Source organism: Somniosus microcephalus, chromosome 13, assembly GCF_052327205.1.
Source record: "Somniosus microcephalus isolate GS21.2 chromosome 13, FLI_Smic_1.0, whole genome shotgun sequence".
NCBI lineage: Eukaryota > Metazoa > Chordata > Chondrichthyes > Squaliformes > Somniosidae > Somniosus > Somniosus microcephalus.
In genome coordinates, this window is record NC_140999.1 from 151,458,193 (window position 1) to 151,602,371 (window position 144,179).

The window sequence follows — 144,179 nt, forward strand, 5'->3', positions numbered from 1 at the left end:
TTGTTGTGGAAAGCGAAGGAGAGACAGTCTATGATGAACTCATGAAAGAGTACAATGACCTATTTAAGGGTCTAGGCTGCATTCCAGGAGAACACACGATCAGAGTAGATAAAAGTATGACACCGGTCATACATCCATGCAGAAAAGTTCCGTTTGCTCTTCAAAAGCAACTGAAGGCAGAGTTGGACAGGATGGAAAGCCTGAACGTGATTCAGAAGATAGATGAGCCAACTGAGTGGGTGAGTTCCCTCGTCATAGTGGACAAAAAGAATGGAAAGCTCAGAATTTGCCTGGATCCAAGAGATCTAAATAGAGCAGTAAAGAGAGAGCACTTCAAGCTTCCTACACGTGAGGAAATCATGGCACAGTTTGCAAATGCAAAATATTTCAGCAAGTTAGATGCATCATCAGGATTTTGGCAGATGAAGCTGGACAAAGCAAGTTCAAGACTGTGCACGTTCAACAGTCCATTTGGCAGATACAGATTCCTAAGGTTACCATTTGGCATTGCCTCAGCTCCTGAAGTGTATCACAAGACTATCCATATGATCTATGAGCACCTGGAGGGAGTTGATACATCAATGGGATGACATCATAGTATGGGGAACCACGAGAACTGAGCATGACGAGAGACTGAAAAAAGTGCTGGAAGCAACAAGGAAAACAAACCTGAAGCTGAATAGAGAGAAATGCCAGCTCGGGGTGACAGAACTGACATTCGTGGGAGATATCCTTAGCAGTGAGGGCATCAGACCAGATCCCAGAAAGGTGTCCGCCATTGAGAATATGCCAAAGCCACAATGCAAAAAGGACATGCAGAGGTTTAATGGAATGATCAACTACATGGGTAAATTCATATCCAACCTCTCAGAAAAGATGGCGCCACTGAGAAGACTAACTGAAAAGAACATAGAATGGGAATGGAATCATGAGCATGAGAAGTCATGGAGCGATCTAAAGAAACTTCTCGCAGAGGAACCAGTTCTGAGGTTTTATGACCCAGCGAGACCCATCAAGATATCATCAGATGCATCACAGAGTGGGCTCGGTGCCGTTCTTCTGCAACAATATGACTACCGGCAACCTATTGCATATGCATCGCGCTCAATGACAGATGCGGAGACGCGATATGCTCAAATAGAAAAGGAGCTGCTCAGCATCACATACGCCTGTGAAAGATTTCACCAGTTTGTGGCAGGACAAGCAATCAGTGTAGAGACTGACCATAAGCCCTTGATTGCATTGTTCCAAAAGCCACTAAATAGCTGCCCGCTTAGAATACAAAGAATGATGATCAGGCTGCAAGGCTATACACTGAATGTTGCGTACACACCGGGTAAGCTGATGTATACAGCAGACACGTTGTCCAGAGCTGTAGACCCAAGTGAGCCCGCAAACACCACAATGGATGACAAAGTGAACGCCTACGTGGACATGATCACAAGTGCACTGCCCATAGCAGATGCAAAAATGGAGCTCATAAAGACTGAGACAAACAAAGATGAAACAATGAGACGACTGAGAAAAAGCATCTTGGATGGATGGCCCAACATGAAGCAAGACTGCTCAACTGATATAGCAGAGTACTGGAAGTGCAGGGCGGAACTATCAGTGTTCGAAGACATCATCTACAAAGGAAGTAAACTAGTTATCCCAAAGAGTCTGAGAAGAGAGATGCTAAAAAAAGATCCATGGAGGACATCTGGGAATCGAAAAGTGTAAGAAAAGAGCACGAGAGGTGATGTACTGGCCACGAATCAACCAAGATGTGACAAATGAGGTGTCAAACTGCACAATATGCCTGAAATATCGAGCAAGCAATCCGGTAGAACCACTAAAGCCACACCCAGCACCAGACAGACCTTACCAGAAGGTAGGCGCTGACCTATTCGTATGTCAAGGGAAGGACTATCTTGTAGTCACAGACTATTACTCCCTGTATCCAGAGGTTTGTAGACTGCACACCACCACTGCAGGTGCTGTGATAACATGTATGAAAGCCATATTCTCCAGACATGGCGTGGCAAGCGAGGTCTTCACAGACAACGGACCTCAGTTTTACAATGCAAGTTTCCAACACTTTGCCAAAGAGTGGGACTTTGTCCACACAACGTCAAGTCCTCACTTTCCACAGTCCAATGGACTAGTGGAAAAATCGGTCCAGACAGTGAAAAGACTGATGTACAAGGCAAAAGATAGTGGAACTGACTTCTACCAAAGCATGCTTGTATACCGCACAATGCCGCTCGAGTGTGGTATGTCACCAGCCCAACTCCTGATGGGACGTCGGCTAAGGTCAAACCTACCCATCCCAGAGAACCTCCTGAAAACAAAAGAGGGGGAGAAAGTGAGGAAGTTCAAAGAACAACAGAAAGAAAAGCAAAAGTACTACTATGACAGAGGAACACAAAACCTACCTGAACTCCACACTGGTGACCAAGTAAGGTTCAAAGACAAAACAAACACATGGACTCAGAAGGGAACTGTCCTGAGTGAAGTTCAACCAAGATCATACACCATTCAGACAGATGAGGGTGCTGTTCTGAGAAGAAATCGTCGAGATCTTCTCATGGGACCAGCCACAGCAGGTCAAGAGACTGATACTGTTGAACAACCTGATCACACAGCTGAGAACCAATCAGAAAATCCTCAAGACACGTGAAGCTTCCTGAGAGACTCATTGAGCAAATTTAAGGACTATTGTTATAGAAGGAAGTAATGTTATCTTATTCTTTCTTCAAGTTCTAGTGTATTGACATATTTCATGTGAACACACAAAGCAAGGTTAAAAAACCTTGATCATGATAATGATAATGTAAGTTCATTAAGTGTTACAGTTAAAATGCAGATTAATACAAAGAAAACATGTTGTTAGTTAAAAGTAAAATACTTTTGTTTTAAGAAAAGGAGATGTAATGATATCAGCAAATAGTGATGTTATTTGCCTGTTTGATTATCATGTCTTACCAGCATGATTGCATGTATTGATTGCTTGTGCCTGACCAGCAGAGGTCATGTGACCGAGAGAAGCAAGGCAGTTAGTTTTAGTTTCAGTTTTGTTCTAGATGCATCACTAGCATAATGGTGTCTCCTGAATGCTGTATAAAGAGTTGAACAGACTTTAGATTAAAACTCATTCTCTTTCATAAATGTCTCATCATTGAACCCACAAAGAAATCGATACAATAATAAGCAGCTGAAAAAAAAGAATTTAGAAAAAAAACCCAAAAATTATTAAGCGGCTCTAACAAGCCCCGTCCCCATCCCCCCATCCCCTCTTCAACTGGCTGGCCCGCTGAACATCCTTGTCTCTGGGTCCCACCTTCCCCATGCTCCATACTTCACAATCCCCATTCACCAAGCTTGCTTCTCATGTTTGGAGACCCAATGGAATGGCCCCTATGTAAACAAATTCCACGTGCACAGGCGTCATTCCCATGTAAGAAACTTAAGTGCAGCAGATATACATTTCCAGCCACCAATTTACCGCACTGCTAAAACATTGATATTGTAATGTTTTATTGAATTTAATTTGTAGGTATAAATGCTCAATTACTATCAAGCAAAAAAAATGTTGTTGCCAAAATGTTCTGGGAAGGTATGCCTCTGAACTCCCTGGAGGTGCAGCTGGAGGATCCGCAATTGTAAGGAGTATCTACAATTTTAAATTTGCTACCTAAACCTATGTAAATAGCAGATCTCCCCAACACACGTTGGTCATCCTACCTTGGAAACTTCATGGTAATAAAGGAGGCAATTTTTAGCCAGGGTCACTGCCCTGTCCTCATAACTGCAGCCAGTGTTTCTACTGGCAGAAAGTACCCACCCTCCTGTATGCCTCAGAGACATGGACCATGTACAGCAGGCACTTCAAAGCACTGGAGAGGTACCACCAACGCTGCCTTCGCAAGATCCTGCAAATCCATTGGCAGGATAGGCGCTCCAACGTCAGTGTTCTCACTCAGGCCAACATCCCCAGCATCGAAGCTTTGACCACGCTCGACCAGCTCCGATGGATGGGCCACATCGTCTGCATGCCCGATACGAGACTCCCAAAACAAGCGCTCTACTCAGAGCTCCGACACGGCAAGAGAGCCCCAGGTGGGCAGAGGAAAAGCTTCAAGGACACCCTCAAAGCCTCCTTGAAAAAGTGCAACATCCCCACTGACACCTGGGAATCCCTGGCCCAAGACCGCACAAAGTGGAGGAGAAGCATCCGGGAAGGCGCCGAACACCTTGAGTCTCTTCGCCAGGAGCAAGCGGAAGCCAAGCACAACTAGCGCAAGGAGCGCACGTCAACCCAAGCACCCCACCCACCCGCCCCTTCAACCACCGTCTGCCCCACCTGTGACAGAGACTGTAGGTCCCGTATTGGACTCATCAGTCACCTGAGAACTCATTTTTAATGTGGAAGCAAGTCATCCTTGGTTCCGAGGGACTGCCTAAGAGAGAAGGGTAAATGTACCAGTGAGTGGCACATGACCTTTATCAGCACTGCTTTACTGGACCCTGCCAGTTCTGATTTGTTGAATAATATATTTTATAATAAGTAGTCAGGCAATCCCTTAGCAATAATGGCTGCTTAATTTTATATCATTAGAATTTCTTTGAGCAAATCATAGGCTGGTAATTTACATACAGTGTCACCAACACTTAGAAGTGCTGGCAGCTACATAAGCTGCCTTCTTTTTTTTTCATAGCATTTCAGAGTGGTGAATGAGTAGAACCCTAACACTTGGATTTGATCATCATTAGGATAGAGTGAGACCAGGTGAATTATAGACCAGGAATTTGCACATGGTGCTGCCACCACTATGAATTGCCAGTAGGTATGTCATCCATTGCCTTTTTCATAGTAATATCCCCAACAATCCATTACTGAATTGTTTGTCTTACCTACCCACCAAAACATACCAAGAACCTACAAACGAGGAGCAGTGTCGGCCAGATAGTATAATACGCCACTCTGAAATGCTATGAAAAAAGGCAGCTGATTTACCTGCTAGCACTTCTAAATGTTGGTGACATCATATGTAAATTGTTAGCCTACGATTCACTCAAAGAAATTCTAACGATATAAAATTAAGCAGCCCTGACTATTTATTTTAAAATATATCATTCAACACATCACAACTGGCAGGGTCCAGTTACGCAATGCTGATAAAGATCATGAGCCACTCCATGGTATATTTTCATAGTGAATAAATAGAAATAATTAAATAAACAACAACTGAAAGAGAATACCTCTTGGGTTAAATATATAAATAGGTGCGGTAGCATCAGAGTCTGGAGTGATGGCAGACAGGGCAGGAAGCACCAGAGCTGGGTTTGTGGCAAAAAGGGTGAGACAGACGTGGGTAACCATGAGTGACTGCAAAGCATTGAGAAGCAAGACCCATGGGGGAAACAGGACACGTCGTAAGAGTAGTGATTGTGGGGGATTCGGCACAAAAAATACCATTCGCTCGTGGAGCTGGTTTGCTGAGAGCTTGCAATACAATCAAGGCAGCTCTGCTCAATCTCTAGCCTGAGATTCTGGGACAAGATTATGAAACAAAGCAAAATAATTCTGGAACTATTTTCAGTGTGTCAATAAGTGCACAGTACTAAATCTACTGCTTTTAAAAGGAGAGTTGTAGAATATTTTGATTTGATTTGAGGTAATAATCTGGCACAGGCACAATGGGCCAAATGGCCTCCTTCCATGTTATAAGATGCTATGATTCAATTTATTATGGAGATTACTGTTCAATTTATAAACTTTGCCTTGAAAGGTCAGTACATGCTGGCACATAAAATATCTGCCTCAGCAATGTGACATCTCCCTTCACTTTATCAGAGATTTTATGGTTATTTGTGTGTGGGTGGAGTTTACAACAGTAATTGCCCTCAACCCACCCTTTTTTATTTGATACAGTAAACTAAAATGATTATACGCCTTCACAATCAAATATGGCTTTTTCAGTTATCTTTTGATATCCAGAAAAAGCTTTCATTAATTGCACCATTTTAGTTATAGTCGGCTCCTTTTCACTTTGGTAATAACATATTTTAGCCCCAAATGCTGAGATAAATGGAGAATTTGCTCCACCCACTGCATCTAAGGTTTTAAAAACAATTGTTCTTGAGATGTGGGCAATGTAACTCCTCCCTCGCTGCCCTGAGAACATTAGCAGTCAACTACGTAATGTGGGACTGGAGTCTCCTGTAGGCCAAACCAGGTAGGTGTCCCTGAAGAACATTACCCCACAAGTTGGATTTTTACAATAAAATGACAACTTTAATAGTCATTTCCCCTCGGATACTAGCCCACACAGTGTTAGATTTATTAAATTCAATTTCCTGACTTGCTATAGTAGAATGTGGACTCATAACCACTGCAGTACCCTATCTTTGCTCTCTGACTGATCCTATCAGACATGAGAGGCATTAGTGCTATGCAAAGAATACAAGCCTGCATATTTGGCACTAACCTCTACACCACTTCATTATTCCATCAAAAAGTCACAATTTGCAGGTGATATTTTTTACCATGCGATATTTATAATTTTACAAAAATGAATAAGTAAGTGAACTCCTGTTTCCAGAGCAACAGCAGTTCATGGCCACCCTACTGTAGCATCTTTCCGTGCCTCTGATTCCTCATCATACTTATTCGGGCAGAATTTCCATGGGGTTTTCCAAATCTCCCACTATAACTTCAGCAGAAATCCTGGAAAAACAACATGAGTGGCCATTTTATACCGTTTCTCTGAGAGTTTTGCTAATCATCTGTTGAAGTTACACTGCCTACCTCATCCTACTCTTTGAGTGAGAATTAAAAAGAGTGGTAGTAGGAAGTGCACTTCCAATCTCTTCAATGCAACTCAAATCACTTTATAACAGCAAAAACAATAAGCAATTTTTTATCCTGGTAAATGGGAAGGTATGTTGAAAGTACTTTAAATTAAGAGAAAATACGTCAACTTCACACATCACAGCAAAAATACAGAAAATGGATGTGAGTAGTTTTTTTGGACAAGTTCCAAAAAATGTGTGAAAGGGGCAATAGAGAATTGGCTTCAATGGAAAAGAAAATTTTACGCAGTGTAAATTGGGCTGCCGATTCTCTATCGCCTGTTTTGCACTTTCACTGAAGACCAATTTCACCCTCACCCCCACCCCCACTTCAGTGCTGCTGTCAGGCTTTTGTTTTTTCATCATGTTCTCTAGGTGTACCGTTCATTGCACTATTTATTATGCTGCTTGTATGATTTTCTTTGATTGACTTTGCAGTTTTGGTACACTAACCAAGATTGGGTCACATATTTTGGCACCAGGGAATGCAGGTAAAGTAAATGAGAAATCTGTATCACGCCATATAAAAACACATAAATCTGCACTGTGTGCCATATAGTGAGTCAATGCAGATGGAACAGAATTTATTCCACTGAGTTTCTAGGGTGTTTCATATTATAAAATGATCTACTTACTGATTGCTTACTAACCACCATAAATCTATAAATACTAGAAGACTACCTCCAGGATGATTCTTCATAAACATGGAATACAAATCGACTTCCAATAGCATGCTTACATGACCAGTCATTCAAATGCATATTGTTGTGTAATTACAACACTCAAAACAGGCAAAGCACCACAGAAACTTTAACAAACTAATAATTACTTTCCATAAGAATATTTTAAAGCCAGTACTCTGTGCTGTTAGCACAATTATAGGCTTCCATTTACAGATTTTCCGGTGTTACTAATTGTAGCAAAAGAATAAGAATGACTGTTACGTCAGCACCTTGTAGTGTCATCAAAGATGTTCACAGTACATAAGCAGTCCTGAGTTTTTTCTCCCATTGGTTTATTCAACCGTATATAATTTAAAATCTTGCACCTAGCACAGGTACATAGTGTTGCACCTCTCAAAGGCTCAATGTATCCGTAGGGCAAAAGAAAAATTGTGATTTGTTCAAATAACTGGTATTTATTAAGTTAAAAATGTTGATTGGTTTGCACTTAGTCAACCAGATATTTGAGCCAATCAAAAACCTGTTCCAGTCATTAGCAAGGTAGGAAAAGCTACCAATGAACAACCACCAACCAATCAAATTGCTCAAAATGTTTGGTGTATTGCTGTTCAGGTCACTGAGTATAAACACCTAAAAATTAAAGTTATAACATATAACACTTAAAAAAAACAATTCTTACAGATATCATCAAATGTAGTCATAGCGCACCTATTTTACCTTCGAAATCTCCGTAACAACTTTGCACAAATCCGTCCTTTTTGTTGAAGCTATGAGCTGGGATTTTGCTAGGTTCTCAGTTCCTGCAGTGTTTATCTGGGCTTTCCTACTAATATCTCCCCGGTTTTGAGGATGTTCCACCTCAGTTAAGTGGCCTGCATTTTCAGCCTGTGGCAATCAGGAAGCCTATCTTTTATGCTTGGCAAAATCTCATTCTTTGCTTTTCCAGTAACTAAATAAAGTTGAGAATTTATGCAACCCAACTTTATTTATCCATGGAAGTATCAGAAATATGTAAAGTCACGTTTTTAAACTCTTTCTTCAGCAGTAGAGATTTCAGAAATAAAGTAAGAAGGTCGGGATGCACAAATAACTAATTATCTTTCTTTCTCTCTTTTTCTTCTCTTATTCTCTTTCTTTCTTCATCACTTGGCCACATACCTAGCCTCACAGCCTCCTAGCCTTGGCCCAGTCTTATTGGCCTGGAATTTGCGGTTGTAATGATGGCGAAACTGTCAGCGTTCTCCGTCATTACCCTGTGAAACTGACAGCAACTTCTGGCGTCTGCACATGCACAGTTAAACAGCAGCTGGGGAATTTAAATTCAGTTAATTAAATAAATCTGGAATAAAAAGCTAGTATCAGTAATGGTGACCATGAAACTATTGGATTGTCGTAAAAGCCCATCTGGTTCACTAGTGTCCTTTAGGGAAGGAAATCTGCCGTCCTTACCTAGTCTGGCCTATATGTGACTCCAGACCCACAGCAATGTGGTTGACTCTTAACTGCCCTCTGAAATGGCCTAGCAAGCCACTCAGTTTTAACAAACCGCTACAGAAAACAATAAGAATAAAACCGGATGAACCACTGGGCATCGACTTCGGCACCGACTTCGGACACAACAATGGCACACCCAGCCCAGTCGACCCTGCAAAGTCCTCCTCACTAACATCTGGGGACTTATGTCAAAATTGGGAGAGCTGTCACATCGACTAGTCAAGCAACAGGCTAACATAGTCATACTCACCGAATAATACCTTTCAGCCAATGTCCCAACTCCTTCATCACCATCCCTGGGTATGTCCTGTCACACCGTCAGGACAGACCCACCAGGGGTGGCAGCACAGTGGTATACAGCTGGGAAGGAGTGGCCCTGGGAGTCCTCAACATTGACTCCGGACCCCATGAAGTTTCATGGCATCAGGTCAGGCATAGGCAAGGAAACCTCCTCCTGATGACCACCTACCACCTGCCCTCAGCTGATGAATCAGTACTTCTCCATGTTGAACACCACTTGGAAGAAGCACTGAGAGTAACAAGGGCACAGAATGTACTCTGGGTGGGGGACTTCAATGTCCATCACCAAGAGTGGCTCAGTAGCACCACTACTGACCGAGCTGGCAGAGTCCTGAAGGACATAGCTGCCAGATTGAGCCTGCGACAGGCGGTGAGAGAACCAACATGAGAGAAAAACCTATTTGACCTCATCCTCACCAATCTACCTGTCGCAGATGCATCTGTCCATGACAGCATTGGTAGAAGTGACCACCGTACAGTCCTTGTGGAGAAGAAGACCCAGCTTCACACTGACGACACCCTCCATTGTGTTGTGTGGCACTACCACCGTGCTAAATGGGATAGATTCAGAACAGATCTAGCATGCTATAAACAGAGCTAAGCGATCCCACAATCAACGAATCAGATCAAAGCTCTGCAGTCCAGCCACATCCAGTCGTGAATGGTGGTGGACAATTAAACAACTAACAGGAGGAGGAGGCTCCATGAATATCACCATTCTCAATGATGGCGGAGCCCAGCATGTGAGTGCAAAAGACAAGGCTGAAGCACTTGCAACCATCTTCAGCCAGAAGTGCTGAGTGGATGATCCATATTGGCCTCCTCCTGAGGTCCCCACCATCACAGAAGCCAGTCTTCAGCCAATTCGATTCACTCCACGTGATATCAAGAAACAGCTGAACGCACTGGATACAGCAAAGGCTATGGGCCCCGACAACATCCCGGCTGTCTTGCTGAAGACTTGCGCTCCAGAACTAGCCATGCCTCCAGCCAAGCTGATCCAGTACAGCTACAACACTGGCAATGTGGAAAACTGCCCAGGTATGTCCTGTCCACAAAAAGCAGGACGAATCCAATCCGGCCAATTACCACCCCATCAATCTACTCTCAATCATCAGCAAAGTGATGGAAGGTGTCATCGACAGTGCTATCAAGCAGCACTTCCTCACCAATACCTGCTCACCGATGCTCAGTTTGGGTTCCGCCAGGACCACTCAGCTCCAGACCTCATTACAGCCTTGGTCCAAACATGGACAAAAGAGCTGAATTCAGGAGGGGAGGTGAAAGTGACTACCCTTGACATCAAGGCAGCATTTGACTGAGTGTGGCATCAAGGAGCCCTAGTAAAATTGAAGTCAATGGCAATCAAGTGAAAAACTCTCCACTGGCTGGAGTCATACCTAGCACAAAGGAAGATGGTTGTAGTTATTGGAGGTCAATCATCTCAGCCCCAGGACATCGCTGCAGGAGTTCCTCAGGGCAGTGTCCTAGGCCCTTCTTCAGTTGCTTCATCAATGACCTTCCCTCTATCATAAGGTCAGAAGTGGGGATATTCGCTGATGATTGCACAGTGTTCAGTTCCATATGCAACTCCCCAGATAATGAAGCAGTCCATGCCTGCATGCAGCAAGACCTGGACAACATTCAGGCTTGGGTTGATAAGTGGCAAGTAACATTCATGCCACAGAAGTGCCAGGCAATGACTATCTCCAATAAGCGAGAGTCCAACCACCGCCCCTAGACATTCAATGGCATTACCATCGCCGAATCCCCCACCATCAACATCCTGGGGGTCACCATTGACCAGAAACTAAACTGGACCAGCCACATAAGTACTGTGGCAACATGAACAGATCGGAGGCTGGCTATTCTGCAGCAAGTGTCTCACCTCCTGACTCCCCAAAGCCTTCCACCATCTACAAGGCACAAGTCAGGAGTGTGATGGAATACTCTCCAACTTGTCTGGATGAGTGCAGCTCCAACAACACTCAAGAAGCTCGACAAAGCAGCCTGCTTGATCAGCATCCCATCCACCACCTTAAACATTTATTCACTCCATCACAGGCGTACCGTGACTGCAGTGTGTACCATCTACAAGATGTACTGCAGCAACTCGCCAAGGCTTCTTCGGCAGCACCTCCCAAACCCGTGACCTGTTCCACCTAGAAGGACAAGGGCAGCAGGCACATGGGAACACCATCACCTGCAAGTTCCCCTCCAAGTTACAAACCATCCTGACTTGGAAATATATCGCCGATCCTTCATCGTCGCTGGGTCAAAATCCTGGAACTCGCTCCCTAACAACACTCTGGGAGTACCTTAACCACACAGACTGCAGCGGTTCAAGAAGGCGGCTCACCACCACCTTCTCAAGAGCAACTAGGGATGGGCAAGAAATGCTGGCCATGCGATGCCCACATCCCAGCAATGAATTAAAAAAAAAAAAATCCAGAAGTTGCTGTTAGTCATTCCCTGCTCCTCCACAGGGTGCTCTGTTGAACTCCCTGCAGCGGGCAATCAATTGAAATCACTAAACTGACGAGAACTTCAGCATTTACGCACTAATATCACTGTTAAAACCCCACAAAAAAGTTAAGCCCTGTTCAATGAGGTATAACTAGGTTAGGTTGTTAATGGCATACTGAGTCATAACTACTGCTGAACAACCGTTCTGGCCCTGAAATACTAATTTTATCTTTGTAAAATGTCAAATTTTTCCATTATGATAAAAAATTCATGGTTTTTAATATAATATATGTGATATCCGAGTGGTAAGGTCAGAAACTGAGAGAAGCGAGTTCTTAGGAACCAAACCCAACTGTTTAATTATACGGTGTAGCAGAGAAACATCTCTTACAGGCTGCAAGCAAAACACAGGATTTCCAACTGCACGAGCTAAGATGGAGGATTCACCTCTGAGTCATACCCATAATGCAATGCCACATTACCATACTAACTGGTGTACCAGGACATTACCTTAAACACTGGTGAATGTGATACCTTAATCTTTGGCTCCATCTGGTGGATAACTTAAAAATTACATCCCAGATTACTATAATATCTATTTTTTAAAGATTGTTTATGATATTTCAGCTTCTACCTTAATCCCATATGTACACCCCAATCTTTATTTCGCTCTCTGTAAAATGTATTAAAAGTGAATGATAATCAGGTGCATTTTACTTCCTGGTTTGTTGTCTGTGAGAATTCTTCAATGTGATTGTCTACTTAGCCAGCTTGATGACATCACTGTTGCTGGATGCTGGAGACTCTCTATCTTGGCGTCAGAATCAAATTAACGTTAGGAAAGCTGAAATCGATGCTACAGAGATTGCTAAAACTTTGTGGGCAGCTTTCTTCGAGGTCAGCGGTGAGCACCATCACTTAGCTGCTGACTGTAAAATCAGGGCCATTACTTCCTGCTTTCAACTTTGAGCTGTTTCTCAACCGTACCCTCAACGTCAGTGCCTCATGATTTCTAACCTCATTCTCCACTGGTTTTTTTGCTTCTAGCATTGTATTCCCTATAGAGCTCAACCCCCTGATTATACAAACCCACCTTGTGTCCCAAACACCAACAATAATTAATGCAATTATGTAATAATAATGCAAATAGTCCCCAACAACAACAATAAATGGTAACACTAATCCTATCAATCATATTATTAGAGGTAATATTTTTAAGCAGACAGAACACAACAACAATTATTATTAATATTGCAATTAGAGTTGTGTCCCCAGGTCCCAGCCCCAATTCCCTCCAGAACCCAGCCCCAGGCTTCAGCCACCTGCTCCTTCCATTCCAGACACACACCAGCTCCCAAGTTTCGGAGGGATTAAATCATTTCTGCAGCTATCAGAAGTTTGAAGTCTGCCTCCCGATCTCTGTGTCAGATGAGAGAAAGGCATAGAAAAGAGGAAGCGAGGCATACAAAGGGCAAGAGAAAGTGCAAAAGAGGCAGAGTATCAGATATTTACTGGGAGGGTGCAGGGAGGCCAAATATGTCCGAAGAACTCGGCAAGGCCAGGGGGTGCGGAGTTTCTGCTGAACTTAACAACAGGACCTCATATTACATTTTTAGCCCCGTTTTCCACCCGGTAACCAGTCAAATGGACAGCCTGGCTGGTGGTTGGGAGGGAACACCAGCGGCAGGAGGTCGCAGCCAGGGACCCTTGGGGATGGTCCCCGGGTATCGGTATGGGAAAGAGAGGCCACAATTGGGAGGGGGTAAAAGAGGCCACAAATGGAAGTGGGGAGAGAGGCCGCGATCGGGAGAGGGGAAAAAGGCCGTGATCGGGGGGGTTGGGGCGTGTTGGGAGGGCTGCGATTGGGAGTGGGGGAGGGGAAGAGAGGCCGCGATCAGGAGGGGGTAAAAGAGGCCACAAATGGAAGTGGGGAGAGAGGCCGCGATCGGGAGAGGGGAGAAAGGCCGTGATCGGGGGGGTTGGGGCGTGTTGGGGGAGGAGAGGCCATGAGGGTGGGCAGCCAACCTGTTGCCAGGAGGCGAAAGGTCAATTTAAATATTATAATGAGTCTGGAAGCCTCTTCTTTAACCTCCATTTTGTTTTTAACTGTAGCTGGTCGGTTTTTACACACCTCGGCCTCCAATCACCCCCCAGGCTAACACCCCCCCCCCAACAAGACCTCTGATCACCTCCCCGCCCCCCCAGGCCTCCGAACCCTCCGCGAAACCTTACTCTCCCACTTGTCCGCCCTTCCCTGTGCTCCTCCCGGCTCCCCGATTGTATGCAGACCCACCCCCTTGTTCCTCCAGCCGCCACCTGGCCTCCAATGTTCCTAGCACCCCCCAATGTTCTTGCCACCAGTCCTGATGTTGCTGCCATCGGTCCCGATGTTCCTTGCAACCCCCCAATCCTTTTTTAGGTGTTGGTTCAGGGATACATATTGGCCAGGGAGAATACCCCCTGCTCTTCTCTGAATAGTGTCAAGGGATCTTTTACGACCACCTGAGAGCAGACGGGGCTTTGGTTTAATGTCTCATCTGAAAGACGGCACCTCCGACAGTGCAGCACTCCCCCAGTACTGCACTGAAGTGCCAGCCTAGATTATATGCTCAAATCTCAGGATAACAAAAAATTGTCTGGTCAGACAATTGAGATGTGTCTTTAAAGCAAAATTAGCCTTTTGCAGGGCATATGAGCCCCACTCAAGCCTCCCAGTACTGTATTATACTGAAGAAAAAGAGGCAGCATTAAGTGGAATTCTGGGAGTTGTAGTCTATTAAAGTGACATTCACAGAGTGATACTGGTACATTCTGGGAATCTGCTACTTGGTTGATAGCTTCTTCACACAATGACCTGGGAAATGCAGCATAACTCATGGAAAGGCCTATGTAGAGAAAATTACCCAGAAGGATTTTTAACATATATTGAGTGATTTTATGGGTAGGTGTAGTGTTTTCTTTCCTGATTACAATGTTTTGTGAGTTTTTTTTTTGTTTTACAGAAATGCTATTTATATGGCTTTATAGTCAGCTGGGTCACAAATAAAAATGGTGTCAGGAACCACTTTTAGTTGAAATTACAGCCCTTCTCTGCGATCTTTGTTGATCTATATTTTAGCAAACTGCCATGCTTAAGTTGCTTATTTGAGCATGACATTTGTTTTATTTCTACTTCAATGTGCTACTCACAGATGTAATTTGTAATGTATTAAATGCAAGACTTTTAATTATATAGATATAACTGAAATAATGGAATTTTGAAGCATATTTTTATTGGTGCAGGAGCTGGTCGAGAAATTAATTTGATTTGAGATAGAATAACATCCGAGTATGGTGAGCAGAGTCCGTCTCTAGCAACACTTGAATTCTAGTGAAATTATTTTCAGTACAACAACATAAGCTTCAGGAGTAATATCTCATCTTTCTCCTAGGGACCATGCAACCCTCTAGCCTGAAAATTGATCCCAGTAGCATCAGACTTTAGCTGGTCGTGAAAGGCGCTATATAATTGCAAGTTTTTCTTTTTAAAGGTCTTAATGTTCCTGTCTATGATTGACTGAGATGATCTGTAATATCATTCCCCTGATGTTTCCCCTCTATGTCAGTTTATTCTTATATACTTCCTTTTCCCTAATAGCATTAATATGTCTGTGTGCCTCTTATTTTTCTCTTCTAAGAGTTCACACCCGAAACGTACACTTGACTTCTCTGCACTGAACTGATCTTATGCAGCTGCAGTATTTTACTTTTTACACCGATTTAGATATCGGGCAGGTAAAAGCATATTGTGGTTCATTGGTGGACCCTACGTTTGCTTAAGGAAGTTGCCAGTGACTTAACCCAAGCAAGTAGCTAGCCTAAAAATATAACTAAGACAAACAGAAAAAGAGAGATATATACTGAAAGTGAAAGTGTGTGACAGTAACAGGCATTAAAAAAAAAGAAAGCCTTGCATTTATAGAGTGCCTTTCACAACCTCAGGACATCCCAAAGCACTTTATATCCAATTAAGTACTTTTTGAAGTGAAGTCACTGTTGTAAAGTAAGAAACATGGCAGTTAATTTACACACAGAAAGCTACCACAGACAGCAATGTGATAATGACCAGATAATTTGTTTTAGTGATGTTGGTTGAGGGAACACCCCATATCTTTTTCAAAATAGTGCCATGGGATCTACCTGTGAGAGCAGATGTGGCTTTGGTTTAACGTCTCAACCGAAAGACGCCACCTCTGGCAGTGCAGCACTCCCTCAGCACCTCATTGAAGTATCAGCCGAGATTTTGTGCTCAAGTCTCTGGAATGGGATTGAACCCACAAACCTCTGACTTTGAGGCGAGAGTGCTACCACTGAGCCACAGCTCAAAGAAAGAATGTAAGCCATACAAAGAGAAAGGCCCCGATTTTCGGCTTGTGTGGGAAATGGTCGGGTTTCCCCGAATGTGGGGTTTCTGACACACATAAAAAAGTGTCAGCCAGCTCCACGCAATTTTCCCTCAAGTGGCCAATTAATTCCCAGCATGTGGGAAGCCTTGCTAATTGTCCAATTCGAGTCAGAAATCCCCACAGTATGATGTCATAATTCGTGGTGCTTTCAAGGTCCATTACAAGCACTGCATCCTCTGAAGGCTTCCAAACGAACCATACAGGATGGAAGAGGAGCCTGCAGCAGCTGTGGCCAGTGCCAGACCCCGAGCTGCCTCCAAATTCGACGAGGCATCACTGCAGGCATTATTGGATGGGGTTAGGGCCCACAGGGAGGTCCTCTTCCCTAGGTCAGGGAGGAAGAGGCCTCCCACTGAGACCAATGCTGCATGGATGCAGGTGTCAGCAGATGCCAACTCGCTGGGAGTCACCAGAAGAACCTTGGCATTACATCGCTAACTCCTTCCTTTACTTCCCCACAGTGCCATCCAGAGCCCCCGTCCTCACTGTGGAGGAGGAAGAGGCTGTGCAGCCAGACTCCTCAGAGGAAGCTCCAACTTCTGAGGGCGCAGCATCAACAGAAGTAAGCACACCCAGCACCAGCGCTGACACTCACACCTCGGGGGGACCTTCAGGACATAGAGTAGTGTGGTCACCTGGTGTTTCACAGCTCACAAGTGAGCCTCAGCAGATTCTGGAGACAGGGACAGCAGTGGAGAGTCCTCGTCGGAGGGCGCAGGACTCTGCCAGCTCAGCTCAGCTGCACTGCATGTCGACCCTCTGCCTCTGGGTCCATCTGCAAGAGAAGAGGTGATGGATCTCCATGCACAGATGCAGGAGTCTCTGGCAGGTTTTGTCTCCAGGGTCGCTGCGAGTGTGGAGCGAATGGAGGAGTCCATAGCGACCATGAGCAGAGCCTTTGTGGAGTCATTGGCGCATGAACGCATCACCATGGAAAGGTTGGCAACCTCCATGGAGGAGATAACTCGCCAGGGTACGGAAAACATGGTGAGTGCTCATAAGAGAATGACATCTCTTGAGGAGCAGAGAAACCAGATCTTCATGAAAGTCCTTCTGAGTAGGACTGCCAGTGCAGAAACAGGTCCCCATGGCCCCCTAAAGCGCAGCAAGGTGCTCAAGCCACTTCCAAGCGCTGGCCCCTTCTGGCCTGTGCAGCTTCAGGTGAGTGAGCAGCAGCTTGGTGCTCCTGTTGCTGATCCTGCTGTTCCTGGTTCTGTGGCTGCTGCCTCTGCTGCTGGAGATCCTCTAATGGCAAGAAGGGAAGGAAAAAAAGGCATCCCATGCTTCTCGTAGATGCCTCCGCTGAGGAAGCGCTGAGTGAGGGTGGCGAGAGGGGCTTCCCAGGAGAAGTGTGTGAGGCTCCAACCTTCCACAGCTGTGCCTAAGCCTTGAAGAAGTAGCCCCAAACCTGCAACAACAAGGTCCTTCAACATACAAGTGCCGTCCCTTTAAATCGCAGCTTCTCTGATTGACCTGCAGCTGCAAGCAAGCAAGCCAACTGTTTTCATGCCGGGTCTCATCAGTGGGGTTCCCCACAGGCGTGTTTCAGGTGGGGAAAGCCCCAAATTCACAACGGCCCCGGAAAATCTACTTCAACAAGGTAATAATTGGTCATTAGTGTTCTGACGGCCTGTCCCGCCAGCGGCAGCCGGGACTGAAGCGGGTCGCGGAGAAACGGCGGTCCGAAAGTCGGACGGGGCAGGGAATCAGGCAGGGGGGGTCGCGACACGCTTTTTCGGCCCCTGGCCACCTGGAAAGCCGCCCAACGGCTGGCAGGAAATCGACCCCAAAGTGTTTAAAAGGCATAAAGAGTGAGAAACATATAAAAGTGACAAGGAAAAGATTCAGTTAGAGTGAGAGTGAGAAAAAGAGTGTGACACAGAGATAGAGAGAGAAGTGTGTATGAGAAATAGAGATAAGGAAAAAGGGAGACAGAATGATTGAAAAACTGAGAATGCAAGACAAAGAATTAGAGTGGGAGAAAAATAAAGACTTAAATTTGTTTTACTTTTGTCTGCTATGGAGGATCAACTAGTTATGTTTTTATCCAATCAATTGTTCTTTCTCCTCTCTACAGGACCAATTCTATCAGTTTAGTTCACATTCTATCAAATTCATAAAATAAGACAAAAATAAAACAGCCTTTGTTTTTTTTGAGGGAGAATAAAAAAAGTTTCCTACTTATGGAAAAAGTAGTGGATCTTCTGCAAGTTAATTATTAATTTTATGTGGCGACTGATGAGTGTATTAGCGCTGCAATGCATTTTACTGGTTGGAACACATAGTCGGAGTAGGTTAAACAGTGCTGGGCTTTCACTGCATAGACCCGAAGTTGAAACTGAGTCTTAAAAACAGCTGCTAACTCTATTTTAAATACGATTATCCTTTTTATTCAAATGAATGGGGCATAAACCATTTGCAAGATGGTGAACTGATGATATCAGCAACTCACAGCAGGCACTTTTCAGGGTATTCCAGATAGCCACAGTTACTGACAGCATTGTGAAAACAAACTTAATTGGCTAATCATGTCATAAACGAGCTCCATCAACTCTGCCTATGTGGCATTTATTATAACAGTTATGCAGTGTAAGCATGTCAGCTGGGTCATTGCCTTTTCCTGCAAGTACAATAGATAAGGCAACTGGGCTAGTTATCAGTGTAGGATATTTCAAAGCATAGTCTGGATATATGCCAAAAATGAGAATGATTCTGTATGGGGCAAAATAAAATATTATGTTGAAACAATGGGTCTTACTGTCCTGGCTTCAAATTACAGATCAGAGTTAAAATCCCCATATTAGGTAGCTGATTTTTACAGCCGTTTCTTAAAGGCTTTTCTTTCCATCTTTTGTCACTTCCTCTATTGAAGGTAGTAAATCAGGCAGTGGTTCAGTCCTGCAGACATTGAGATCCCTTTGGTACCCCACTGTGTAAAAAAGTTTTTCCTCAAACCCCCCCGTCTCTCTTGCCCAAAACCTTAAATCTGTGTCCCCTAGTCCTTGTATCATCAACTAGTGGGAACAGCCTTTCCCCGTCTAGCCTATCCAAATCTGTCATAATCTTAGGTTATAGTCCAACAGCTTTATTTGAAATCACAAGCTTTCGGAGCGCTGTTCCTTCGTCAGGTGATCCACCCCAGTCCAACTCTGGCATCTCCACACCATGTCATAATCTTGTACACCTATATCACCCTCAAGCTCCTTTGCTCTAATGAAAACAAATACAGGTTCTCCAACCTGTCCTTGTAGCTAAGATCCCCCATCTCTGGAACCATTCTGGTAATTCTCCTCTGCACCCTCTCAAGGGCCTTCACATCCTTCCTAAAGTGTGGTGACCAGAACTGGACGCAATACTCCAGTTGTGGCCCAACCAGCGCTTTATAACGGTTCAGCATAACTTCTCTACTTTTGTACGCAATACCTCTATTTAGGAAGCCCAAGATCCCATATGCTTTGCTAACCACTCTCTCAATATGTCCTGCCACCTTCAGGGACCTATGCACATTAACTCCCAGGTCCCTCTGTCCCTGCACACTCTTCAAAACTGTGCCATTAAGTGTATATTGCCTCGCCCTGTTCCTTCTGCCAAAATGTATCACCTCACACTTCTCTGTATTAAATTCCATCTGCCACTTGTTTGCCCATTCTGCTAGCCTTTCTATGTCCTGTTGCAGTCAATTGGTATCATCCTCACTGTTTGCCACACCCCCAAGTTTGATGTCATCGACAAATTTAGAAATTCTACACTGTATTCCAATATCCAGGTCATTTATATATATCAAAAAAAGCAGTCATCCCAGCACTGACCCTTGGAGAACACCACTGTCTACCATCCTCCAGTCTGAAAAACAGCCATTTACCACAACTCGCTGTTTTCTGTCCTTAAGCCAATTCTTTATCCAAGCTGCCACTGACCCACCTATTCCATGAGCCTCAATTTTGTTAACCAGCCTTCTATGTGGTACTTTGTCAAACGCCTTCCTAAAATTCATGCAGACAACATCCATTGCATTCCCTTCATCAATCCTCTCTGTTACTTCATCAAAAACTTCAATTAGATTAGTCAAACACGATCTGCCTTTTACAACTCCATGTTGGCTCTCCTTAATTAGCTTAAACCTCTCCAAGTGCCTGTTAATTTTTTCCTTGATTATTGTTTCTAAAACTTTACCCACCACTGATGTTAAACTGACCGGCCTGTAGTTACTAGGATTGTCGTTACACCCTTTCTTGAACAATGGTGTCACATTTGCCACTTTCCAATCCTCAAGCACCTCCCCCGCATCTAGGGAAGATTGGAAAATTATGGCAAGCCCTTCCGCTATCTCCTCCCCAATTCCCTTAGCAACCTGGGATGCAAGCCCTCTGGACCAGGCAACTTGTCCACTCTAAGCATACCCAGCCTTTCTAGTACATCCTGTCTATCAATTTTCACCCCTTCCATTGCTTCTACCTTTTCCACTTCTACCGATATTTTGTCAGCATCCACCTCCTTAGTCAACAACAATACAACGTACTCATTGAGTATTCTAGCCTTGCCCTGCGCCTCTAAGCATATATCACCTTCTTTGTCTCTAATAGGCCCCACCCCGCTTACTGTTTACATGCCAGTAGAAGATTTTTGGGTTCCCTTTTATGTTAACTGCCATTCTACACTCATTCTCTCTTTGCCAATCTTATTTTCATATTCACATCCCCTCTCAACTTATTGGGCTGGATTTTGCTACGGGGGCGGGTTGGAGGTGGGAAACCCACATTCGGGCTTGTTGTCCCGCCTCCATGGAGATGTGGCCAACATTTTCCTCTGATTGATCTTGTTGAGCCCGCCCTGTGGGCTCAGCAGGCCAATTAAGGGCCACCCGGCAACAGGTGACGTCAGAGATTGACATTTCATCTGTCAAAAGCTTTTGGCACATGAAATATCAGTGTTTAACAGCTGTTTGAAGCTGTCAAGCACTGAAAAACTGCTAATTCAGCCTCAGTCCTTTCTCAGGATAACTTTAAAATCATTTTGCTGTAGAAACAAAGAAGCTGATTTTTTTTAAAAATCGGAGCTTCTGTGGTTCTTGCAGCCGACTCCCGACACCGGAATGCAGGACTCCTGTAAAGGTAAGTAAAAGTAAGTTAAACTTATTTAAACACTTACCTTTGCACTCCTGCACCCCTCACTCACCTGAACACTGGGCATCTCGACCCCTCCAAGACCTCAGACACACGTCCCGCCTCGAAAACTTTTTGTGGTTTGGAGCTGTCGGGAAGCCCACAAACCTGCAATAAAAATCGCAAATAGGCAAAAAACTACCTGTTAACAGGCAGTTTAATTGCCTTTAATCCCTTCCTGCCTCTGGGAGTCGGGTTCCAGCACTTGTCGGGAACCCGACTCCTATGAAATTGACATGGAGGCGGGTTGGAGGCGGGATGGGGTCGGGACCCCCGGATCTCCGATTTTTATCGCCCGCACGCCTCCAACCCGACTCCAGGGGCTTAGGAAAATCCAGCCCATTGTATTTGGTCTGGTTCTCCCTTGAAGAATTCACCTGACATGCATCATGCACCCTCTTTTTTTGTTTCATCATCTTCCCTATCTCCCTCGTCATCCAAGGAGCCCTTGCTTTGGTTCTCTTACCCTTCCCTCTTGTTGGAATGTACCTAACCTGTACTTGGAACATCTCCTCCTTAAAGATCACCCATTTTTCCGTTACAGTTTTTCCTGTCAGTCTTTGTTTCCATTCTACCCTGGCTAGATCCTTTTGCATCCCATTGAAATTAGCCCTGTTCCAGTTTAAAAATTCCACTCTAGATTGTTCCTTGCTCCTCTCCATTGCTAATCTAAATCTTATGATATGATGATCACTCGTACCCAAGTGTTCTCCCACAGACACTTCGTCGACCTGGCCCACCTCATTTCCCTGCACCAGATCCTGCAATGCCTCCTTCCTAGTTGGGCCAAGAACATATTAGTCAAGAAAATTCTCCTGAACACATTCCCAGAAATTCCTCCCCTCCTTTCCCTTTATCCTAGCATTATCCCAATCGATATTTGGGTAATTAAAGTCCCCCAATATCACCACTCTATAGCTCTTGCATATCTCTGCGATTTCCCTGCAGATTTGCTCCTCTACCTCCCTCTCACTATTTGGAGACCTATAGAATACCCCAATAGCGTGATCATACCCTTTTTGCTCCTCACCTCTAACCAAATGGTTTCTGTCCTTGTCTCCTCAAGAACATCCACCATTTCCAACACTACAATGTCTTCCTTAATCAGGACACTTACTGCCACCCACCTCCCTTTTTTCCTTCCCTATTTTTTCTGAACACCTTGTACCCTTGAATATTAAGTGCCCAGTCCTCACCGTTTTTAAGCCACGTTTCCGTTATTGCCACAACATCATATTGCCACATGACTAATTGCGCTTGTTGCTCACCAACCTTATTCACCACACTTTGTGCGATAACGTACATGCATTCTAAACCCATTTTTGAATTTTTTGTAGTCTTTCTTAGTCTGCTCCTATCTAATATGGTACTACTTCCGTCTCTAGTACTACTTTCTTCTATAGTACTATCCCACACACTCACTCTTTTATGCACCTTATTCCTTTTTTCTACTTCTATATGCTGGTGCCCATCCCCCTGCCAAGCTAGTTTAAACTCTCCCCAACAGCAATGCCTCAGGAATCTAAAGCCCTCCCTCCTGCATCATCTCTCCAGCCACGCATTCATCTGTTCTATCCTCCTATTCCTGTACTCACTAGCACGTGGCACCGGGAGTAATCCGGAGATTACTACCTTTGAGGTCCTGCTTTTTAATCTCCCTCCTAGCTCCCTAAACTCTGCCTGCAGGACCTCATCCCTCTTTCTGCCTATGTCGGTACCAATATGGACAACGACCTCTGGCTGTTCACCCTCCCCCCTCAGAGTGTCCTGCAGCTGCTCAGTGATATCCTTGACCCTGGCACCAGGGAGGCAACATACCATCTTGGAGTCACGTCTATGACTGTGGAAACGCCTGTCTGCTCCCCTAACTATCGAATCCCCTACCACTATTGCTGTTCCACTCTTTTTCCTCCCCCCCCCTGTGCAGCTGAGCCACCCGTGGTGCCGTGGACTTGTCCTGCCTTGTATTTCCATCATTTTCTATATTTAATTTAGTGCAATTGCTAAACTGTGTTTTAAGGCAAATGGTACAAATAGTCAGAAACAGCGAAAAACATAGAAAAGACCTTATTTATTATTTCTGTTTTTACATGGGTTAAAGAAATGGCAACAATACATTAATAATTACAGTATTCAACAATGAGGCAGTATTCATCAGAGACTTACAGGCACTGCTTTCATTTGCAATGAAATATCAATAAAGAAATACCTTACACACAGTGAAAACTGCAAGGACTAAAATGTAAAATGTACGATTGTGCTAAAGAACTATCTTATTGTCATAATTGTCATTAATCAGCGACATGATTTATAAAAATAATGACATAGTTTCATGAAAAATTACATCCATATTACAATAAATTAATTAGAACTATTGTCTTTATTCATTATATGTACAAATAAATGCTACCTGGCTGCAGGCAGCTGAAGAACTATTTTCTTTTTAACTTTCTCATTTTAGAGCTTCTGGCAGTTGTGGGCACTAGAACCACACCCAGATGCTGTAAGCACTAAAATAGTTCAATATATGAAGTGCAAAATCTGTAGTTACAAATCTATTAATGGTTTAGCATAGGCACTTTTGCTACAAGCAGATAAAGACCAAACTGTATGTCAATGTGTGATTTGTCACTATATTTGGTGGGACATTAACCCCTTGACAACTGAGCTGTGGTTTGTAAAACATGCATATCATTGTCATCAGAGAAAATGGCTTAAAAGCAACATTTTACCAAATTTAAAATACAGAAACACATCAGAAGACAAAGAATGCTGTATTTTGTAAATAAACATACATATTCAAACCTTATATTTTTGCTGTGGTTCAGAGGAACTGCTGCCAACCAGAAAGATTATTTGGAGATTTGAGAAATCCACCTGCACCTGAGATAACTTAAACTGGCAGTAATTGTGTAGAAAATTATGCTTTCTGATTGGATAGTTTCGATTTAAATGTTAACCTTAGCATGAATTCTTCATCCTGATTGGCTGAACCGTCGTGTGTTAACTAACCGGCATTATCACGCAACAGTCTTCAGTGAGAGACTATTTCTCCTCAATGCACCAAAGCACAGTGAGTTAAAAGATTTCTCAAGATATTGTTGAGTGGCACATGATTATGCAAAGCCAGCTATTCTGTGAATATCAGCACAAATTATTTTTGGAGCAGAATACTGCTAGTGATTGTCACGGAGGAGTCAGTGTATAAAGCACCTGCCAGCTTTTGGGTCTGAGCCTCTATCAACCTTTTTCTTTGCTATGGTTTTAGAATAAAATGTCAGAGGCATGACAATGTAAATATTGATTGTAAATTTTCAGACTCTGATTACACAATTGACCTCAAGTGTGCAATATTGCCATTAGCTTCAGGACACTCCTGTAATCAATCAATATTTACAGAGTTAGCACTATGACTGTGCCTGTGCCGCACCAAGTATAAAATCAAGCCATTATCTTTTAGGTTGTTCAGCTGTTATGGGGTGGAATAATGATATTTCACAGACTATGTGCTCAATCCACACTGGAGCATCAATGGGCAGCTTGCATTGCAGTGAGATTTCTTGAAAAACATTCAGTACAGTACTTGATGGATAAAATGAATTGGATTACTTCATAAACATTCAGCCTATACATTGTTTGAGATATAGGTCTTAAAGTAATGCAAGAATCAATATATTGTAACATGCTCAATCAAACACTCTATTCATTATTATATTATAAGTTGTGCCTTTTAAATATGCTCTTTACAATGCAATAAGGATTTTGCTACAGTGCTACAAGTCCCCAGTTTATTAACTAGGCCAAACATTACCCCAGAAGTAGTTTACATTAAGGGAGGTATTTCATGTGCATTGGAGATATTTTTTATACAAAGAAAGAAAAAAAGAATCACCTTGGTTTAAATAAAATGGCATGTAATAAATATGCTAGAACACAAATATTCTGTTTGCAGACTGTAAGGAATTAACAGCGCAATATAACTGTAATGGCATGTCAAAAATAATTTCTGCTGTCTAAGTTTCAGCAAGTAGAATGACAATATTTGGGCATATTTATAATTCTGGTAACTGATAAAGCAAAGAATTAAACAAAAGTTAAATTTTGGCCACATTTTCATTAGCTCATGATTAATATTTTGAAAGAAAAGTTTCTCACTTTAAAAAAAATGTAGATTACTGAAAGGAGCAAATCTGCTTACATTAAAAAAAACCTGAATTATCATTTCATCAGAGGGTCTCTCTTTTAAATAAAATATTCCTGAGATAGTGCTCCCTGAATTGAATGGGTTTTGTAGTCCTCTGAAGTCATGTTGGAGCAGATAGACAAGCACGGCAGTGCCACTCTATCACATAGAGTAATGCAGGGTAGCAGGAAAGATGAAAGGGACAAATATTCAGCTACTGTTTCCTCAAGCTGGTGTGGATCCAAAATGGCAAGCCTGGTGGAGGAGAGGCTATAACAAGATAGCTCTTTTCATGTTTTTCAAAAGGTGTATTATTGTCCTTGTTCAAAGACTTGCATTTATCATCGTTTGTAAATGGATGTGTGCATTAATGCAATTAGTGACATAATGATAGATATGTGATACCCACATATTACTAGTTTGCACTGCAGTACATAGTGTAGCTACAGCAACACAAACTTCCCCTGTGCTCTGAAACAGATTTTGGAACAGCCTGCCTCAGGAGGTAAGCCTGCCCAAAATACTGTTTACACTGTTTTTCCAGGGTTACTACGATTCTCTGCCAAAGCTATGGTGGATGAGTGGGAGAACCCCCACAGAAATTCACTCCAAAAGTACATAAAAAAGAAAAAAGACTTGCAGTTACATAGCGCCTTTCATGACTTCAGGACGTCCCAAACTGCTTTACAGTCAAAAACTATTTTGAAGAGTAGCCACTGTTGTAATGTAGGAGACATAGGTTGACGGTCCAGTAGTCCTGGCTCTATATGGAACATGTGTGATGTCTGTACCTCTCTACTACAAATGAGGTGATACATTGTGGTTGCTATGTGGGAGAGGCTGGTATTTGAAAACAGGACATGCTATCTTGGTGTAGGATCCACTTACGTGGCAGTTCAAGTAAGTACAGTTGGTATAAAAGAGATGCAAGGCTCCCATTTGACACACAAGGTATTGTACACATCCCTGTATCTGTTTGTACAGATGTGTACTGTACACTGAAGAACAACTGTAGTTTACTTTTAGACCTTTTTGATGGAATTACTAGATCAGCAAATGTTACCACTACTGTATTTGCAGCAATGAAAGATTCCTCTTCAAATCTTTTAAGTCCATCAAAAATTTTATATAGTAATGTGTATAAAATCTCTTATCTCTGATATATACAGCTACTCAAATTTTAACTATTGAAATGGTATAAAAGAGAATCTAAAAATATGGAACAGGAACATACACTAATAATAAATGAAGGGAAAGGAGAAAGGAACTGAATTTATAGAAAAATCCCAAATACTACAAAATCATAAATATTAGACTTGCTAAAAGTTCAGTAAAATAGGTGAGCTGGTTCTCCTTTGAAGATAAGAAGCAGTACTCAGAGTCAAAACATTGCAAATTCACCCTGAGTTCATGTCAAAATCTAGTTCACATCTAGTTGCGCCATCTGACTACAAGCCAGATACTCAAAGTTTTAGATATGACAAGAACAGACACTTTATTTGTATAAGTTCACGAAAAACTAAAGGGTCAATTTTAACCCAGGACGCGTTCGGGGTGGATGCAATGTGGGGTGGAGGGAGGCCCCCATGGTGAGTTCAGCATGATACTCGGGCCATTTTAACAACCCGGACCTCATTCGAACACATTTCAGCACTGTCTCCTGCCCGAGACCGGCGGGAGTGAGGTCAGAGCCAGCGGCCGGGAGCAGAAATGGGGACGGGAGCTCGAGGACACCAGGGACCCAAGGGAATGAACCCTGGCCTGAAGTTAGTGTTGGGGGGAGGTTTCACAGGAGATACTGATGCTGGGAAGGAGAAGTAAGGCCGGTAGGGGAAGGCACAAGGACTACTTTTATGGCTTGGGGGCCAAAAAGGAATCCTCAGAAAAGTTCAATTTAAAAACTTACCCTGGCCACACCTCTGACTCCTGCCTGGCCCTACAGTTGGGTTTGGCTCCATGTGGCCCTCTTGAATTTTTAAGTTAAATTGGTGTTGTGATGCCGATGACATTATCGGGTCGTGACCTTTGAATGTAAAGTAGGCCCCTGCCTGCCTTTGGCGGGCTGCTTTTCAGTGCCTGTTCTCAGGCGAGTTAAGATGTGGGCAGGGAGTATCCAGAATTTGCTGTGACCCCTCCGCCATCTTAAACTCCACCATCATAACCCCCTGCCCATCCCCTACCTGTCGAGCAGGCAGAGTTAAAACCAACCCTTAAGATGCAGAAAATGATTGCTGTTATATTTACTAAATCCCACTCATTATTAAACGAATTGAACCAACTTTTCCACACTGAACAGCAGTCTCTTGGATACTTATGGATACAGTATTACTATGACAGTCAGTTAAACACATATCTTAACATTAACCTTTTGCTTAGCTTTGGATTCATCTGTGTCATCTATTAAAATGGAACATTATTCTTCTTTTTGAAACAGTGTTCTCATAATGTAGTCCTCTGGGTGTGGAAAATCTATTAGTTATTTATTTATTACGTTTGCTCTTAGATGCTTCCCGTATGTGTGGGTACGATGTTAAATAGCCTCTTGTTTTGGAATGGTTTGTTGAGGAACGGATGTTGGTGGTTTTGATACTGTAACTACAGAGCCTGCTACCAGTTTGTATGGCTCTGATGCAGAACCCCCAGGCGGAGAAGGTAATGGAGTTTCAGGCGTGGCTGTGTTTTATATATATAATAAAGGAAACAAAAAAAAATTGTTAATTCTTCAAAAAAAAAACAAGCAGTAAAAGGAACATACTGAAAACATTTGAATTCACCGTAATTATAAAGAATACAATACTATGAACCCTGTTAAACACATCGGAGCTGAAAATCAGTGACCCCTTATGGCACACTCCCACTGTACCTCCAGTGCAAGTGTGCAGGAAGGGCCTGAAATTAGGCCTCTATACCTCTTACCACGCCAGCAAGGTAAGAGTCCTATGCCAAGAGTCCCATGGTCTCAGCCTAGCTGCAGATCAGGGCATAATTTGTGGTATAGTGGCAATTAGTCTTAGCTGGGCTATTGTTAGAAGTGTTAGGCAGAGGTTGGGTGCTTTTCATCATTGTGAGAGAGAACAATTAGAAGTCTGATCAATCTAGGCTGCTCCGATGCATCTTGTAGTGGTTACTTATAGAGCAATATTAACAGAGGCATAGGCGCAAGTTGTCAATCTACCCTTTCTGTTGGAAAATGGTTTATGACAAATCCAAAACAAAGTAGACAAAATCTGACATTAAAACATACAATGAAAGTTCTTGTACTGTATGAAAGAAAAGCTACTCTACAGTGACATCAGCAGTAACTTCAGCTTTTGGTTGACATTACGTAATACTTACAGATCTGCCCATTGTGTACTGGAGCAGGCATTGTGCTGGCCACTATCACATTACTTGCCAGATGCTCCTGGACCAGATGAGGATGTAGTGAATGGTGTGTATGTGGCGTCTCATTTGCAGTACCTGAAACACAAAGGATACTTGAGAATCTGAAACAAGAGGCTAAGAAGGTAAACTTCTGTTAGACTTCTCCCGATTATCTGTAGGATTTCAATGAAAGAGCTGCAGAAATTCTGGAAAAATGGCATAAACGGTGTTTACGCTGGTTTTCTGGGAATGTGATGGTTCTTCCGCTGACGTTATGGTGCGTGATCAGGAGTGGAAATTCATCCCCTTGGGTTCTATTGTTGTATTAAATACTGAACTGGAAGACATCAGCTACATAATTGTGTCTGTATTGGAGAAAAAAAGCTTAAAGTGGAAATACAATAAAGGGGGAAATACTCAGCAGGTCAGGCAGCATCTGTGAAGAGAGAAACAGAGTTAACGTTTCAGGTCTGTGATGAAATATGCCGTTCATCAGGCACTGTATTCTCTGTGTTCTCAGGCACTGTATTCTCTGTGTTTAGTTTAGTTTCAGTTTCATTTCCTCACCTGTACTGTATTGTGTGTAGGGCTCCGCCCATACCTGGCCACTACTTAAGCAGGCTGCACTGTCTCACAGGCAGTGCAGCAGATCTTTGGATGGGAGACACTTCTCCACTGTGTATTACTTTCTGAGTTAATAAAAGCCTTGCTTTGCTCCGTTAACGTTGGGTCTCGGATTCATTGAGGCACATCAAGGTCAATGACCTTTCATCAGAACTGGAAAAAAGCAGGAAATGGAACAGATTTTTAAGCAAGTGTAGCGGCGGGGAAATGGGGGAGGGGATGAAAGAACAAAAGGGAAGGGGTGTGATAGGCTGGAAGGCAGGAGAGATTAAGAGATATTCAAGGCAAAAGGGGATGGTAATGGGACAGGTTAAGAAACAAAGGATGGCTCTAGATGAAGTGTAAATTGTGCTAGCAGAATAGAAGACAGCTGCCCCGTGGGAGAGAAGAACAGAACAAAAGCATGGCTGATCATCCAAATTCAGTACCCTGTCCCTGCTTTCTCCCCATATCCCTTGATCCCCTTAGCCTTAAGAAATATATCTAACTCCTTCTTGAATATATTTAATGAATTGGCCTCAACTGTCTTCTGTGGTAGAGAATTCCACAGGTTCACCACTCTCTGGGTGAAGAAATTCCTCCTCATCTCAGTCCTAAATGGCTTAGCCCTTATCCTTAGACTGTGACCCCTGGTTCTGGACTCCCCCACCATCAGGAACAGCCTTCCTGCATCTAGTCTGTCTAGTCCTGTTAGAATTTTATAAGTTTCAATGAGATCCCCTCTCATTCTTCTAAACTCTAGCGAATATAAGCCCAATCGACCCAATCTCTCTTCATACGTCATTCCTGCCATCCCAGGTATCAGTAAGAAGCAGAGCAACCTCAGGTCATCCTGGTGGGGGATGGAGGTGTAGAGGGATTGTACGTCCATAGTGAAAAGGAGGCGGTTGGGGCCAGGAAACTGGAAACTGTTAAAGTGGCGGAGGGCGTTGGAAGAGTCGCAGATGTAGGTGGGAAGGGACTGGACAAGGGGAGAAAAAATAGAGTTGAGATAGGAAGAGATAAGTTCCGTGGGGCAAGAACAAGCTGAAACGATGGGTCTACCAGGGCAGTCCTGTTTGTGGATCTTGGGAAGGAGGTAGAAGCGAGCTGTGCGGGGTTGGGGAACTGGTAGACCCATCGTTTCAGCCTGTTTTTGCCCCATGGAACTTATGTCTTCCTATCTCGATTCTATTTTTTCTCCCCTTGTCCAGTCTCTTCCCACCTACATCCGCGACTCTTCCGATGCCCTCCACCACTTTAACAATTTCCAGTTTCCTGGCCCCAACCGCCTCCTTTTCACTATGGACGTACAATCCCTCTACATCTCCATCCCCCACCAAGATGACCTGAGGTCGCTCCGCTTCTTCCTTGAACAGAGGCCCAACCAGTCCCCATCCACCACCACCCTCTTCCGCCTGGCTGAATTTGTTCTCACATTGAACAACTTCTCCTTTGACTCCACTCACTTCCTCCAAATCAAAGGTGTGGCTATGGGAACCCACATGGGTCCTAGCTATGCCTGCCTTTTTGTGGGATATGTGGAACACTCTTTGTTCTAGTCCTACATGTTGTGTCGGTACCTTTCTACCTAGACACAATTTAGGACTCAGAACTCAGAGATTCAAACATGAAGTGCTTTATTGGAAGGAAAGGAAGTTCTGGCAAGTTCCGAACAAAGAGAGCTAAACTTAACCGAGAGAATACCCAACCATTTATCTCCTGTGACAGCGCCACCACAGGTGGGAGGAGAACACACCATAGAACACACAATACATAACATTTCCTCCCCTCTTAAATGGAAGGTCCACGTTATTCCTCAATAGGTAAGTTACTTTCAATACACTCAACTAACCTAGGGTAGAGGTAGACTGCCTCAAACCCTGACTTTACCCTGGGGTTTATTCTGCCCCAGTCTTGTGGGTAAGTCACTAAGCCTACAGATCCAAGCGTCTTGGAGGCCGCCGCTCTCTGACAGGATACCGGCGGTCATCGCTGGCTTCCACAGCAGTAGGCATTGACACAGGCCTAGATAGAGAAGGTGCCTGTGTCAGTTGAAAGTCAGGAGTTTTCACAGGTGGAACAGTCTCTTTGACTTCCTGTGTTGGAGAAGAGCACTGTGGCAAAGGATGCTGGTTTGCGGTATCATTCGGAAACAGTTCAGGCCAACCAGCCATTGGAGCCTCTGTGGCTGTCTCTGCTCCTAGCAACAGTTGATCTGTGTGTCTTCTCCAGACGACGTCCTCAGCAGTCTCAACCGTGTAAGACACAGGGCCCGTCTACGCGATCACCGTAGCAGGAACCCATTTCGGTCCAGTGTTGTAGTTTCGAGCTAGGACGTGCTCTCCCGGATGAAACCGTCTCTCCTTGGCTCTTTTCTCTCTCTTTTCAACTTGAGCTTGTTGTTGACGATGGACAACCTGCTCTGCCCTTGGAGGTTTGAGTGAGTCAAAACTTGTCCGCAACTGCCTCTTCATCATGAGCGAAGCGGGGGAAGTTTTGGTTGTGGCATGTGGCTCGTTCCTGTAGGACAACAGGAAGCTGTTCAGACGTTGGTGGATTGAGCCCTGACCTTGCGATGCCTTCAAGGCGTGCTTCAAAGTTTGCACGAACCTTTCTGCCTGGCCATTAGTAGAGGGATGATAGGGTGCAGACCTGATGTGTTGGACACCATTCACATGCAGGAAGGTTGCAAACTCCTGTGATACAAATTGTGGACCATTGTCACTTACGAGTTGTTCCGGTGAGCCATAACGGCTGAACATCTCACCAAGTTTCTCAATTGTTTTCTCTGCCGTGGTAGACCTCATCACAGCGACCTCCGGCCACTAGCTACGAGCGTCCACAACCACCATAAACATCTTCCCTTCGAAAGGACCGGCGAAGTCCACATGTACTCGCTGCCACACTTCTGCAGGCCAATCCCAGGGGTGTAGGGTTGCCAGCTGTGGAACATTCCGGACCCTTTGACATGGGGAACATGTTTTGGCTTTCTCCTCAATATTCCCATCGAGACCTGGCCACCAGAAGTAGCTTCTTGCCATTTCATTCATCCGAACCATCCCACTGTGGCCTGTATGAAGTTGTTGCAGTATAGGTTCCCTCAGAGGTGGCGGAATGATGACACGGCGTCCCCAAAGAAGACAACCTGCCTGGACGGAGAGCTCATTTCTTTTTGAAACGTAAGGTTTCAAACTAGGAGAATCTCCTATCGCTCTCCCTCGAATGACATCGTCCATTACCTCAGACAGGACTGGATCGTTGCGGGTGTACCTTCGCACCTGAACTGCAGTGACAGGTGCTCCCTCCACTTGTCTAAAGTAGAAGATGTCTATCTGACGAGGCTCTGGGGGAGTAACAGGCAAGGGTAGCCTCGAGAGACCGTCTGTGTTGCCGTGCAAGTCTGATTTGCGATATTTGATGTCGTATGTGTGTCCTGACAACAGTAAAGCCCACCTTTGCATCCTGCTTGCAGCGAGAGACGGAATTCCGGTGTGGGGCCCGAAGATTGAAGTCAATGGACGGTAGTCTGTCAGGAGTGTGAACCTTCTCCCAAACAGGTACTGATGAAATTTTCGAATTCCAAAAACGATTCCCAAGGCCTCGCGCTCGATCTGCGCATAGTTACTCTCGGCCTTGTTCAAGGTGCGTGATGCGAAGGCGATAGGTTTCTCTTCACCCGAAGGCATGATGTGGGATATGACTGCTCCCACACCATATGGTGATGCATCACATGCTAGCTGCACAGGTAGCTTTGGGTCGAAGTGTGTCAGGACCTCCGAATTCAGCAATGCTTTCTTTGCTTGGGCAAAAGCTTCGTTGCACAGTTCAGTCCATTTCCATGTTTTGCCTTGACATAGCAACTGATGTAACGGCTTCAGCAATGTTGCTAAGTCTGGAATAAACTTCCCATAGTAGTTAAGTAGCCCCAGAAATGAACGTAACTGGCTCACATTCTGGGGTGCTGGGGCCTCCACGATCGCCTTGACCTTTGGCGGCGCCTTATGCAGGCCAGTAGCGTCAATCACATGCCCCAGGTACTCAACTGAAGACTGAAAGAATTCACATTTGTCTTTACGAATTCTGAGTCCGTACTCTTTCAGTCGTTGTAGTGTCGCATCCAAGTTCAGAAGATGATCCTCCTCATTTGTCCCAGTGACAAGGATGTCGTCCAGGTAGCACTGGACTCCTGGCAGTCCACTCAAAATCTGATCCATTGCCCTTTGGAATAGAGCAGGGGCCGACGTAATTCCAAACTGGAGGCGGCAGTACCTGTATAGCCCCTTGTGTGTCACAATTGTCAGCAGCTCCTTTGATTTGTCATCGACATGCATTTGTAGATAAGCCTGGCATAAGTCTATTTTGCTGAACTTTTGCCCTCCGGCCAGGCCCGTAAAAAGATCATCAATGAGGGGAAGAGGGTACTGTTCCACAGACAGCACTGGGTTAATAGTCACTTTAAAATCCCCGCAGATTCGAACAGATCCATCCTTTTTCAGGACAGGAACAATGGGTGTGGCCCATTTGCTCACGCTCACAGGCTCCAGGACTCCATTCTCGACTAAGGCCTCCAAGTTAGCCTCAACTTTTGGCCTAATTGCATAGGGTACAGGTCGGGCTTTGTGAAACTTCGGCTTGCTGTCAGGTTTAATGTCCAGTCTCACGCTGATCTTTTTCATGCTCCCAAGTTCCCCATTGAAGAGTTCTGCATGTTTGTTTAACACTGCAGTCAGACCTGACTCCCCTTTTGACATCATGCGGACTGCAGGCCAGTCCAGCGTGATTTTCTCTAGCCACGCACGTCCCAGTAGCGATGGGTAATTTCCCTTTACCACATATAGTGGCAGTTTTGCAGTCTCTCCGTTCAATTTAACTGTCACCTCAATGACGCCTCTCATGGCCACAGGTTCGCCGGTATACGTCTTTAGCACAATGTTTGTCGGCTGAAGGGTAAGATGCTTTAGCATTTTGTTGTAGACAGTGTCTGAAACAAGGGACACAGCCGCGCCTGTGTCCACCTCCATCCGCACTGATTGTCCCTCCACCAGTGGTGACACCCAGTAGCCATTTGAACCGCCTGCAGCCGTCAGTATATGCACCTCTTCCTCCTCAGAGGTGTTGCTCCCCTCTGTTTTGCTTGTTCCATCATACTGCACTGAATGAATACTCTTTTTCCTCTCTTGTCCAAATACAGACATTTTGCTTCCATGCTTCCCAGCTCTGTCTGTTCTTTTTTTTACCTCTACAGGCGCATTCAATGTGACCCTTTTTGCCACAATTTTGGCATTCCAGCTCCGTACACCAGCAGTCATTAGCGTGATGGCCCGTTTTCCCACAACGGTAACATGTGCCGTTCCGCGCACCTTTAGGCTCAGACGACACCTTGTGAACTCTCCCTGTTGAACTCAACTGGTAAGCCTCCTTTTCCGCCATCTCCATGGAGACACTAACTTCAATGGCCTTTTCAAGAGTAAGGTTGTCCTCAGTAAGAAGGCGCTTCAGTGTGGCTGCATTTTGCAGACCACACACAAGTCTGTCTCTAATGGTGTCATTCAGCACCTCCTTGAACTGGCAGTGTTCCGACAACCTTTTTAAAGCAGCAATAAACATCGTCACTGATTCCCCCTCCTCTTGATTCCGTTTGTGAAATCTAAATCTCTCAGCAATAACCAGAGGTTTTGGTGAAAAATGTGCTCCAAGAATTTCCACTAGTTGCTTATATGTTTTAGTTCCTGGCTTATCTGGCTGCACGAGGCTGCGAAGTAAATTGAAAGTCTTCGGCCCGATTACACTCAAAAAGGTAGGCACGACCTTTTCATTTGCCACCGCATTCGCCAATACAAAATAGTCAAGACGTTCCATATATGCGCTCCATTGCTCCACATTTTCATCAAAATCACCGATGTTTCCTAATATAGTAGCCATCTCACGTTTCAAATTAAATTTTCTGTTTACTCACTGCACCCGTAACGTACGCAGATTCATCCGCTCCTCGTTGCCACTTGTTGTGTCGGTACTTTTCTACCTAGACACAATTTAGGACTCAGAACTCAGAGATTCAAACATGAAGTGCTTTATTGGAAGGAAAGGAAGTTCTGGCAAGTTCCGAACAAAGAGAGCTAAACTTAACCGAGAGAACACCCAACCATTTATCTCCTGTGACAGCGCCACCACAGGTGGGAGGAGAACACACCATAGAACACACAATACATAACACTACACAGGTCCCCTCCCTCACCTCTTTTTCTGGTACATTGATGACTGTATCGGTGCCATTTCCTGCTCTCGCCTTGAACTAGATAATTTCATTCACTTTGTTTCCAATTTCCAACCTTCCCTCACCTTCACATAATCCATCTCCGACTCTTTCCTTCCCTTCCTCGACTTCTCCGTCTCCATCTCTGGGGAGAGGTTATTGACCAACATTCATTACAAGCCCACTGACTCCCACAGCTACCTGGACTACACTTCCTCCCACCCCGCCTCCTGTAAGGACTCTATTCCATTCTCCCAGTTTCTCCATCTCTGCTGCATCTGCTCTGACGATGCCACCTTCCATACCAGTGCTTCCGACATGTCTTCCTTTTTCCTCAACCGAGGATTCCTCTTTACAGTGGTTGACACGGCCCTTAACCATGTCCGTTCTATCTCCTGCACTTCTGCCCTCACCTCTGCCCCTCCCTCCCGGAACCACGATAGAGTTCCCCTTGTCCTCACCTTTCACCCCACCAGCCTCCACATTCAACGTATCATTTCTGCCACCTCCAGCGTGATCCCACCACCAAATGCATCTTCCCCTCACCTCCCCTTTCAGCATTCTGTAGGGACCGCTCCCTCCGCGACACCCTAGTCCACTCCTCTATCACCCCCAACACCCCTTCCCCTTCGCCCGGCACCTTCCCGTGCAAGCGCAGGAGATGCAACACATGCCCTTATACCTCCCCACTTCCCACTGTCCAGGGCCCCAAGTGAAAAGTGCGATTTACTTGTACTTGTTGCAATTTAGTATACTGTATTCGCTGCTCATGATGTGGTCTCCTCTACACTGGGGAGACCAAACGCAGATTGGGTGACCGCTTTGTGGAACACCTCCGTTCAGTCCGTAAGGGGGACCCCGAGCTTCCGGTCGCCTGTCATTTCAATTCACCGCTCCACTCCTACTCAGACCTCACCGTCCTCAGCTTCTTGCATTGTTCCATGGAAGCTCAGCATAAGCTCGAGGAACAGCACCTTATCTTTCAGTTAGGCACTTTACAGCCTTCTGGACTCAACATAGAATTCAACTATTTCAGATCATAACATATATATATTTTATCCACATTTTTGTTCTGTTCTTCTCTCCCACAGGGCAGCTGTCTTCCATTCTGCCAGCGCAATTTACACTTCATCTAGAGCCATCCTTTGTTTCTTAACCTGTCCCATTACCATCCCCTTTTGCCTTGAATATCTCTTAATGTCTCTCAATGTCTCTTAATCTCTCCTGCCTTCCAGCCTATCACAGGCCTTCCCTTTTGTTCTTTCATCCCCTCCCCCATTTCCCAGCCACGACACTTGCTTAAAAATCTGTTCCATTTCCTGCTTTTTTTCCAGTTCTGACAAAAGGTCATCGACCTGAAACGTTAACTCTGTTTCTCTCTTCACAGATGCTGCCTGACCTGCTGAGTATTTCCAGCATTTTCTGTTTTTATTTCAGATTTCCAGCATCTGCAGTATTTTCTTTTTGTAATACAATAAAGGGTCCTTGTGACAGTTTAGGATCTGCCATAAATATTCACTCCGGTACAGCAATGCTAATCACCCCTGTTTGTTGCCTGAGGCTCTTAAGTTTAGGGGGGATACCTGTACTGCCCAATATCTAACTGTATTATATCATAATCCAGAGGTATAACTGTGGGACCCCCATGTGATCTGAACTGGATATTGTGTCTTTCACATGTGCCCTTATGAACACTTCTCCAATTAACTTTTTAAGGTGGACCACAAATCACTTGGTAAGATGAGAGCAGATATGAATCATTTAGCTGCTTTATTTCATAGACGGCAAGTGAATATATAGAGTAACAGTCAATGAAAATTCCATTTATTTAGCTCAATCTCACTTCTCTCCTCAAAAAAACAGGGAAATAATAATAAATCATGGGCTTTGTCCCCATCGTGATCTGACATTTGTTTTTAGCATTACCTTTCTTTCAGATTACTTTGAATTGCAAAAACTGACCTGCATTTTTTAGCTTCCAGTTTCAGGCCAATTGTTGTGCCACACAGATCTCTGTTCAAAATCTGACTGCACCTTGTGTCCCTTTGTTCCTTTTTTTCTGTTAATTCTGGCTCAGGAAGACATCTTTCCTGTGCAGGGATTTGCCAGAAGGTTTGTTAACCAAACAAACTACCGCCTTTCCCAGGAGTAGATGCTCTATGCTGGGCACACATGAATAGAATTGTCCTTAGGTGCTTTTGTGGGAATCAACCATTGGAAACGGTGTTTAAAAAAATAATTTGTAATATAACACTGTTCAGAAATGGTTGCAATTTTATGTTTTCACATTTGTTTGTCTCTTTAATTTTAAACATTATTTTAAAACTTTACAGCATGCACTGAATTCCACAGATTGAGAACAGGATCTGAAACAGCCTAGTGATGCTAACAGGTCTATGCTATTGCTAAGCTTCAGTTATCGAAGTAATGCTCTCACACTGGCCATGGATAATTTAATAATATAATGAAAGTTCCTGCTACTGCACTACGTTACACTCCAAGTATATTAGAAGCTGCACAGGCTACAGAGCACCTCTGAACTAGTATAAAATTTAGCATGGTATAAAATTTAGGAAAGCCTTTCATTGTTGGGAACAAATTTGGTGAGTTGCTGGGTGGCTCACCATGACAGGATACGGCACTTTCAAATAGGAGAGGGGAGGGGCAATCAGACAAAAGTGTGATACTATAAGCAACCCTACTGCTATGCTAGCTGATAATGGGCTGGCACTGAAAGAGGGGACGGTGTGGTCTATGGCCTCCAGCTGAAGGAGGACCACGACAGTGAGCAGCCCCTGCTAAAACCATCATTTAAAGGGGTGTGTCAAATTCAGATCTTGTCCTTATCTTTATCATGGGTTTTATACCACACTGCACTGGGTCAATGTCAGTGAGAGATTTTGTTAAAAATTGTACCTCACCTCCCAGAAGCATTTCTTGAAGCAGGTTGTCAATTTTAGCCATTCCAAAGAGTTTGACGAACTGGATTTGCTCTATCATTTGCCATGTGATACTCTGTAGCGTGGGTAGCAGTAGAAGCAGCTCTCCAAATCGACCCCGAGAGTCATACTGTCTGTCATTAATATAGTCCTCCAAACTGACTTGTACCTGGAACCGCATGCGTTTGATTTTGGCTGGGTTACTGAGTCCTTTGGCATCTATGGATAGAAGTTAGTTTATCATTTTAAAGCTGCATTATCCCACACTATATCCTTGCCTTGAATTCACTAATAAAAAGGAGAGATAATTTTGATTTATAAACTTAATGCATCCTCCTCAATGTTGACATTTATTAAAATACATTTTATTTGTTTCAAGATAATTGCATTAGCACAATATGATTGAGTCTATTGTCTCTGTATTATGTGCTGTCTGTGGAACCTGGGTCAGACTGCATGTGGTTGGGAATGTATAAAGAATGCTAAAGTGAGGCACATCACTGCAGGCAAACAGTATGGCCTAGAAATTCAGTGGGCTGCGCCACCCGTTAGCGCCTTAAGAGGGAGCTAAGTGGGTCGGAAGCCACTGGCCATGCCTCCCGCGGGACACTAATAACGGCGCTAGCCGTTAGCGCTGCGCCGCTACCGATGACATCATCGGTGTGCGCAGCGCCCCGCTACCACCTCGATCACGAAATTTAGTTGCGCCCCCTGCTTTAACGCCGGTCGCTATTTGCGACCGGTTCAGGGGGGCCTACCTGCGGTGGTAGAGGCGCTGAGGTGTGGGGCGGCCGTTTTTTTTTGCTGGCCGCCTGCCAGCACCTCTCCGCGCCGCCGTCCCCGGCCTCCTGAGCCCCCCCCCCCGCGGAGTGCCGGCTATGTTCCAAGAGCCCGGCACTTCTCCTCGGTGTCGGGTTCTTTTGCCGGCATTCGCGATCTTCGATGGCGCTGCAGCAGGCCCCTCCCCTTTAAGAAGGGGAGGAAGGCCTGCAGTACTGCAGCGCGCCGTGCCGCAGTGTGTGGCCGCTGCAGCACGTTGCGCAGTGATATTGAGTTGCAGTGCCCCAAGAGGGATGTGGGGCGCCTCCAGTAGCGCCGTGCTTCCCTCTGGGGCGCGCAAAGTCAATTTCCGGCGGGCGGCCGCGACTACTTCCGGGGCGCTACTTTTAGCGCCCTGGCGAAGCTGACATTTCTAGGCCTATGAATCCCTACAAAGGTCAAAAACCATCTGTGATACCCACATATTACTAGTTTGCAGCTAGATTATATTTAATTTCCCTGACTGATGTTTTCCCATCAAGATCTTTAATCTAAAGTAAGTCGATATGCGTTTAGAACATAGACAAATATCACATTTGATTAAAAGCATATATTCTAAATTAAGTTAGAAACATAGAAACATAGAAAAATAGGAGCAGGAGTAGACCATTCAGCCCTTCGAGCCTGCTCCACCATTCAATATGATCATGGCTGATCCTTTATCTCAATACCATATTTCCACTCTCTCCCCATACCCCTTGATGCCCTTTGTGTCTAGAAATCTATCTATCTCCTTCAGAGTTCAGAAACTTTCTATTTTAATTTCTAAAAAATATATAATGAAGAACCTAAGGCTGGAAATTTCCTTGGAGTTGCTCCTTCTCCGCCACTGTAACTTGGCCGGTTTATACGCATAAACGGGGTTTCCACTGCACTTGTGGTGAAGTCACGGTGGCAGAGTGAGAGCAGATCTGAGGAAATTTCCAGCCTAAGTCTTGGTTTAGTTGGAGATTTGTGCTGAATTTTTGTGGCATTAGAGTGACGTGACTTATATCCCTGCAGACAGCAATGTTTTTTTTCTTCTCTTTTCTTCCCAGTTTTCTTGCCTGCCTTCTTCTCAAGGTCCTGAATCTATGCTGGGTTATGGTTCCATAGATGCCAGTCGCTCTCTGGTACCTCACTCAATGTTCATTATTCATGTATGAACCATACCATTGAGTGTTGCCAGGTTATTCAGCCATGGGCAGGTATCAAAGCCAAACCCGTGTCTCTCCTCATTGGAAGTCCACACAAGCCACTCCAGCAGAAGCCACTGGATAGTGATCAGGAACGTAATCTGACTGAGGGAAATTAGAGCGTCCCTACCACTGTCCCAACTGAGATCAACTAACCAGCAAAGTCCCGGGATGGAACTTGTAACTTTCCTGGTGTGTATGGCTCAGTTATTCACTGGATACACTTGCTGAACCATCTAGAAAGTTCAAGAAGTAAAGATTAAATGGAAATTGGAGAACTTGTCAACCCATGCTCCTCTAATGCACTTCCCAGCAGTCAGTTACACTGAGTTGGGAATGGTGGGTGGTCCAGATGGAAAGAGGGGAAAATAGTTTTAGAGCATTAAAGTTTTTCTAAAATTATCTTTTAAAGCAAAATATATTTGGTACTATTTGCAAGTGGCACATTGGCCATAAACACTGACTGAAAATGTTACATTAAACATGACTGTAACCATCTACTTGTGTGAAAAAGTCAGCTTCAGGATGCTATGGAAAATAATCATTGGTGCAAACATTCTTAGTTTTACAGTGATGAAGAACAGTTCTTTGATGTGTATAGCTTGGCATTCATGCTTCTATACTCAGCATTGTAAATACTGATCTGTTAATTGTTCAGCTATGAACTAGAATCTAGCCAATTTAAATACTTTGTCACATCTAATCTCTCCAAGCAGCCCAAAGGATTCCCATTATTTTAAATGTTAAACATTTGTTTGGATTCTTCTGTTGCATTATAATATATCTTATAATATGTGACATGTTTCCTGGGAAATTGTTTCACATATAAGAGCCTGTTATTGTTATATATCACATATATATATGTCATCAGGATCTCAGCCATTGTCCTGGTTATCCTTTCATCTGCCTCTTATAGTCAGTGCCGCCAACAAATAATAGGAAGAATGCTCAATAATTATTTAAAAAAAATAAATGATTGATTATGGCCTGAAAATCTGCAGCCGGTCTCTGACAGAATCCCGCTGTACCTTTGGCGGGAACAGCCACACACTCAGCTGAGATCCCAATATGCCATTTCCCAGCCAGTGAGTTGAAGTTTTCAATTATGGTTTCTATAGCTCAGTATTATATTGGGCGCTGCCTTTACCCAATAGGCCATATGGAAAGGTTTATGATTTTTTGGATTCTGTTTTATAAACCCAGTTAAGGAGAATTGCCAAGTTCATAGTAATAATTTCACTGTTTTATATTTGTTGATTACATGAATATAATATTTACTGACTGTTACTTCCCAATAATCCACTATGGATTATCATTTTATGACATTGCATCCATCGACTGTATTACAGTCATTAATTTGTCAGTGTAAATGTCACTGTGCATCCATGGCATGGAACACAATGACCATCAGTACATGCCATCACACCACACTGACAAAAGACCCCAAAATGGAAAAAATACACTTTGTGAACTGCACAGTACATATAAAAGAGAGTGGCTACATGGGAGTGCATTCAAGGCTGCATTATCTTGGGGAGCACTCAGCTGCCACTCTCTCAGTTTATGAAATCAGCTGAATATCATGTCCAAATTGCTGAGTTTTTAAAAACTCTGTTATTGCCATTCCATATAAAAGACATTAATGTTGACACAATTAATTTTGTTTCATGTGTCTGTTGCCTACCTGGATCAAAGAAAACAATTGCTTTTAAGCAGGCATATTCATTGTCATCTATCTGAAGCTCCTGAAATGTCTGAACCAGTTCATCTAGAATTCTAGTTGCTACACGGTTTATTTCCAGCTCCGGGCAATTGCGTGGGATGATATAATCATTTCCTTTAGAGAAAAAAGAAAACAGCACAGATTTTAGGGATGTTTCCCTAACATTTTGATCAGACATTTTTTTTTAGTTTAATAAAGGAATTTAAAAAAAATGAACAACTGAAGCAAAGTAAATAAAAATAATTATTTTACCCAAGAGCAGAACATCTTTGTACATCATGGAACGCTTTGCAGCTCCAAGCAGTAAGTGCTCCCCAGCATGGGCTCGCAATAATGCAACCTACTCAAATAATACACATGACTATTAATCACCCTGTATTCCTAATAAACAGCATTGTTGATTATTATAAAAATAAGTGAACCTTGCTACTGAATATCTCATTAGCCTCCTTGAATACGTGTAAAATCTAGGATTAATTTCTCTTTAAGTTATTTTATAGTCTTTGACTCACCAAATACTTAAGCTAGGCATCTTAAAATTGGAGCTAGGCCATTTAGGAGTGAAATGAAAAAACACTTTTTCATACAAATAGTGGTGGAAATCTAGAACGTCCTCCGCTAAAAGGTTGTGAATGTGGGGTCAATTGAGATTTTTAAGGCTGAGATTGACAAATATTTGCTAGGTAAATGTATCAAGGAATATGAGCAAAGGCAGGCAAATGGAGTTGAGGTACAGATCAGTCATGATTTAATTGAATGTCAGAACAGACTCAAGGGGCTGAATGGCCTAACCTTGCTCCTATGTTTCTGTGACAGTGAAACTTGCTGCAAACAAGATCTATTCCAATGAAAGAATAGTGTGGTGGCATGGTATGGATTCACACAGACTTTCTTAACCGTTTCCTCTAATACACTCAATTTAACTTTCTGTTAAAAGTGCACTAAAAAGTCTCTATCACTGCAGGATTAGCTCTTAGAACAGCCTGTGCTGAAACTCCGCCACTTTGGCTCCTTGGGAACAGATGGAGCATCTGCTGCAGCACAGTCTGTTCCGATTTGAGCTTCTTCCCAGTCTTCTCTCCACCCAAAAGACTGACTCAGTTTGATCTATAGTTTAAATGGTTCTCCTGATTGGTGCATGAGCTGATACAGGAATATACTTATGCAGTGACAAAATCATTGTGTTCACTCAGCATGGCTTTTCATTTTCCAATTTTTTTCAGCACCTGTTTTAATATACTCCTTTCATACAGTGTCAGTTAGAATGTTTAACAGTGCAGTATCCCATGTAGAAACTGGGCATAATACAAGCTGTACATTCAAGTGCACCTAACATGGTTGCAATTATGCCTTAATCATCTCTATTCAGATTTCTTTTGTAAAAGACTGATTTCCCCTTTCAGTGAATAATTCAAACCCTTCTTTTGGAGTTGCATCAACTTCATTTTTGGCTAAGCACGGTCACTGGTTTAGATCTGGCACTGGGTTTGGTGGGTTCGGGCCAGCTGGATTGATATGAATTTACTGCACAACATATTTGACCAAACTTGCTGAGTCAGAAAAACAAAATAAACCTCTGTCTGTTCATTGTTGTGGGAATGGGGCTAGCCATCAGTTAAACACCGAAGTAGGAAGTGACAGAGAAGACCATGATCCCTTTGACTGTGTTTTAGTTTATTGGAGATATGAGCACTAATAAGACAGAGAGAAATTTTAAAAAGACAGAAATGTAGAAGATCCTGTGCAGTGGCCTAACTTCAGGTATTTCTAGGAGTACAGCCCTGAAAGTATAGGACAAAGTCTAACTTATTACTGAAATTGTTGGAAGTGAGACTAGAGGATCCCTCTGGCCAGGTGCTCTTTCTGAAAAGGTAAAATAAGTTTCATAAAACTGGCGTTAACTAGTTCTTTAGAACGGAAATGCTGAGGTGTTCAACAAATCATATGCTTAAAAATGAGTGACTTAATACTTTATTTGTCCAATGTTAATGTTGCTCACAATTGTATAAAATTTAATGTTAAACTGGTAGCAATGTTGTGTACAACAACATCATGGTTAAACATTAACTCTAAGGAAGAATGTCAATGAGGCTAGCTTTGCGTTCGCAGTGAGTTTTATATTAATAGCACAATTGACAGATTTAGTATTACCTGAGGCTGTATTTTAATTTTTTCAAACTTTCCTTTTGATTATTTCTTCCACCTTCAGCTTGCTTCACACTACAAATGCCATTTCCTGGCTGAGAAAGCTCGTGGGGAACCTCCTCTTCCTAGGCCTCTACCAAAGCTACTCTGCAACCACTGGCTTGTAGGTGTGAGAAAATATGCTGTTTTGGGAAATCAGATTGGTGAATCCATGGCTTGCTGTGCCATTGTGCAGGTAATTGTTACATCAATGGGCCACACTACTGGACCATATAATTAATTTTATAGTTTAAAACATATATTATTGGGGGTTAAAAACATCTCTCATTTCTGTTTCCCATATAAGTCTGGCCTGGACTGAACCCAGCTCAAAGTCTGAGATAAAACTTCATTCCACACCACTTATTTTGTCAGTTCAACTCTGCATTTGTCATAGAAAAGAGAGTTCTGCCACTTTTCATTAATTAAACCTAGTTAGCCAATCTGGATTGGGTGGGCTTGACTTTTAAGTGAAGTAGTGTGTTGATGCTGCTCTGCCAAATATGAGCCTTTGGGTGATGAAAGTTAAGTTTGTATTCTATGAAGTGGTGCAGAAATCCATTACCACCAGCGTAACATTGTTCAGCTGTGGCATTTTTTTATATCTTACTATAAAGTCTCTGTACAACTGAATTAAAACAAAAATGTTACAAACCTGGTCATCCAGTGGTAGCTCACAGAAAGATGGGATATATTTGGCCCACTCTACCAGGACCAAAAGCTGCTGTTTCATGGACTCACATACGTCACTTATCACTGCAATCTTTTTAGACCTGATGTCACCGTTTATAACTGAAACAGGAGAGGAGATCTAGAACAAAACCACAGACAGTAAATGGTCATTTAAAATTTGGAACTCAATTTATTCATTTTCTTTTGGATGAACAAAAGTCATCCCTAATGCATTGGAATTCATTTGTGTTATTTCATGCGAAACATTTCTGGTTACCTTGTCAATAGTCAATCCTAAGCAACAGCCATCATTCCTTACTTTGTAAAGGAAAAAGCCATAATTCAGAAAAATACACCATCCTATGAACAGATTTCTGATATTATTAATACATGACATACTGGGTTTAAAAGTCTGGAAAGCCTCGGCGACACAAGCTGTGTCAATACAGGCTTCTGAGATAAAATGAAATGTTAACACAAGCTGTAAACACCACACAAGCTTCTGAAATGGGAATTGATTGTTAATACTAAAGCAATGGCCCTATTGAAAAAGCAAAGGCTTGCTTCCGAAAAGTCTGCAGTTTGAAACCAACACAATAGCAATGCCCAAGTAAAATTATAAAAACTGACACTTCGAACAGTAACACAGAATATTAAAAAACCATGTGCCTTTGATAAAAGTAACATCAAATGAAAGACAGGAAACATAAGTCATTAATATAACCAACTAAGATAGCTAGGAAAACAAACACCCTAGATGAAGTGTTTTTGATTTACATGTTGTAAATATGATACCTACAGAAGACTTTGTAGGTATGACTTCAATACGAGAGCATGGGCCTTACATTAAACATCCATAAGACAAAGGTCCTCTACCAACCTGCCCCTGCCACACAGTACTGCCCCCTGATTGTCAAAATCCACGACAAGGCCTTGGACAACGTGGACAACTTTCCATACCTCGGGAGCCTACTGTCAACAAGGGCAGACGTCGACGACGAAGTCCAACACCGCCTTCAGTGTGCCAGTGCAGCCTTCGGTCGCCTGAGGAAGAGAGTGTTTGAAGACCAGGACCTCAAACCCAGCACTAAGCTCATGGTCTACAGAGCAGCAGTGATACCCGCCCTGCTGTATGCCTCAGAGACATGGACCATGTACAGCAGGCACCTCAAAGCACTGGAGAGGTACCACCAACGCTGCCTCCGCAAGATCCTGCAAATCCATTGGCAGGATAGGCGCACCAATGTCAGTGTTCTTGCTCAGGCCAACATCCCCAGCATTGAAGCTTTGACCATGCTTGATCAGCTCCGATGGATGGGTCACATTGTCCGCATGCCCGATATGAGACTCCCAAAACAAGCGCTCTACTCGGAGCTCCGGCACGGCAAGAGAGCCCCAGGTGGGCAGAGGAAATGCTTCAAGGACACCCTCAAAACCTCCTTGAAAAAGTGTAACATCCCCACCAACACTTGGGAATCCCTGGCCCAAGACCGCGCAAAGTGGAGGAGAAGCATCCGGGAAGGCGCCAAACACCTCGAGTCTCTTTGCCGGGAGCAAACGGAAGCCAAACGCAGGCAGCACAGGGAGCGCACGTCAACCCAAGGACCCCACCCACCTGCCCCTTCAGCCACCGTCTGCCCCACCTGTGACAAAGACTGTAGGTCCCGCATTGGACTAATCAGTCACCTGCAAACTCATTTTTAATGTGGAAGCAAGTCATCCTCGGTTCTGAGGGACTGCCTAAGAAGAAGAAGAAGAAGAAGCAATTACATTGTGTTTGTGTTGAACTTGGAACACATAGGAGTCACGACATCTGTTTTCGAACAGCAGAAGTGATTTAGAAATTGAATGAAAGTCCTTCGATAAGAATGGCATCAGAGAGATAAATCTGTTATAACCATTTTATGATAAGTTTTTGAAACACCTATACTGTAGACAGGATTCTGAGAGTTGGCAGCTGAAATGACAGTAAGAATAGAAAAGAATTCAACAAAGAATGACTAGAGATAATTAGCTTACATCAGCAGAAAACTTCAAAGAATAAACCACTAAAAAAGTTATAAAAATAGAGCTTTTCAGATGGAAAGTCAGAAGTCGCTGGAAAGGGCAAGCGTTTCTCAACTTCAGAGGCAGTCTCTGTAAGTTTTTAATTCTTTGAGACTTAGGGATCGAAAAGGTACTCTTATTTGATTTTGGTGGATATTCTGGATTAAGAAATAATAAGAAATGTAAAAATGTACATAGTTAAGTGTTGTATCCATGTGTTAATGAAGACACGGAATGCAGGAGTTGGTTTACAGGTGTTTACTGAACAAAGTCTGGAGGTGAACTAACAGATACAAGACACTATACAGGCTTATATAGCCCGAGTGGCCATTACCGGCATTACAGTACACAGGGGCTCTTAAAGGCACATACACCACAATTCCTCCCCTTTTAGACAACCAATACATAACATTTTAAGTAATCATTAATTAACATGTTACAAGAACAAGAATCTACACATTTGCGGCAGTTAATCACGTATAAGTCAATCTCTCTGGAGGCTTCCTGACTCGGTCTGGATAACGCCTCGGTGGTGTAGTAGTTTTTGGTGGTGTAGTAGGTTCTTTTGGCAAGGTTGATTCGGCTTGAATGCCAGTGTCGGGTTCATCTGGTTCCAGTATCACCGGATCGGAGGTAGATACTATGGGTATCTCTGCTTCATCATTAGGCATATAGAGTTGTGGGGTAGGGTGTCCCTTTTCGGATGACTCTATGATCTGGTCAGCATGGCGCCTTATTATGCTTTCTCCAATGTCCACGGTATACATCAGCGGTCCTAGTCGTGTGCAAATAGTTCCAGGCTGCCATTTCTCGGTACGGTAGTCCCGGGCCAAAACTTGTTGACCTATCTGGAAGGTTCTAGTTGGCCTTTCATTCATGCCTTGAAATTGCCGGTTCTCCACGTCCCTTCTGATGTTTGGCTTGATCAAATCCAGCCGACATCTTAGGCTTCTATTGAAGAACATCATGGCGGGAGTTTGGTTTGTAACCACATGTGTTGCATTCCTGTATGCAAACAAGAAGTTATCTACCTTATGCTGTAGATTTATGTCTTCATTACCCATGGCCTTTATGGCCTTCTTGAAGGTCTGGACAAACCTTTCAGCCAATCCATTGGTGGCGGGATGGTATGGGGCGGACGTGTAGTGCTTAACCCCATTGTTTTTTAAGAACTTCCTGAATTCTTCGGACACAAATTGCGGTCCATTATCAGAACAGATCTGTTCAGGCAGCCCATTCCTGGCAAATATGGTCCTTAATGCTGTGATGGTTTTTTCCGTGGTGGTGGAGGACATCTTTATTACCTCCGGCCACTTGGAGTGTGCATCAACCGCGATTAAGAACATTGAGTCCATAAATGGACCAGCAAAGTCGATGTGTACCCTTTGCCATGGAGATGAGGGCCACTCCCATGGATGTAGAGGGGCTTGTGGTGGGGCGTTTTGGACCTTCTGGCATCCTAGGCAGCTCTTGGTCATTTCTTCGATGTCTCCATCGATACCTGGCCACCATACAAATGCCCTGGCTAGGTTCTTCATTTTCACTCCACCCAGATGCCCCTCGTGAAGCTCCTTTAGCACTTCATCCTGGAGTTTGGGTGGAATCACCACTCTGGATCCACACATCAAGGTTCCTCGGCACACTGACAGCTGTTCTCTTCTTTGCGAGAATGCTAGCAACAGTGGTTCGCCATGTGCTGGCCATCCCTTCACCGTTAAATCGTAGACTCGTGAGAGAGTCGGGTCATTTCTCGTTTCCTTTTCAATGGCAGAATTTGTTACTGGTAGACATTCCACTATGGTTGAGTGGAACATCTCCACTGGGTCCACTGTAGGTGCCTCTTCTACCGTTGGCAACGGTAGGCGCAATAACCCGTCGGCATTCCCATGCTGTTTTGATCCTTTGTATTCTATGTCATATTGGTGTGCCCCTAGGAAAAGGGACCACCTCTGTAGCTTTTTTTGTGTTCCTTCACTTAGGAGACCGCAGACGAATTTGTCTCGTAGAGAATCTGTCAGTCCTGTCCCGAATTGGCAGTGTAGGGTATCAACAATCTCCTTAAAATTCTTGTCCATCGGTTTGGCTGGAGTGATTAAGTTTCGTAACAGCCCGTATGTCCTTGCGCCCATTAGATTTAGAAGTACCGATGCTTTTTTATCATCTTTTATTTCATTTGCTGTGCAATATTTCTCCACTCTTTCCACATATGTGGTCCAATTCTCTACATTACTATCGAAAGCAGTAATATTGCCAGTCTAAGGCATCCTGAAAAAAAAATGGCACCTCCCGCGCTTTCCTTTCTTCCCCGCAGAAAAAAATGGCGCCTCCCGCGCTTTCCCGCCGCTGCCGCTGCTGACAACGCTGTTCTCCGCGTTTATTATTTTTTTTACACAGGTATTTTTAATAGGTGGAGACTCGTTCCCGCCGGACTCTCTGGGACTTTTCCCTCCCTCTGCTTGGTCTGAATGCCGACCTGCTTTGCAGCGCCGGCCGTCTCCCGAGTGCTCCACCCTCCGTCTCTGTTTGCCTCCGCCTTCGCTGCTCGGCCCCGCTGCAGAGCCAGCCGATCGAGCCCCAGCCCGCCGCCCAGGAAGGATTATTGCAGTACCTGCCACCAGCTCGGCTAGCTGGTGAAACCGCAGCTTTTCCCTTTCTTTCTTGTTTTTCTTCGACTTTCGTCTGAGGAATCGATCTCCTTGAGGTGCTGCCGAATTGCAGGTAAGTCCGTTTCCAATTCATCGCCACTGTTGTATCCGTGTGTTAATGAAGACACGGAATGCAGGAGTTGGTTTACAGGTGTTTACTGAACAAAGTCTGGAGGTGAACTAACAGATACAAGACACTATACAGGCTTATATAGCCTGAGTGGCCATTACCGGCAGTACAGTACACAGGGGCTCTTAAAGGCACATACACCACATTAAGATTTGAGAATAAGTATCTCTGAGAATAAGAAATGTAAGCTATTTGTATTTTGAACTGCTAAAGTCGCGATTGACTCACAAGCTGTTAACTGAATGTCGGATCTTTTATAAATTTATATATTTTTAGAATTGTCTCAATTAGTATTTCTGTATCAAACTCATGAACTCAATCTCTGTATATTCTTTTGTGAAGAGTTACAGAATTCTGGGTTTTTTCCGGACCCTCATAATATCCGGAAGGCTACAGTCTAGTTAAATTTATTAAAAGTGCTATCTGGAGAATGGTAACATTTTCAGTCATTCCTTTCTTTTAGAGAGAGATAGCCTGGACCTTTAGACCCAATTAAGCATCTTATAGAATTTGGCTATCTCTAACTTTAGTTGAAGGTGAACGTCTGAGGAATACGCCTGATCTGGGGTAGCCCAAAAAGGGCTAGGACTAGTAATTATCCCTTCAGTTGGTGCCCAACGTGTGTGTTAATGAATTGATACAGAACCTATACTTATATTTATATCTATATCCATGTTGTAGATTGTTAAGTATAGAAGGGGTGTTTTACTGACAGTGGTACTAAGACCCAGAATTAAGTTTCTAGAGATGACAAGACCCTGTTCAGGCCTTGTAGAACTTAAATCACAACTCCCTCAAAATACCATTGAGGTCTAGAAGCTTCTTATAAATGTCATATTAAACCCTAACCGAGGTTAGGTCCTGACAAAATATTAAACCCTAACCGAGGTTAGGTCCTGACAAAATATTACACCCTAACCCTTGACGAAATGGCAAACCCTGTTGGAATTGGTCAAGTCTTTTTTTTAGAAAATTCAAATGATTGCTTTATTAGGGGAAATAATCCTATCCCTGTACCTCCACAAAACCAAGTGATAATTTTTGAAATAGAAGGCTTTGAAGCTGAAGGAACTGCTAGAACTGATGGCATGATTAATGTTGATCACCAGAACTAGGGAATACAGAATATCCTGTGGGATAATCAAACAAATACTCCAAATCCACTAAATTCCTTAATGATAAAGTGCACACCTGCACAATTGGGAGGCCTAATGAACGATGCCCAACAAGGTAATGACAACCATGGCCTAATAGCAGGACCCGGAGCAGCCTATGCTCCTGGGGGCCATGGATTCTGGTTAAGGTGGCAAGCTCATGATGAAATAAATGACAAAAATCTTCAAGAAAACCAAAATAGGGATCAAAAAGATTCCCAGCAAAACTGACATCCACCTCAACGGGAGGATCATCAAGAAAATAAACAGTCTGTCAAACCCCCTCAGGGATCTGGAAAACATGAAAACCCCAAGAGGGTGGAACAAAAGTCAGTTAAAATTATTAAAAATAAAGCAGCAAATGAAGCTCAGGATCCTGAGGATGAACAATCCCAGGATTGGAGGCCTGTCACCCAGCCAGGGCCTCTTGAATTCCCCTATGCCTTGGCAACCTTGCCCACAAACACACAAGTGAAAGCCCTGTTTGATACGGGACCTGATTATACTGTAATGGATCCTGCAATTATAAAAACTAAGTGGACAGGTTTGCGAAGTCCAATTTGTAAAAAATCATTAGGGGGATTCACACAAGACAAAACTGAAATAATTAATTTTTACAAAATACCTATTACTATATATGGAATAACAGTGACCCTAGATGTAGGACTGGTACCACAATTGGCCTGTTCCCTCATTATAGGACAAGCAGACATGACACATTACCTTAAAATTTCAACCAGACCTCTAGAAGCATCCACAGACCAGGATGACAGGGAAAAACATGTTCAAACACAGCTTGATCGAACTTGCCTAGAGGGGGGAGGCAAAGACCACCTCGAGAAATGAATTAATAAATACTATCCTTATTTACAACACCAGCCAAATCAATGTGCAAAGATAGAGCATCTCCCCATCATGGCGGATGATGATACAGAGGAGGGAATCAAACAAATACCTATGAGACTGCTTACAGAATACCATCAAGTTATTTACTGTGATGGATCGTCAATGACGATTAAAAAAGAGACATCCCAACAATCCTCAGCTGGGATGGGGATAGTAGTAGGGACTTTTTGAGATTGCTATTCTTTTTATCCAGAAGAATTACTGTCTATACCTCTTGGCCATAAGGCAGCGCAATATGCTGAAGCCGCAGCATTATGGTATGCTTTAGAAAACGCAGACCCTATTAAACCCACACTGTGGGAAGACATTCTCCGTTCGAGAATGGAGAAAAAGAAGTGTCAGGTGATTCATGTAAACGGGCATACCACTGGGACAGTACACTCAAAAGGAAACAGCCTTGTAGACGAACAAGCGAAACGTTCGGTCTGCATGACACCCCCTCGAGAGGGGCCTGCCAATGTTAGCGTAATCACTAGGGCAGAACGGGCAGCTAATCAGGATGAGGAACTGATTCAGCTATTAGACCCGACAAAAGAGAATCTATCAGGATATCCATCAAAGTACTTTTACTCGGAAACCCCTACGGGTATTGTACTAGTTAAGTTGCCCAAGGGAAACCGAGAGGTACCCCCGAGACACAAACGAGAACAGCTTGTTAAAGAAGCTCACAAGGGCATAAGTCAAACACATTGTGGTGTCAGAACAACATTCTGCAAATTGACCCCCTTATATTGGTGGCCAGGCATGCTTAAAGCCTGTAAAACATACGTGGCAAATTGTGAGCCATGCTATTTGACCAATAAGTCATCACTAATTAAGTCACCACCATTGGCTCCTGTGAAAGCTGATGAGCCAATGGGAAAATTCTTTATTCACTTTATTGGACCACTTCCCCCATCTTTGGGATATAGACATGTTCTCATTTGTGTAGGTGGATGCACTTCCTTTTGCTGGCTGGTCCCCACAAAAATTGTTTTGGAAAACGCACTTGCCAGGGCTATTTCTGATATAATTACTGTAGCTTGTGCATCCAAAATCTTACACTCCGATAAAGGTGGAGCCTTTGTATCTAAGGTCTTCAAAGACTACTGCGTACAAAGGGGGATTGGCTTAGAGCACAGCACGCCACGTCATCTGCAATCAGCGGGGCTGGTGGAACATAAGAACCAGGAAGTAAAAAAGCTATTGGTCAAACTGTTGAGAATCAGGGGGAATAAGTGGACCACCATCATTCCAGAGGTGCAGCTATCACTCAATAATGTGCCCACATCTGCATCAGGGGCAGTGTCCCCTAAAACTCCATATTATCTGATGTATGGGGTTGAGATGCATACACCGCTTACCCATAGTTCTTTTATTGCATCTACACACTCTGAGTCCTTGACCTGACAGCGACAGTTAGATTTAAAAAAAAGAAGTAACAGAGGACATTCATCAAATTGATCAGAGGATAAGGGAAGCAAATAGGCAGAAAAAATTGACAAATAAAGCATGGCAACCCATAGTAGGAGAATGGGTACAGGAAAAGAAGTTTGAGCAAAAACCTGGTTTAAGACCGAAGTGGATAAAACCTGTTCAAATACATTCTGCTATTAACAAGAGAACAGTTCAAATATATATTAACCAGCCGAATGGCAAGCATATTTTTAAAACTGTCTCCATAGACAATATCAAGAGATGTCCTGCGGGATACCGAAAAGGAGGAACAATACAAGGTGCAGTCGTATGCTGTCTTTCAAGACCCAGCTTGGAGCACGACACAGGAAATGGATGCGATCGAAATACTGACAACTGTCAGTCAGACGGTGTCACCGGCTCTTCCACATGTTGCTTGGCAATGCATCAGGAATTGGATTTGCGAAAAGCAACAACCGAAACAAGGAAAGATCAATGAGTTATTTCAACGAAGGAGGAAGACACCGCAGATGAAGGAATCAACTGAGTACCTGGCAAGGCCTTTACGACAACACGCATCTGTACACACGCCGGATCGAAGGAACAACGTGTCAAACTTCAACTAGATTCAACTGATGTCTCCTTGACTCATATGAATAACTCATCTCTACGGAACGTACATCTGCCGATTGGACATTCTAAGTACATGTTGTTTCGCTAATAGCATGACTATGTACATAACATCCTTTTAAATTGTGTTCACTTTAAAATAAGGCAAAACATTGTCCTAGGATGACTTAAAAGGAATTTTCATGTAGCACATGATTGTGCATCTCGTGAACTTAATGTGCTATTGTAACCTCATGAGGAATATTGACCAAACTCTGTCTAGATATTCCAGCTCATTTTTTGGTCAAGAGGTGGGTGTAAAGGGAAAAAGCCATAATTCAGAAAAATACACCATCCTATGAACAGATTTCTGATATTATTAATACATGACATACTGGGTTTAAAAGTCTGGAAAGCCTCGGCGACACAAGCTGTGTCAATACAGGCTCCAGAGATAAAATGAAGTTTTAACACAAGCTGTAAACACCACACAAGCTTTTGAAACAGGAATTGATTGTTAATACTAAAGCAATGGCCCTATTGAAAAAGCAAAGGCTTGCTTCCAAAAACTGCAGTTTGGAACCAACACAATAGCAATGCTGAAGTAAAGTGTTAAAAACTGACACTTTGAACAGGAACACAGAATATTAAAAAACCATGTGCCTTTGATAAAAGTAACATTAAATGAAGGACAGAAAACATAAGTCAGTAATATAACCAACTAAGATGGCTAGGAAAACAAACACCCTAGATGAAGTATTTTTGATTTACATGTTGTAAATATGATACCTACAGAAGACTTTGTAGATATAACTTCAATAGATACACAAAGCAATTACATTGTGTTTGTGTTGAACTTGGAACACATAGGAGTCATGACGTCTGCTTTCAAACAGCAGAAGTGATTTAGAAATTGAATGAAAGTCCTTCGATAAGAATGGCATCAAAGAGATAAATCTGTTATAACCATTTTATGATAAGTTTTTGAAACACCTATGCTGTAGACAGAATTCTGAGAGTTGGCAGCTGAAATGATAGTAAGAATAGAAAAGAATTCAACAAAGAATGACTAGAGATAATTAGCTTACATTAGCAGAAATCTTCAAAGAATAAACCACTAAAAAAGTTATAAAAATAGAGCTTTTCAGATGGAAAGTCAGAAGTCGCTGGAAAGGGCAAGCGTTTCTCAACTTCAGAGGCAGTCTCTGTAAGTTTTTAATTCTTTGAGACTCAGGGATCGAAAGGGTACTCTTATTTGATTTTGGTGGATATTCTGGATTAAGAAATAATAAGAAATGTAAAAATGTACGAAGTTAAGATTTAAGAATAAGGATCTCTGGAGAAAAAGAAATGTAAACTACTTGTATTTTGAACTGCTAAAGTCGTGATTGCCTCACAAGCTGCTAACTGAATGTTGGTTCTTTAATAAATTTATATATTTTTAGAATTGTCTCAATTAGTATTTCTGTATCAAACTCGCGAACTCAATTTCTGTATACTCTTTTGTGAGGAGTTGCAGAATTCTGGGGGGGTTTCTGGACCCTCATAATATCCGGAAGGCTAGTCTAGTTAAATTTATTAAAAGTGCTATCTGGAGGATGGTAACATTTTCAGTCATTCCTTTCCTTTAGAGAGAGATAGTCTAGACCTTTAGACCCAATTAAGCATCTTGTAGAATTCGGCTATCTCTAACTTTAGTTGAAGGTGAACGTCTGGGGAATACACTTGATCTGGGGTAGCCCGATAAGGGCTAGGACTAGTAATTATCCCTTCAACTTCAGGTTGCTTGAATGTGAAGTTTTAAATGGAATTAATAGAAATATCCAAATGATTGACTTTCCAGAAGAAAACTTAGTCCAAATTATAGAATGTCCAGATTTCAAGGTTTCAAAGTAATACAGGGGGTGAAAATCTTTTAATGGAAAAAAGAGAACGTCTGTTTTCTCCATAACTAAGAATCTGCAAATAAAATCACATTCTCAGAAATAAAATATTTTCAAGTTGTGTGTTCTTACAATTTCATTATTGGTTGTTAATTACAAACCGGCCTCCTCCCAATTTTTGGTCCCAGAGGAGGAAGGAAGCATGGGAAATCTACTTGTTCTGCAGCTGGTGCCACTGGTTAAGAAACCTCTTTAAATTCAGCTCAATCGATTGCCGTTTAAGGGGTCGATGTCAATCTTGGAGCTGGAATTTTGATGGAGTCCAGGACCCAAAACCAGACCCCCAGGTGGGTTTCACTTTCGCTGTTGAGCCAGGTTCAACCAAGCGTCCAGATCGCTCGGCAGTAGGGAGCTGGGGCCGAGGAAATTCCTGTCATTGGAATTGCTTCCCCTTGGCCCCACTCCCTCTGACATCAGAGTCCACATTTGGTACAGATAAATATTCCACCCACCATAGGCCTCTGTGCACATTGCTAGACAGGATTCTGAGTGGAGACTTAGGGCTGGATTTTCTCAGTTGGAAGCTTTTGGAGGCGCGACGGCTGCTTGACGGCTTTCAATCCCACCTCCATCAGCTTCTGGCCAACCAGTGGAATTTTCCCCTGATTGACCGGTGGGCTCAGCAGACCAATTAGGGAGCAGTCACTGACAGAGCACGTCAACATATGACGGCCATCTGTCAAGATTTCTTGAAAGTAGAAATGTCAGCGTTTGACAGCTCTGTGAAGCTGTCAAACACTGACATTCTATGTTGTTTGATGAGTCCTTGTATTCAAGACTCATCAAACCTCTTTTGTGAGCAGAAATTAGGTGGTTGTTGCATCGGAAAATGCATCAGCCATCTGTCATCTCTGCCGGTGAGATGTGAGACTCTCCGCATTCTCAACTGTTGAAGCCTGCAGGAAGAAACAAAGGTAAGTAAACATTTTTTATCACTATCCACTCACCTCACATACTCACCTCTCCACACTTGCACCCATTACTTACCTTCACAGTACACTTTTGCACCCCTCTGACCCCCACAGACCCACTGCTCACCTCGCTGACCCTGGCAGGGTTCGCAGCCTTTAGGAAGCCCGCACTTGTGTGGGTAAAATGGGGATAATCCTCTTATCTGCCTGTTAACTACCTGTTAACTACCTGTTAACAGGCAGTTAACAGGCAGTTAAGTGGCTGTAACCCCTTTACCGCCTCCAGGAAATGGGACCCGGCGCGGGTCGGCTACATGCCTCCCAGGAAGATGGCACGGAGGCGGGTTGGGGGTGGGATGGGCATCCACCCCCAGATTCCGCCATTTTTCCGGCAGTCCCGCCTCTAAACCCGCCTCCCCAGGGCTGGCTAGATTGTGCCCATAGAATCATAGAAATTTACAGCAGAGAAAGAGGCTATTCAGCCCATTTTGTCCATACCGGCCAACAAAGAGCTATCCAGCCTAATCCCACTTTCCAGCTCTTGGTCCATAGCCCTGTAGGTTACAGCACTTCAAGTGCACATCCATGTACTTTTTAAATGTGATTCGGGCTTCTGCCTCCACCACCCTTTCAGGCAGTGAGTTCCAGACCCCCACCAGCCTCTGGGTGAAAAAAAATCTCCTCAAATCCCCTCTAAACCTTCTACCAATTACTTTAAATCTATGCCCCCTGGTTATTGACCCCTCTGCTAAGGGAAATAGGTCCTTTCTATCCACTCTATCTAGGCCCCTCATAATTTTATACACCTCAGTTAGGTCTCCCCTCAACCGCCTCTGTTCCAAAGAAAACAACCCCAGCCTATCCAATCTTTCCTCATAGCTAAAATTCTCCAGCCGAGGCAACATCCTCGTAAACCTCCTCTGCACCCTCTCTAGTGCAATCACATCCTTCCTGTAATGTGGTGACCAGAACTGCATACAGTATTCTAGCTGCGGCCTCACTTAGTGTTTTATACAGTACAAGCGTAACCTTCCTGCTCTTATATTCTATGCCTCGGCTAATAAAGGCAAGTATCCCATATGCCTTCTTAAGCACCTTATCTATCTGTCCTGCTACCTTCAGGGACCTGTAGACATGCACTCCAAGGTCCCTCTGATCCTCTGCATTTCTCAGTGTCCTACCACTTATTGTGTATTCCCTTGCCTTGTTAGCCCTCCCCAAATGCATTACCTCACACGTCTCCAGATTGACTTTCATTTGCCACTGTTCTGCCCACTCCATTGATATCTTCCTGCAGTCGACAGCTTTCTTCTTCATTTTCAACCACACAGCCAATTTTTGTATCATCTGCAAACTGTCCCTGATTAATCCGTGACTTTCTAAATGAAGATTTATCCTGTCCCTCAGAATTTTTTCCAATAATTTTCCCACCACAGAGGTTAGGCTGATTGGCCTGTAATTACTCGGTCTATCCCTTTCTCCCTTTTTAAATAGTGGTACAATGTTAACAGTTCTCTGGCACCACACCTGTAGCCAGAGAGGATTGGAAAATGATGGTCAGAGCCTCTGCTATTTCCTCTCTTACTTCTCTTAACAGTCTGGGATACATTTCATCCAGACCTGGGGATTTATCCACTTTCAAAGATGCTAAACCCCTTAATACTTCCTCTTTCACTATGTTTATTTCATCTAATATTTCACACTCCCCCTCCCTGATTGCAATTTCTGCACCGTCCCTCTCTTTTGTGAAAACAGTTGCAAAGTATTCATTAAGAACCATACCCATGTCTTCCGCCTCCACACACAGGTTACCTTTATGGTCCCTAACAGGCCCTACTCTTATTTTAGTTATCCTCTTGCTCTTAATGTATTTATAAAACCTATTGTGCCCCGGGATGGCTGTTGAGGCTAAAGATTTATTGGCTGCACTGTTCCTGAAATTTGTATTGACCTTGGTTGGAGCAGTGTAGGGGACCAAAAACAGAGAGGTCAGTGTGGGAATAGGAGGGAGACTTTGGCAGATCAGACACCTTGTCCACTTTTGGTCTCCTGAATGTAGAGTGAACAGTGAATACAGTATACTAGATTTTTAATTATACTGTTTTAGTTTGTATTTTTTTTCTTTTTATTGTTCAGTTGAATTTCAGCATTCCTTTGATTGATTAATAGCAGTTGGAAGGATTGTCATTTTCATCCCCATCCTCCATTATGGTGAAGCCCAGCACAAGAAACAAAGCTGAAGTGTTTGTAAGCACCTTCAGCTAAAAGTGTCAAGCGGACATTCCCACTCGGCTCCTCCCAAGGTCCCCACCATCATTGACGCCAGTGTCTAACCAATTTGGTTCACTCCATGTGACATTAGGAAGTGGCTGAGAGCATTGAACACAGTGAAGGTTATGGCTGTAGTGCTGAACACCTGTGCACCAGACTAGCCAACCTCCTAGCCAAGCTATTCCAGAGCAGCTATGACACTGACAGCTGCCCAACAATATGGAAAATTGCCTGGGTACATCCTATCCACAAAGCAGGACAAATCTGACCTGGCTAATTATTGCTCTGTCAACCTCCTCCCATTCATCAACCAAGTGATGGAAAGCATCATCCAAAGTGCTATTAAGAAACACCTACTCATCAATAGCCTACTCACTGATGCTCAGTTTCCAGTTCTGCCAGAACCAATTGGCTTCAGACCTCATCACAGTCTTGATCCAGTTGTGAACACAAGAATTGAATATCAGAGGACAAGTGACAACAGCTGCCCTTAACATTAAGGCAGCAAAGGGCAAAAAAAGTCACACATGTGAGAAACAAAAGTATTTCTCCCAGAGCAGTTAGACCTCCAATCATAGGTCTCTAGGAAAACCTTGATGAAACGTGGTGGCACAGGCACATAGCTACAGAAATATAGATGATCAAAACAGCAGCAAGTTATTGAAACAGAACCTACTGTATACAGCTCTAGAGATGATGATGATGCATATTTGTTCACCATATCAAAACAGAACACTGTCAGTTCGGTGAGCAAAAACAAGCCGACAACAACAGTATAATTTTAAGGTGTACCGATTCAAATCATTGCTGGTTTCGATTGTCTACAGAAAATAGTCAGAAAATTCAGTTATCAACCTATTGCTGCTGGTTCTGAATGTCAAGTGAAGCTCTGCCACGCGCAGCTCCAGTTATTTCCATTTCCAGTGCCTGTAAATGTTTTCTTCGTATCGAGCCCAGCAAAAGAGCAGTGTCAGCTAATATGTTTGTCTTGAAGGGAAAACATCTGTTTTTATAAATGTTACTCATTTATACAATACTGTTGGTAAATGCAGAGCTACTGTCAATCATAGTGGCAGTCAGGTAGTATGATTGAAAGTATCAAGTCAATCATTTTCTTCTAGTAACTAGTACACTGAGAACATTCCTATCATGTGTTAAAATTAGGGACCCAGGGGGAAAAATTGGGTTGCTTTGTGCCTCCCGTTAGCACCCCTAGTGCTAGGGCGTGGCGCTGCTAACGCCTCCCGTGAAATTCAGTGGGAGGTTAGCGGCGGCGGTAGCCAATAGCGCCCCGCGGCACTGCGCTCTGGCGATGGCATCATCGCTGAGTGCAGCGCCCCACTCGCGCCCCAGCCGCAAACTTCAATATGTCCGACAGGGTCAGGGTGGCATTTTTGCAGCTGCGGTGGCGCAAATTAAAGGGCAGGTGCGGACGGCCATTTTCTTTTGGGCCACCTGCCAGCACCTGCCCCCTCCCGCTTCTTCATGCGGGGTGACGGCCGCGATCGGTCAGCCCAGCACTTCTCTTGAGGAGTGCCGGGGTTGACTGATCAGGCTGTTTTCCTGGCACCCAGCTCCCCGGTGGTCCAGCAGGACGGGAAGTGAAGGAGGCCTGCAATACCGTGGCGCTGTTGCACGTAGCGTTGCGATATTGAATGGTAGCACCCCCGGATGGAGGGGGAGTGCTTCCAGTAGCGTCCCACCTCCTGCTTGGGGCGTTACCACTCAATTTACGGCGTGGGGGTGCTAACTTTTTCAGGGCGCTAAAAGTAAGGCCCCGACGAAGTTAGCGCCCCAAAGGGGGCGTGACCGAATTCCCCCCTCCCCCAAAAATGTATATGCTTATGCGAATGAAATTGTGACGCAATAATACTGTGTTTAGATGATTGTATTAGAACTTGAGACAAAAGTGTCTCTTCAGACTAATATTAAAATAACTGGAGAGATGCTTAGAATTTGTTTATGTTTTTGGTACCCTGAGGATGTTATAACATTCTGCACCGTGGCAAGTCACATATGACCTTGCTTCCCAGGCTAACTATCTGCTGTTTGCAAGTTAGGATTTCGACTTTGTTTTATGTATCTTTAATTTGACTAACTAAGGCCCAATGCCTATGTTTCTTCCATTACTGCTAATAACCATATTATAATGATAAGTTAGGATTTTGACTTTGTTTAACAAAGCTGCTTTAAAATGCGTAATTTAACCAGTGTATGAGAAAAGAATAGAAGATATCTTTGGGAAGTTAATTATTCATTCCATAGTACAATAGTCTGATAATGGAATTAAATAGTTAGTTTTGCATAGCTAAAGCTGCATGAACAGCTTGAACATAAATAATTGATAACAAGCAGCTACAAACATCTGAAGGCTGAGAATGGCATGTCTGATTCCAAACTTGGGGAGATAAGAGGAATTCAGATGGATGGGCCTTCAGAATGTATAAACAGAAAAGACATGTGCGGGAAAAGTATGAGACACTTTAGGGGAGGGCTTTCATCTGAAAGTTAAGACAAAGAACTCGACATACCATTGGGCACCTTGGTTTAAGAATAACCCTTACAGGTTAAATGGTCCTGTCCATATTCCACCCCTAAAAAGAGAATAAAAGCAAGACCCGAAAAGCCCTTAGCACAGATGGTGTAGTGGAGAGCTTCTAAGAGTGATCAATGGTCTAACACTCTTCCGAGGGTGAACCCATGCTGACCCCAGTTTAACACTTTTGGCGGTTCTAGAAGAGAGGAAGAGAGGGAGAAAGGCCATAAGCCGAAGAGCTATTCGCTCACACCAGCTGTCAGTCCGATTGGGACCAGTACCAGCTGCTTGTCATGGACGTATGTTTTTGCTGTATAACTAGTGTGTTAGATTCTGTCTTAAACTCCGATTAAATGCAATATACCCACCATATTGGTTTGCACTCGATCCTGATTATTTGAAAGACCAGAAATAAGCTAATATCAACAAATTGGCTCATCTCAACATATATTAAAATTGTTTTGTTCATTTTGCCTGGCACATTTCAGGAAATCTTTTTTGGCTGAAAATATTGTGACTGATGCAAAATAAAACAGGATCGGTGTAGTACATGAAAACCAATACATTAAAACTGTGTGGCACAATTAGAGGCTACAACATTTGGAATTGAGAGGTCAGTCCTTTTCTTTTTTTTCCATTTTCAAATTTGACATGACTGCTGCTATCTATTCTTTGAAAAACACGTGATGTGATGCAGGAAATGTTATAAGTATTCAAACTACTTAGGCAGAACTTCATCTTCAGAAGATAATGTGATGGCTAAACAATCCGTTATCTGAGGCTATATTACAGGCAACAAGTCTTAAAATGAATCACATGCCAGTGACCTCAGGAAATCGTTTAAAATATTATCTGCATGACTGATTGGATGCCAATAGCTATCTTGGATAGATACATGTACACTGGGATATAATCCATGAAGATTTTGCTAAAATTGTCAATTCTATTTGTTAATAGACCAACATGTCCCTCTTTGTATGTGCAGTCAACCTACTCAATTCCAAGTATGTTAAAAGTATAAATTATTATACAATAAAGATGTGTCACTCATATGGCAAGCAATTCCAGTCACTTTGAACATTATGAGGTAGAACCAATTAAGGACTATGAGAGCCACTGTTTCTGAATTTAACTAAAACTGTGGATGGTGCAGATCAGCTATGGGGTGTTGGCCTTGAACAATGGAACAACCATGATTGAGAAAATTATAGTGACATTTGGTAAATGCAATGGATGAGTGAGTACTGGTGCTGTGTGTCAAGCCCACCATTCCACGTTTATGCCTCTGTCAAGTTTCAATCAGCTTTTGGCTCTGGTATGAACACTATTAAAGAGGCAGATTCCTCTTCTCCACAGAGATGTGCAGATTATCTTGTTGAATATTTGGAAAATTTGCATTCATCTGTTTTAATGCTGGCTGCAGCACAAGTTAATAGATGGCTAATTCAACTGCAGGATCTATAATAGCTACATTTAGGTAGTTACTATAATAAATGTTACTACAGTGGTTTCTAAAATATTGTTTTCTTTGATACCATTTATTTTTCAGAAATGTATTTACTGTGGCCTTAATTAAAACAGAAGTCACATTAAATGTTATTTTATAGAGGGAGAAAATTACAAATTACAACGTGAAGGTACAGACGGAACTTGGAGAATACAAATAGAAAAATATACTGGGAGAAAAGAGAATAGTAAAAACAAAACCGAAACACAGAAAGAAAGAGACAAGAAATGAAAATACAGAAAAAATAGAAATTGAGGGGGTAATTGTAAGTTTTGGCCATAGTGAAAAACAGGCGATATCGGATCGGCCGCCTTTGATACACCTCTCCCAATTTTCCTTTCCATTGACGTCATATTGACTTGCCATTATCCCAGAGAAAGAAAGAGAGACAAGCAAAGACGTTAATGTTAAAATGGAAAAAATTAAAGAACCAACCGATGAACAAAATAAGCGAAATAATAGAAAACAACAGATTAGTTCATATTTTACTCACGGAGAGAGCGGAATGCATCAAAAGCTATTACCATTGGGTTTGATTAGAATCAACAACAACTGATTTTTCTAGATTATCAGATCAACCATTCAGTATGGCTCTTACCCAATTCATTGTTCTGTTAAAGGGTTGGCTTTACTTGTAAAAAAATTATGCTTGTGACACCATATTGTTGAAGCAATGGAACAGCAAGGAGAAAGTAGGCCTCATGTGTTTACTCTTCAGTTAGTAAATAGAAGCTTTGGTCACAAGTACCATCAAACTTTCATTCTACATGGTAGTTTATTTGTTAAAAGCATAGTAACATAAGTTAAAATTACTGTACCTGACGAGAAAGAACCTCTGCTTGGATGAGTGCATTAATTGAAGGCACACTGCTGTCCTCATAGCTTGACCGCCTCATACTTATTCTGTCTCTCTCATTCTGCACAGCTGGAATGAAGATGATATGTTCAAAACACTTGTGGTTTATAGAAATACAGTCTAAATAGTATGGTCTCAGAGCTCTTAAACAGACAAAATCTCAAAGTATTCAGATCTAAAAATCAGACTGGCATTTGAAATCGTGGGTGTATTATTGAATCATATTAGGCATTGAACAAATGTTTTAACACCGTTTAATATTTTTAATTGATTCTAACACACTGCAGTGAAACACATGCAATGATCATCTCTAGAGGTTCCCTAATATAGTTTCTAGAAACAGATTCCCCAACCTAGGTGATGATAGAGTGTTGATTATGCCTCATTTGGCCAGCTTGTGGTTTATAAAGTATGGTGAAAAGCCTGAGTGTGAATGTCATTTAATTACAAAGATTAGTACAGATGAAGGAAACCTATGGTCCTCCATGTAAATGCCTCGTGAATGATCCCAGAGTTTATGAGGTGATTTTCACTTTGGGCACGGGTGGAAAACTGATGGCTGTGGATCGGCTACCCATTATATAACCTGCCCAATTTTCACTGCTGATATTTGAGGCTGAATATTCCTTAATCTGTCCCAACAGGGTAAGGGTGAGACTTCCACCCGCCACACCAACCCTGCCATGACCCCAGCCAAGTTTCTTAGGTCAGGGGTTATTAAGCATTCATGGTGGGCTCCAGGCGGAATCCATGTGAGCAAATAGCGGCCTGCAGTGGCCCACAATGGGACTATTGCTGCAGAGGAGACAGAAGGTCACTTAGAGGGTCCTGAAGATTGCCGCAAACCCTTTATGGAAAGCCTTGGCTGCAGAAGAGACTTTCAGAAGGTAAGCGGGAGGGGAAACCGTTCCCTTCATCAGGAGACTTTGGGGCCTTCCCAAAGGTCCCTCAGTGATTACCAACAGGCACATAAGAACAGGCTTCACCTGGCAGGCTCTGGGAGCAGCGGTAAGAAATAAGACAAGAGGCAAATGGATTGGGAACCTGGACCCTGCTGGCATTTAAATGGGGTGGAAAGACAAAGTGCAGCCATGGTGGTTCTGGCAGGGGCTAGGGAGAGAAACTAAGGTTGGGGCAGGGAGGTGGCAGTAGGCCTCGTTGCCAGATTTTCCCATTGTTTCTGCTGCTATCCTGTCCAATTTGGGGTGGGCTGCTGGAGGAAAATCCAGGCCTTCCTGTTTGTTCCCATTTGGGGTGAGGTATTTGGGGCTGGCAGTGCTCATTGACTCATAACCCAGCCTGAGTCATTGCCTGTAAGAGGAGTATAGGCAGAATACTGGGAAGAGGCTATAAAGTTCCCATTTTGTAATAACATATATAATGGAAATCTTTCAGGAATTTATGCTTTGAATGTGATTCAAACCTACTGCCATTGTTTAGGTAATTAGCTAATATTTTACATTAGTTAAGCTCACAGTAACTAACTGCTTCATCGGAGGGACATTTCTTTAAACAAGAGCTTTCACTGGGCTCTAAGCCTGAGCCGTGGAAATTCCATGCAATCATATTCTTATTAATGAAACAGATGCAAAAACACTTCAAAGACATAAAATATGCACTGGCCATAGAAATTTGCAATAATGAACTGTAAATGATTGTTGGAAAATCTGCAGCACTGGTGTGTAACTCTGCAGTGTGAACACCTTCATGTAGCAGGAGTAATTGGCTTCATCATTGAGAACTGCTGCCAACAGAAATAAAATCAAAGTGACCATAAATAGCAGATTAAAATTAAAGTAGAATATCAACTTAAAATAGTGACTAATATTGGGGCTCAGATGACAGTTACGAATCATTCAAAATTTCCTCTTGTATAATTTGGACCGTTTGTTTAAGAGGAGGTTACTGCTGGATCATTAGATTCAGGAATACATTATTCAATATAAAATGCCTTGATTATTTACAAATAGTATGAGTTAATGACATATCAATCGCCAAACCTAGAATTGTTGTACATCTGTATAATGTGTATAAAATGTAATCAGTTGGATACAATGAATAACTTTTATGAGAGAAAAAGCAGGAGTGCAGTCAACTGTCATAAAAGAAGTTCTCAAGGTTATGCATTGGTTTATCAGTGGAGACCTTGTGTTCAGTCACAGAATGTTGCTTTCTGAATGTTTGCTCAGCACTAACTGGTCATGGACCTCAAGTAAAATCTATTTAATATTAACAGATTTGGGAAAAGATTCCAACAGACACTGGGAATGCCTTACTTTCGCTTTTTCCAGTTTCTGCTGGACTATGACATCTGGCCATGCAACTGTAACACTAGAAATTGGTTTGCACCAGCAGACTGGCACCAACAGGGCACGGGGAAAGACCCCAGTGCCGGAACATATAAGCCTGAGGCCCAATCGATATTGGTCCTTGGGCCTCAATTTAAACCAGACCTGTGAGCTGTGGATGCCTATTTCACATCCCCAGGCAGCTCACCGGTGAAGTGGGGATGAATGTTGTGCCAGAGGTATGGGGGTAGCGGGGTGGAGGGCAGAGAGGGAGCGGGTGGAGGCATTTGGGTAGGAGGCCAAGCGAGGTCTAGTAGGGGCTGGCAGTAGCGCTAAGGAGCCAGCTGGAGTATTACTGTTCTTGGCTCTGAATTATGGTATGCATTTTTTTTTAAAAACATACTTTTTTGGTGGTGCCCTCCAACAGTCTCTTTGAGGATTGTTAGTAAGGCTGCAAGTAGACCAGGTAAGCCTGAGTGGAGCAGGCCTGACACCTGCTGGTCTTGAGGCAAATGAATAAAACAGGCGTTGAGCCCCTTATTAGCATATTCAAGGGACCTGTTTAGGCTGACACCAGGGATGCCTCTTCAGCAACTAAAACAATATGGCATCGGGCGTATTCCTGATGCTGTTCAAGTGCGTGAGGTTGGCCCCCTAAATTGGGCCTATGCTCCATTTTCCACCTAGAAATGGCCACAATGAGGTCCAATTTCCCCCTTGGTGTGTATTTTTTTAATTGGCAGAAACCCAGTTTTCTGTCTGTATCTGTGGATCATTTCCTGTTTTGTTAATCACAAACAAAATAGTACAGTGTTCATATCATTCACAGGAATTGGCAAATTTCCTTTCATCAAAGTCTTATTTATAGACCAGACAATTCTATAGCAAAATACTGCGGATGCTGGAAATCTGAAATGAAAACAGAAAATGCTGGAAATACTCAGCAGGTCAGGCAGCATCTGTGGAGCGAGAAACAGAGTTAACGTTTCAGGTCGATGACCCTTCGTCAGAACTGGAAAAAGCCTATAGCGTCATGTTAGATCAACTGGATGATGACAACAACAACTTACATTTCTGTAGTGCAGCTCACACACAGAAAGATGTCTCCAGGAAGAAGAAAAAAATGGACGTTGAGCAGGAGAGAGAAGGGAAACTGAAGGTTTGGGAAGGGGTTCAAAACACAATGGGAGAAAAGGTTTCTTTGGAGGTTTTTGTAAGCAGTGAGGGAAGTGGCAAGGCAGAGAGATTTAGGGAGGGAGTTCTTGAAAGCTAGGGCATAATGACTGAAAGACTGGCTATGGATGTTGAAGCAGAGGGAGTGGAAGAGAAGAAATAAGCCAATGTCAGAGGAGTAGAGGATGTGATGGCTGGAGGAGATCATCGGGGTGGGGGTGAGGCCATGGAGGGATTGCAAGGTGAAGATGAGGGTCTTGAAATCAACTCACTGGGGAACAGGGAGCCAGTGGAGTTTTTCCAAGGATGGGGGTGATGAACGTGTAGGCATTTATGTGGGCGAGGACACAGGCTGTTGCACCTTGAATAAATTATAGTTTATGGATGGGGAAGGTGAGGAGCCGAATGAGGAGAGAATTAGAAACTTTGAGCCACAAGGTGATAATGTGTAGACTAGGGTGTCAGCAGTTGGGGAAGATTTAGCGGCTGAGGCGGACAATGTTTCAGAGGTAACAGATCAGATATGTAGGAGGAAGGAAGCTGGGTTCAGACTGAACTGTACACCAAAGTTCAATACGTCTGGACTTAGCTTGACGTGGCAGACAGGGAGAGTGATGGAATCAAAAGTGATGACATGTAAAAGACTGATGGCAGTGAAGATTTTTCTTACCTTTTTTATTTTTACTTGGAGGAAATTTCAACTCATCCAGGTGTTGGGCAGGCAGGAGGGAGTGTAGCAATAGCCTTGGGACTGATGGAGAATGCAGAGAAGTAGAGTTGGGTGTTGTCAGAGTACATGTCAAAGGTAACCTCATATTTCTGGATGACATTATCGAGGGGGAGCATGTAAATAAAGAGGAGGGGACCAAGAATGGAGCTCGTGGGTATACAGGAGAATATGAGAGAAGATATGACAGGTATAAGTGAAACAATAAAAGACCAGTGCCTCAGAGTTAGACTATAGCAGACATAGAGCAGAAGAAAAAGGATTGGTCAATGGTGTTAAAGGCATTGGGAATGGGGAGAGACAATGAGCCATGGTCACAGTTGTACAGATGGAATTTGTGACTGATCATAGAAATCTCAGTGGTATGGGTCAGTTTAGAAGGTGTCAAACATGGAATGGCGGGAGAGGTAGCAGTGCAGTTGTATTGCAGTGATGCACTGCAGGACTTTGACAAGAAAGTGATGGTTGGAACAACAACAGAAAATGCTGGAAACACTCAGCAGGTCAGGCAGCATCGTGGAGAGAGAAACAGAGTTAACGTTTCAGGTCGATGACCTTTCATCAGAACTGGAAAAAGTTGGAGAAGTAACAGATTTTTAAGCAAGTGTGGGGCAGGGAAAGGGAGGAGGGGAGGAAAGAACAAAAGGGAAGGGCAGTGATAGGATCGAAAGCAGGAGAGATTAAAAGACAAAAGGGATGATGGTGCAAGGCAAAAGGAGATGGTAATGGGAAAAGTTAAGAAACAAAAGATGACTCTAGATGAGGTGTAAATGGCACTGGCAGAATCATCAACAGCTGTCATGTGAGAGAAAAAATAAAACATAGGGACTGAGGTTATAGTCTGAAATTGTTGAACTCGATGTTGAGTCCAAAAGGCTTTAAAGTGTCTAATCGAAAGATGAGGTGCTGTTCCTCGAGCTTCCGTTGAGCTTCGTTAGAATAATGTAAGAGACCGAGGATGGAGAGATCAGAGTGGGAGTGGAGTGGAGAATTAAAGTGACAAGCGACCAGAAGCTCGGGGTCATGCTTACGGACTGAACGGAGGTGTTCCGCAAAGCAGTCACACAATATGCGTTTGGTCTCCCCAGTGTAGAGGAGACTGCATCATGAGCAGCGAATACAGTATACTAAATTGCAAGAAGTACAAGTAAATCACTGTTTCACCTGGAAGGAGTGTTTGGGGCCCTGGACAGTGGGAAGGGAGGAGGTAAAAGGGCAGGTGTTGCATCTCCTGCGCTTGCATGGGAAGGTGCCGTGGAAAGGGGAAGGGGAAGGGGAGTTGGGGGCGATAGAGGATTGGACCAGGGTGTCACAGAGGGAGCGGTCCCTTCGGCATGCTGAAAGGTGGGGGGGAGGTAAAGATGAGTTTGGTGGTGGGATCACGCTGGAGGTGGCGGAAATGTTGGAGGATGATCTGTTGAATGTGGAGGCTGGTGGGGTGAAAGGTGAGGACAAAGGGAACCCTATTGTGGTTCTGGGAGGAAGAGGAAGGGGTAAGAGCAGAAGTGCAGGAAATGGAACGGACACGGTCGAGGGCCATGTCAACCACGGTAGAGGGGAATCCTCAGTTGAGGAAAAAGGAAGACATATAAGAAGCACTAGTATGGAAGGTGGCATTGTCAGAACAGATGTGGCGGAGATGGAGAAACTGGGAGAATGGAATAGAGTCCTTACAGGAAGCGGGGTGGGAGGAAGTGTAGTCCAGGTAGCTGTGGGCGCTAACGGTAGGCGAAAAGCAACCAGATTTTTCCCCGTTTGTGTCCGGGACCTGTCAGATGGTTGGAAACCTGAGTTCAGCTTGAAAGACTGATGTATATTAAGTGTGTATGTAGGTATGTATGTGTATGTCTGTGTGTGTGTATTTACATAGATACATTCATAATGAAATATGTTCATTTGGTGACCTAGATTAAAAGTGACAGTAATAAAATATTTAATTTAAGGGAATGATACAACTGCTATGTTATATAAATTTTTATATATCAATATATTTTCACAATTAATCTGTTATAACCTCTATTTAAGTTAGGTTGAGATTAAACAATGATTGGCAGAAGAATTAAAGGAGCTTGGTTTGTTTAAAAGGTAGCATTGAATGCTGTTGTAAAGAATAGCACCTGTGTATGCAAATGTCCTTAAAGGAGCATGAATAGGCACAGCAAGAAAGGGAATGACTGTGGTAACAACTTAAACAAGTCCCATATTTTACCAATAGTTAAACCAATAACCATTATAGTGATGACATGCAAGATCATGCCAATCTTTTTAATCTAGCTAACTGTACTTAATTGAAGATTTATATTGAGTGAATAGAATTGAAGATCCCAACTCAATGAATCAGCTCTTTAAAATGCTGGGAGGTAAATGTAAACAGACTATTTGATTTAGGTTCTGAGTGTGCAGCTACATGATGCAGGTTTTAAACTACCTGCCGTAAGTGAGATTAGAAGCTTTTTCCCCTCCAACAGAATAATAGAAATGTGGGACAGGCTCCAAGTAAAATCAGTTAATGCTTCAATAAAGGAGCTGACATGGCTAGGCATAGACTGAGCTGATCAAATAGTCCATGAGACTATGTTGTTGAGAGTTGTACATGAAGGAATTCTAGCCAGGAGTGAAAAGAAGGATTGAGTAAATACTCTGGAGTTTGTTCGGTTATCACTAGGGGTCAGAGAGCATTTATGCAGAATTTCCCCTCAAGGGATTAAATAAGTGGGATAGAGGTGATGATGGGGTATATTGCATGTGGTTTGTGGAAGGATCTAGCCTCAGGCTAAACAGCCTTGACTTATTCCTTTCTCCTCCTCTGAAACTTAAATTACATTCCCTTTCTGTCTTTGTAAGTGTTGACTCCTTACTGGGCTGTAGTTCCATGGGCACAAGTTACCTGCTGGTACTTTGCACAAATGCCTATTCTTCATGTTTCAACATAGCTGGTAGATGGTGGTAGCTGTTTTTCACCATGGAGGTTATTACAGCTGAGCCTGATTCTGCTGTTGCTGATGTCTGCAAATGTCCACTTTCAGCAGCTTTTGCTGCATTGTGATCAGGAGTGGGAGCCTTTGCTAATTTTCTCTTTGTAACCCTGGATACTAAGGCTAATTCTAATGTCTCTACTGAAGTCAATGGAAATAAAAATTGAGAAATGTAAAATGGTCAGCCGATTTGCTATTACCTGTTTTACACTATTGCACAATGTCACAATTACCCCCTAGATGTCTTCTGTAAATAAGTGCACTGAGAAAGGTAACTTCTGACTGGAACATGCAAAAAAAAATTATTTCTGAACTTTGATGGCTCCAGATTTTAAAATGGGACTTTTTAAAAATCCAGATTAAAAGTTCAGGTTTAAATTTTTTCAACATGCTCCAACCTACTCTTCAAGTAGTATTCCTATTAGGTAGTTCCTCCTCTCTCGACCATGACAGTGTCAGCTGTGGCTCAGTTTTTTAGCACATTCGCCTCTGAGTCAGAAGGTTGTGGGTTCAAGTCCCACTTCAGGGACTTGAGCACATAAAGCTAGGCTGACACTCCAGTGCAGTGCTGAGGGAGTGCTGCACTGTCGGAGGTACCGTCTTTTGGATGAGACATTAAACCGAGGCCCCGTCTGCTCTCTCAGGTGGACGTAAAAGATCCCATGGCACTATTTCGAAGAAGAGCAGGGGAGTTATCCCTGGTGTCCTGGCCAATAGTTATCCCTCAACCAACACAACAAAAACAGATTATCTGGTCATTATCACATTGCTGTGTGCAAATTGGCTGCCGCGTTTCCAACATTACAACAGTGACTCCACTTCAAAAGTACTTCATTGGCTGTAAAGCGCTTTGAGATGTCCGGTGGTCGTGAAAGGCGCTATATAAATGCAAGTCTTTCTTTCTATGACTTCTCAAGCCTCAGAAAATTCAAGACATCTTTTTGCATCATTCCTGTGAATAGTTTGAACTCCAGCTGTATAAAGTAGAAGATGCTAACAAAAACTCTGTTCAATTGGATATGTATCATACTGTTATAAAAATAATCGCCTTGTTTCAAGCCAGTGGCAACACAATGCTTAATGGGACTGTTATACATACTTGTTTGGAGTGAGTGAAGCACATTAAGTACTCCTGCTAGCCGGGTTATCCCTTCTGTGGACGTTGGACATTACAGTTATCCGGATACTTGGAGCACCATTCTGTATGTGTGTTTTGCTTTGTGCATTGCTTATATGCTTGAAGAGGTGCAGTGGTGCCCTAAGTATCGGAGTGTGTATTGTGTGCTGGACACACATTGGCCCCAATTTTTGTGTGTAGATTACATCAGATGTCCAGTGGGCAGAGCAATCAGACCACCCATCCGATGATGTCATTAAGAAAATAAGAACATGGAACAGGAGTAGGCCATACAGCCCTTCCAGCCTGCTCTGCCATTCAATAAGATCATGGCTGATCTTCAACCTCAACTCCATTTTTCTGCCCGATCCCCATATACCTTGATTACACCATGAGTCCAAAAATCTATCTATCTCAGCCTTGAATATACTCAATGACTCAGCATCCACAGCTCTTTGGGTAGAGAATTCCAAAGATTCACAACCATCTGAGTGAAGAAATTCCTCCTCATCTCAGTCTTAAATGACCGTCCCCTTATCCTGAGACTCTGCCCCCTAGTCCTAGATTCTCCAGCCAGGGAAAAAACTCTCAGCATCTACCCAGTCAGTCCCTCTCAGAATCTTATATGTTTCAATGAGTTCTCCTCTCATTCTTCTAAACTCTAGGGAGTATAGGCTCATTCTACACAATCTCTCCTCATAGGTCAACCCTCTCATCCCAGGGATCAATCTAGTGAACCTTTGCTGCACTGCCTCTAAGGCATTCATGTCCTTTCTCCAATAAAGAGACCAAAACTGTGCACAGTACTCCAGGTGTGGTCTCACCAAAGCCCTGTACAATTGTAGTAAAACTTCCTTACTCTAGCACTCCAACCCCATTGCAATAAAGGTTAACATACCATTTGCTTTCCTAATTGCTTGCTGTACCTGCATGCTAACTTTCTGTGTTTCCTGCACGAGGCCACCTAAATCTTTCTGAACACCAACATTTGAAAGTTTCTCACCATTTAAAAAAATTCTGTTTTTCTATTCTTCCTACCAAAGTGAATAACCTCACATTTCCTCACATCATAGTCCATCTGCCACCATATTACCCACTCACTTAACCTGTCTATATCCCCTTGCAGGCTCTTTGTGTCCTCCTCACAGCTTACCTTTCCACCTAGCTTTGTATCATCAGCAAACTTGGATACATTGCACTCGGTCCCTTCATCTGAGTCATTTAATATAGATTGTAAATAGCTGAGGCCCAAGCACTGATCCTTGCGGCACCCCACTAGTTACAGCCTGCCAACCGGAAAATGACCCGTTTATCCCTACTCTCTATTTTTGACCTGTTTATCCCTACTGTCTGTTTTGGAAAGCCCGAACCATTTTCGTGGTCGGGCCTTATTTGAATGTGAGTGGTGAACCGATGGTGTGAATCATGCTGCTTATAGGTAGCTCGCTATTTGGGAGGGTGGTAAATCGGCAGCGGAGACACTGATAATGGGCCTGCAGGAGCACTTTAAAGGGGAATGTTGTAAAGATAGGGAGGTCAATAAAGTAGTTTATTTTACCATTGGAAAATTTTAACAGCACACCCAGGAGCAAGGAGTTCAAGTTAAGGAAGCCTTAAGGCTCAAAACCTCCAAACAAATCAAGGAAAAATGTGTGCCGTACCTGGTTCCAGCTTTCCCTAACTGTTTCCCTTTAAGTGAGTGCAGGAACTGGATATTTCAAGCCCTGTACTGCCCATGCTTTGAGAGCAGGTCCTGATTGTTTCTGGCCAGGGTGCTAGCCACCTAAATCAAGACCCACTTGAAAATCGCAGTGGGTGGGCCTCGGCAGTAAGTCACCGATTGTTTTCTTTTCTTCCAGTTTTTGTCCTGCTACTGTCCTGTTCATGTTGAAAAATGGGCTGGAAGGTAGATAGAAATTACTTCCATTATATCTATTTATAATTGCATCTCTACTGGCTCATGGGGTCAGACGCTTGCAGGTAGGTAGGTATAGGCAGTTGCAAAGAATCATAGAATGATACAGCACAGAAAGAGGCCATTCAGCCCATCGTGCCTGTGCTGGCTCTTTGGTAGAGCTACCCAATTAGTCCCACTACCCCTGCTCTTTCCCCATAGCCCTGTTTTCCCTTCAAGCACTTATCTAATTCCCATTCTTAAATATTGTGTTAGCTCCTTTGTTAGACAGCAGCTGACATAATACTACTCCTCCAATGAACTACGTAATTGCATAGTCTTGTTGGAGGCAACACAACAAATTGGACTGAAATTTGCTGACTCCGTGCTAAGGTTTTGCATCAAACTTATGGTGCTGCAGATGCAAATTCAGCATGAATCCTTTAGTGTAAATTCAAGCACTAGCGCAACACACAAATCAGTATCTGATCAGCTCTTATTGTTGCCAAACAGGCAGTACTATGTGTGGTGATGGAACATCCCTCCAGTGTTGTTCTTCTAGATGCTATGTGGTTGGAACCTAACCTCCGTTGCATGTAAATGCTGCAGATTCTAGACTTTATTTGGAATAGGCTCTCCATGTAAGCGAGTTAAGAGTATTGCCTAAACACGAAGCACTGTGGCTATCTTTTTCCAACACTTGTGAAAATTCCTATGCTATGTAAATGACTCATTATCAATGTACTCTGTTTCACACATACACTTAAGTTTCTTACCTTCCTTCTTCATCCCTGCTCGAAAGCACTTTTTTAATCTGCAGTATCTACATTGGTTTCGTTTGTCCTTATCTACAATGCATTGTCTGTTAAACCTTGAAGACAACACAAAAAAACACTTTGTTAGCATCTATAGATCAAATGAGACACTTCATACTCCCCATACATTTAAAACATATCCAAAGGAATGTGAACACTTTCAGTTTTGTACATGTCACCATTCCAGCATTCTGTAAATGCGGAAATCTAACATTGAAACAAGTCACTACTGACATTTTTATAAGCACAAATAAACTCTCCCCAATCGACAGGAACAAAGCGGGGGAGTGGCGTCATTTCACTAATTTTTACTCTCATTTATTTTCCCACTAAAATTGACAAAGATAGGAATTTTAGCCCCATAAGTGTCTGTCATTGACTTTGAAATATTTGTGCCACGGGAGCCACAGTGGAATTCTCAGTTCTTTGGTGGAACTGCAGAACAAGGTTGCTGTCGAGAGATTAAACATACCCTGCTCATTTAAAAAGATCGGTTGTTCGTTGTAAATAAAAGGTTTAATTCTTTCCAATATAAACTGCATTTACAATGGAATCCAGCTAAAATCCTTCAGCTAAAATATTTCCTATTTTCTATTTTAATCATTCCCATAAATTAGAAGAAACATTTTCTGGTTGAGAGCATTTCTATCAATATAGTAATTTTCTTGAGAGAAAATTGATTTTAAACATGATTATTCTTTGGAAGGGAGACATAGCTCATTGGCCATAACCAAAGTTTATACTTGAGATTCTATAAGAGCTAATCATGCTTCAAATCAAATATTTTAGAACCCAAATTATAGTCCTTTACCTCACCCTCCATTCCCATACCACAAGCTACTGTGAACAAGCAGCATTGACAAACATGCACAGTTAATTTCTTTTTCCTTACTTTATTTCAAATCATTCTGCTTTTGTGAGGCCCACCTGGAACCCAGCAACATCTGCCTTTTATATATCTTTGTTAATTATGTTATTTTTAATTAAGCAGGATTGTTGCTCACACAGTGATTTGATGAGTCTATGATTGTGGCATAGCAGTGGAGGAAACTTTTCTCACAACTGTAACCCAGCATGCAGTTAACACCTGTATGAGAGGAGGATAGAATGGTCGGTAAAGAAAACATGGATTAACAAAAGGTCATTCAGGTCCTCAGGTCTATTCCTTCCACAGACAAAGTACAATTTACCCTTTTATGTTCAATCTACCCTATCATAGATTTTACCCATCTTTGTCAGGCAAGGATGTTCAGCTGTGATGCTCGCCTGATACTGTTAAGGTTTAAACATGATTACTAGCCAACTGGATGAGGTACTATTTGCAAGAGGAAAAAGAGGAACATGAAAGCATCCACCAAACTACAAGAAGAAATGAATGCCGGGACTACTCCAGGAAGGTCATTTTAACGTAACCCCCCACCCCGTCTCATCCCCTGGCTTGAAACTGACAGGCCCATTTTACATCCCGCCCGATTTTACTTTCCATTGCAGCCAGGGAGAAAAACCACAGCTGCACATCATGTTATATCATTTGATGCAATTTCTATTGTCATATTGTTTTACTCAACAATAAGTGTCAGCTGTGGCTCAGTTGGTGGCACTCTCACCTCTGAGTCAGAAGGTTGTGGGTTCAAGTCACACTCCAGGGACTTGAGCACAAAACTCTAGGCTGATACTTCAGTGCAGTACTGAGGGAATGCTGCACTTTTGGAGGTGCCGTCTTTCAGATGAGACACTAAACCGAGGCCCCCTCTGCTCTCCCAGGTGGACATAAAAGATAAAAATAGCACTATTTTGAAGAAGAGCAGGGGAGTTATCCTCAGTGGCCTGGCCAATATTTATCCCTCAATCAACATCACTAAAAAAAAACAGATTATCTGGTCATTATCACATTGCTATTTGTGTGAGCTTGCTGTGCGCAAACTGCCTGCTGCGTTTCCTACATTACAACAGTGACTACACTTCAAAAGTCCTTACTTGGCTGTAAAGCACTTTGGGACGTCATGTGGTTGTGAAAGGTGCTATATTACTGCAAGTCTTTCTTTTCTTTTAACACTTCTGCATGAAGGCAGTAACCCTTAAACTCAACTACCTTTGTTGCTGTTGCTGTCGCTCAAACAGTTCACAATTGCTTGACTGTCACCCACCAACGATTGATAAACCACGATAGGATATGGAAAATGACCACACATATCTAGAGTGGAGCTATGTATCACTGATTGTACATGATGCCTTGCAAACCTGGCCTGTTGCTCATCCTCAATTACAGCAGTGAACTCTTAACAGCGGTCAGCTCAGATTGAACCTGGCAAAGATTGAATCTCCCTATGTAAATAAGAATTGCTGTTCAGGCCTCCAAAATTATCTTGCATCCTTAACAGAAAACCAGTCCTGGGACTGTTGAATCAGACTAGATGTCACTGTATTTGAATAAACATGTTTAACAATGATAAACAGTTACAATTATAAGAAAAAAAACATGGAACCACATCGTAATTGCCTTAGTACAAACTTGCAATGGTGTCTCCTTTGTCTTGCTGTACGCAAGTTAAATGTTAAACCAGCTTAATGCCCTTGTATATTTTAAAATATGTGTGATCATTTTTAATATATTTTTGTGGCAGAGATTCTGAATGAAGTTTTACATTTTTGACTGTATTCCAGGCTTGCTGGGTAGATGGAATTCTACCCTTGTTTCACTAACCTGAAACAGAATTGTTATGGAATAATAATTAGTGCTAATCATTAACAGACTGGCTATGAAGGAAAGAAAATTGTAGACATAATTCTTTTGAAACTGAAACTAATCTTTGTAAAAAAAAATCCTGGTTGCTATGGCAGAGTCTATTTAGTTGTTGAACATGTCATAAAGATGTTATCAATGGAAACTCTTAACAAAAGTGTCCATCTATGAATCGCACCAAATGCTAATAGTAGCTTGACTTGGATCACATCCATCCTTATACATTGGAGTCTTCTTAAGATCATGTTTTATTTGGCAGAGCAATTTAATGACCTCAAGGGTTAATAGATGTCTTACAGAGTTAATCTTAACCAAGAAAATTTACATTTCAGTGAATGGAAACGTGTTCAGGTGGACATTTTTATAGGTGTGCAATTTGTTCTCTGTTTCAGACCCATTTGCTACCTTTTCACCTATTCACTCATTGCCTTCAGTTAGTAATATAAGTTAGTCAAACTAATACCCTTCATAACTGCTATGAATGCTCCTCTATTTTGGATGAAAGAAGTCATGGAATAAAATAGGTTTCTCTGACTTAAAAAAAAAATCTCAGATGGAGCAGTCCAGTATGATGAGACCTTGTGCTTGGCAGCTGAACAAGAAAATGGCATTACTTTTTCCCACAGAGTACATGAAAAATCTTGGACCTCTAGCAGGATTTGTTCTTTTCAGAGTTAATCTTGCGTGGGCTCTGCTGTGCTTTGTTTTCACACATAGATCAGTAATGATGTTGAAATAAGAACATAAGAAATAGGAGCAGGAGTAGGCCATACGGCCCATCAAGCCTACTCCACCATTTAATAAGATCATGGCTGAATTATTACATCAACTCCACTTTCCCGCCCTATCCCCATATCCCTTGATTCACTTCGTGCCCAAAAATCTATCGATCTCAGTCTTGAATATACACAATGACTGAACCTCCACAGCCCTCTGGGGTAGAGAATTCCAAAGATTCACAACCCTCTGAGTGAAGAAATTTCTCCTCATCTCAGTCCTAAATGGCCGACCCCTTATCCTGAGACTATAACCCCTGGTTCTATAATCTCCAGTCAGGGAATCAGCCTCTCAGCATCTACCCTGTCTAGCCCGCTAAGAATTTTATACGTTTCAATGAGATCACCTCTCATTCTTCTAAACTCTAGAGAATATAGGCCCATTCTATTCAATCTCTCCTCATAGGACAGCCCCCTCATCCCAGAAATCAATCTAGTGAACCTTCGTTGCACCCCCTCTAAGGCAAGGAGACCAAAACTGTACACAGTACTCCAGGTGTGGTCTCACTAAAGCCTTACATAATTGTAGCAAGACTTCCTTACTCTTATACTCCAACCTCCTTGCAATAAAGGCTAACATACCATTTTTCTTCCTAATTGTTTGCTGTACCTGCATGTTAACTTTCTGTGATCCCACTGAATAGCAACATCTACTACTTTCTCACATTTTAAAAAATATTCTGCTTTTCCATTCTTCAAAGTGGATAATTGCATACTTCCCCACATTATACTCCATCTGCCACCTTCTTGCCCAATTACTTAACTGGCCTATATCCCTTTGCAGCCACTTTGCATTCTCCTCGCAGCTTACTTTCGCAATGCGCAAATCCAAAACTAAACTGAACGGAGTCAACTTGCTGCATTTTGTGTATCATAAGTTCTTCTGGGGATGCTGATGTACATGATCTATTTTCTAGAATTTATTTGACTTTAATATACAATATAGACTTCTTGTAAGAGTCTCCTAAGACTTGAAATGCATGTGACTGTTTCTTTCAATTGCATGCCATGTTTACACCTCTGAACTGTCATTTTCTGGAGTGTATTGGCATATTTTTATTATTTTATTTATTCATTCATGGAATGTGGGTGTTGCTGGCAAGGCCAGCATTTATTGCCCATTCCTAATTGTCCTTGACAAGGTGGTGTTGAGCCTCTTTCTTGAACCGGTGCAGTTTGCGTGGTGAAGGTGCTCACACAGTGCTGTTGGGTAGGGATTTCCAGGATTTTGACCCAGTGGCGATGAAGGAACGGCGATATATGTCCAAGCTAGGATGGTGTGTGACTTGGAGGGGAGCTTGCAGGCGGTGGTGTTCCCATGCACCTGCTGCCCTTGTCCTTCTAGGTGGTAAAGGCCACGGTTTTGGGAAGTGCTGTTGCAGAAGCCTTAGCGAGTTGCTGTAGTGCATCTTGTAGATATGCATGTTATGCCATGCACCTCTTCTCTCCAAGCTTGGAGATAGAGAAGTTATGCAATTACTCCAGTCAAACAGAATATTTTGACACTCATGTTGGATGCACAAGACTTCCAGAATCGTTGTTGTAGAAACCATTGCATTCGAAGCTGGGGATGAGGGGGTGGGGAGAGGGGGAGAGGATTTTTGGACTGGAAAACCGGAAGTAAGAGTACTTTCCCACCCGCCCACAACCCATCCATCCTTGGGGCTTAAAATTTCCCCCCATAAGGAACTATAACATATAACATTCTGCAATAGTCTATAGTAGACAAAGCCCTTCCTCGCTTTTTGTCAAGGTACAGTATTTCCCTATTTCATGGTAAAGAGCACTGGAGAAACATGCAATGTGCTTGCAGTAAAGTCAGAATGGATAGTGACCTAAACGCTGACCAATGTGGTGCATGACCTTTGTGAAGTATATAAGGAATAAACTGTACAACCTACTAAATTAGTTTGAGGAGTTTTACCTGCAGGAATACATGTGATTTTTTCGGACACTTCGTCTGAAGAAACCTTTGCAGCCGTCGCAACTGGAGGCACCGTAATGTTTTCCTGTAGCTCGATCACCACAGATTGCACAAAGAGCGCTGACCCCAATGCTGTTAGATGCATTCATATTGGTGGCTTCAGTTGGAGATGTATCTGAGAACAACAGAAATAGATAATTTTAAAGGGAGTTCAGATGCAGTTAAAAATGAAAATAGAAGAAAGATTAATACAGTTGTAAGTTGGGTCTTGTTCAGCTTGGAGGGGAAGGTGGCCTGCAGCTTGGACATTTTGATGGTCACCATCAATGTCAATTTGTTCTGGCCAATAGGAAGGATGCTAAGTGAAACAGGACAATTCTCTGGCAATTTCAAGGCCATCAGGCAACCCAGTCAAGAGCTTGGAAAATCACAATCACAGAATCACAGAATCTACAGTGCAGATAGAGGCCATTTCAGCCCATCGAGCCTGCACCGACACATATCCCACCCTATCCCCGTAACCCCACGTATTTAATCCCCTAACACTAAGGGTCAATTTATCATTATATAAGTTGCAGCCAAGTTTAAAAATCAATTTGGGTTGGGATTTGAACCCAAGCCCTTTGAATGGAAACCCAATGCTCTAATGCAAAAGCTATTAGGTTGCAATATAAAATAGGCAGAATTTAAGACTGAGATTGTATTAAGATTAAATCCCATTTAATTGCCTTCATAAATAAAACTTGGTCATCAGTTATGAAAGATACGAGACATGATGAAAAGAAATGAAAGTAAAATAACCATGTCAGAACAAAAACAGCAAAGAAAATGAGATGCAAGAGAAAAGAAAATCTCTCTTTAAACCAATTCTAATTAGTCTGAGAGGTATAAAGCCAACACCTGCCACTAGATTCTCATTGACTTAGGTCTCACATTAACCACATTAAAAGGTTAACATATTCAATGACTTTCTTTCTGAGTCACTGCCTATTCATTGCAACTAATTACATACTTCAGTGAAAAACATCCTTCCCTGCTACATTTGAAAGAATTAGAAGTTAGTTTATAATTGGTCTGCGAGAGGGGTTACCACTGTAACTGTCAAAATGTCTTGTTAGACAATTCCTTGCTGAGGAGGAGAATAGTCGTTTCATACAATGCAAATTTCAAAGATGTTTTTTAATGTTATGCTCCATTCTAAAATTAGCCAGAACAAAAGCTGGTCAGAAATAGATAAACTAAAAATATTTATTATAATCTTACAAATTATGAAATTAACATTTAAAAAAAGTTGTAAATAATGAAGAAAATATCGAACATTACCATCTGAATCTAGATAATATACTGCAAACTATTTAGAATTAAGTCACACTTTCTCATAAACTTTTCTTAGAATGTGAGGATTGTTTGACCTAAATTGATGGAGTAACAACCAAGGAATAATCTAAAGTTAAATATTTCACAAAGGGACAAATTGCTTCGACACAAGATTTAGCTTATAATTAAAAATTTCTGCTCAACCAAATTTAACTTTTTTTGCTGTTCTTCCCTTTTTCTGATTCTTATTTCCTCCTGACAAGGAGTACTTTTGTATCATTTATATACTAATAGTTTACAACTAAAGATTTATACTTGTGCTTCTGGATTTTCTTTCCTCTATTCTCTGATCCACAAGTACCGGCTTTCAACATAGGCCTGTTTGCATTGCTATGTTTTAATTACAAACAGCAACCATAACCCTACATACAGTAATCTGTTACAGAACCCATGGAAATTGTCAAAAGAGTGTTTTAAATTTTAAAATAATGGGGATTTTTCTTTTGTGCTGATTAAGGTGAGGGATGTTAATGCTGTAAGATGGAACTTTGTTTTACTTTGAGGACTCAGTGCTATAATCAATTACTCAATGGATAGGCATAATATGAAATGCTGCAGAGTACAGATCCCTCTGCACTGACCAACAATGTGCCTTGGCTCAGTCCGCAGAAGAATACATTTTTCTATACCAACAGCAGCTTGTCTTTATATAGCACTTTTTACATAGAAAAATGCCTCAAAGTGCTTCTTAGAGGCGTAATCAGACAAAGATGGGTATTGTGACAAAGAAGGGGAGCGGGATAAACCCGCAACTATAGTCAGTCAGCCTAACGTCGGTGGTTGGGAAACTTTGAGAGACATATCCGGGACAAATTTGATTGTCACTTGGGGAAAAATATTGGTTAATAAATGGGTTGAAGGCAAATTGTGTTTGACTAACTTGATTTGGGTTCTTTGATGAAATAACTGAGAGTGTTGATGAAGGTAGTGCGGTTGATGTGTGTATGGACTTTCAAAAGGCCTTTGATAAAGTACCACCTAATGGATTTATTAGCATATAATTGAAGCCCATGGGATTAAAGGGGCAGTGGCAGCGTGGATACAAAATTGGCTAAGGGACAGAAAGCAGAGAGTCGTGGTGAACAGTTGGTTTTCAGATTGGAGGGAAGTATACAGTGGTGTCTCCCAGGGGTCAGTATTAAGACCACTGCTCTTTTTGATATATAATAATGACCTGGACTTGGGTATACATGGCATAATTTCAAAGTTTGTAGATGACACAAAACTCGGAAATGTAGTGAACAATGAGGAGACTAGTAACCGATTTCAGGAGGACATAGACAGACTGGTGAAATGGGCAGACACATGGCAGATTAAATTTAACACAGAGAAGTGATATATTTTGGTAGGAAGAATATAAAATAAATGGTACAATTCTAAAGAGGGTACAGGAACAGAGAGAACTGGGGGTGTATGTACACAAATCTTTGAAGGTGGCAGGACAAGTTGAGAAGGCTGATAAAAAAGCATATGGGATCCTTGGCTTTATAAACAGCAGCATAGATCACAAAAGCAAGAAAGTTATGCTAAACCTTTTTAAGTCACTGGTTAGGCCCCAGCTGGAGTATTGTGTCCAATTCTGGGCACCACACTGTCAAGGCCATAGAGAGGGTGCAGAGGAGATTTATTAAAATGGTACCAGGGATGGGGGATTTCAGTTATGTGGAGAGACGAGAAAAACTGGGGTTTTCTCCTTAGAGCAGAGAAGGTTAAGAGGAAATTTAATAGAGGTGTTCCAAATCATGAAGGGTTTTGATAGAGTAAATAAAGAGAAACTATTTAGAGTGGCAGAAGGGTTGGTAACCAGAGGAAACAGATTTAAGGCAATTGGCAAAAGAACCAGAGGTAAGATGAGGAGAATTTTTTTAAGCAGCGAGTTGTTATGATCTGGAATGCACTGCATGAAAGGATAGTGGAAGCAGATTCAATAATAACTTTCAAAAAGGAATTGGATAAATACTTGAAAAGGAAGAATTTGCAGGGCTATTGGGAAAGGGCAGGGGAGTGGGACTAATTGGATAGCTCTTTTAAAGAGCTGGCACAGGTATGATGGGCCAAATGGACTCCTTGTGTGCTGTATCATTCTATAATTCTATCTATGATTCTATGATTAGGAGGGGTGACCTAAAGCTTACTCAAAGAGGTGGGTTTTAAAGAGGGCCTTAAAGGAGGAGAGGGAAGTAGAGAGGCTTAAGGAGGGAATTCCAAAGCATGGGCCTAAGCAGTTGAAGAAATGGGTGCCAATGGTGGGATGAAGAGAGAGAGGGATGTACAAGATGCCAGAGTCAGAGGAACAGAGAGTTCTGGGAAAAACAATTGTTGAACTGGAGGAGGTTATGGAGGTAAGGAGGGTCAAGGTTATGAAAGGATTTAAACATGAAGATGACAATTTTAAAATGGAGGTATTTGAGGACTGGGAGCCAATGTAGGTCAGCAAGGATAGGGGTAATGTATGAGAGGGATGGTGTAGGATGGGATAAGGGCAGCATAATTTCGGATATGCTGAAGTTTACAGTGGCTGAGGGATGAGAGCCTAGCTAGGAGAGCATTGGAATAGTTGAGTCTGGAGGTGACAAAGGCACGAATTTGACATTTCTACATCCTACACCAGCTAAACCAAACTATGGCCTCTGAGTGAAAGTGCTAATTTGGTGGGTAGTTTTTATTGTGGACCCATGCCCATTAGGAACTGGTTTGAAACACCCAAATTCATTTTATATAGAATCCTCACAAATGGCAGCTGAGGACATTTTCATCTCATCAATCTAGGCCGGATTGGTCTTGGAGGCGAAACAAATGTGTGCTAACCCACTGCACCACCCAGTCATACTGTCTGGGATATTTCTGCCGTTTTAATAATTGTATTTACTTATTCACAAGACAACAAGATAATTATAGATAAGGTAGGCCATTCGATCCATCTTAATTCATAAATCCAGAGAGATCCTAACTTCCCCCTGGTGGCCTCCAACTATTTCTTAAATTATTCTGGAGGTTTTACTTCTACTACTTTACCTGAAAGTTCATTTCACATATTCGTCACTCTTTGCATGAAGAAGAATTTCCTGACATCAGTTCTAAAATTACCTTTTACTAGTTTGAACCTGTGTCCCTATTTCTACTCCCACAGTTTAGTTTAAAGTAATATTCCAGGTTGACTATTTCTATACCCTTAACAATGATAAGATGCCCCCTTTTCAGCTGAAAAACCCAAGTCTATCCAGTCTTTTCTCGTTGCTCAACCTCCTGACATTGGTGATCAGCCTTGTGGCTCTTCTCTGCACTTCCTCCAGCATTTGAATGTCTCTGTTGTTTCTTGCTGACCAGAACTGGATGTAGTATTCAAGGTGTGGTTCGATACTCACTATACTGTTTGATCATTACTTTCTGTGACTGTTTTGGCTATGTAGTTAGCTTATTTTTGTTGACTGCTGTTTTTTGCAATGGTTGGATATGGTTAGTGTTGTGTGCACAACAACTCCTAAGTATCTTTCTGTGTCATGTTTAGTTATCATAGCACCATTCATGGAGTATGCAAGTCATCTATTTTTCCTTCCTGCGTGTAGCATTTTATACTTTGTTGAAATGGATGATAGAGCTCTGTTCAAAATTTCCAAATATAGTTTATGTTCTGCTTTACCAGCTGTCTCTCTTGCATCATAAATATGTGCAAATCTATGCTAATAAATAATACTGCAATAAAACACTAATTGCATTTTATAATTTGATTGGAAAGATTCTAACCCACAGTCAACATTCCACAAGAAATTATAGCCCGGAGTGATTTTGGGCTCTCTGTGAAGAGGTAGCCAACAGCAGTAAGTAGTGTTCTTAGCTAGTGTCTTTATAGGAACAACCCTTGCAGCTAGGATCTAATTTCTGCTTTGTTGGCTAGAGTTTACATACATATTAATACATCTATGACTATTAGATTTTGTTTATGCATTACATTATTTGTATGGATTACTCAAGTTATGAGTGTGAAGACTCCCAGCAGTAAGTCTCAATGCCATTAAAGACTGGTTGTTTGTCTGGGGAAAGACCACTACCTGAGTTAGTATTCCTCTGCTGCATCATTAATTGAAAGAGTTAATAAAGTGAGGTAAAGAATTTGATTCCCAGCCAAAATCCTGCAAATCTGAATCTTAGCCTTGAATTTACTAGCACTCAAAAAAGGTATCATGGTTTTCTTTTGATAGGGAAAAGGGAGGGGAAGGGAAAAAAAATCTGGCAGGGCCAATTTGACTCCACAAGAACTTGCCTTCTCTCTTCATTTATTTCTTTTTATACTGTTCTGACATCCCAGCTGGAAGTGAAATTGAAAAAGCAGGTAGTAAATGTGGGAAATGAAAGCTGGTGCAGTGGGTTAGACACTGCTTTTTCAATGTTAAGACCATAATTCAGATCCAGGCCAGACTGATGGGATGAATGTCTCCTTTGTCTTCTGGACTATAAGGTGTTATGTGAAATGAATTTGGGTAGTTTTAATCTAAGTCATAGTGGGCATGGGCCAACACCATAAAACTGCTCCTACATTAAATTGGCAATCTCCTGTAGAGAGGCCACAGGGTGCCTGGTGTGGGAGATGGAAAAATATTGCACTGGTGCATTAGGGATGCCATTCTGAAGCTGGAGCTGAGGCATATTTTTGGGTGGAGTTAGGGAGCTTTACTCCATGGGGCTACTAATTCAACGATGGGTGCCTGATGCACAGAACCCAGCGGGTACCCACTACCCATATTATTTAGTGTGGAGTCCTAAAACATGCACAAGGTGTTTAGTGCAACTCAATGAGGCTGGCCAGTGAAAAGGGAACTAAGACACTGTGCACAAGCTGAGAAGATACGATCACTGGCATGTAGGTGTATAGGACCTGCAGAAATGGTTGGTGGCATCTTGTCACCTGTACCAATTACACATCACTGAATCTTGATTATCCTAGCATGCCTTCTTTCCTGCAGCAACATATAAAGCAAAACTGCATAACGTTTAGTCAGGCATTCACATCTCTTAGTGATGCACTGGGAGTCTGCTGGTGCAGCTTCCTTTAGAAAGAGCAGCTCCATCAGCACATTTGTCAAAGTGAGGTACAGTTTGACTATCCCTTATCCGAAAACCTTGGGACCAGCTGTGTTTCGGTTTTCGGAAATTTTCGGATTTCAGAAGGTATTATTTCAGACTGGGAAACTCTGAACATTAAATTAATTTGGTAATTAGTATTTGTATTTAATATAAATTTTAAAAGTTCAGGCTACCTCTTGCGACTGTTCCGTGTCTCATTCCCCTTCCTGCTTCTCTGTGCTGCCGCTCCCAGTCTGTTTACAGCTCCCCCTGCTCCGTATCTGAATTCCTTGACTTAGCGGGGCTCTGGGGCTCGACTGCCGCTGCCAGTTGTGGGAAAGCCGGATATCGGCTGACTCCTATGCTAAGCTGGCCCGCAAATCAGGTCAGAAAAGTATCGGCCGCGTCGGGTCATGTTTGGCGCCACTCGGGTTATGTCGTGCGCATGACTTATGCTCCACAAAAAAACTTTCGGTTTTCAGAGGTTTTCGGTTTTCAGAAGTGCGGATAAAGGATAGTCTACCTGTAATTCATTTTTCCCTGCAGATGTGGAGGTGTGGGTGTCAGCAGAAGGGTACGGGGCTGCTCTTGGGCAGCCTAACCTGCCCTCCACCCCCCCCCAATAGGTTCTTCTCTTCTTCTGACACGTCAACACAGAGAATCTTCACTGGCAAACCAATTGGCCCTCGTAAAGGGAGCTGGGCAAAAAATAAAACACCTGACACCTGACACAAAGATTCATGAAAGCCGAAGTGCCAGCAGAAACAAATGGAATAAAATTAACAAGAAGGATTTGGAAAAAGGCCTCTCCCTTACAATCTGTAAGCCCCTTAAAGGTTTTCCTACCTAAAGGTCTTCTCCAAGTCCTCTTACTACCAAGCTTGCTGGGTGTGCTGGGATTTGGGTGGAAAAATTGTTCTTGAGCAGTGGTGCAAAATAAGCGATAGTGAGTCTGCAGCCTGTTCTACACGGCTTTGGAACGAGCTGCCGATTCGCTATCGCCTATTTTGTGCTACCCCCCAAGATCAATTTCAATCCCCTAGAGTCCAGCACATCTGTGGGCTGAGAAATAGTGCAGCAACTTTTCCCGTGCCCCTTTGCAATATCTTAAATGATGCTCCTCTGATTTTAAACATAAACAAAAGCTGCAATGTGTGCAATCAGTACAGTCCAACATATTTCAAGATGGATCTCTGTTATTTTCTCTCTCCCACATAAACAGGCAGCCTTTCAGTTTAAAAAAAAACTCCATATAAACTTTTACCTCAATCAAGCTTTTGAAATGTGTCCTCTAGCTTTTCTTCAAATAAATTTGAAAAAACCCAAGCAGGTACTGCTGGCAGTTGATCATTTCAGCAGTTGGACTGACTAAATGCTACTGATCCCTCCTGGGAAATTATGTACACTCCACATGCTCAGACAGAGAATCTGTCTTCAACTAATACAGTAAAGATGAGAAAACACACTGCTCCAATCCTGGCATTTGGGAAAGGCTGAAGCCTTCAAGTAAAAACATTAATGGAGATACTAAAAGACATGTTTGAGAATTAAGTAGGTAAATTTAATCATGTTATTGTGAAATTTGTAATTGTGTTATGTTTTTCATTTAGCTAAAACCTTACTTTGGACGAAGAAATTTCAAATACTGAAAAAAAGTTAGTTTTTTTTTAAAACAGAAGCATTTTGAGTGATTCAAATAACACATTTAGAAAAGGTATAACGTATTTAGAAAAGATAGGGAGGGAAAAAGTGGAGGCGGAGTAACGGTATTTATTAGGGATAACATAATGGCAGTAGAAAAAAGTGACGCAGATATCAGCAAGACAAAATATAATCCATATGGTAGAGATAAAAGATAATAAAGGATCAATCACACTAATAGGCATAGACCACCTAATAGTGGAAGGGAGGTGGAGGAAGAAATATGCAGACAAATTAGGAAAATTAGTAAAAAAACATAGAATAATAATCATGGGGGATTTCAACTACCCCGATATTAATTAGACAGAAGAGGTAGGTAAAGAGGATAAGGGAATGAAGTTCCTACAATGTGTACAGGGTTCCTTTCTAACCCAAAATGTAAAAAGTCCAACAAGGGAGGATTCAATATTGGATCTAGCAATAGGGAATGAACCAGAGCAGATAAGAGAAGTAAAGATAGGGGAACATATAGGCAATAGTGACCATAATATAATACACTTTAAGATAATAATTGAGAAGGACATATGTATGACGAAAACCAGGTTAATAGATTAGAGAAAAGATGATTTTGAGGGTCTGAGAATAGAACTTTGGGAAAAAAATGGGCAACAATATTGGCAAACAACGATGTAGAACAGCAATGGGAAACATTTAAAATGAGTGCAGGAAAAATATATTCTGCTAAAAGGAAAGAACATATTCCACTAAAAGGAAAGAATAAACCAAACAATAATGAGACTCCATGGATGAATAAAGCCATAAGGGAACAATTGAGGGTAAGGAATGAGGCACACATTGAGTACATAGACAGCAGGGGAGTGCATAATAAGAGAGAATACAAAAAGATTAGGAGAGAAGTCAAAAAAACAATTAGGGAGGCAATGAGGAACTATGAAATTAAATTATCAAGGAACATAAAACAAAACAGTAAAATATTTTATAGGCACATCAATAAAAAAAGGAAGGTTGGGATCGGAATAGGGCCATTAAGGGATAGTCAGGATAATACCACAGGTAACGATAGAGAGATGACAGAAATATGAAATAATTATTTTGCTTCAGTAGTTATCAGGGAGATAGAACAGGTAGACTTGACATTGGATGATGAGATTAGTAATGATATAAGTGCATTTAAAATAAAAAAGGGGATATATTAAATAACTTAATCAAACTCAAAGAGGATAAAACCCCTGGTCCAGATGGATTGCATCCACACATTTTAAAATAATCTAGGGAAGAGATAGCAGAGGCATTACTACGCATATTTAATAATTCATTAGAAAAAGGTATAGTGCCAGAGTACTGGTGGATAGCTAACGTAATATTGATATTTAAGAAGGGGGATAGAACAAGTTCAGGGAATTATAGACCAGTCAGCTTAACATCAGTGGTAGGAAAAATAATGGAATCCCTACTAAAGGAGAAAATAGAAGAACATCTAGAAACCAAAAATATAATAATGAATAGCCAACATGGATTTCAAAAGGGAAAGCCTTGCTTGACCAACTTTATTGAATTTTTTGAAGAGGTAACAGAGAGAGTAGACAATGGTAATGCAGTAGATGTAATTTATCTGGATTTTCAAAAGGCCTTTGATAAGGTACCCCATAATAGACTGATGAAGAAGGTGAGAATGCGGAGTCAGGGGACAAGTAGCAGAATGGATTGCTGGCTGGCTTCAGGACAGAAAGCAGAGAGTAGGAGTAAAGGGTAGCTATTCACAGTGGCAGAAGGTGGGTAGTGGTGTTCCACTAGGATCAGTGCTGGGACCACTGCTGTTCACAATTTACATTAACAATTTAGACTTAGGAATCAAAAACACAATTTCTAAATCTGCGGATGACACCAAATTTGGGGGGGGGAATAGTCAATACTGAGGAGGACTGCAACAAGTTACAGGAGGACATTAATAAACTTGCAGAATGGGCATATAATTGGCAAATGAAGTTCAACACAGATAAATGTGAGGTATTACATTTCTGTAGGAAGAATAGGGAGGTCACTTATCACTAGGTCGGGTAGAGGAACAAAGGAATCTAGGAGTACAAATACACAAATCACTAAAAGTTGCAACACAAGTTAGCAAGGCCATAAAAAAGCAAACCAAGCACTAGGGTTTATTTCTAGAGGGATAGAATTGAAAAGTAGGGAAGTTATGCTAAACCTGTATCGAACCTTGGTTAGACCACACTTGGGAGTACTGCATACAGTTCTGGTGGCCATATTATAAAAAGGATATAGAGGCACAGGAGAGGGAGCAGAGAAGATTTGCAAGGATGATACCAGAAATGCGAGGGTATGCATATCAGGAAAGGATGAACAGGCTGGTTCACTTTTCACTTGAAAAAAAGAAGGCTGAGGGGAAACCTAATAGAGGTCTTTAAAATTATGAAAAATTTGATAGAGTGGATACAGTGAGAATGTTTCCACTTGTAGGGAAGAGCATAACTAGTGGTAATCAATATAAGATAGTCACCAAGAAATCCAATAGGGAATTCAGAAGAAACATCTTTACCCAAAGAGTGGTGAGAATGTGGAACTCGCCACCACAGGGAGTGGTTGAAGTGAATAGTATGGATGCATTTAAGGGGAGGCTAGACAAGCATATGAGGGAAAAGGGAATAGAGGGTTATGCTGATAGATTTAGATGAGGAAAGACGGGAGGAGGCTCGTGTGGAGCATAAATGCCAGCATGGACTGGTTGGGTCGAATGGCCTGTTTCTGTGCCATATACCCTATATAATCCTATGAATCAATTGGTTCACTTTCTTCATCTTTGATCTGTTCATTCTGTACCTCTTCAGTTATAATTTGCTGCTGTTTAACTTTGATCAACAAAGTCTGACAGTGAAAGTGAGATGGGAAAAGTATTACATGAGGTAAGTGTGACAATTATAAAAAGTGCAAACTATATACAAGGCTTACTATATAAATAATAATTTTAAAACATATCACACATTTTTCCTGTTTGTCCACTACTGATTAAGAATGAGTTCTTATATTTGCCCATTGCTACAGCTTCATTCACCATAGGACAAAGTAAGAGTTTAACTGCACAGGTGGACGTCACTTACAGGTCTGGCCATTTGTACTGTTCTGTTTGGCCTAGATGTAATTAATAATCTCTTCAGTTTTCATCACAATGATTGAAAGCAAGTTTTTGACTGCTTCCTATTGCAGGGTGCTCAAAGGAGACATTCCGTTTGTGTTAGTTTATTAGGAAAGAGTTAAGTCATTCTGTTTGTATTACATTATGAACCCTCAGACTCAAATAATGTACAGGGCAATGACACGTTGCTTAAATACTGTACAAATAAATGGACACAAGTATAAATACTGAATATTGCGCAAAAACTGTACATTACTAGTTAAAAAAACAAAGATTGTAGCAACCAAGTAGGCTAGCCATGAGTTTCCAACATTTCATGTCAAATTTCATCAGAAAATCTCCACTACATTTTAGAAACAGGGGCCTAGAAATTCAGTTGCGTTCGCCAGCCGTTAACGCCATAAGGGGGGTAGATTTCCAGCGCTAGGCGCTTAGCGCCCAGGCGCAGCACGATCTGCGCCTCGCCCCAACTTCAGTTGACATTTAGCGCCGGCGCAAAGTGTTAGCGCCCGCTCAGCTGCGCGCGCAGCTTATGACGTCATTTCGTCGTGCAATGCTGTTTGTGCACCCCAAACCGGAAATTCAGTGGCGCCCGCCCAATGTGGGCATGGCGCTGTTAAGAACTGTGAAGTGGAACGCAGCAGAGGCCCTGCGGGCCTCGGGGAGCGCTAATTAAAGGGCACTTTCACTGAACTATAAAGGCCAGCCATTTTGCTGCAATGACTTTAGTGCTTTGGATTTCTGGACACAGACCAAGGAACAGACCTTACTGATTTGGGACAACATAGGAGAGGTATTTTTGGCTTCTGGCCAGAGCTTGGAAATTTGACTCTTTGTGATTTCACTGTTTGCAAGTTCATTATGGGGGCTGCATGGGGCTCCAACCCTCAGTTCCAGCATTATGTGCGAAGGGCTCGCAGACGCTGTGTGAGAGGGCCAGCCATGCCTAGGCGCAGAGGGGCCATCAGGCGTCGGCAACGTAGGCCTTACCCACTCAGGGAATACCGGCAGCAGGTGTCCTATCTCACCATGACTGCCGCGCATTGTGTTAAGAGGCTGCGCTTCAGAAGGGAGGTGGTTGCAGAGATCTGCCAGCTGCTTCACAGAGATCTGCATCCACAGCTGATGTGCAGGACCTCTCTGTCGGTGGAAGTTTAGGTCACGGTGGCTCTGAACTTTTATGCAAGCGGCTCCTTCCAAGCCGCTGCTGGGGACATAGCGAACATCTCCCAGTTCGCCGTGCATCGCTGCATCTGGCAGGTCACCGATGCCCTTTTCGCAAGGAGACAACAATTCATCTCCTTCCCCATGACCCTAGAGAGGCAGGAGCAGCGTGCAGTCGGATTTGCCAGGATCGCCGACTTCCCCATGGTGCAGGGCGCCATTGACTGCACGCATGTGGCTATGCGGGCACCTATCGACAATGCCGAGGATCACCGCAACCGGAAGGGCTACCATTCCCTTAATGCACAGCTGGTGTGTGACCACAGGCAGCGCATCCTAGCTGTCAATGCCCGCTTTCCAGGAAGCAGCCACGATGCATTTATCCTGCGCCAGACTACTGTGGCTGACATGTTCGAGGCACAGCCTCCACCAAGGGGATGGCTTATTGGGGACAAGGGCTACCCTTTGTGTACATGGCTCATGACCCCGCTCCGCGTGCCCAGGACCCCTGCAGAGGAGGCATACAACGAAAGCCATCAAGCCACAAGGAACATCATAGAGCAAACGATTGGCGTCCTGAAGCAACGGTTCCACTGCCTGGATCGATCCAGCGGATCTCTACAGTATTCGCCGGATAGAGTCTCCCAGTTCGTCGTTGTTTGCTGCATGCTGCACAACCTGGCTATCCGCAGGACTCAGGCACTGCCACCTCACGTTGGGCCACCACCTCAGGAGGACGAGCACGAGGACCATGAGGAGGAGGAGGAGGAGGATGAGGAGTACCAGCCCAGAAGGGAGCCACAAGGTCCAAGGGCCGTCCGCCGGCGGCTTATCGAACGACACTTCTAGGCCCCCTGTCAGGGAATGGCTTGTGGCAATGAACGCACCTGAATGCAGCCGCTCCGCAAGCCCTCAGCTGGTTAGCGCAACAACCACTTGAAACATGACACCTGGACAAGCTGAATAAATAAAAAGCTTTATTTAACAAACTCAGGGCCCTTCCCACATGAAACAGAAAAACAGACAAGACCCCCAAAAAACAGTGAAAAACATATCTCACTCCCACAACCTGGGGAGGAATAACAAAACTTGTCAATCCAATTGGCCTTCATCTTCGGCCTTTCCAAAATAAGCCCCCCCCCCTCCAGAACACAAACACCCCCATATAAAAAAAACAGTTGGCCACACCCTGCACTTTACACACTGGCCAAGCTATTCGACCATGGGAGGCAGTGCACACAACAACAGGGCAACACACTGGCCAAGCTATTCGACCATGGGAGGCAGTGCTTGTGCAGGCTTCTCCGGCCCCTGCCCGACCTGTTGCTCCGCCTCAACCTGGGCCCTGTGGGTGTTGGAAGGCTGGGGGAAGGCTCCTGAGGGGCACCAAGCGTATCGGCAGATGCCCTTGGGGGTCGACCTAGACGAGGTCCGGCCCTGGAGGGGCCGGCTGCTGACTGCTGCAGCTGTGGCTGGGCAGCATCAGTCTCTGCAGCAGCTCATCGCACCTTGGCTGGGGGAGTGGCAGTGGCAGCTGCAGCAATGGGGGCAAGCTGGCTGATGCCAGGCGCTCGCTGGTCGCCAGAGACACAGGCACTCGGCCGGGCTGGCACTGCAGCAAGCGCAGCAATCTGGTGGAGGCCAGACCGCTGTGCTGCAGCAGGGCGGCGGGTGCCCTGTCGATGCTTCCGCGTCACAGCGAGTGTGGCAGAAGTGAGTGCCCGAACTGCCCTGTTCTGTGCCCGCATCAGATCAGCCAGTGTCTGCATGGCACCACTCATGAACTCGCGACTCGCGTCCTGTGCTGCCGCGAGTTGGTCGACACCCCTGGCCTGTGCTGCAACGAGTTGTTCCACACCCCTGGCCTGTGCTGCCGCGAGTTGTTCCACACCCCTGGCCTGTGCTGCCGCGAGTTGTTCCACACCCCTGGCCTGTGCTGCCGCGAGTTGTTCCACACCCCTGGCCTGTGAGTCCCCGAAAGCGGCCACACTATGAGCCAGGGACTCAATGGCCTGAGGCAAGTGTCCCACAACCCCCATGAACTCGTTGTGGCGCCGCTCCGAGGCCGCGGACATTTCATCAAGGAGGCGCACCTCCTGGGCGAGGACCGTCTCCGGACTGGAGGGCGGACTCTCCATCTGGGGAGAATGCCGCCGAGCTGCCCGACCCTTCCCGCGTGCCTGGACGCCACTGGGCCCAGGAGCTGCGCCCCCCTGCAACACTTCCCCCCTCTGGGGTGAAGGCCGCCGTGCTGCCCGACCCTTCCCGCGTGCCTGGACGCCACTGGGCCCAGGAGCTGCACCCCCCTGCAACACTTCCCCCTGGCTCTCCTCCAGGCAAGACGTGTCCCCTCCATTGCCATCCCCTGGCGCGGATGAGGGTTCCCCCGATGTGCCGCCTTCCTCTTGGCCCTCGACGTCCTCCTCTTCCAAGGGACTGGCACACTCAGCTTCATGGACCTCCTCCTCACCAGCTGAAAGCAGGAAGGCACAAGAGTAGCTTTAGAGTGAGGACAGGGCGTCAGCGAGGGAGGCATGAGTGGTGGCATTATGTGCATTGGTCGGACAGTGGCAAAGGATGTAGATCTGAAGCGCAAGGGGAACGAAAGAGGTCCAAACGGTCATGTCCTTACCATTGGGGCCCAGCACAGGGTCGGCATCTCCAACAGCAACGGGGCCAACCACCCGGCCACGCATGAGTCGAGCCACGCGCTCCTCCAGGTCGCTGAGCTCCTGGAACTGGCCACGGCCTCCCCCGGTGACATTCCGGCTCTTCATATTCTTCGCCAGCTTGGCCTGCAAGAGAAAGGACGGCCTCTAAGTACAGTGTGTTGCCCTGTTGTTGTGTGCACTGCCTCCCATGGTCGAATAGCTTGGCCAGTGTGTTGCCCTGTTGTTGTGTGCGCTGCCTCCCATGGTCGAATAGCTTGGCCAGTGTGTTGCCCTGTTGTTGTGTGCACTGCCTCCCATGGTCGAATAGCTTGGCCAGTGTGGGGCCCTGTTGTTGTGTGCACTGCCTCCCATGGTCGAATAGCTTGGCCAGTGTGTAAAGTGCAGAAAGTGCTATTGATGATCATGCCAGTGCCATAGCTGCTGGAGGAGGGCTGGCCATTACGCCTTTGAGGTCCCTTTGCCCATAATGTGAGGTGCACATGCAAGGATGAGGAGGACACTGGAAAGGGTACTCACCCTGACCATCCGAGTGAGGTCGTTGTACTTCTTGCGGCATTGTTCCGCACTCCTCGGGACATCGCTGGTGGATGACACCCTGTGGGCGATTTCCCTCCAGGCTCTCCTGTACTGCCTCCTGGGAGCCTTCTTGCCACTGTCTGGGCACAAGATCTCTCTTCTCTTTTCAAAAGCCTTAAGCAGCACTCTCAAAGCATGCTCTGAGAAGCGCTGCGCTCGTTCACGGGCCTTCTGCATGGCTTCAGGCGCTATTTGGGTCCACCAGCAGTGTTCAGGCCTAGCTGCAGGGCTCCACTATCCAGGGCGTGGCAGCAGACCAAGTCGACCCTTCCCCCTTTAAAAGCTGGCCGGCGTCAGGGTGTCTGCTGTCAATCAAAACATGACCGCACCTGCGCTGCGCCCGGCCTCGGCGTTATCAGTCCGCACCGCCGGCTTAGCGCCTAAAGATAGGAGTGCAACGCCAGTTTCAGCGCTCGCCCAAACTCCTTGGACAAATCTACTGAATTTCGGCAAAGTGGCCTACACTTTCCGGCGGGCGCTAACTTTAGCGCCCGCCCGACTTTAGCGCCCCAAAAGTGGCGCGACTGAATTTCTAGGCCAGGGTCTTCTTTTCAATGTGTAACAGTGAAAAGTGTAGAATGATCAATCCTTACAAAAGCAATTCAGTATAGCCAAAACAAATAGAAGATTTTAAAAGGGTACCAACACTGAAGAGTGCTTAACAAATCTTTTTACAGGTGTTTCTATAAATAAAATGTAAGTGCCACAATCCACAAAATTATTAATGTCACAGTTATATCTCTAAAAATGTTTTTAAAGGTATATTAAAATAATTAGCACAATCCCACAAAATGATATTAGGAAATGTCATTGAGGAGCAAACATCACACCAGCTACAGTCAACATAGTGGATAAAAAACAAAAGCCCTAAAATCTTCTCCCCCAGTGGAAGTGCCAGGGCATGCCTGCTGGGGACCTTTGCTCCTGACCCTGCCAGACTATCCAAGTCGATGGAGGTTTCCTAATTTGAACATGGCTGGTGGGCATCCATGCCCATATGGGCACATCTTGGATTTCTGCCAGACCAGGAGGGGGAGGTGGCGGGTTGCGGGGTAGGTGGTAGCTAATACAGCAGTGGTCAGTTGCTCACTCTTCAGCTGGCAGCCCCGACCCGATAGAAGTTTTTCAGAAGGCCTATCACTATCTTGTAAAGGGGACTGATCTCTCACCTGTTTTCTATGGGGTTCAGGCCTGGACCCATAAATGCGCTCCACTTTCACCAGAACAAATGCTGCTATGCCTTATTCAATCCAGTGTATCATCCACCCTGTGTAACCCATGCCTGGGATGAGAAAATTCCTAGCCTGGGAATTCTCTCACTCTGGCCCTGCTTCCTCTGACGTAAGGGTTTATGTTTGGAGTGGACAGAGGTTCTGCCCAAATAGGCCTGCCTGGAAACTTATAGATGAGGTTGTTCTCAGCATATATCAGACTCAGTCTAATTCTTAGGCCTTCTGCCACAATTAGGAACATACCGGAAAGGTCCATGGATCTTTGGAGCCCAGAGTTTCTGGGGTAGGTTGATCCAGCTGTTCCAAAACTGAGTCTGCCTGAAAGCTCTTTGAAAGAGAGTTGAGACCCTTTATAAAAAGAGGAAAATTGGCTTCTGAAAGATGAAATCATATCAACTAATAAATGAATAACAATAATGAATATAGTGAGATGATCAGTTATGTGGAATAGACGACTAAGTAAGACAATAGCTTTGATGCTAAAAGTGAGTTTGTACAGGTATTTATACATTTATTGTCACTTAATTTTGATTGGGGAAACAGGGACATAAGAAAGCATGGAATGGGGAAATGCCATTCGTTCAGTCAATCTCATTTCTTTGACAGACCATAAATAATCTGTTCTATCGTGGATTCTACCCATCTATTTAACCTCCAGAGGAAAAGTTCTGGAAAAATTTTCTCTACCCCAAAAAGTTTCTTTCATCAATCATACCTTGCCTGACACTCCTGAATATGAATATATATATATAATCTATATTTATTTATACTAATTGTCATTACGTATTGTAATGTAACTTATTACAAAGTTACAAAGTGCATTTTGTCAATATGCGATAGTGAATCGTGTAGAAGATTTTTTTAATCTATAAAAAACTCATGATTTTATCTGCATTTGGAATAAAGTGAACAATATGCCCGAGGACGCATATTTCAAATAGATACCTAGGCAATCTCCCTCAGTGATACGTTTTTGAAGTAACATGAAATAAAACATGCCAGGTAAGTCAGACTTTTTTTTTTACATAAACTGAATGCACTCAATTCCTTTTGGCGTACTAGGATTTATCAAGATACCCTGGCATTTAACATATGTTAAATGCCAGGGTATTTAACATTACAAATTTGATTTTTCACATTGCTATTTAATTTCTACCATCTTTTAACTTTTCCCTCATTTGTTCCTGAGCCTCTGCTCCCCAAGTTAACTTCCTTATATCCATGCAGTTCTCCTTAATTAGTCACGTGGGACAGTTAAGCCCACAGTCATATCAGTACCATCCCTTGGTTCGGTTTCCCTCCCACAGAATACCTAGCTGATTTTTTTGAAACTTTGCCACTTAGGGAAGCCCTCGTGCAAATGTCAGTAAAGATTGAACTCGGGTCTCCAGATCAAGAATGCAACACTCTAGCTTTTGTAACAGTGGGTTGATTCTGCTTTTGCTATTTGATCCTTATATTTGCTGCATATGTATGGTAACCTTCTCTGAAGGCCTAAATGATGTTCTGCGCGGCCACCTTCGGAGCAGTGAATGACTGACCGCAACTTCAGGATTTCCACATTTAGATGCGCATGCGCTACATCCTGAAGTTGTGGTCAGTTTCAAAGGGGTAATAACGGTGAAGGCTGTTAGTTCGCCATTATTACCCACCGCAAATTCCAGCCAATTAACTTTAGAAAGTCGTGCCATATCTTGGTAAACAGAGGATTCGTCTGACATTCCTCTGTCTTCTATTTTAACTCAGTTATTTTAAGGTGACTAATGCCTCCACTAAAATAGCAGAAAAATGTCATGCAAATTGATTGAGCCAAAATTGTCAACAGTAATTTCTAAGCTTTAGTTCATTATTTTCCAAGTCAAGGAGTGTGGGTATGGAAGAGCAGCCTAGGTTGACCGGACCTGTAATGATCCCTCCTTTACTCTGTGCAATTGCTTCCCCAGACAGCCTGACTAATCCAAAGAATGCAACTTGTGAAGAATCACAGCTGTGAACCTTTGCCCTGTCGTTCTATGGCACTGTGTCTGAACACTTTATGGGGCTGATCTTTCAAGTCAATGCTGCCAGTGGGGAATCTTGTCCACCGGAAGTACACGTCAGAAATTTGGGCCACTCATCCATGATTTTCCAACCATTAATCATGGGTAGCATGCACTCGAGCTTCCACAATGTGCTTCTGACAGGCAAAGCTCCCCAGTGGCAGCATGGACTCATAAAATTATCTTTTTATGTCATGGCACCAGCTGGGGCTCTCTCCTCTGTTATTTTGTTCTCTTTTAAGGTGATCAATATTATAGCTCACAAAATAATTCTTCAAAGATTAGTTCTACATCCCATAATTTCAGATCAGATCATTAAAGTTTGATGTTCTCAAAATTTCATTAAATGAGCTAAAGGCCCAGATAATTTGGATTCTGAAACATTTTTTTGAAACTCAAGTTGTTATTTTTCTCAGTGAAGTGAATGAAAAAAGGGAAATTGAGAATGTATTTTTGCACATTTTCTGGCTGAAAATTAGTTTCAAAATCCAAATTATCTGGGACTTCAGCTCATTTAGTGAAATTTTGAGAACACGTCAACGTTTAATTATCTGATTGTAGTTTTTGTGAATACATTTTTTGCAGAAATCCTGGTTAATTATTTAAAGCTGTACAAAAATAATCTATATACATTATAGAATGCAAATAATCAAAACAAAAATTTTTCAGATAAGTAGCAAATTACTATGGAAATGTCACCTGTTCAGTTTCGCCGTCATTACCACCGCAAAATCCAGGCCAATGACCAGATGATCTGCTTTTGTTTTTAGATGTTGTTTGAAGGAAAAATATTGGCCAGGACACTGGGGAGAGCTCCACTGCTCTTCTTCAAAATAATGCCATGGGATCTTTTACGTCCACCTGAGTGGGCAGACGGGTCCTTGGTTTAACATCTCATCTGAAAGGTGGCACCTCTGACAGTGCAGCACTGAAGTATCAGCCTAGATTATGTGCTGAAGGCCGTGAATTTAATAGAAGAGGCGGGATGGTGGCGGGTTCACAGCCCGCCATCAATTTTTCCAATTTTCGCTAGCGACCTGCCTCCAAACCCACCCTCTGAGGTCTATTAAAGTCACGGCCCAGGTCTCTGGAGAGGGACTTCAATCCACAACCTTCTGGCTCAGAAGTGAGTGTGCTACCATTGAGCTGTGGCTGATGCATGGAAATGTAATCAAGTGCTGTGATTGGTTTAAAATTAGAATTGGTGGCCCAGCTTTCTGCCACATGCCCCCAGTTGATTGAGGCACATCTCTGGGGAGAGTAATGGTGGTACTTCATCCTGCCACAGAGATGTGCTTTGACTCCAGCCGACTATCTAGCCGGGGGTTATTTAAATACCAGAGGTGGTCTCCCCAGACTCTGCCAGGGAGCTCTGCTCAAATAGTGCTGGAGTTTAGCTGCAACAGCCTCCATGCCCTCTGGTAAATGTAATTTAAAAAAACTATGGAGCATCCCCTTTGCCCTGTCCAAGGTCACACTCTTTGAGTACTTACACAGGGTTCAAATTCAAAAAAAGAAATTGGGGCTCTTACCAAAACCAGGAGAACCTTGGGGGATGTAATTCTCCAATTTGCATATCATTGGCATATGCCCATCCACATATGGTTGTGTGTAACCTCCACTGCCAGCATTGGGCACTGGGAAGAGGGAGGGATGGGCAAGGAGGTGCGGATATAGCAAAGGACATCTCCAATCACATTTTCACCCTGTTCACCCCAGACCTGATGAAAAATAGGCTGGGGCAGGCCACGGAAAGAAAATGTAAAAGTTTTCCAAATGAATCCCATTAACATAGTAATAGCCACATATATACTTGAAGTCCTAATCATTATAATCCTATCCTTTAAAATGTTTTGAAATCTACCTTTAATCCATCCATGCTCAAAATCCAATATTTAAGACTAGATGAAATAAACATAATTGTTACAGCAAGAGATTGGAAAGCTTCTCGTGTTTCAAATGGTTGCAGAAATGCTTCATAATATGTATAGCCTGACAATTTTATCCCTCAATATACTCTCCACTTGCCTGGATGAGTGCAGCTCCAACAACACTCAAGAAGCTCGACACCATTCAGGATAAAGCAGCCCGCTTGATTGGCACTCCATCCACCACCTTCAACATTCACTCCCTCCACCACCGGCGCACTGTGGCTGCAGTGTGTACCATCTACAAGATTTACTGCAGCAACTCGCCAAAGCTCCTTCAACAGCACCTTCCAAACCCGCGACCTCTACCACTTAGAAGGACAAGGGCAGCAGACGCATGGGAACATCACCACCTACAAGTTCCCCTCCAAGCCACACACCATCCTGACTTGGACCTGTATCGCCGTTCCTTCACTATCGCTGGGCCAAAATCCTGGAACTCCCTTCCTAACAGCATTGTGGGTGTACCTACACCATATGGACTGCAGTGGTTCAAGAAGGTGGGTCACCACCATCTTCTCAAGGGCAATTAGGGATGGGCACTAAATGCAGGCCTAGCCAGCTAGCGACGCCCACATCCCATCAATGAATAAAAAAAATAAATAAATAAATAAATAAAACCTGTTTAAAATCTTTAAAAAACACTGTCTGATTAGAATCCAATCTTAAATTGTTGTTATAGGAGGTTCTCAATACTGACAATAGGCCCAGATAGCACGTAAATAACAAGACCATCATTCATCAAAGTAAATAAACATTCTGAAGGTTAATTTATTACCATGGATAATGCACATAGATTCATCCAGTTAACCATTGCCTGATGGAGATTTTTAGATGCAGAGATCTTATCACAAACATTTAAACTAAGCATTTACCATCTTTCCAAAGTTGTATAATGTGTGAGAAAAGGGACAAAAGCCAGAATACTGTAACACACTTAATCTGACATACATCTTTACCAGAGTATTGCACAGATGCTGAAATTCAACATGAATGTAATTTCTGCACTCAAAACCTTTGTATTCACAGGGCCATGCTTTCCTTTCTTTTAAAAGAAAAATGGATTGGGAAGAGGACAATTTCCAAACTGTGTCTCATTATCAGAATTAAGCATCCCCAGGACAGATGCAGCATTGTTCAGGTACAAGATACAGCAACTTTTACTCTGCTTCAATAGTATGCTTTAACCCCAGTCTCAAAGTCACCAGTAAAACATTTCCATTTCCAACACAAACAATCTTCATGGCCTCTCTGAGTGAGCCAGTTTATGCCAAATTATGGGAACGTTTGTGCAAAGGTTCATAACCACTAGGCAAGGGGATGAAATCACTCAGGTTGGTTAGGGTCAGACTTTTTCTCTACACGTGCATATTTTTCTTGTATTTACCTGATAATTTTCTCTGCATGAATACAAGTGAGAACATTTTAATAACAGCATGGAATCAAACACGTTTCAATACTTCTCTTGATATATTTACACTGTGTATAGGGATTTTTTTGATCCATAGTTATAGTATAACATTTATGTTTCTCTCTTGACCAGAAAACTATTAGGTGGCTGAGCTATTAGTTAGGCTTGGAAACGTTATGGGACAGCACAGAAATGGAAATGAAAAGATAATTGTGATTCTCAGAGAGAACGGTTTGAATTTTGCAAGGCCGTGCTGGTTGGGAATGAGCATCATGAGAGCAGGCATGGAGGTTTGCAAGCACAATTTGCTGCATCCCAGATTACACAGGAATTTTTAATAAATAGCTTTCTGAGGCTGTGCTGCTATTGAGCGTCATCCTCATTACATGTTCAAATATGACACAAATGCTCCTGTGTTGAATCTCACAAATCTGACTCCTCTCCTGTAGCACTGCTTGTCCACATAAAATGGGTGCATTCCTCTCTAGACGGCCTAGCCTTTAGGATTTGGTTTACTCTTCATCTTAACACTGATTAGTACATTACATTTGCATTTCCCTTTGTTTAACAGTTTATTTCAAAAATGCATTGATGACAAAAGCATATTCTTATCAATCCTATTTACAAAAATAAAATGTAAAAGGCAGCTAGTTATTGGATGCTTGACCAACAACTAAAATTTCTAACATGATTTAAACGTGTTTAAATATTAACCCTGAAATGTGGAAAAGATAATTGGTTTTACTTCACTGTAAGAGTCAGCCCTGTATTGGTACCAATTAGTATAATCCTATCCTGGCAATTGGATAAGAATAAGAGAAATAAAGATGGATGTATGCGGCGTATTTTCATTTAGATTTTTATAAGATTTATGATTTCAGGCTTACCAGTATAATTTAAGCTTTGTATGGTGAGATAGACCAAAAGTATTCCTCTTCTGCTTAGAATCCACCAATCACAGAAATGTTTTTATATTGTTATGACAACATGCCTGTTGTGTTTAGGAATTTTTTGACCACTTTCTACAGAAAGGATTTGGAAATGAGAACTAATTTTGAGTATTGAGTTTCAAAATAGAGTAGTCAGGTTTGAAAAGGAAGGCCATGTGTTGCAGGGATTTGCTAAATGTGTGCTAAAGCCAGATGTTTGATGCAGTTAACCAGGATGAGTGGGAGCAAGAGGGGTGTAGTTACCTCATCCCAGGGGACCCGTTTAATACTTGGTGAGGTGAGGCATGACGCAAATCTTTAAACTGCTTTATTTGATAGTGGAGTGAATATACAAAGCAACAGTTATGATCAGATTCACTCATTTCAATCAGTATATTCCCCCATTGTTCATGCCTGCAGCCTGTGGCTTTCCTTTTTCAACCTGTGTGACTCTACTCTGCTTCAAAATCCAACACATAAACTGAGCTGTCCTTTCCAAATCCTTTTATGTGGAAAAATGGTCAAGAAATCTTAAAACGTGATAATATCATTGTTGAAATTTGGGGGAAAATGTTATTCTTATATTTGCAGCAGTGGAGTGGCAACAGTATTAGTGATACGATGCACTGACACAGACTGTATCAGAGAAGAAAAGTGCAAGCCCTAAATTTCCTCAGGAGGAGGTAGGATCTGGATACAGAACTTTCTCCAGCCAGTAAAACTTCCATTCATAGTGGAGGTGGCAGCATAATACCCCATATGGGAAAGCAAATTATAACACCATGCAAATGATTGAAATACATCATACATGTATCCCGTCATTAGGGGGGTTAGTTAACACATTTTGTACAGGAGTCCTTGAATGGGTGTTAGGCCCCTGATTAACATATTTAAAGGGCCTAACGCCTGTTTTAAGCGGCTGTCTGGTATGCCCGAAAAAAATAGTCCTGACAAATTTAGTAATGGGCCTAACACCAGATTGGACGCTGGCTGTTTCACTGCTGGATTGGTATGCTTTACACTTGTTTCATGTCTGAAAAAAAGGGTGCAACACATACCAATTTCTATCCTGTAGAGTCTGAATCTGAAGTTGGCGAGAGAGGGAGGTGGAGATGAGAAGGAGAGTAGTCTCTTTTGATGTGTCAGCTGGCAATATGGCAAAGTACTACTGTAGAATGGATAAATGACGGAATAGCTTTAAGCTTGTGCTACGGGATATTTTTCTTAAAGGGACAACCTCCTAAACCCAGTGATTAGAATCAGGCTAAAAGTTTTCCTGAATAAAAGTCTGAATTGGACCAATTCACCAATTGAGTTTGTAACATACCTATCCAGTGAGCTAGCTGGTTACCGATTCAACTGAAATAAGCAAATATCAGCCCCGGGATTCAAACCTACACAGCAGTTGATTATCTTTTGAATAAATCTAGAATTTTGAATGTTGTTAGAGTGCTGCAGATACAAGTTTTTTTAATGAACTTATACATACCTTTAAGTCACTCTATTGTACAACAGCAAGTACTGCTATTTACCTTACCGACAAGCTTTCGACTAGACTGAGCTACCTCGTGCAAAGATTTAAGCTAAGTAAAGGCATCAGGTGCTCAGTGAGATCTTAAAGGCATACTTGGCTACATCCTAACATCCAAATTGTAAAGTAAAATCCACAATTTAATCTTATACCAATAACTTAGAAACATCTAAATAATAAAAATAATAGCTATTACAATCTATTGTCAATTTTAACCTCAAAAGGTGGCATTTATTCTGGATTTAGGCCCTGGAACCTGTTTTTGTACTAATGTGCATTCCATGTCAAACTGATTAGTGGTGGGCTATGGGTCAGTGATAAATACCAATCTTGTGGTTGATTACTGACCTATTTTAAGACCATTAGAGGAATTTGAATTTCATAGCTTTTAAAAAATAATTTAAGCAGACAATATATGAGATCGTGCATCGACGAAAATGGTCTGAAAATGGCACATGGTCTGATTTGATTATTTTTATCAGTAACGTTATTGTGCAGTATGTGACAGTTTCTAATGGATTGTGTTATGATAATGGTAATTCATTACATAGGTACAATAAGTATGTGTCAGTTTCCAGCTCAGATGATCCTATAAACATCTGTATATGCAGGGGGGTTTCTGAAACTCATATTACAGCCTGAACAATCCTTCTTAACATTTTGATGCATGTTTCAATTGGAGTTTTTAAATGATTTGCTTAGTAGTCAGCAGGGTAACTGTAAGATACCCTATAACATGAATAATCCAAATGATTTTTTAAAATTGCACACACTGTAGGTTTGTTTTTCTCTCAAACAATGTTGTAGTCAAAATGGAGGATGGAATTTCATAGGTAGATTTTGAGACCAGAATGAACCAGATTGTCACCATTAAATTATCTTGCTGTTTTGACATAAAAGAAGAACTAACACCTATTCTGATTACTCTTATTCTGAGGGGACAATAAATTAACCAGCAAGCAAAAGAAAGTAATTTCAATGTATAAAGATTCCCACCAATCCTGGTACTAAAGAAAGCTCTTTAGGAGCAATCTGATTTTTATACAATACTTGAGTAAACAACACGACTTTCAGATAAATGTCTTAGTCAGAAAACCAGCCTGTAGGATGGGAATAATGTCAGAGATTAAAAATAAAACCGATGATATAAGTTTTTTCCTTACAAAATCCTTTTCTCTGGGTGTTAATTAAAATATATCAGTAGACAAGTTATCGTACGTGATTCTTTATAAAGATTAACAGTTTCATTAATGTACAAATATTGAAATTTGTTTTCTTGACGTTCTCAGCTTCAAAAAAGACAAACAAATTAACTTCCAAACAATCCTTGATATACTTGTGAAAATATCAAACCGCTTTTAACATATATATTGCAGTAGATCACCATAGTTTGAAACCGACTATCTAGAACATGAGGTACACCAAAATCAGTAAAACTTCTGTTATAACAATTCTCAAGATTTTACATTTATTTTCAACATTTGCTGGTTATGCAGGAGCAAACAGAAAACGCAACTTCTTTAGAGACTCACACACCTTACCTGTACCAGTATTAAACCCTATAGACTGACAGTAAAATGTTTGGAACTCACCATTACCCATGGCTAACACTTGCATATTCTCAAACTCCAGAGTTGTGTAAGCAGGGTCTAAGGCTGCAGTGTAATCTGGCAAGTCCATTTCTATCAGAGCTTTCGACAAGCGCATTGTTACCAAAAACTCTAACAATCCCCCTTTCAGTGAACTTCTCTGAAGGTTGACGACCACTCTGCCAGACTTACATTGAGTGTGTCTCTATCAGCTATGATGTTTAACAAGCATGTTACTGAAATGAAGCACGAGCTTGTAGAGCTATATGCTGATGAGGGGTGGAGGGGTTTTCGTGTTAATATTTAATCTCCTCTCCTATCGATACATTTAAAAAAAAAGAAAGCACTGATTTCTGAAGCAGCTTATTATTTAATGACATGCAGTTTGCTGATCTCAGCTACTGTTTGCTTAATAATTGTTAGCAAAAGATGATTGGGCCGAGCACACATTATATACACTGCTTTCTTTCCACAGCCAATCCTTACTGTCATCTGCCATTGTTAAACAGCACACCAGGAGAGAAGAAGAAGAAGAAGAAAGAAAGATAGTGTAGTTTCCATGACCAATATAACATAAAACTCTGGTGTATTATATATTTTACAGATAAATAACTGACAACTACAAAAACTCCGTTTGCCCCATATTATTAATACACAGCAATATGATTTTAAAATACTCACAGTCCAAAGTCAGTAATGAACTTGTGCTGCACTCAGTATCAAAATGGTGCAGGTGAAATAAAACTGACAACAAAGCTGTTTATTGTTGTTTTCTCAGAACATAAAATACCCCTCACAAACCGCAATTAGTAGTTGAATGATTCGTCAGTGTTCTCCTGAAATGGCTTTCAGTGTTACAACTCTTTTTGAACTTTTCTACGATAGAAAGATGTCCTGTGAGATGTCCTGTGAAATATCCCTAACTATATGTTAGGTTTTGTAATGGCTAAATCAGTGTAAGATATGGTATGGAACAATGCCTTTAACTGCACATCTCTCTCTTCTACAGTAATCATTAATGGCTCGATTTTAATTGGCATTCTACTGGCTGTTTGCTTCTGTTAACTGTCTAAACAGTCCCACCCACTGCACATTCATTTGTGCACTCTATTTCCTTTACCTGCTTACAGTGGCTGCTTTCCACTTCCATCATCTGTCTGACTTGATTTTTTTTGTAATGATAAACTTTGTTTCTGCCATGTATATTGCTGCAAATGTATTTTCACCCTGTTGCAAATTAGATTGGGAAAGTTCCTGTTGAGTTACCCAAACGATCCTGGAACAAATCAGATCCTGATAAATGAAGAGAAACAATATTCTATAAATTATTTTTGTGCTGTTGCTAAAACTGTGTGTTTGGACAAGGTGAAGAATTCATGATTACTAAAAGCTGGTGTAGGTTCCTGTTACTCCTCTACCTATTTGCCATCAGTGCTTTGTAGGCTGCAGTTTTAATGGTACGCTCACTGCCAAACATCAACAGAATTGTTTTTCTCCATTAACTAAAATGATCTCCATTTAAAGGATTTTTATTACAGGATGTGACCAGCGTCTGCAAATCCACTTTGGGCTTTTCTTAAATTCCATGGGGAAAAGTTTGATTGCTTTGCGCCTCCCGTTGGGCGCTAATGGGGCGCAAAGCAACTAGCGCCTGGGCGTGGCGATGTTTGCGCCGCTCGCAAATTGACCAGACATATTGAGGCGGTGCAAAACACTACCACCACGATCTCCGGCGCCCGCAGATCATGACGTCGAGCGTGCAACGCCCCGGTAGCGCCCCAGACTGGATATTGAGTGGCGCCCCCTGCCTTACCGCCTGCTGCTAGCAACGACAGGTTGAGGGGAGCGTTTTGCAGTCGGGAAGGGACTGGGGGAGCGCTATTTAAAGGCGGCCGCTTCCTGCCTTTTTTTGTCGGCGACATTTTTGCACCATGCATTCTGAGAGAGAGAGAGAGAGAGAGAGAGACAGACTTCTGGAGAGATTCAACGCTATGTGAAGGAGCTTTGGGTACTGAGCAGCACTTTGCAGGTTCATTTTGATTTGACCTTCCTTGCATCGATTTAGAAGAGACTATGGGGGTTGCACTCTGAGCTCTTTCCCTGGGCCTCTCCATTGTTCTTTCCAGCAGATTTGATGTACAGGTCTCTCCAGGCTGAGATTCAAGGCTGCAATGAGCAGGGTGTGGATGGAGAGCAAGATCGATCCTACCCTTTAAAGAACTGGCCAGCGCCAGTGTGTCTGTGTTCCATTGCTGATTGACATCACATGAGCTTCACCAGCTCTCTGAGGTAGCGCCTCACTGCTTGGCGTTAGCGCCTTAAGAGAGGTGTGTAGTGCCTGATCTAGCGTGCCAATCACCTCCAGGGGTGATAGAAGCCAAGTTTGCAGTCGGAGGCAATAATTAGCGCCAGGCGCTAAACTTTGCGCCCGGCCGATAATTGCACCCCAAATGGGGCGATACCGAATTTCTCCCCCCATATTCTTTGTTTTATTATTTAAAATAGTAAATTTACACATAATTACAAATATTCGCTACTCACAGCAGAAGGAAACTTCACTTCACCTCTTGGGCAGAAAACTGGGAGAGTGGATCACTCACCCATTATAGAAAATGCCTGTTTTTCATTTCCATTGATCTGCTCTGCCAATTTACCGCCCAGGTGGTGAAGGTGAAAATTATCCCCATCATAAGTTATGAGAGCAAAAACTGTAGCAGATGGATTTCAATGCAGGTAAATGTGAGGTTATCCATTTTGGACCAAAAAAGGAAAGATCCGAGTACTATTTAAATGGTGAAAAGCTAGGAACAGTGGAGGTCCAAAGAGATTAAGGCATCCATGTACACATATCACTAAAATGTAGTGGTCAGGTGCAAAAAAAAAAATCAAAAAGGCTGATGGAATGTTAGCCTTTATAACTGGAGGGCTAGAATATGAAGAGGAGGAAGTTTTGCTACAACTATACAAACCCCTGATTAGACCACCTGGAACACTGTGCACAGTTCTGAGCACCACACCTTGGAAAGGATATATTGGCCTTAGAAGGAGTGCAGCACAGATTCACCAGCATGTTACCAGGGCTCTAAGAGTTAAATTATGAGGAGAGATTACATAAATTAGGCTTGTATTCCCTAGAATATAGAAGGTTAAGGGATGATTTGATTGAGGTTTTTAGGAATTTGAAAGATATGGTAGATAGAGAAAAAACTTTTTCGGCTGCTGGGCGAGTCTAGGACAATGGGACATAACCTTAAAATCAGAGCCAGGCCATTCAGGAGAAAAGTTAGGAAACATTTCTTCATGCAAAGGGTGGTAGAAGTGTGGAACTCTCTCCCGCAAACAGCAGTAAATGCTAGCTCAATTAATAACTTAAAATTTAAGCGATAGATTTTTGCAAGGCAATGATATTAAGGGATATGGAGTTGGATACAGATCAGCCATGATTTCATTGAATGGCGGAACAGGCTCGAGGGACTGAATGGCCTATTCCTGTTCCTATGGGGGAATTTTAACATGGGTGAGCGGGTGGGAGTGGGTGTGGGTGGGGGGTAAATGGGCAAAAATTCCAAGCGTGACAGGAAGCTGGCTCCAATCGGGTTTTACAGAGGCGGGACAAGGGGTGGGTAGCCAACCCACTCCCAGGAAGCAGGTTGGCATTTTAAATATGTTAATGAGGCTGGAAGCCTCGGATTTAACCTGCTTTGCAGATTTTAATGCAGCTGGCCCGGAAACCCGGCAGCTGCAGCAAGTCGAGGACAGCCTTGGGGAGCACTCCTTGTGGGCCAGGAGATGCAGGACTGCTTCCTCCCGGCCCCCCAAACCCCCCTACCATCAGACCCTGCCATTCCTTTCACACTCGTCACCATTGTGGGAGGGGGAGTACCCTTATGTCTCACCATTCACTACAACTCACTAAGCCACTTCCAAAGGTGCGTACAAATCTGTCCAAGAATGCAAAGTGCTGAAAATAAAGGTTTCAGTGCTTGACAGCACATTACAAGAAACTTCACATGAACATTGGCTAAACCACCCAAGTGCCTAACCTTGTGTGTTATTAGTTGGTATGCTTGAAGTAGAATGAGGGTGAGTGTGAGAGGTGGCTCGTGAAATGGGGAAGTGATAATGTAGATAGAGAGGTATGGGTGGAGGTGCAAGATAAGTTGGTGTGAGTAAGGATGTGCAGGAGTAGGGTAGGGAAGGCAGAGTGATGGGGATGTGATGAGTGGCACAGCAGGATGAGTTTGAGTGTAGCTTGGCAGTAACGTTTCGTGATCTACTGAGATCATTGAAAGGTTTGCGCCACTGCAGCCTGGTTCTCCTAATGACATCCTGCTTGTGCCCTCCTGTGCAAAGTGCAACCAGACTGCGTTGATCTCCTGGGGAGGTCTCTTCCACCCATGGGAAGGGAAGAGAACCTCCCTGCGTGCTGTGACTCCCTCCATAAGCATATGGAGGGAGTCGTGGGAGAGCCTGGGTGCAGCCGTGCACCTTTGTGCAGTGCTTGTCGGTGTTTGCAGCTGTAGAACACTGACAGCAGAACTGTCAAAATCAATTTGGACATGATCCCTTTAAGGAAACCGGCTGATGACGCATCATCAAATTACATCATCAGACCCGCTTCCTTTTAATTGGCTGGGAACTTCGCAGGGCCGGCTTAATAAGCCCTATTAACATAAAATTGCTTGGAGAGAGCGGGCTGCAGTAGGCAGTGGGCTGGGACCGCGACACCAACTTGGGCCACCCTGGACCCGACTCGGTCAGTGAAATCGTGGCCTTCCTCTCTGCTCAGTCTCTGCCTCACAAGTGTAACTCAAAATCTGGTGAACATATATATTTCCAGCTAGTGCTTTTCTTTACCACCATGCCTACCCCTGATCCCTTTCTGTGCTGTTCTTAAATCTATCCTGGTACTGTGCTGAGATGAAACCTGATGGCCAGGGATGCTAGTGGCACTTGGCTCCACTGTGATATCATGAGCAACTTGGGACTGAGGTGGCCCCTATCTTAGGGCTTCTGAGTGCCAGAAGGACTTTTCAGTAGACTGTATTGCCGAGCCTCCAGAGCCCACTGTCAAATCCTAATTTCACCTCTGACTTCTCAAGCACTCTGTGTTCTGTGTCTCGCTCAGTGGAAAACCCTCCTCAGAAGTACCTACATTGCCGGAGGATTTCTCTGGACACATAATCAAAGCTATTATTTCAGTGCAGAACTGAGGGAGTGCTGCACTTTCAAAGTGGGCATCTTTCATATGAGATGTTAAACCAAGGCCCCATCGTCCCTCTCGGGTAGATGCAAAAGATCCCATGGCACCCATTCAAAGAAGAGCAGGGGACTTATCCCTGGTGTCCTGGCTAATATTTATCCCTCAACTAACATTACTAAAACATATTATCTGGTCATTATTTCGTTGCTATTTGTGGGACCTTGCTGTGTGCAAATTGGCTGCCACGTTTCCTACATTACAACAGTGACTACACTTCAAAAGTACTTAATTGGTTGTAAAATGTCCTGAGGTCATTAAAGGTGCTATATAAATGCAAGTTCTTTCTTTTCTTTAGTGATTGAGAGAGAAAGGAGGAAAGACAGCATGGGATGAGGTTGTGAGGTGGAAGGCTGCTTTCTTCCTCCTTCTCCTCAGTCAGATCTTGCTACGGTTTATCTAGGAGAAAATAAAATAGAGGGGATGTTTCCTCTGTGCTTTTTGAAGGTGTCCAATCATGTTGCATGTTAGTGTGTTTGTATTCCAAAACCATTAAGCATTGTCTGTTGTTGTGAGGTCCATCACCCATGGCCAGAGATGACCAAATGTGATGGGCCACTTTCTCTTGTGAGAGAGAAGAAATGAGAAAAAGAGATGAGTAAAGCAGTGAACATTTGGCAGACTCTTTTGTTGGAACAGTTTGACACAATGGTTTTAACAGAGGCAGAAAGCAAGAAAGGGTGGGTGTTGTGAGTTAAGGAGGCTTTCTCATGCATGACACATTGGCCAGAATTTTCCAGGGAGTCAGCAGGCAGGATCGGTGGCAGGTCGGGAGGGAAAGTGTTTTTTTTTTTACAGTGGGTTGGGAACCTGCTGCAACGTGCCTTTCCCAATGTCAGGTCTGTCAACGCTGAGCAGACTCGACAGGCAACGGCAGGCGGCCCAATTAAACTAATTATAATGTATTCACCAGACCCTTAACAGGCTTTTTGAAGTTACTTTTTAAACTTTAACTTCATAGCCACGGCAACCACGCTGTTTGGTGACCATGCCTGTCAACCTGAGGTGGGAGTTCAGTGGCCATTGCTCCAGCTGATTAGTTGACAACCTCAAATGTACAGTAAAAGCTCCCACCTGACAGATCATCACTTTCCTCAGCCACAAGCTGTTTCTCAGTCCATTTCCACAACAGATTCACCATGCTGCAAGCCTTTCCACAAGTCTCCATTCTCTCTCACCATTGACAGATCGTTCTGTCATTTCTACTTCACTTGCCATCTATTCCATCAGCATGGGTGCCGCTTATACTGTCTCATCTTGGTCCTCAGAATTGATCCATCCTTCTCCACAATCACCTGATGCTGCACAGGACAGAGGGCATCAGCACCCGAGCACATTGCTGCCAGGGATGGCCTCACCATGGCCAGATTTACTTAACTTTACGCTGTACACCCTGGCTACCAGATGATGCGCCAGGTTGGCATCAGCCCACACCCATGTAGCATCCCTACAATGACCAAGCCATTACTTTCACACTCGTCACCATTGCAGGGGGTACTGTTATATCTCACCATTCACTACAACTCACTAAGCCACTTCCAAAGGTGCACACAAATCTGTCCAAGACCGAAACGTGTTGAAAATAAAGGTTTCAATGTTTGACAGCACATTATTAGAAACTTTACATAAACATTGGATGAAACACCCAAGTAGCTACCCTTGTGTGTTGTTAGTTGGTATTATTGCACCAGGATGAGGGTGAGTGTAAAGGGTGGCTAGTGAGATGGGAATGTGATAATGTAAAGAGAGGGATGGGTGGAGATGCAAGGTAAGTTGGTGTGAGCAAGGATGTGCAGGAATAGGGTAGGGAAGGCAGAGTGATGTGGGTGTGATGAGAGGCACAGCAGGATGAGGTTGAGAGGCTTTGTACTCATATTTCCTGATATAATGAGATAATTGAAACATTTGCGCCACTACACCCAGGTCCTCCTGACCACATCCCTGCTTGTGCCCTCCTGTGCAATGTGCAACCAGGCTGTTTTGGTCTCCTGGGGAGGTCTCTTCCGCCTATGGGAAGGGAAAAGGACCTCTTTGCGTCCTCTGACTCTCTCCATAAGCATATGGAGGGAGTCATGGGAGAGCCTGGGTGCAGCCCTCTGCCTCTGTGCAGTGATTGTCAGTGTTTGCAGCACCTCAATGCTGTAGAACACTGACAGCACAAATGTCAAAACTAAGGTGGCCATGGTCCCTTTAAGGAAACCAGCTGATGATGCGTCATGAATGATGTCATCAGACCCACTTCCTCTAATTGGCCCAGGAAATGTGCTGGGTGGGCTTAACAAGCTCTATTAACATAAATTTATTTCGGACAGCGGCACCAGCATCGCCCGCCTTGGACCCGCCTGACGTAACAAAACTACTAGGCACTTGGTCTGAGTATTAAACAAGGCTTTAATCAACTGTTTTTCAACATGGAGATCTAGTTGTGTTCTTCACTAGTTCCTGTTAAAGAATGTCCTGCACAAGCTGGGCCCATGCCCGAGTATTTATACTCTCCCTGGACAGTGCCACCAGCAGGCCACCCAGTATTATTACATAAGTCATTTTCACATGAATGACAAGATTCATGTCACCGCCCAAGTAAGTAAAATCACGGCCATTGTAAGGGAAGGTGTATTCATAGGTAGAAGATGAAGCATGATAGGCAATGGGATCAGTGGTTCAGAATACAGCCGTAGAGCATAGAGGGTGTGAAATTGGTTTTGGGCGGTAGCACAAAATGGCCGATAGCAAATCGGCAGCTTGTTCTACATGCCACCCGATTTCCTTTTCCATGGAAAAGAAAATCAGGTATGGTGTAAGATGGGCTGCCGATTTGCTATCAACTGTTTTGTGCTACCACCCAAGACCAATTTCACCCCCAGAGAGCGTAATGAATGAATATTAATAAGGTTACAAGAAAACTTGTGGGGGTGGGGAGCAAAGTTTACTTTGGCTGCTCTGGTGAGGTCTTTAAATTCTTTCTATGTTGCAAAGGAATCCTGGGTTCAAGAGATGGTATTCACTGTCACAGCTACCTCCTTCCACAAAATGTGCACTATTTGCTTGGCCAACCCCAAATGACCTGTCCCAAGACAAAGTCATCGGACACACTTTGGGTAATGTCTGATCATATGTTAGCCATACAACATATGTATTAACTAGGATGTTTCATATAATTTAAACCTATAAGCCATCAGCACACTCCATTTATCAATAAAAACAGAAGTCCCATGAGGGCCAAAGTTGGCAAACATCTTTTCCTATTCTAGTGCAACTTTAGGTTTCTGACAAAACAGTAATAAACATCTTCTATATATTACAATCAGCAACATGCATTTAAGGTTTCACCGCTATGTATTCCCCTTCTCCCCTTTCTAGTTTTCATTTTTCCTATTGAAGCCATCTCTTCACCACCCCGAATTCTGCTTTAGGAGCAGTCCAGCTTTAAGTCCTGCAGCTGTGCCTTCAGAAAGACTTACTCTCACCCACTCCACAAATTTTCTGGGCCTCCCAGGTGCAGCTCAGAAATTGTTGGCAGGACTCACACCTTTGTCTTGCCCAGCAATATTATAATGAGCTTACCATGGGATTTCTGACAAGGTAGCATTGGGGCCATAGGTCAGGTGGAAGTCCTATTCTGCTGCACGGTTACATACTGGTAAAGAACATGCAATAGTCATAAGTCAACAACATCAATGTGCATTTGTATAACGTCTTTAATATAAGAAAATATCTTGAGGTACTTCTCTGAGTTGTAAGGAAAAAATGGACAATGAGCCAAAGAAGAAAAGTTTGAGAGGTGAGCAAGAGCTTGGTTAAAGAGGTAGATTTTAGGGAAGCTCTTAAAAGAGGAGAGGGAGGTGGAGGCAGAGGGATTTAGGGAAATAATTCCATTGCATCACTCCTGTGCTCGCTGATCTACATTGGCTTCAGGTCCAGCAACGCCTCGATTTTAAAATGATCTTCCTTGTTTTCAAATCCCTCCATGGCCTCACTCCTCCCTATCTCTGTAATCTCCTCCAACCCCACAACCCTCTGAGATCTCTGCACTCCTCTAATTCTGGCCTTTTGCACATCACTGATTTTAATCCCTCCACCATTGGCGGCCGTGCCTTCAGCTGCCTAGGCCCTAAGCTCTGGAATTACCTCCCTAACCTCTCTACCTCCCTCTCCTCCTTTAAGATGCTCCTTAAAACCTACCTTTCACCTGTCCTAATATCTCCTTATGTGGCTCAGTGTTTGATAACGCACCTGTGAAGTGCCTTGGAATGTTTTACTATGCTAAAGGCGCTATATAAATGCAAGTTGGTGTTGCATGGGGTCTAGGTGGCTGAAGGCATGGTCACCAGTGGAGGGAGGTCATATTTGGAGGAACAGAGAGTTGGGAGGGGTTGTAGGTCCGAATGAACTTAGAGAGAGAGGGAGGAGTGAGACCAAGCATGAAATGATTTAAACACATGAATGAGAATTTTCAATTTGAGGGGATTGGGAGGTAATGATATTCACAAAGTGCAAAGGAAAACAGCCATTGTTGGTTTAACCTAGTTGCTAGGAAAATAACTTAAAAAGAGATTGAATAAATAAATGAAGAAAGATCCCAAACTTGTGGAAGAAGAGCTGCCATACTCTTTTCAGCCAGAAAATGTCCACAACTCACTGAAAATCTGTTTTGGATGAAAACAAATTCCTCCTATGCAGTTGCAGAGTTGCAGCACTTTTGAAGACTCACCCCAGCCTATTTGTTTGACTAAGAAAAACTGCAGAATTCGCTAGCCATACTTATGTTTGTTGTCTAGAGATTGTTCTCTTTTGATGTGTTCGGTGTGATAAGCTATGAAGTGACTGTGGTGCAGACTGAGTGGAGGTCATCTTTCCATTAATCTGCAGATAAAGACTTGGGTATTTGACAAACAAAGTAATTTTTCATTTCTTACAGTTTATGCTCCTCTTAAGCCTCAGCAAAATAGTTCCATGTGGAGATTTTTATTCATTTAAACAATACTTAGAAGTTTTGAACTATGTTAATGATTTATCTATGTGCTCATCTCAGTCATTCAGCAAATAAACAACACTGTATGAACATACCTAGATTCAAAACAGTTTGTGGACATTTTAATCTGCATTGGTACAGTGTTCCTAGCAAGCAAGATAAGCATTTCTGTTTGAAATAGCATGCGTTTTCTTTTATGACTTAATAAGTGACATGTTTAACATGATAGCATCCTCATAGGCAATGATCAACTTTGTACAATCCGATATATCCTTCTCCTACTGAGACAGATACATTGGTATCTGTTATTTAACATCCACTTACAGTAATGTACAGTGGAACCTCCTTATTACAAACTTCTAATACACATAGCCAGACACAATATTGGTCCTAGAAGATAGTCCATTACAGCTGTTAAAGCAGCTTCAGCCTTCATGAGATCAACCACTGATAAGTACTTTGTCAGTTCTCAGAGCTTTGTAAAGTATGTATAATCAATCCTGTGTACTATACACCTTTCTGTCTGTTCTGGTAACTTTCTTGTGTATCTCTCTTTTATCCACATGAGTACAGATTCACCAAAAAGTACAGAAACAATTTAGGCATTAGGCTATTTTACTAAACACTAAGAAAATACAATAGTGCACTAACCTACAAAGGCTACTTCCGCAATAGATGTTGTGCATTGCAAAATGCTAGTTTGGTGACTCTAGTTAACTGCCCTAGTTTACAAAACGAAGTGGGGTCGATTTTCACTGCCTTCACCTGGAGTTGATGGCCTCAAAATGGGGTCAGTGGCCTTTTTGCCTCGTTAATTGGGTGCAGGGGCTACAGCACCCGAGATACTCTGCCCGGTTTTTCCAATCAAAATTTTTATGACATTTGAGCACTTGTTTTTAGTTCTATATCTTCCACCTCCACCTGCAAGAAAAATATGCCACGCAGCTTGGACAGACTTTTTTCACAACAAACTTAGCCCAAGGATGCAATGAAACAATACGTTGTGGGAGCCAAATACATTTGGACATTTATATTATCATTTTTTAGTGGAATCTCAAAAATGTGCTCACCTTGGACTACAGGATGTTAATGTATTTGAACTATCTGTCCTTAAGACTGTCATTTTTTAATGATTAAACATCTTGCTTTGAAAACTATTTTATTGAGTACTAGCTGGGGGGGCCTGGCGTTGCCAGGGCAGTTTACAGGGCGGCGCGTTTCACGGCCGCTCGGTGCCGCTCCCCCGCTCTGTGTCTCAGGCCGAGCGGTTGTCAGGCCCGGCCCGAGTAACCTCAACTCACCTCCCGCTCTGGTGGGCCGACACAGCTGCCCTGCTCGCTGTTGAGGAAAAGCAGGGGAAAAAATGGCGGCTACGTTTCGGGAGGCTGCAGGATTAGGTCCTGCCCGTGACGCACTGATTGGTCAACCATCAGGTCACTGAACTATAGGATTGGTCAACCATCACGTCACTCAACGCTAATGAGCGGTAGGATTGGTCAACCGCTAATGAGCGGATTTTTGAAAGTTTTTTGTATACTGTCTGAACAATTTTTTCTGACCAAAAAGTAAATACACCTATGACACTCCCCTGATCATCAGCTTTCTTTTGATATAACATATGTGTAGGTACGCTCTATAACTTTTGAGTGTATAGCGGACAGACAGACAGACATACAGACAGACGGACAGACGGACGGACAGACACCACTATCCTTTTATATATATAGATTTTGCATTTATGACAATTTACCAGAAATCTTATAACACTACAAGAATGTACTCAGGTTAATAAAGGATAATACTTGACAAAGGGGAAGAAGAAATGTAGTAATTAACAAGCACAATACTGTGCTCTGTTAATCTATATAGTTCATTAGATTGACTGGTTAGATTCTAACTTTGGTTTTGTAACCTCAGGTTCTACTGCGATTTGAATTAATAGATCTGTTGTACTTAAGCCAAAGAGAGTACATGAGAAAAGATTAGCAGGTAACATAAAAGAAAACATTAAAGTATTTTGTAAACATGTAAATAGTAAAAGGATAGTCAAAGGAAGGGTGGGGCCGAATAGGGACCAAAAATGAAATCTTCTTGTGGAGGCAGAGGGCATAGCTGAGGTACTAAATAAATACTTTGCATCTGTCTTCACAAAAGAAGAGGATGCTGTCTATGTCACAGTAAAGGAGGAGGGGGCAGAGAAATTGGATAGGTTAAAAATAGATAAGGAGGAGGTACTTAAAAGGTTGGCAGTGCTCAAAGTAGAAAAGTCACCCAGTCAGGTTGGGAGGCATCCTGGGTTGCTGAGGGAAGTAAGGGTGGAAATAGCAGAGGCTGGGGCCACAACCTTTCAATCCTCTTTGGATATGAGAGTGGTGCCAGAGGACTGGAGGGTTGCAAATGCCACACCCCAGTTCAAAAAAGGGAAGAGGAATAAACTCGGTACGTACAGGCCAGTTGGCCTAATGTCGGTGGTGAGGAAACTTTTAGGGATCATAATCCAGAATAAATTCATTGTCACTTGGAAAAACATGGGTTAATAAATGACAGCCAACATGGATTTGTTCAAGGCAAATCGTGTCTGGCAAACTTGATTGAGTTCTTTGATGAAATAACAGAGAGGGTTGACGAAGGTGGTGCAGTTGATGTTGTGTACATGGACTTTCAAAAGGCGTTTGATAAAATGCCGCATAATAGGCTTGTTCACAAAATTGAAGGGACTAGAGATTAGACAAGCTGAGATTGCTCCCCTTAGAGCAGAGAATGTTAATAAATGTGTTTCAAAATTATAAAGGATTTTGATAGATAGGGAGAAACTGTTTCCACTGGCAGGAGGGTCAATAACCAGAGGATTCAGATTTAAGATAATTGGCAAAAGAATCAGGTGGGAGATGAGAATAATTTATTTGATGCAGCAAGTTGTTATGATTCGGAATGCACTGCTTGAAAAGGTGGTGTAAGTGGATTCAACGGTAACTTTCAAAAGGGAATTGCATATATACTTGAAAAGGAAAAATTTGCAGGGCTATGGGGAATGAGCAGGGGAGTAGGACTAAGCGAATAACTCTTTCAAAGAGCCGGCAGAGGCACGGGGGGTTCCTTCTGTGCTGTTTGATTCTATGATTCTATAAGGCCTAATACTGAAAGGGCAGTAACTCACTGATTTACACAGATTCAATGAACACAAAGGCCCAGAATTTGCAGTCAGCGGCAAAGCATCAGCGCTTGCTGCTGACCTCAAAGAAAGCTGCCCACAAAGATTTAGCAATCTCTGTGGCATCAATTTCAGCTCTCCCGACCTTTGTTTGAATCTGGTGCCAAATGAAGCAAATCACCACTGTCCAGCAACTGTGATGTCATCAAGCTGGCTAAGCAGCCAATCACTTTGAAGAATTCTCATAGACAGCAAACCAGGAAGTAAAATGCACAGATTCTAATTTGCTTTTTATAAATTTTACAGAGAGCAAACACTAACAGTTTTGCTGTCATTACTACTGCAAAATCTGGGCTAATGTTAACAGCTGAACATAAAGTTATGGGTTCAAGTCCTACTTCGGGACCTGAGCACATCAGAAAGGAGGAGGAGCTGTCCTTCAGATGAGAGTTAAACTGAGGACCTGTCTGCCTGCTCAGCTGGAGGTTAAACATCTCATGTTACTATTTGAAGAAGATCAGGGAGATTTCCTGGTATGCTGAACGACAATGACAACAACAACATTAACTTGCATTTATATAGCACCTTTAACATAGAAAAATGTCCCAAGGCACTTCACAGAGACATAAACTGACAAAAATAGATGCCGAGCCAAAGAAGGAGATATCAGGAGGGGTGTCTAAAAGTTTGGTCAAAGAGACGGGTTTTAAGGAGCATCTTAAAGGAGGAGAGAGAAATGGAAGAGTTTAGGGATAGGCCTAGGCAGCTGAAGGCCACCACCAATATTTCTCCTTAACAAGAAACAATCTTCTTATTACTTTTTGTGGGACCTTGCTGTATGCAAAATAGCTGCCATGTTAACCTGTATTACAACAGCCACTGCACTTCAAATTAATTCACTGTATGTGAAGCCCTTTCAGACTTGAATACTGACCTCAATTATATTTTTGGAAACTGATTAATCCTTTAAAGAGGTTTGAACATTATCAGTTTTGGATGAGATAGTGGCCCGTAATTTGCAGTCAGCGTTGATGTGACGGTGCTCACTGCTAACCTCGAAGAAAGCTGCCCACAAAGATCTTGCAGTCTCTGTGGCAAAAACTTTAGCTTCCTCGACGTGTAGTTGATTGTAGCGATGTCACTAGGGGAGTCCTAGCATAGAGCAGCAGTGACATCATCAAGCTGCCTAAGCAGCCAATTACATTGAAGAATTCCCACAGACAGCAAACCAGGAAATGAAAAGCACGGATTATCTGCATTTTTAAAAAATGTTACAGCGAGTGAAATAAAGATTGGGACATACACATGGGGGTAAGGCAGAAGCTAAAATATCATGAACAATCTTTTATTTTTTTTAAAATCTAGTGATTTTTATCATAATGGAGAAATTTGACATTCCACAAATATAAAATTTGTTTTTTGGGGCCAGAACGGTTATTTAGCAGTCAGTACATTATTAAAACTCCAGTTACACCTATTCCAATAAAACTTAACATTTAACAGCGATTTTAGCGCAGAAAAGCTTAACTTTCCGTTAATTCCACTGATTGCCGGCTATGGGCGGGGGCGGGGGCGGAGTGGGGGTCCACAGTGCAGCCAGTGTCAGAGCTGTGAATGACTGGCCGCAACTTCAGGATTTCCGCGTTTAGCTGCGCATGTGCTACATCCTCAAATTACGGTCAGTTTCAGGGGGGTAATGACGGCGAACGCTGATAGTTCGCAAAATCTGATCCATAGTCTAAATCATCTCTGAACTACAATTGTTAAACTATTTCTCCCCCAGGTTACAGAAAGCAATCATGGGTGCATTAATGCCTTTATTGACTAACATAATCATGGTTACTTAGGCACACCTGGGAAAATAATTTATAGCTAAAGAACGTAACTGCAGTAAAGATTTCTATATGTTACAAAGTAAGGTGATCATAAAATATTCCATGACTAAGTGTATCTGTGATGTCTCAGGTTTAGATGAACTTTGGGGCTTTCCATCTGCCAACATCACTCCTAGATTATATGCAGAGATAAACAAAGGTGATGGCTAGCTGAGAACCATTTTAAAACTGATTGCGAGTGCACAGTATAATTAAGCCTTGAAACTTTTTAAAATCAACATTCATTTTGAAGTATTTGTGGCAAATTTCTTTTCTTTGTAATATTGTGGGTTTGTATGCCTTACATTCGGGGACAGACAGAAGATTGTAAATATGATAATCTGAGATGGATCCTCTGACAACCGTTCCTCCCTTTTGTCGATTCCTCAGTGCCACACTGCATAAGCCCTGCCAAGATTGGATATTCGCTATTTGAGGGGATGCCCAAATGTGAATGTGAGATAAGTCAGGGATGGAATCCCAAGCCCATGGTGTGACAGTCCATTCTGGGGGCCTGTAATTGGCAGTACTGCTGCATAAAGGACAGAAATCAGTAGTATAACTACATAACACACACATTATTGAATCTATCTCAGCCACGAAAACCTGTGTACAAAATATATGCCCCAAACTTTTCAGAGATAAACTTCTCTAGCTCCTACTCTAGTGTGGGAGGAGAAAACGACAGCACAAACAGGGATTTATAGAGTCCATTTCTTTATATGCCTTATTCCACCTTTTGTTTATCAGGTCTCGCATTGATTCTGGTTAAATGGATCTCAATGGCCGCAAAGCTCCAGCGTTCCTAATATCAAGCATCATAGAATCCTGTCTTACTCTTACAGTGTTCTGGACCAATCTCAAATGTTTTCTTGCAACCATGGCATTTGAGCAAGCTCAATATGTGAATATATTCTACTGATCACTCTTCAGCTTTCCAGTGTGATTTTCCTTTAGACTTCAACTAAATGCATTGGCATTGTAATGATATGTTTCAGAGATACCAAGCGTTTCCCAGAGGCTTACACCATCTAACTTTTAGGAGACAAATGTAACAATTTCCCTGTTTATAAACAAGTCATGACAAGCTTGAATATGTCTGGCGAAAGGTCATCGACCTGAAACGGTGGGCAGGATTTTCCCTACAGAGGTGGGAGGGCAGCGGGAGAGCTGGTTGGCGGGTTCCGGTCCCGCTCCTATCTGTAACTGCTCTCTGAAAATGATTTTTTTTAGATTGGTCTTGTTAAGCCCGCCCTGCGGGGTTCATGGCCAATTAATAGGAAGCGGGTCTGATGACGTCATTTGATGACGCGTCATCAGCCAGTTTCCTTAAAGGGACCACAGCCACGTTGATTTTGACAGTTGTGCTGTCAGTGTTCTGCAGCATTGAGGTGCTGCAAACACTGACAAGCACTGCAAAAAGGTGCACGGCTGCACCCAAGCTCTCGCATGATTCCCTCCATATGCTTATGGAGGGAGTCACAGCACGCAGGGAGGTTCTCTTCCCTTCCCATGGGCGGAAGAGACCTCCCCAGGACACCAACACAGCCTGATTGCACATTGCACAGGAGGGCAAAAGCAAGGATGTCGTCAGGAGTCCCTGGCTGCAGTGGCGCAAACCTTTTAATGATCTCAGTAGATCACGAAACGTTACTGCAAAGCCACACTCAACCTCATCCTGCTGTGCCACTCATCACATACCCATCACTCTGCCTTCCCTACCCGACTCCTGCACATTCTTACTCACACCAACTTACCTTGCACCTCCACCCATCCCTCTTTATCTGTATTATCACATCCCCATCTCATTAGCCACCTCTCACACTCACCCTCATCCTAGTGCAATCATACCAACTAACAACACACAAGCATAGCCACTTGGGTGTTTTATGCAATGTTCATGTAAAGTTTCTGTTAATGTGGTGTCAAACATTGAAACCTTAATTTTGAACACTTTGCATTCTTGGACAGATTTGTGTGCATGTTTGGAAGTGACTTAGTGAGTTGCAGTGAATGGTGAGACATAACAGTAACCCCGGCAATGGTGATGAGTATGAAAGGAATGGCTTGGGCATTGTGGGGATGCTTTATGGTGCTGGTGTGGGATGGTGCCAATGTGGCACATCATGTGACAGCCAGGGTGTACAATGTCAAGTGAAGTAAATTGGGCCATGGTGATGCCATCCCTGGCTTCCCAGGCAGCAATATGGTCGGGTGCTGATGCCCTGTGTCCTGTGCAGCATCAGGTGATTGCGGAGAAGGTTGTTGGTGATGTTGGTGTGCCCTGTGATGTTGGTGTTAAGGCTGATTGTGGAGAGATTCAGAGGACCAAGCTGAGATTTTCTCAAGGGCACCAATGTTGCTGGAATAGATGGCAGCTGAAGTTGAGATGGCAGAAGCGATCTGTTAATGATGAGTGAGCTTGCTCCAAGGAGGTGACAGTGCATATAGAGTTAACACCACACACTTACAGCCTCCAGACACATCAAATGTGTCATCCAAATCCTGAAATCAGACACCTCTGACATTTGAAAGTGATCAGATGTGAGAGTTCAATTTTTATACTGCAGTTGCAGCTGTGAAGTATCCAGCTCATTGGTCCTCCCGACACACTAACCTGGCGTGATCTCCAAATGTCGTGAAATGTTGGAAAATAGGAAAAGGCTGTCAAAATAGCAGTTAACAAGCAATTAACAAGGAGTTAAGTGCCTTAAATCCCTCACACACTGCTTGGTGTCGGGTCTGTTGTGAAATTGCAGACTCGACACTCTTGACACTCACACAGAGGTGGGATCGCGATGGGTTGACAACCCACCGTCAATCATTTTGAATTTATCAGCTGACCCGCCTCCGAACCCGCCCTCTGAGCGCCAGCAAAATCGCGGCCGTTAACTCTGTTTCTCTCTCCACAGATGCTGCCTGACCTGCTGAGTTTTCCAGCATTTTCTGTTTTTATTTCAGATTTCCAGCATCCGCAGTATTTTGTTTTTGAATATGTCTGACTTGTGTTAAAGTACGGTCAAGATTCTCCAGTGACATCCACGCCTACATGTGTGTACTGCATGGAAAGCTTAAAATGCAAATGAGTTGGTCCTGAATCTCTACCATTTTACTTTTGAAGACAGGAGAAATGTTGGGATAGAACTTCCTTGGTAAGAAGTTGATCCTACTCAGTTTTTTAAATCTCCATTCCCTGGCAATGTAGAGGAGAGTAACTATCGAATGTGAACACAAGTAGTTCGGTTTCTCATTACTGATTTTTTTTTGTTACCTGCCTTTAAAATGTTTCCCGTATTGTGGCAGAAAATATTCTGAAGTGCAAACACAGCTTCCCTAAGTCTGCAGTGCTTTGTGAATTCCAACAAGTCTAAATGAACTCTTTGAGAATACATTGTATAAAACAGTTGAGATAGAATACCATTAATTCACTCCAAGAAAAATATTGGGGGTTACTTTCTGGCAGGGGTGGAAAACTACGAATATTGGATCGGCCGCCTGTTATTCTGTTTTACTTCAATGGAAGACAAATCAGGCAGGGTGTACAATGGGCGGCTGACCCGATACCAGCAGTTTTCCACCCCAGCTGAAGTTAAAAGTTAACCCCATTATTTTATATAATACCTTGTCTTATAAGCAGTTTCTTAACACTGTGAAGTGCAATATTGTCCATTATGGCTGTGAAGTCTGCCATAATAGACCATTATAATCTTTTGCAAGTGAAAACAGTTTTTACAGAATGTATTATTAAGACAGGAGATAACAACATTACTGAGGAAAACTTTATCTCCTTGGCAAGTACGGCCAATGAGAAAAGCATTTTGTGACGCTGGAAATGTATTTTGCTACTAAATATGTATATATTTTGCTTGTATGTTATAATCTATTTATACTCACTGATTCCTTGTCATATTATTGAGTGAAAAAGCAGCTACTAACACATGGGAAACGTGTACTTGTTGAAAAAACTTCAGTTCCATCTAGCATTCCCTGATTTCATAGAGATGAATGCAAATAAAATTTTATTACAAGGCTTTATTGCTCTTCCTGTAAGTAGTAAATTTACATTTTTCATCTTGTGAAAATATGTGAATGCACTGCCGGCTAGGAAGGTAGTGAACTCTTAAAACACAGTTTTATTGGCAGCCAGCATGCAGTTCAGTTTTAAAGCTGTGAGAGTGTTGGATTTGTGCCCAGCACTCCCATATCATTGTACATATTTTTTGGGTTCACTACAGCAGGTAACAGAGTTAATAATGCTCATATTAATTCTGTTACCTGCGATAGCCTCTGCAGAATTAAAAGACACTTGGATAAGTTACAGTTAAATTTTATTTTTAAGCTTAAAAAAACACTAGCTTCTCAGGGAAGGCTCACAAATTGAAGGGATAAGAGGGAATTAAATAGACGCTTTCAGTTCTAATAAAAGGCCACACCTGAAATATATTGTGAATAATAAAAACAGAATATACGGGAAAGTTACAGCACGTCAATCATCTGAAAGGGACAGACATGAGCTCTGCTCACTACCACCTCCACTTTGCTAGCTATCAAACAGAGATAAGTGGAAAGTGGTGGTGGTAGTGAGCAGGGATCATGGCCTAGAAATTCAGTATCGCCACGTTTGGGGCGTTATAGTCAAGCGGGCGCTAAATTTAGCGCCCGGCGCAAATTATCGCCATCTTCAGCGAAATTGACCTGCTTCGCCCCAAAAGGTGCTTGGAGCGCTAAAGCAGGTGCTGCACGACTGTCCTAAGGCGCTAAGCCGGAGAAGCGAGGCGCTACCACCGAGGGCGGGCGCAGCGCAGGTGCGGCCAGTTAGCGATTGCAGGCAGACACGCTGGCGCCGGTCAGCTCTTAAAGGGGGAGGGTCGATTTGGATTGCAGCCACGCCCTGCACATTGGCGCCCTGATTCTCAGCCTGGACAGACCTGCTGTCACATTCTAACGCCTAGGACCATGGAGAGGGCCAGGGAGCGAGCGCAGCGATTCAGTGAGGGGGCCCTGCAGGTTCTGGTTGGCACAGTGGAGCACAGGCGATCTATCCTGTTTCCGGACAGTGGCAGGAGGCTGCTGCCCACCGACTACCGCAAAGCTTGGAGGGAGGTGGCTCACAGAGTGACCTCCAGCAGCATGGTACCTAGGACCCCTGTGCAATACAGGAAGAAGTTCAACGACCTCACTCGGGTTGTCAGGGTGAGTACCATTTTCAGTATCCTCTTCATCCCTGCATGTGGACCTCACTTTATGGGCAAAGGGTCCTGAAAGCCCCAATGGCCAGCCCTCATCCAACACCTATGGGCCTTTCATGAAACTCACATGCACATTCACCACTTTACACACTGTAAGGGCTATTCGACCATGTGAGGCAGTGCAGCCAAGATCAGGGCTTCACACTGTAAGGGCTATTCGACAATGGGAGGCAGTGCAGCCAAGATCAGGGCTTCACACTGTAAGGGCTATTCCTCCATGGGAGGCAGTGCAGCCAAGATCAGGGCTTCACACTGTACTCAGAGCCCGTCCTTTCTCTTGCAGGGCAAGCTGGCACACAATAGGAGGCAGCAGCAATGGACCGGGGGAGGCCGGCCTCACCTTAAAGACCTCAGCGATCTGGAGCAGCGAGTCCAGCGCTTATGGCAGGCCGGCTGATTGGCCCCGTCGCCACTGGAGATGCTGACCCTGTTCTGGACAGCAATAGTAAGGTCATCACCTTTTTGACCTCTCTCCATCCACTTGTGCCTCACACCAGCATCCTTTGCCACTATCGAACCAATACAGTGCATTGCAGCACTCATGCCTCCCTCGCTGCCGCCCTGTCCTCACGCTAAATCAACTCTTGTACCTCCCTGCTTTCAGATGGTGAATCACCAGGTGAGGAGGTGGGCCCTCAAGCTGCGAATGTGAGTGATTCTGAAGGCGAGGAAGAGGAAGAGGAAGCCGGCCCATCAGTGCCACCCTCAGCCGAGGCAGCCCATGGCCATAATGGGGACACGTCTTCCCTGGAGGGGAGCAGGGGGGAAGGGTCTGAGGAGGGTGAAGCTCCGGGGCCCTGCAGCAGGCTGCAGCAACGCGGGGGGGGGTTAGGGAAGCTCGGCGGCCTTCTCCCCGGAGGGAGAGTCTGGCCTCCAGTCCTCCTACATTGAGCGCAGAAGAGGTGCGGCTCCTCGCTGAAATGGGCGCCCAGGCAGAGCAGAGGCACACTGAGCTCATGGCTGCAGTGGCAAGGATGCCCAAATCCATTGAGTCACTGGCAAGGGGTCCAGGATTTCGGGGCAGCACAGGCAAGGAGTCTGCAGGACTTCGGTGCAGCACTGGCAAGGAGTCTGCAGGACTTCGGTGCAGCACAGGCAAGGAGTCTGCAGGACTTCGGTGCAGCACAGGCAGCACAGGTGGCTTCCACGCAAGTGCTTAATGGTGCCATGCAGTCAGTGGCTGGTCTGATGCAGACGCAGATTGAGGCCACACGCGCACTCACTGTTGCCACCCTCGCTGCATCGGGCACGAATTGCCGGGGCCCTCGCCGCGCTGCAGAAGGCCAGCAGTCTGTGCTTCAGCAGATTGCTCCACATGCTGCAGTGCTGCCCCGTGGGAGTGCCAGTGTGTCGTCCGACCAGGGAGTGCCTGTACTCTACCAGGATGGCAGCATTCCTGCTGCCAATACTGTCACTCCTCCACTGCAGCTGCCACCACCTGTAGGACAGACTGCTGCCGCCCATGCAGAGTTGGAGCAGTCAGCAGCCGGGCCCTCCAGGACCAGAGCTGGTCCAGGCCGTCCCTCAAGGGCATCTGCTGACTCAGTTTCTGACACTCAGCAGCCTTCCCCCAGCCTTGCTGCAGCCACTGGGGGCTCATTGCGGAGGAGCTGCAGGGTGGGAAGGGACCAATCTCGCAAGCGAAGCAGATCACCCTCGTAGTCCAAAAAGTAGGAGGTCTGGCAAAATGCTGTTAATTTTTTTGGTGAAGGCTGAGAATAATGGTCATTTTGGTTAACTCTTTTGTTCATTGTCTCCAGGTTGTGAGAGCCAGTTATGTGTCTGACTGTTTTTTGGGGGGTTTCTCTGTATTTCTTTGTCATGCGGGAAGGGCACACAGTTTGTTAAATAAATAATTGTCTTTATTTAGATTGTGCATGTTTGCTCTTTGAACTATTTGTTGCCTTGACCGGCTCAGGGTTTGCGGAACCGTTCCATTCATGTTCTTTCAATGGCACAAGCCATTCCCTCAGAGGGGGCCTAGAACCGACTTGCAATAAGCCTCTGACGGACGGCCCTTGCACTTTGTGCCTCCCTCCCATCTAGGTGCTCCTCCTCTTCCACCTCCTCCTCCTCTGCTGGTGCTCCAATGTCTGCTGGCTGTGGCTGAGTCCTGAGGATAGCCAGGTTATGCAGCATGCAGCACACTACAACGAAATTGGAGACTCGCTCTGGTGAGTACTGAAGGGCTACCCCGGAATGGTCCAGACAGCGGAACTGTTGCTTTAGCACGCCGATTGTGTGCTCAATGATGTTCCTGGTCGCTTGATGGCTATCATTGTATCGTTCTTCAGCAGGGGTGCTGGGCGCACGGAGCGGGGTCATCAGCCAGGTGCACAAAGGGTAGCCCTTGTCCCCGAGAAGCCAGCCTCCTGGGTGAGCCGGGGCTTCGAAAAGGTCTGCCACAGAAGTCTGGTGCAGGATGAAGGCATCGTGGCTACTGCCTGGAAAGTGGGCATTGACAGCTAGTATCAGCTGTCTGTGGTCACACACCAACTGCACGTTCAACGAATGGAACCCCTTCCGGTTGCGGTAGTCCTCGGCATTCCCTTGAGGCGCCCGCAAAGCCACATGCGTGCAGTCAATGGCGCCCTGGACCACGGGGAAGGCCGCTATTCTTGCAAATCCCATTGTGCGCTCTTGCTGCTTGTCCAGGGTCATGGGGAAGGAAATGTACTGACGTCTCCTTTTGAAGAGGGCATTCGTGACTTGGTGGATGCAGCAATGCACCGCAAATTGGGAGACATTGGCAATGTCCCCAGTAGCGGATTGGAAGGAGCCAGTGGCATAGAAGTTGAGAGCCACTGTCACCTTCACTGCCACCGACAGAGACGTCCTGCTCCTCAGCTGAGGCTGCAGATCTGTCTGAAGCAGGTGGCAGAGCTCAGTGACCACCTCCCTGCTGAATCGAAGCCTCCGAATACACTGCTCCTCAGACATGTTGAGGTAGGAGAACTGCTGGCGGTATACCCTGGGAGCGTAAGGTCTCCTGTGCCGACGCCTGTTGGCCCTCCTCTGTCTGGCCATGATTGGCACTCTCTCTCGGCGTCTCTGAGCCCTCTTAATGCAATGGAGAAACCCAACGTTTCCACCCATTGCAGCCCCCATTATATGTGGCCACTCAAGGCTATGGCACTGAAAAATCAATCCAACTGCAAAGTTCTGGGCTGAAGCCAGAAGTACCTGTGCGAGCGCTGACTCAATGCAGAAAGCTCTCTCCCTTTGTCTCTCTGCAAATCTCTCTCTCACAGAATCACACAGAATCACAGAAACCCCACAGTGCAGATAGAGGCCATTTCGGCCCATCGAGCCTGCACCGACACATATCCCACCCGATCCCCGTAACCCCTACACCAACACATATCCCACCCTATCCCTGTAACCCCACGTATTTAATCCCCTCTCACACAGAAGGAGTGGTCCAAAATGGCTACCACTAAGAAGCCAGGAAGAGCCCTCTTTAAATAGCCCCCCCCCCCAACCCCACAGCGACTGGGAACCGTTCCAGTCAACCAGTCGCTGGGAACGCCAGGCGGAAAGGGGGGCGCCACTGAAGTTCCGGTTCGGGGCGCACCAAGGGCGTTGCACCATGAAACGACGTAAGGATCTGCGCGCGCAGCTGAGCGGGTGTTGCGGTTTTGCGCCGCCGCTAAATGTCCGCTCAATTTCGCGAGAGGCGCAGGTCTCGCCGCGCCCAGTCACTAGCCGCTTCACGCCCCATTTATCGCCCTCTTAAGGCGATAACGGCTGGCGCTAACAACTGAATTTCTCCCCCCATGTCTTTACTCTCAGATGATTGATGTGCTGAATCTTTCCAGAATGTTTTGTTTTTATTATGCACAAAAGGATAGAATTTCCGATCAGGCTCAATCGAGCGTTAGTTGGGTGCAGCCTTATTAGCACTAGCCGGACCATTAATGCGCCAATATGTCTGATTTTACGAGGCTAGTTCTATTTACACGCTGTGGGAAAACTTGAAGCCTATTTTGGGCTTGGAGCAGGGAGCTTACCAAAAGGGGATGGGAGATTGAGAGCAAGCAACCCTTAATGATTGTTTACAGGCTTATGGGTACATTTAAATGGATGCTCTCATTTGAAGATAACTAGCTGCATTTAAGGATAAAAATGTTGGAAGTTATCAGAAAGGCTGCTAATATTTTTAATGTATGTTTCAGTTTTTGAAAAGACTGTTCTGGTAACAAAAATGCATGGTGTAACCTAATGGGCAGCAAAATAAATGGCCACATGATGGAGCGTCCCAACATTCTAAACTTCTGTTTGATAGCTAGCAAAGTGAAGGTGGTAGTGAGCAGGGACCATAGGACAGAATGCTTGGACGGTAGCAGAGGAAGAGGACTTAAGAGTGCCTTCAGTGGTGTCATTCTTATGGTGCATGTTAGCTGCAGTTCACCTTCCAGTAGATAGCACGCCTATGCATTGGACTATCTGCTGACCTGGAGCCTGTGTGTCTGGTTTTGCATGGTCCTTGGCAGGTAAATGTGCCTCTACCTGTAAATGTAGGTGGGAGGGTACCATCAGGTGGGCGTGGTCTGACTGTGGTATTTAGAAAAGTGAGAGAGGGAAACCAGGGAATCATACACTGGTTAGCCCAACATCTGTTGTTGGGAAATTACTAGAGTCAGTAATTAAGGATGGAGTGACTGAACACCTTGGAAATTTTCAGCTGATCAGAGAGAGCCAGAATGGATTTGTAAAGGGTAGCTCATGCCTGATGAACCTGATTGAACTTTTTGAAGAGGTGACTAAAGTAGTGGACAGGGGAATGTCTATGGATGTTATTTATATTGACTTCCAGAAGTCATTCAATAAAGTCCCTCATAAAAGATTGTTAGATAAAGTTGAAGCTCATTGAATTGAGGATAAATTTTTGACCTGGTTAGGAGATTGGCTGAGCGGCAGGAGACAGAGAGTAGAGATAATGGGCAGGTACTTTAATTGGCAGAATGTGACTAGTGGCTTCCCACAGGGATCTGTGTTGGGGCCTCCACTATCCACGGTATTTATTAACAATTTGATGATGGGTAGAGAGTCACATATCCAAGTTTGCCGATAACACAAAGATAGGCGGCATTATAAGCAGTGTAGAGAGAAGCATAAAATTACAAAGAGATATTAATAGATTAAGTGAATGGGCAAAACTGTGGCAAATTGATTTCAATATAGGCAAGTATGAGGTCACCCACTTTGGACCTAAAAGGGATAGATCAGAGTACTTTCTAAATGATGATAAGCTAGAAGCAGTGGAGGTCCAAAGAGACATAGATCATTACAATGTCATGGACAGGTACAAAAAATAATCAAAAAGGCTAATGGAATACTGGCCTTTATATCTAGAGGACTAGAATACAAGGGGGCAGAAGTTATGCTGCAGCTATACAAAGCCCTGGTTAGACCACATCTGGAATACTGTGTTCAGTTCTGGGCACCACACCTTAAGAAGGATAGATTGGCCTTGGAGGGAGTGCAGCGTAGATTTACCAGAATGATACCTAGACTTGAAGGGTTAAATTACGAGGAGCGATTACACAAGCGAAGGTTGTATTCCTGGAATTTAGAAGATTAAGGGGTGATTTGATCGAAGTTTTCAAGATATTAAGGGGAACTGATAGGGTAGATAATGGGAAACAATTTCCGTTAGTTGGGAAATCTAGGACTGGGGACATAGCCTAAAAATTAGAGCCAGCCTTTCAGAAGTGAAGTTAGGAAACACTTCTACACGCAAAGGGTGGTAGAAGTTTGGAGCTCTCTTCCACAAATGGCAGTTGATGCTGGGTCAACTGTTAATTTTAAATCTGAGATTGATAGATTTTAGTTAACCAAAGGTATTAAGGGATTTGGGGCAAAGGCGGGTATATAGAGTTAGGTCGCAGATCAGCCATGATCTCATTGAATGGTGGAACAGGCTTGAGGGGCTAAATGGCCTCCTCCTGTTCCTATGTTCCTATAGTACAACCTGAATTTTCTGGCATCCTTCCATCGCTCCTATTCTTCCTCCAAAAAACGTAAAGGGAGACCTATTGTCCCAACATCATGGACATACCAAACACATAGCAGTGTGAGAACACTTGAAACAAAGCATCTTGAGCAAGTACATGAAAGAAACCAAAAGAAAAAGAAACAAAACTTCAGAAATAGCCCCAAAGTGCTGCTTGGTCTTGTTGTACGACTCTTTAGATGTACACTCCAGCTGCCCTGGATGCTCATTTATATAAACCAGGCCACTATACTAGTGTAAACATAGGCAAAGTGTATGGTCACTTAAGTGACAAAATCAGAGTTTAATTTTAGTATAATTAGCTGTAAACTGGTGGATTCTTCTACCCCAGTAGAAAACCCGACAAAAAATATGGATGGAGCACAAAATAGGTGGAAATAGGCAGGAGTGTTCTTCCAGACCCCACATTCAGAGTACGTGGTACAATGCCGGCAACTGCTCACGCCCCCGATCGTGACCTCACCCCCCGCCACCCGATCGCTGTCACTATCCCACCACCACCACCCAGATCCCGGCCTCTGTTCTCCCTGGCCGATCCCGGCCTCTTCCTACTACCTACCCACTCCCAGCCCTCCCTCCCACCCTGATTGACTTAAGCTATATACCGAAGGGCCACTTTTCCGGTGAGCTGCCTGGGGATGCCTAGTAGGTGGCCACAGCTTGGCGGCTCGATGTTTACGAAACCCGAGGCTCAATAGCGGGTGCGCATCGGGCCTATCCATTCAGGTGATGGGATCGGTCCCTGCTCCGCCCCACTCCCAAAAATGGGTGCGCTCGAATTTCTGGACCAAGTACTTTTTAAAACATATATAACTATCACATGTTGCAGTGCTTCATTTTCAGAAAGTAAATACAGGTGTTCTTTGTTCAGGTGGTGAATCATTTAAAGATTTGATCACTTCGAATGGGTTCCATTTTCTGCTTTGTTTTATAATCTTAAGCTTTTTTTTCCAGATCTACACAAACAGTGTCAGTGTTATTCATTGCATTGTCCAGCACAATGTTTGTGAGCATTTAGTTATTGTGAAATGACTAGCAGTATAATTTAACCTGACTCTAGATAAAATCTGTTTTCCTATTTGAGCTGAGGGTCTTTTATCTGCTGTCTGATTCTGCAGGTATCTTCCTATTCATGGAAATGTGAATCACTGTGACTTGAGTACAGCGAATTTGAAGGTAATCAGTGGAATTTTAAGGGGCCTTGTGATATATTGTGGAGTATTTTTAGAAAGGACAAGTACCTAGAACAGCTAGGAGTAGTCTGTGCTGAAAGTTATGACAACGTCCATCATCTATGTTTCAATGCAAACTTTTGAAATGCCTTACTTTTTCATTCTTTGTATGTTTGTTTGAAATGAAATGCAATGTCCCTAAAAATCCTTGGGCACCGATCCCAGCAACCACGCTGGGCTTATGTTCCCCAGAGACCACCAGCGCTGACCCTGCCACAGTATGCGTGGTCAGTGAGAGGCCCCATGATGTCCCACTCCAGGGACAGCAGCAAAAAAATCTAGACTGAGGGAATGCTGCACTGTCAGAGGTGCCGTCTTTCAGATGAGACGTTAAACTGAGGTCCCCTCTAGTCTCTCAGGTGGATGTAAAAGATCCTATGGCACTATTTTGAAGAGGAGCAGGGGAGTTATCTCCAGTGTCCTAGCCAATATTTATCCCTCAATCAACATCACTAAAACAGATTATCTGGTCATTATCACATTGCTGTTTGTGAGAGCTTGCTGTGCGCAAATTGGCTGCCTTGTTTCCTACATTACAACAGTGACTACACTTCAAAAAAGAAAGTATTTCATTGGCTGTAAAGTGCTTTGGGACATCCTGAGGTCGTTGTTGTATCTATGCTTTAATATGTTCAATCAAGCATGTAGATATGTCGAATTAAATCAGAGTCAGGCAGACAGGCTTCTAACTGTGATCTTTACTTTATTGGTAAAATGGCTGACTGCTGCTTTCCTGGGTAATTCCCATAATGCAATGCACATTGTATTACCGTATTTACTGGCGTTAAACTCACACATTACATTACCGTATTGACTGGTGTTAAACTCGCAATCAATACACAACAGTCGTGAAGGGCGTTTTATAAATGTAAGTCTTTCTAAGCATCCATGGTGGTTGTCAGCACCACTAGGTGTGCATCTTGGGTGTCTGCCTACTGCACAGGCTGGAAGGTCCAGTGCCTGTTGCTAGTTCTGCCCTACCCTCGGGAAAGAAGATTTTAGATGCTCATTGTTTCCCCCCACCCCCGTAAAGGATTCCACTAATATCAATACGGTACATACATTTTTTTGTTGTATCTTTGTGGGCCATGTCCCAGGCCTGGACTCCCCTTGTGGGTCTATACCACTGATTCTGAGGCCAGTACACCAATGAGAGCCAATGACGGTGTCCCGACCTTTTGTAAAGCAGAGGTGACGGGCGCTCCCAGCCCCCTCTGTGTCACTGGACTTGCCTAGACCCCAGCCTAGTTTGTGGCCATTCCGCCGTGCGCTAAATCCCGAACTTGCGATCTGTCAAATTCCGACTGCACATCGGCTTCACTGCACATTTCACCTACCCATTCAAATCAACGTACTGTTGAAAAGTCGGACGAATTGCCCACCTACTGCGCATTAATTACCCTGAAAATGGTTACGTCTGGTGCAAACAGGCGCAGGAGCCTGTTGCACCGCATAAGGGGTGGGGGGATGAGAAAATTGTATTCATTTATGTTACAGCCTATAGCAATGAGGCATTGGTTCATGTCTGAGTGGCTACAAACTTTGAAAGAAACTTTCATTTGTTCCAGTTTGAAAACAGGGCCTTTTTTCACCGTCTTTGCTGCCCAAAAGCCTCTAATTAGATAGGATTTAATTCACTTTCATGATTTCCTCATGTTATCAGACATTTAGGCCGCGATTTTCTTATCAGTGTCGGGATGGGGGTGGGTCAGCTGGTTTCTGGGTTCCAGGCCCGCCCCCAGCTGCCTCCGCTCTACAGACGTGATTTTCCCTTGATTGGACCGGCCAATTAACAGGAAACGGATCTGATGACGTCATTTGATGATGCGTCATCTGCCAGTTTCCTTAAAGGGACCATGCACAATTTTATTTTGACAGTTGATTTTTCAGTGTTTGACAGCATTGAGGTGTTGAAAACACTGACAATCACAGCACAAAGGTGAACTCTTGCACCCAGGCTCTCCAATGACTCCCTCCATATGTTTATGGAGGGAGTCACAGTATACAGGGAGGTTCTCTTCCCTTCCAAGGGCAGAAGAGACCTCCCCAGGACACAAACTTACCTTGCACCTCCACCCAACCCGCTCTATCTACTTTATCACTTCCCCATCTCACTAGCCACCCCTCACATTCACCCTCATTCTACTGCAAGCATACCAACTAACAACACACAAGGGTAGGCACTTGAGAGGTTTAGCCAATGTCCATGTGAAGTTTCTGGTAATGTGTTGTCATACAGTGAAATCTCTTTTTCAAAATGTGCCCCTTATTGGACAGATCTGAGCACACATTGAGAAGTGTCTTACTGAGTTCCAGTGATTGTTCAGTCATAACTCCCCCCCCCCCCCACACCCCCATCCCCCTGCCCCGCTATAGTGATGTGTGTGCATGGAATGGCTTGGTCATTAAAGGGATGCTTCATGGTGCTGGTGTTGGATGGTGTCAACCTTGTGCATCATGTGATAACCAGGGTTTACAGCATCAAGTGAAGAAAGTCTGGCCATGGTGATGCCATCGCTGGCCTCCCAGCCAGCAATTTTGTCAGGGGCTGATGCCCTGTGTCCAGTGCAGCATCAGGTGATGGTGGCGAAGGTTGGTGATAAGGTTGGTGATGTTGGTGTTGGGGATGATTGTGGAAGGATTCGGAGGACCAAGGTCTGATTGTTTCATTGGCTCTGATGTTGCTGGAATAGATGGCCGCTGCAGGTGAGATGACAGAAGCAATCTGTCACTGGTGAGAGAGGTTCTCCCAATGAGGTAGCACTGGACATACAGTTGGATTTAAAAACTTGTAAGCTAAAGAAATCTGTATCTGTATTAAAAATTCATTAAACAACATTTTCTTTGCTCTGAAACTCTCCATGTGCAACATTGCATCCTTGACACCACTTCTGCAGCTGTCATCTTTTCACAAACATCAGACCAGACTCACAACACGCCACACTTACATGGCGTGTTGTCCGGACATCGTAAAACCCGGCCCAGAAGCTGGAAAATCTAAAAGACCCTGAAAACTGCTCACAAGTACCTGTTAATAGGCAGTTCATTGCCTTTAATCCGTTTCCTGCCGCTAGGTGTCGGGTCCATTCACAAATTGGGGACCCGACACTTGGGAAGGTTGCGTGGAGGCGTGATGACGACAGGTTCGGAACCCGCTGTCAATCAAAACGACTTTAACCTCTGACCCACCTCCAAACCCGCCCTCTGAGCGCCGGCAAAATCGCGGCCTTAAACTCTCGATTTTAGATTATTTAAATTAATCAAAAGTTAGTCAGTCAAATAGAGGAGAAACGAATTTGATAGGATTATAAGACAGTAATTATAGGCTTGTGTATTACGATTTTGGTTTGTGTATTAAATATTATTGCAATGATCATAATTTATTAACAAAATAGCATTACTGCCTCCTAAATTATTTAACAAGAGTTGTGGGCAAATTAGCAATCTCCTCTGTTTCCTGATTGGCTAAGAATCAGGAAGTGAAAGGAGCACCACCCCACATGACCCCAGTTTCGCATACGCACAACGGCGCGCCCCGTAAACCGTGGGCTACTACGCTGCGCACAACTCTGCAGCGTTTGAAAGCAACTTTTCGAAGGAGGGTTCGCACGAAGGAAGTGTGGATTTTGTTTGGATGCTGGCAGCGTACTCCTTAGCTACGCCGCCGACCGCAAATTCAGGGCCATTATTATGAAACAGGTAACAGTCCCAGGTAATGGCATTTTGTAGAGACCCTAGCTTGTGGCATTCTGCAATTTTTCTTTGTTTGGCTGTTTTTCTGTCTGAGATTCTTGCCACCGTGAATATTCTCTTTATAGATTTCTGTAGCAGCTAACAGTCAAAGAACAATTGTGGATGAGGATTAAGGTCAACAATTACTGTCATTGACTGATGTAACTGTTTTTTCTTTGAAATTACAAACTCCAGTTTGTGGACAAAGTCCTGTCTACTTTAGTATATGGATCTCCGACCACTGACCAAACTCCAGGTGAAACAACTGCCTATTGATACTTTCTCAGGCACACTGTTGTACTTACTCTCAGTCTGATACCATTCGTGAACTTCGAGGAGCAACAGAGAAATGCTGCACAGTAATCAGCTTCTTGGAGACTGGGATCTGGTGCCCATGACTGAAATAAGGCATTTACTGAAGTATTACAGAGAAAAAAAATTGTATATAACTGGGAAACTGATCATGACGCCTCAAACAAAAGGTATGTTTTAAGAAAAGTGTATGACAAGTTCAAGAAAGGATCCCTTCTCTTGGCTGTTTTATTGGTTTTGTGCTTGCACAAGCAGTTTTGAGCAGTTACATTTAGTAAACAATCAGCCTGCTGTATATGACTGTGATATGGGGTTTATTTTGTGGAAACAGCACTTCACGTGGTTAACTGATAACTAAGAAGAGCCTTCATCTTGTAAGACCGATTCTGAGGTGAATGTGAACAATATGGATGTGAATTGCTAATCTGCACAATTAGAAACTCCAGGCCATTTAGCAACAAAATCCTTACAGGCTCTCAAATGACTGACGAGTTTAAAATAAAAACATATTGATCAAGTACCAAGCAGTTTAACAGAGTTCAGCTGCCCTAAGCTCGCCAACCTATCACGCAGTAGGTTCTGTTAGAATGTGTGCCATTTGCACGACAGCAGTTTTGACTCTGCAGTATAACTTTAAATGGTCGGCTATTAGTATGATTCTAATTATTTCATTAATTGTTCGAATTATAATGTTATATGAAAAATGAAACTAACATTGGGACTGTGAAAATAATCCATTTTCCAATAAGTTACCTATATTTGGCTAGACTTCAAGAGAGGTTTCATAAGGCGAAAACTTGGTAAATGTCTTATTTTCTTTGAGTCTGTTTGATAGGTTTTTTTTGTAATAATTACATAAATCAAATTAGTTTGACAACCTAACATTGGAAAAGTTGTACGCCACAAAAAAAAAATCAACATAAATGTCTCTTCACTAATTAACTTTTGCAACAGCAATAACAGCCCATAAACTTATTTCCTAGAACCCTGATAGCTGCAGTCATTCTCGGGATAAACAAATATTAACAACAAGTTTCTCAGATGCTAATGGTGAAATGTTTTTCTTGGGAAATCTAAGTGAAGGGTCAAGGCCCAAATTACAGGGCAGCACCGAGGCTGAAGAGAGTAAGAGAAATGAGGCAAGTCAAAAAGCAGTAATTAGTTAGCACAAAGCCTGGGCTTTTGAAAGCATGTAGATTATAATTAAATTAACTTAAATGTAATTAAACATAGAATTGTCTATTGAATTATATATAAAGTCACCTTTGATACCACCAAATCATTTTCCAGCCCAAATACTGATTTTAAAACCAGTGGTACCTCAGAAAATGCCAACATTTTTCTTTGACAAAATTGAATTGTTTTGATACAGTTGAGGGAATAGAAATATAAGGGGTGATTCTGTAATCCTGCACTCCCCGTGGGGCACTACCCTCGACAGGAATGCAGGTTGGAGATTCAGGACTACACCATTATAGCTGTAGCTCCATTCTGTTTGCCCTTCAAGCACAGTTCTCTGCTAGGACACAAGATTGTAGAATCATCCTTATATGGTATACTGTATGCATTAGACTCTTAGGCTGCAGTTATACTGCCATTTTCACATTGATACATTGAAACAAAACTGGCAGCATATCTTTAGAGTCAGATCCCATTCTAACTCCAGAATGCACTAAAGCCCAGTAGTATGAGGTGGCCTCCTGGGGAGAAGGGAGGGTTCACATTGCTGGGCCTTGTATAACTCCAGTGTGGTGTGAAACTGAGTTTATAAATGTTCTACATTTAAAGCAGAGTCTTTTTTTATATATCAATCTATATATATCTTTGAGGAAGTGAATCTACTGATCTGTGCTTTCCTAACTTTAACAGCACATGTGCAGAGCTCCCTTCTAGCAAGTAGAGTGTAATTCACAACCTGCAATATAACTGGGGTGTTGCCGCTTGCACTTCGCCCACTATGGTTACTGGCCTCAAACCGGCAGCGCAGCATAATAGCAGTCTTAAATCCTGTGTAATTTTCCTTTAGGCAAGCAGGTAATTCCCATTCTGCAGATCATTATGCAGTGTTGATGTAATTGTCTCTCAGAAACTTCAATCAATGTCATTTTAACTCTACTTATAACTGTTATAAGCATTTTATAATCTTGTTGACAACTTTGTATTAAGAATGATAGATTGTCGAGCATGAGCACAAAACTACAGTTTAATCTTGGTGTTTAGATGAAATCCAGAAGGAAAGAACGTGCATTTATATAGCACCTTATCATGTCTTCAGGATGCCTTTAAGCACTTCACATTTAGTGAATTACTTTTGAAATGCAGTCACTGTTTTTATGTAGGTGAAAGCAGTGTGATCCCACAAACAGTAAATTAGACTATTGACCTGTTAATCTGTTTTTGGTGGTAGTTGAGTAAGGAATGTTGGCCAGGATACAGGAAGAGGAACAGCACATCATCTTTCGATTAGGCACTTTACAGCCCTCTGGACTCAACATAGAGTTCAACAATTTCAGATCATAACCTAGCCCCTATCATATATATATTTTTTATCCACACTTTTTGTTTGTGCCTTTTTTCCTTCCCTCCCACGTGGCAGCTGTCTTTCATTCTGCCAGCGCAATTCACACTTCATCTAGAGCCATCCTTTCTTTCTTAACCTGTCCTATTACCATCTCCTCTTGACTTGAATATCTCTTAATGCCTCTTTACTTCTCCTGCCTTCCATCCTATCACAGACCTCCCCTTTTGTTCTTTCATCCCCTCCTCCATTTCCCAGCCCCTAAACTTGCTTTAAAATCTGTTCCATTTCCTGCTTTTTTCCAGTTCTGACGAAAGGTCTTCAACCTGAAACGTTAACTCTGTTTCTCTCTCCACAGATGCTGCCTGGCCTGCTGAGTTTTTCCAGCGTTTTCTGTTGTTATTACAGGAAGAGGTCCTTGCTCATCTTCAAATAGTGCCGTCAACTTCTACATTGACCTGAATAGGAAGACAGGGCCTTGGTTTAACATCTCATCCGGATGACGGCGCCTCCGAGAATGCAACACTCCTGTAATACAGCACTGAAGTGTCAACCTAGATCATATGCTCAAGTCCTGGAATGGGGCTTGAACCTACAACCTGACTCAGATGAGAGTGTCCTCAATACAGCCCAACTGTCACTAAGCCACACAAGCTTTGGTTTTATAGTTTGGGGTATCAGTTAAAACCTTGATTAACTTTAATTATTAGCTAATCCAGCCATGCATAATTCTATATTTAAAATGTGCTTCTCAAAATATAGCAATACATTTCAGTCCTGTTAACTGAACAGGCCTATCTGTTCATTCCTATCAAATAATTGACTGGGTGATGTTAGGTTTTACAGTACATCAGGATTTGAGCTATTTGTCAAAATACAGGAATTCTAAAGTAAGATAAAAGCATAAAGTAATTTATATTTCAAAATGCTTTTGTGACAGTTTACTTTTGTTTCAGAAGCAGTGATGGATTGCAGATACTCATATTTAACTGTGAGTTGCTGCGAGATTAGTATTCCTTGTAAGCAGACCTGTATTCCTTTCTTTCAGATTCTGAAAAGATTCAGATGTTGATACTTCATATTTATATTTCATATATGGGGAGGTTAAGCCGAGGGTAAGATGGGCCAGGACAGTCGGCAACACCATTCTGGTACTTTTATCATCAGTTCTTCATTTTCTCACCAGATTTCCAGAGTTGGCCTTTTTCATTGGTGAGATTCTGCCTGGTTCTTCAGACTCCTTGCCATATGCTCCCAGATCAGTCGCTTGTTAGTGCAGGCCAATTTATCTTTGGTCTTGATGTTGAGCCATCTCGCTTTGCCATCACTGTTTCCAACTTTGCCGATACTCCCACTTGCCTTGCCATCATGCCCTCTTGCTCTGCCACAGCTCGGGGTGGCCTTGTTATTGCTCCTTCATGTGTTGTCTCCTCTTGTCTAAGTAAACTATTTAAGTGATTTATCATGTTGAGAATCGTAATAGGTAGTGTATGTATGCCTCGGAGCCAGTAATCACTGTTTCAGTGAGATATTTCCAATTCTTTACAGAAAATATAAAACATTCCTGCTCACTTAAAATGCTAGAGCTTGACTTGATTCTTTGAAGTGCGATCCTTTTGTCTTGCTGTTATTTCTGAGGTGACAATGGCAGGGTATAGATTGTATTGGCAAGAAGTGGTGAGGCACAAAGGGGCTATCAGTTCTAGAACAGGCTTATCTGGCAGAGTACGGGGCATGGAATCATACAGCACAGAGGGAGACCATTCAGCCCATCGTGTCTATGCTAGTTCTTCAAGATGCAGCTTTCTACTCTAATCCTATTCTGCTTTTCATTCCATATCTCTTTACATTCTTCCTTTTCAAAGATTTTCCAATTCCCTTTTGAATGATGTTTTAGCCTCTGACTCAATAGCCATTTACCGTAAAGCATTCCATGTACTAATAACCCTCTTTGTGGAAACCTTTCCTCTAATTTCCCCTATGTTCTTCAAATCCTGAGTTTATGCCCCTTGGTTCCCGATTCACTGCTAAGTCCTTTGAGTTTTAAGATGGTATTTGTAGCACTCTGGCAGACAGTAGATTGGCAAATAGTGTATCTAATCTCTGTTTGGGGCTTGCCTATTGTGAAATCAAGTGGAGTAAATTTACAAAATGGCACTTCCAGCTGGGAACCTCAACTGTCAGGGGGACACAATGGGGAATTTAAGCATGTGCTTGCCACAATTTTCTATTCATTAAAATTATAGATGTTGCTACATTCATAGAATTAACCCAGGCCACATCATACCTTGCCTGAGCGTGCCTGAAAGTGACATTAATTCCAAAAAGCAAAGTCTTTTACATTCCCAAGCACATTGTTGAACACAGAATTCACAAGTAAAAGGCTTTAAGACAATAGTAACCACAAATGACTTGGGAATACCATCAAAGCCCACCTTAAACCCACGTAACACAATTTAGAGGTTCCTAGAAAGTATGTTTTGCTGCCTTGGTAGCGTACACTCCTACACTAGTCCAAATTTTAAAGATAGTTGATACAGTGAAATATTTAGTTATTAACCACCTGCTTTCAATTTAACACAAACATAAAGGGCAGGATTTTCATTGGGCCGTGGAGGCGGGATTGGAGGCGTGTGGGGAGTTAAAATCTCAAAATCGGGGGGCACGAACCCATCTCACCCCCAGCCCGCCTCCATGCCAGTTTCAAAGGAGGCAGATACCCGACCTGTGCTGGGACCCGCCTCCCTGAGGCGGGAAGGGGATTAGTGCCAATTAACTGCCTGTTAACAGGTAGTTAATCGGCAGTTTTTAGCCTAATCCCTATTTTTATTCCTGAAGTGTGGGATTCCCGACGGCTCCAAACCACGGCAAGTTAGTGAGGTGGGCCGTCGGGCTGAAG

The 144,179-nt window shown here is 43.2% G+C and overlaps 1 protein-coding gene and 1 long non-coding RNA gene across 2 annotated transcripts in view; one reads left to right on the plus strand and one right to left on the minus strand.

Moving 5' to 3' along the window:
- Positions 1 to 23,439: 23,439 nt before the first annotated feature.
- hnf4a (hepatocyte nuclear factor 4, alpha) lies at positions 23,440 to 107,198 on the minus strand. The gene is made up of 10 exons (XM_086005361.1): positions 106,968 to 107,198; positions 80,646 to 80,820; positions 75,164 to 75,258; positions 64,176 to 64,282; positions 45,288 to 45,443; positions 42,701 to 42,788; positions 42,410 to 42,562; positions 38,714 to 38,950; positions 28,907 to 29,029; positions 23,440 to 28,243 (listed from the first exon to the last, which is right to left on the minus strand). The coding sequence occupies exons 1-10, from the start codon at positions 107,080 to 107,082 to the stop codon at positions 28,101 to 28,103; spliced, it is 1,392 nt and encodes a 463-aa protein (XP_085861487.1). The 5' UTR covers positions 107,083 to 107,198; the 3' UTR covers positions 23,440 to 28,100.
- Positions 107,199 to 143,904: 36,706 nt separating this feature from the next.
- The window catches only part of LOC147108668 (uncharacterized), a 6,289-nt gene continuing 6,014 nt past the window's right edge, over positions 143,905 to 144,179 (plus strand). Inside the window, exon 1 of the long non-coding RNA XR_015080628.1 lies at positions 143,905 to 144,179. This exon is cut by the window's right edge and continues 5,320 nt beyond it. This is a non-coding gene — a long non-coding RNA (uncharacterized LOC147108668).

What these genes read in the sequence shown, in the direction of transcription:
- hnf4a (XM_086005361.1), bottom strand. Translation starts at nt 107,082, where the DNA reads ATGCGCTTGTCGAAAGCTCTGATAGAAATGGACTTGCCAGATTACACT. An exon ending in AGCAGGGATGAAGAAGGAAG is followed by an intron (nt 64,283 to 75,163) that starts GTAAGAAACTTA and finishes TCTTCATTCCAG; the next exon opens with CTGTGCAGAATGAGAGAGAC. An exon ending in CAAAGATGTTCTGCTCTTGG is followed by an intron (nt 42,563 to 42,700) that starts GTAAAATAATTA and finishes TTTTCTCTAAAG; the next exon opens with GAAATGATTATATCATCCCA.